The sequence below is a fragment of the Lycium barbarum genome, chromosome 1 (genome assembly GCF_019175385.1).
Source record: "Lycium barbarum isolate Lr01 chromosome 1, ASM1917538v2, whole genome shotgun sequence".
Classification (NCBI taxonomy): Eukaryota; Viridiplantae; Streptophyta; class Magnoliopsida; order Solanales; family Solanaceae; genus Lycium; species Lycium barbarum.
Genome location: NC_083337.1, coordinates 9,967,503 through 10,111,681, shown reverse-complemented (window position 1 = coordinate 10,111,681; position 144,179 = coordinate 9,967,503). Strand labels below are relative to the sequence as shown.

At 36.4% G+C, this 144,179-nt stretch overlaps 6 protein-coding genes and 2 long non-coding RNA genes across 10 annotated transcripts; 3 read left to right on the top strand and 5 right to left on the bottom strand.

Annotated features, from left to right (window-relative positions):
* The first annotated feature begins 15,608 nt into the window (after positions 1-15,608).
* On the top strand, positions 15,609-20,805 carry LOC132627331 (uncharacterized). The gene is made up of 2 exons (XR_009577841.1): positions 15,609-15,841; positions 20,459-20,805. It is a non-coding gene; the product is annotated as an uncharacterized LOC132627331 (long non-coding RNA).
* A 35,447-nt stretch (positions 20,806-56,252) lies between these two features.
* On the top strand, positions 56,253-57,071 carry LOC132609363 (uncharacterized mitochondrial protein AtMg00810-like). The gene has a single exon (XM_060323322.1). It carries the CDS (start codon positions 56,253-56,255, stop codon positions 57,069-57,071), a length of 819 nt encoding a protein of 272 aa, XP_060179305.1.
* A 10,703-nt stretch (positions 57,072-67,774) lies between these two features.
* LOC132631630 (uncharacterized) lies at positions 67,775-72,481 on the bottom strand. 2 transcript variants are annotated; one of them, XR_009578944.1, is made up of 8 exons: positions 72,163-72,477; positions 71,615-71,746; positions 71,320-71,397; positions 71,027-71,131; positions 70,037-70,150; positions 69,291-69,345; positions 69,065-69,203; positions 67,775-68,159 (listed from the first exon to the last, which is right to left on the bottom strand). It is a non-coding gene; the product is annotated as an uncharacterized LOC132631630 (long non-coding RNA). The 2 variants fall into 2 exon arrangements; XR_009578945.1 differs by lacking the exon at positions 67,775-68,159 and adding an exon at positions 68,170-68,725 and having other exon boundaries at positions 72,163-72,481.
* Positions 72,482-79,753: 7,272 nt separating this feature from the next.
* On the top strand, positions 79,754-89,990 carry LOC132627258 (uncharacterized). Its single transcript, XM_060342535.1, has 7 exons — positions 79,754-80,051; positions 80,198-80,260; positions 81,376-81,494; positions 88,162-88,301; positions 89,083-89,233; positions 89,333-89,492; positions 89,581-89,990. The coding sequence occupies exons 2-7, from the start codon at positions 80,248-80,250 to the stop codon at positions 89,670-89,672; spliced, it is 675 nt and encodes a 224-aa protein (XP_060198518.1). The 5' UTR covers positions 79,754-80,051; positions 80,198-80,247; the 3' UTR covers positions 89,673-89,990.
* A 3,786-nt stretch (positions 89,991-93,776) lies between these two features.
* On the bottom strand, positions 93,777-95,197 carry LOC132609356 (putative leucine-rich repeat receptor-like serine/threonine-protein kinase At2g24130). The gene is made up of 3 exons (XM_060323309.1): positions 95,185-95,197; positions 94,805-94,960; positions 93,777-94,255 (listed from the first exon to the last, which is right to left on the bottom strand). The coding sequence occupies exons 1-3, from the start codon at positions 95,195-95,197 to the stop codon at positions 93,777-93,779; spliced, it is 648 nt and encodes a 215-aa protein (XP_060179292.1).
* An 8,812-nt stretch (positions 95,198-104,009) lies between these two features.
* LOC132609351 (probable leucine-rich repeat receptor-like protein kinase At1g35710) lies at positions 104,010-105,737 on the bottom strand. The gene is made up of 4 exons (XM_060323297.1): positions 105,574-105,737; positions 104,661-105,045; positions 104,361-104,562; positions 104,010-104,263 (listed from the first exon to the last, which is right to left on the bottom strand). The coding sequence occupies exons 1-4, from the start codon at positions 105,735-105,737 to the stop codon at positions 104,010-104,012; spliced, it is 1,005 nt and encodes a 334-aa protein (XP_060179280.1).
* Positions 105,738-106,394: 657 nt separating this feature from the next.
* Positions 106,395-117,901, bottom strand: LOC132631625 (calmodulin-binding protein 60 B-like). Of its 2 annotated transcripts, none has more exons than XM_060347267.1 (8): positions 117,536-117,901; positions 114,356-114,431; positions 113,795-113,853; positions 112,020-112,513; positions 111,368-111,528; positions 111,083-111,286; positions 109,472-109,715; positions 106,395-107,502 (listed from the first exon to the last, which is right to left on the bottom strand). In XM_060347267.1, the coding sequence occupies exons 1-8, from the start codon at positions 117,610-117,612 to the stop codon at positions 106,943-106,945; spliced, it is 1,875 nt and encodes a 624-aa protein (XP_060203250.1). In that variant the 5' UTR covers positions 117,613-117,901; the 3' UTR covers positions 106,395-106,942. The 2 variants fall into 2 exon arrangements, with proteins under 2 accessions (XP_060203250.1, XP_060203259.1); XM_060347276.1 differs by lacking the exon at positions 117,536-117,901 and adding an exon at positions 115,909-117,470.
* Positions 117,902-121,350: 3,449 nt separating this feature from the next.
* Positions 121,351-126,263, bottom strand: LOC132631617 (ribosomal RNA-processing protein 17). The gene is made up of 4 exons (XM_060347249.1): positions 126,082-126,263; positions 125,880-125,985; positions 123,193-123,322; positions 121,351-121,842 (listed from the first exon to the last, which is right to left on the bottom strand). Exons 1-4 carry the CDS (start codon positions 126,186-126,188, stop codon positions 121,577-121,579), a joined length of 609 nt encoding a protein of 202 aa, XP_060203232.1. The 5' UTR covers positions 126,189-126,263; the 3' UTR covers positions 121,351-121,576.
* Between the last annotated feature and the right edge of the window lie 17,916 nt (positions 126,264-144,179).

Here is a 144,179-nt window from a genome sequence, read left to right as displayed (position 1 = left end):
AAGCCGATACATACATGGCCTCTATTTCTAATAAATATATATGGATATTTGGAATATGTATAGACTTACACATAGTTGGGGCAATAAATTATCCACTTACAGGCCATTTAAGCACCCATAATAAACCACCCACGTAGATGTTTTTTAAAGCATGCATTACTGGTTGTTTAAGAGAAATTTTAAAATCTAACGTAAATTAGACGTTTCAGTATGATAAATATATATGTAACCACTTCTGTGATGCAATAATTGAGAAGGAAAATAGAGAAAAAATTGAGAAAAAGTCAAAAAATTGAGAAAAAAGATAAATGCCAATAGAGACCATAGAGATGTGTCACATCATCTTGTTTGTGTCTTGCTTTGTATTATATATATAGATATAGATTAACGCATACTATTAATTATAGAGCAAGGAAAATGAATCAATCATGCCTTCTTCTTCAGTAAATACAACTAATGTCTAATAGCCCATTTGGATGGGCTTATTGTTTTTTACTTATAAGCCAAAAATCATAAGTTAGGAATTCCAGTTTATGCTTTTGGCTAAAAAATAAGTGCTTAAAAGCATTTTTTTTAATTTACCCAAACACTTCAAAAGTGCTTAAAAGCTATTTTGGCTTAAAAGCACCTAAAATAAGTCAATCCAAACAGGCTCTAATTAAAAGTAGATGTTATGAAGATTTCAAGGACGGAACTCCAGCGCACTGATTGAGCCGTTAAGGGATGTGAGTTATGGAAATTATTTTTTAAAATATAATAATTAAGAAAAATAAAAGAAAAGGTCAAAAAAAGAAGAAAAAAAGATAAATATGAATTGTGGCCATAGAGAGACGCCACATTACCTTGTCTATGCCTAACTTTATATTATATATTGATTATATTTGATTTCCATGTCAAATATATTTAAACCAATACAAGATTCTGAAAATCCCAAATCAATCCAAGTTAGTTCTCCCCACACATAAACATCCTTGTAAGCTTACACACCACACTACAAACATATTCTCATATTCAAATAAAAATAATATTATTCTCATCCATAGTCATTGGTGACATGTAAATTACGGACTTAACATCGTTAACGCACTTTAAAGACTTAAAAGTTATGAAATTGTTCTGGGTCATATTACTTAGTTGAATTCAAATTTCAAAATCTTAAATATTGGATAAAAGAAATAAAAACCTGATTATAAATTTTTAAAAACTCCATTATTAGTTGATTTGAAGGTTTAAAATATTGTAATCTTATCCAACAGGGTTCCCCATTTTTTTATTTATTTTGGCTGTATAGTTTTGAAAATTTCCCATATATGTTAATTAGTTTATCTTTTCAGTTATCAGATTAATATTTATTTGGTCAAAAAGTAGACATAATAATGAAAAGAAAACCTAATAAACTAAAGGAAATACTCCCCAAAAGACCCAACTGGCGGCCAACTTTCCAATAAGAATTCTATTTCATCAGGAAGTAGTATTCCGTTAAAACTCTATTTATATTCTTTTTTACCAAAATAAGCTATAATTTTTTTTTAAGACTAATGTAAAAAGGTATAAAAGTCCATCAATATGTCTAAGAATATTTTCAGTCTCAAAACCTAAGGTGCCGCTAATGGAATTAATCTCAGAGCACGTAGCAACAACATCATCACTTGGGCAAATTCTTTCCGAAGACATTATATATGAAATACTCTTAAGGCTACCTGTGAAAATATTGCTGAAGATGAGGTGTGTTTCGAAATCTTGGTTTTCTCTCATCTCTAGCCCCCAATTCGTCAAAGACCATCTAAAACTTTCAGCCACGAATAAACAATTCAGTCTTCTTTACACCAATAATAGCAAAACTTTTCACACTTGCTCTCTTAACGCGATTATTATGTACGAAGAAGAATCTCCAAGTAGTATCCCCATTAAGCTTGATGATTTTGATAGGCAAGACTGTACCATTTTGGGTTCATGTGATGGATTGTTTTGTATTATGAACGAGTTTAGAAATATCTTTGTAATATGGAATCCATCTACTAGAGAATTTAGACAATTTCCCCACCTTTCATCGACGGTTTTATCTCCTCAGGCTTATGGTTTTTGTTATAACGATTGTTTACCCCGAAATCGGATAATCAATTAAATTTGTAAGTGGGTATAGGATATGTGCTCGGATCTTGATGTATGCTAGATAGAGAAAATGTACATGTGGGAGTTCCTCAATAGGATGGTTAATGGTGGCGATTCGCTATTGACACTGATGCCGTAAACAATGTGAGATACTTAATGGAATAAACACAATATAAATGTAGACAAATAGCCTCGGCCGAATCAAGTATTGAAAGAGAGATTGTTTATATGAACTATTTTATTACTAAGTGTTCTTGGAAAAATGAAAGAGTCAACCCCTCCAATGGAGGGGGATATGCCCTATTTATAGTAACACACCCATGGTTCTCCTACAATATGGGTTAATAAAATAATGACAACAAGGACTGTTCTGCACGGATTTGGTGGGATTGGACTGACGGCGCCGCCTGACACACGCAAGGTAGGTAGTTGACTATTGCAGGACGCTACTGGCGCGTAGCCCGCACACACTGATCACACGGACCAACGGCTACTCGGACTAACGGCCACGAATGCTCGGGTCATCGGGCTTGGAAGTTCTAAGGATGTCGAAGGCAGACCTGTCGGTGCTCATGCCCAGCTCCGGTTCAAGCATTACCCCGGTCTAGGGTGAACGATATCGCCACCCCATTCCCATTCCTTGCTCCGGCTTCGTTCCCCCGGTTTGTCTCGTATCCGGTATTCACCGTATACAGATAGCCCCCACACTCCCCGGATCTCCGATCTATCGGAGTAACGGGGAGTGGATAAGTTCCTAAACCGGTGGCTCTCTCATCCCGACCTTACCTTCGCATTTTGGTGGGAACGAGCGCGTAGCGCATGCCCTTTATCGGCCACGTGTCTCAATCCTGGTGGTCCACTTCTGTCAACCGCCTTTTTCACGTCGTTTCGAGTCGCTTCAAATTAATGATGGGGCACGTGGCGCCATTTGATTGGTCGTCCTCGGTAACCGTTTCTCTCCCAACATGCCTATATAAGGCCTCCTACCCCTTCACTTTACCATTTTCACGTTTTGCATCCTCTTCAACCCTACTTCAATTCTGCGTTTTTTCTACTTGACCCACACACAACCAACTTCATATCCGGTCTCCCTATTGATCTGTTGCTTCATACTGTGTGCACAAGAGTCAACCTTGTCACTGCTGCTGTCGAGTATCCTTTGTTCGAGCGTTGCTGTTTCAACTTTGCCTTTTATTGAACCATCAGTTCCTCCGTTCTCCTTAAATTCCTCTCTTCGGACTTCTTTCTTTCATATCTTCATGATGTCCGAATCAGCTTCCCATGATGCCCCATTGATATCGTCCCCGGGAGCCGAGCCTGCGTCCCCGGTTAAATTCGATCCCACGGCATCGGATATTATACCGGCCAAATTTAATTTCAACAAAGACCTTGAGGTCGAAAAGCCTTCCTCCGTTTCAGACAGGGGATTCGACGTGAGGCGGTATCCCTCATCCATCACCAAGGAGAAGCTTGACATAGTCCGGGCCGATTGCGGGTGGGACACTCGTCCTGTTCGGGTCTTCGCCCCCAGACCTGGTGAATCCGTTACCGACCACCGTGAAGGGTTTTTGTACGTTTACACATACCCCTTCACTCTCAAGCTCGACCCTCCGGTGGATCCGGTCATTCTCGATATGTGTCGCATCTACGGCGTTACGCTGGCCCAGATTGGCCCAAATGTTTGGAGGGTCGTAGCGTGCCTCCGGTCATTGGCCAACAACGCCGAGAAGGAGTTCACATTAGCCCATCTGATACGCCTATACTCCCCGAGGCTGTTCCGGGGTGGCGTAATGAAACTGGCCAAGCGCAGCCGGAATCCGTTCTTTGCGAAAATGGACGAAGACAGAGACCGGGGATGGTTGGAGCGATTCGTTCGGGTGAAGACCGAGGACATAATTCCAGCCGAGCATATGCCTTTCCCGGAGAAATGGAATAACAAGTGTAAGTCCCAAGCCTCGAATAATTGCCTTGGTATTGCTTTGTCAAATTTTGATTCTTCCTTCACACTGTTTCTCCTTTACTTTTGCTAGCCAATGGGTACGTTCCTCCGGTCATCCGGAATCTGAATGACTGGGTCACAGTGCTTCTCGCCCAGCATTCCTATGACGACCGGACATGGGCCCACTTGTCCCGTGGCCGATGGATCGCCCAAAATCACGGTATCCCTCTATTCTTATTCTGCCGCATTCTCCTTTACTCGTTTCGTCCTCTGATTTCTGCTAACATCTTGTCTTTTCAGGTTTGCCTAAGGGCTCGGTAGCCCCCAGGTCGGAGTCGGGGACCGCCCCTCCAGCATCGGCGCCCGAATTTGACACAGCGGGTTCTTCCCGTGTCCTCTCCGATGCTGCAAAAAGAAAGTGGCCCTCCGAAAAGGGGCAGACGCCGAAAGGGAAGAAGGCAAGGAGTGTTGCCCGCCCTTCGAGGGAAGAGGCAGAGCCCGATATCATTGTTCAGAGAGTCGGCTCCGTTCCCACCGTGGCTCCAATACCGGAGGAGGCGGTCTCCGTTCCGCCCCTTCCTTCCATTGGTGCAGGCCTCTTGGTTCCTGCTCCACATCCAGGTGCGGAAGAAATACTTTCACCAGCTCCTCTTCGGTCGATTGACTTTGTCGACATTTCAGGTGAAACTTCTTCGGAAGATGCTCCCCTTCAAAGAAAAAGGTCCGGGGAAGCGGTTGCTGTTGAAGCCGATAAAAGGACCGAACCAGCACCGGAGAGCGAAGCCCCCACAGGCACGCGTCCGTCTCCCGAGCACGAGCCTGCTGCAACTGTGGAGCCCTCGGCCTTTGCCGAATTTATTGAGGCTGCTCCAAGTTTATCTACCCCGGCTACGCGGGTAGATGACTTTGATGATATGTTCTCGAGAACCCCCCTCCCCCCGGAGAAGGAGCGGGCTTTGGTCATCTCCCTATTCCTCGGGCCACAAGGCCGGCCAACCGGATCTCTGAGTCAGGGGCCAGGGACAGCTTGGTAAACATCTTCCCGGCCCCGAGCGTGGAGCCAAGGAGAACCAGATCGGCCGTAGTCACCGTGCCCGAGGACTGCAGCTTTCTGTCGCGCCCGGTGGGCGTAGCGAGCTATTTACGGCCCCTTATTTCTGACTCGGACAAGCGCAAAATGACCGGGCTCACTTGGCAGTGCCTCATTAACGAGGGTATGCATGCAAGTAACCGGGTAAGCTCTTCTGCCATCCTTGTACAGTTTATCTATGGATTTTATCCTCACTTTGCCTAAGTCTTCTGACTTGTTTTACCTGTAGAGTGTGGTGTTGGTTAACGAAGCCTTCATCCGTGCCCAACATGAGATAGACGATCTTCGAGGCCAACTGGATGCCCAAGGCCGAGAAACGGAGAAATACCGGCATCTCCTTCAGGAGAAGGAGGAAGAGTTCAATCGGGCAGCCGTGTTCGCCAACCTTCGTCCAGAGCTCGATGCGGCTAAGGACGAAAACCGTCGTTTGAAGAGAGAGCTGGCCGCTATGACCGATTATAACCGGAGCCTTGAGGCTGAAAAGATCGGCCTTAGCCGGGATAAATCCCAATTTTCTTCGAGGCTAGATGAGTTGGAGACCACGGTTTCCCGACTCCGAGGGGAGCTGGACTCGGTGAATGCTGATGCAACAACCCTGGCCGAGAAGAACCGGCGGCTTGAGTCCGAGGCTGCTTTGTCCGACGAGCGCAGGAGGGTGTTTGAAAAGAAAGCCGAGGAGCGATCTCGGATATGCCAAGGCCTAAGAACCGAGCTCGAGGAGGCGGCTATTGCCAACGATGCCCTTAAGGCCGAGCTGGACGCAGCCATTGGTAGGATAAGTGTCCTTGAGGGGGACCGGGCTGATTTGGGAGCAAAACTAGCCAAGGCTAATGCCGACTTGGAAGAAATAATTGAGAAGCGTTGAGGCGGCCGAGGCTCATACTGCTATTGTTGCCGAATATGAGAAGTGGAAGTCTCGGTGGATCACCCTCGAGCAAGCCGACCGTGGTCTCTCGGATCTCCCGGCCCTGATACTCGAGGCCAAGAAGATGGAGGAAGAAGCCGATCGTGCCCTCGGGTCTGAGTCAGACGACTCCGAGCGAACTGAGTCCGAGCATTCAACCACCTCTAGTCATGCCGGATAGTATGGGGCTGGTGCCTTGCTTTTTACTTTTTGCCTTTGTAGGACTTTGTTTTTCTTTTGATGTAAGGGACATCCGTTGTATAAATACAAAGTGCATTTTTCTTGCCTCTTCGTTTGAATGTTTGTTTACTGCTTTTGCTATAGTTGTTGATCCGTTCTAGGACTGGTCGACTCGTAGTCGTTAATTCATTGTGCCCGCCGGTTTTATCCGATATTTTGGGGCCGGTGGCTTGCCAAATTTTGTCTTGGATCATAGTGATCTCGTTTCCTTTGTCGAATTTCGACTAAGGTACCCGGCGTAGGGTATGCGAATGAGGCAGCGTCGAGATACGACGGTTATCGACTGGGCAAAGTATATTTAACCGAGAGCTGTTTTCCCAACTTTTGGTAACTTGTATTTGCAAAACTGTTTGCATATATGAGAATTTTTACTCTTTCTTGCTTAGCCGTAGCAAACGTAAAATGGGACACGATTCATTGTGATCGTTTGGTACTTACATCGGAGGATATGACCGGTGGCCGGGCCTTAGTTTTGCCGTAGCAAAAGTTGAATGGGACACGATTCATTATGATCGTTTGGTCCTTACATCGGAGGATATGGCCGGTGGCTGGACCTTAGTTTTGCCGTAGCAAAAGTTGAATGGGACACGATTCATTATGATCGTTTGGTCCTTACATCGGAGGCTATGGCCGGTGGCCGGGCCTTAATTTTTGCCATAGCAAATGTTGAGTTTCTCCGTTTGTTGTAATCGGTGTCATCTTTGGTGTGGCATAGTACTCCCCTAGCACTTATCCGATCTCCAAGGTCGGGTGAGTGTTATTATGTCCCCAATCGGACGGTGCGACATCGGGTATTCAGGTACTTTCCCTTCATATTCGTTAAGTAACACGTTGTACTTGTTGCCTCGTTAAAAACCTTGTTGGAAAACCCATTTTGGGACAAAACCGTACTAAGGAAAAGAGTGCAACACGTGTTTTCAGATCTGGGTTCTAATTTTGTCTCACTCCTGCCTTCCTGCAAAAAAGAGAAAAGTTAACGAGAGAATACGGGGGGACCGTATCTTAGCAGTAGTATCTCTTTAGGTGGGCCACGTTCCATTTATTACGCAGACGCTGCCCGTCCATGGACTCCAACTGATACGACCCTTTGCCCGTTATACCGGTTATCTTGTACGGGCCTTCCCAGTTCGGAGCCAGCTTTCCCTCGTTGGGGTTCTTGGTGTGCAAGGTAACCTTTCGAAGTATTAAATGCCCAACTTGGAAATGCCGAAAGTTGGCTCTTCGGTTGTAATATCTCTCCATCCTCTGTTTTTGGGCCGCTATGCGGACCGACGCTCTTTCGCGCAGTTCATCCGCGAGGTCGAGCTTCACGGCCATGGCCTCACCGTTTGAATCTTCGGTGGTATACCTGAAATGGAGGGTCGGTTCGCCAACCTCCACGGGGATGAGGGATTCGGCTCCGTAAACCAATGAGAACGGGGTTTCCCCCGTGCTCGACTTGGATGTGGTTCTGTAAGCCCACAACACCTCCGGGAGTATCTCCCTCCAATGATGCTTCGATGCTTCAAGTCTCTTCCTCAGATTTTGGATTATTGTTTTGTTCGTTGATTCTGCCTATCCGTTTGCACACGGGTGATACGGGGTTGACACGATTTTTTTGACCTTCAGCCCCTCGAGGAAACTGTTGACCTTGCTACCCACGAACTGAGGGCCATTATCACAGGTTATCTCGGAGGGAACGCCGAAACGGCAGATGATGTGGTCCCATATGAAGTCGATGACCTCCTTCTCCCTTATCTTTTCGAAGGCCTGCGCTTCAACCCACTTAGAAAAATAGTCAGTCATAAACAAAATGAAACGGGCCTTACCTGGTGCCCGAGGTAACGGACCCACAATGTCCATTCCCCACTTCATGAAAGGCCAAGGTGAGATGACCGAATGCAGCAACTCCCCGGGCTGGTGAATCATCGGAGCATGTTTCTGACACCCGTCACATTTTCGGACAAAACTTTTCGTATCCTCGTCCATCCGGTTCCAGTAATAACCGACCCTGACAATTTTTCGAACCAAAGCCTCTGCACCGGAGTGGTTGCCGCAGGTTCCCTCGTGTACCTCTCTTATCACGTACTTCATTTCACCGGGGCCCAAACACTTGGCCAGAGAACCGAGGAAAGAGCGTCGATACAGTTGGCCGTCCACCAAGCAAAAGCGGGCAGCCTTGGTCCGTAGTGATCGTGACTCCTTCGGGTCATTTGGGAGCTTACCATCACGCAAGTAGTCGATGTACTTGTTGCGCCAATCCCAGGTCAAGCCCATTGTGTATATTTCAGCGTGCCCGATTTCTATGGCCGTGTTCGATAAGTGCACCGTTGCCCCGAGGTCGATTTCCTCCCCCTCGACCGAGGATCCCAAGTTCGCTAATGCATCGGCTTCGCTGTTCTGCTCCCTTGGTACATGCTGCATGATCCATTATTTGAATTGATGAAGTACCACTTGGGTTTTTTCGAGGTATCGCTGCATCCGTTCATCCTTTACCTCGAATACTCCATTCACCTGGTTCACGACCAAAAGCGAGTCGCACTTTGCTTCGATTGTTTCGGCTCCTAAGCTCCGAGCTAATTCCAAACCTGCAATCATAACCTCATACTCGGCTTCATTGTTAGTCAGTCTAGCAGTTCTAACGGACTGTCGGATGACCTCCCCGGCCGGGGTCCTAAGGACAATCCCGAGTTTGGAACCTCGATGATTCGAGGCCCCGTCCGTATGTAGAGACCAAACGCCCGTGATCTTTCCCGAAGTCAGCAAAAGTTCCTTCTCGACCTCGGGGACCATGGCCGGGGTAAAGTCTGCCACAAAATCGGCCAAGATTTGGGATTTGATGGCTGTTTGAGGTTTGTACTCGATATCGTAACCGCTAATTTCTACAGCCCATTTTGTTAATCTACCCGATAACTCGGGTTTATGCATGATGTTTTTTAAAGGGTAAGTGGTTATTACACATATGGGGTGGCATTTAAAATAAGGTTTGAGCTTTCTGGAAGCGCTTACCAATGCTAATGCTAGCTTTTCCAAATGGGGATAACGGGTCTCTGCATCCCCCAAAGTTCTACTTACATAATAGATAGGGAATTGCGTACCTGATTCTTCTCGGACCAAAACGCCGCTTACCGCCATTTCGGAGACTGCTAGGTAGAGAAAAAGCGGCTCATCGGCCTTCGGTGTGTGCAGTAACGGGGGGCTGGACAGATACTTCTTCAACTCCCCGAGGGCTTCTTGGCACTCCGGTGTCCAATCGAAGTCGTTCTTCTTTCTGAGCAAAGAGAAGAAACGGTGACTCTTGTCCGAGGACCTCGAAATGAAGCGACTCAGCGTCGCTATCCGCCCGGTGAGCTTTTGTACCCCCTTTGTGTTGTTCACGACCTCTACTTCCTCGATGACCTTGATCTTGTCCGGGTTGATTTCAATTCCCCGGTTTGACACCATGAACCCCAGAAATTTACCGGACCTTATGCCAAAGGCACACTTCTCCGGGTTTAGTTTCATGTTGTATCTGCGGAGTACATCGAAGGTTTCCTGCAAATGCTTTAAATGGTCCTCTGTTTCCAGGGACTTAACAACCATATCGTCAACATAAACCTCCATTGTTTGCCCTATTTGTTCTTCGAACATCCCATTAACTAGGCGTTGGTAAGTTGCACCGGCATTTTTTAATCCGAAAGGCATGACGTTATAACAGTAAGTCCCATAACGGGTGATGAAGGATGTTTTCTCTTGATCCTCCGGGTGCATCCAGATTTGATTGTACCCGGAGTAAGCATCGAGAAAACTTAACATTTCATGCCCGGCCGTCGCATCGATCATTCTGTCGATGTGAGGCAATGGAAAAGAATCCTTCGGGCATGCCTTGTTTAAATCCTTATAATCGACACACATTCGAAGTTTATTACCTTTTTTGTGCACCACCACCATGTTAGCAATCCAATCAGGGTATTTCACCTCCCGGATGGAGCCTATATTCAAAAGCTTTGTTACCTCGTCTTTCACGAAGGCGTGTTTTTGCTCTGACATGGGCCTTCTTTTTTGCTTCACCGGTTGAAATTTTCCGTCCAAGCTGAGTTTGTGGGACGCTATTTCCGGTGATATACCTGTCATGTCTATATGCGACCATGCAAAGCAATCGACGTTAGCTTGAAGAAATTCAATTAATTTACGCCCGAGCTCCGGGTAAGCCCCGTGCCCAGGTATACCTTCCTGTCCGGTAAGAACTCGAACAAAATGATCTGCTCCAGCTCCTCCACGGTTGACTTGGTCGCGTCCGAGTCATCCGGCATGACGAAGGATCTGGGTGTCCTGAAGTCATCCTCTTCATGTACTGGATCCGGTCCAGTGAACTTTAATTGCTATTGGGGGACCTGCCCTCCAGTTGTACCCTTCTCTTCCTAAGCCGGCTTCTCGTCTACTGCGAACATTTCCTTTGCTGCGGGCTGCTCGCCCCGGACGGTTTTCACCCCCTCTGGAGTGGGGAATTTCAGCAACTGATGCAGTGTTGAGGGAACTGCCTTCATGCTATGTATCCAAGGTCTGCCCAATAACGCATTATATTTCATGTCCCTTTCGATCACATAGAACATTGTTTGCTGAATGGTGCCATCCACGTTTATGGGCAATGAGATCTCTCCCTTCGTGGTTTCGCTAGCCATGTTGAACCCGCTGAGTACCCGAACTACCGGCACAATCCTATCGAGCAACCCTAGCTATTCGACCACTCCCCATCGGATAATGTTGGCCGAGCTACCTGGGTCAACCAAAATTCGTTTAACCTTAGTTTTAAAGACAAGTACAGAAATTACCAGTGCATCGTTGTGCGGCTGAACGATGCCTTTCGCGTCTTCGTCATCGAAGAAAATAGAGCCCCTGGTCGAATGTCTCGGATGCGTTTTTCATGAACAATTGAGACCTTGGTCCGTTTCATTACCGGTTCCCGAGGGACGTCAATACCCCCAACTATCATGTTGATCGTATGCTGGTGTTCGACCGGTTCGACCCTTCGATGAGCTTCCCACTCTTTGTAGTGACTTTTGGCTCGCTCGCTCAATAGATCTCGAAGGTGGCCGTTTTTTAATAACCGGGCTACCTCTTCTCTCAACTGGCGGCAATCCTCAGTTTTGTGACCATGGGTTCCGTGATACTCACACACCATGCTAGGATCCCGCTGTCCCGGGTCTGACCTCAGTGGTTTCGGCCATCGCACATCCGGTACTCGGCCGATAGCCGATACAAGGCCCGAGGTATTGACGTTGAAGTTGTACTCCGAAATCTTCGGCGGACCCCTATGGTTGACGGAACTTCCGGCGTCGCTCCTGAACGAGAGTCCCCGGCTGTTTGACGGGCGCTCGACCTGCTTGCTTCCTCGACCGCAGAGGTGGTTTGGGCTCTCCTTTGACCCGTCCGACCTGGAGTTTGGTCTCCCCGGGTGGGAGTATGGCCGAAACCTTTCTTTTGATGATTCATACTTCATCTCATAACCCTTCCTCGACTTCTCGAAACCTCTATCCACTTTTAACTTTACCGGGGAGAGCTCGAATTGATCATCCTCTACCCGAATCTTCGATTCATACCGATTGTGGACATCGGCCCATGTCACGGCCTCGTATTCCAACAAATTTTCCTTCAACTTGGCCGAGGCAACTGAACTTAGCATGTTGAGCCCTTTTGTGAAGGCTTGTGCGGCCCATTCTTCTAGCACCGGGGGTAGTTCCATCCGTTCCCTCTGGAACCGGGTGATGAACTCCCGTAGTAGCTCATCGTCCCTTTGAGTTATCCGGAATATATCGGCTTTGCGGGCCTGCACCTTTATGGCACCGGCATGTGCCTTTACGAAGGCATCAGCGAGCATTTCGAAAGAAGTGATCGAGTGCTCGGGTAGATGGTCATACCACATCAACGCTCCCTTCGATAGAGTTTCCCCAAATTTTTTCAGCAATACCGACTCGATCTCATCTTCTTCCATATCATTGCCTTTTATGGCAGAAGTATATGAGGTCACGTGCTCGTGCGGGTCCGTGGTGCCGTCATACCTCTGTATGTCGGGCATTTTGAACCTCTTCGGGATCAGTTTCGGGGCCGCACTCGGTGGAAAAGGCCTTTGGATGTACCTTTTCGAATTCGGCCCCTTCAGTAAAGGTGGAGCCCCCGGTATCTGGTCCACCCGAGAATTGTATGTCTCGACCCTCTTTTCGGTCGAATCCACCCGTATCGCCAAAGTCTCGAGCATCTTTAGGACCTCTGTCGAGGAGCCGGCTCCGGAGCCGTCGTTCTCGACCATTCGTACTTCGTTTCTTCCGGTTCCGACTGTACCCTTTGCCTTTACCAGCCCTGCTTCACCCTTTCCGCTCTGCAGTTAGGCAATGGCTAACCCTTGCTCGACGATTGCCGCCCTCTGCTCCTGCAGCATTTCAAAAATTAAACGTAAGTTAATGCCGTCGTTTGGCGCGTCCGGTTCTCTCCGGCCCCTATCCCGGGATATCGTAACGGAATGGTGAGTGTTGAGAGGATCGGTGGCCGGTAGGGCGGCGTTCTCCTGATCTACGGTATTTTGCCGGTTGAGTCCTTCCCTTGAATCAACGGGGTTCGGATCAGCGGGGTTTGGCAATGCCCGCAGTCCGCTCCCTTCGTTTTCCGCCACGATCTCGGTATTATTGACATGACCGGATTGTTCGACGTCAGCCATTCGGACCGTTTTCACAGAGATGGGTAGGGACGCTTTTGGTTTCGATGAATATGGTAGAAATCAAGGCCAAAGACCACTATTATCCTAGCCCCACGGTGGGCGCCAAACTGTTTACCCCGAAATCGGATAATCAATTAAATTTGTAAGTGGGTATGGGATATGTGCTCGGTTCTTGATGTATGCTAGATAGAGGAAATGTACATGTGGGAGTTCCTCAATAGGATGGTTAATGGTGGCGATTCGCTATTGACACTGATGCCGTAAACAATGTGAGATACTTAATGGAATAAACACAATATAAATGTAGACAAATAGCCTCGGCCGAATCAAGTATTGAAAGAGAGATTGTTTATATGAACTATTTTATTACAAGTGTTCTTGGAAAAATGGAAGAGCCAACCCCTCCAATGGAGGGGGATATGCCCTATTTATAGTAACACACCTATGGTTCTCCTACAATATGGGTTAATAAAATAATGACAACAAGGACTGTTCTGCACGGATTTGGTGGGATTGGACTGACGGCGCCGCCTGACACACGCAAGGTAGGTAGTTGACTATTGCAGGACGCTACTGGCGCGTAGCCCGCACACACCGATCACACGGACCAACGGCTACTCGGACTAACGGCCACGAATGCTCGGGTCATCGGGCTTGGAAGTTCTAAGGATGTCGAAGGCAGACCTGTCGGTGCTCATGCCCAGCTCCGGTTCAAGCATTACCCCGGTCTAGGGTGAACGATATCGCCACCCCATTCCCATTCCTTGCTCCGGCTTCGTTCCCCCGGTTTGTCTCGTATCCGGTATTCACCGTATACAACGATAGTGATCAATATGGTGGTTTTTCATACGAGGTTAATTCCTATAGTCTAGGAACTAAGTCGTGGCAAAAGATTTTAGAGTTGACAAGTGCTACCGTAGGCCGTTTTGGTTATGACATTTGTGCACTTGTAAATGAAAGACTTCACTGGATTGCAGTCTACCCTAAGCGTAAGGCTAAAGTTAGATCAGAGACGTTTATTTTCTCATTAGACCTCGACGATGAAACATATGGAAAAGTAGCATTGCCCAACCCTGAAGATAAGTCTGAGTTTGAGTGGTAATTAGAGACTTTAAGAGGTAATTTGTGAGTATTATATGAGTACACTCTTGAGGATGAATTTCCCCGAACGGATGTGTGGGTAATGAAGGAGTATGGAGTTGTGGAGTCATGGACTAGGGTGATATCAATCCCTTTCTGTTTCAGCCCCGTTTTCGTGTTCCAGAATGATGAAATTTTATTGCACACTGATTCAAATGCCATGTTGTATAACTCAACACATAACAGTTTCAAGGATCCTAAGAATTAGATCAATCTTGATGGTGGCGAAATTGTTGTTTACATTGAAAGCCTTGTCTCGCCAAATTATATTTAGCGGTGGAATACATCGACATGGTAGTTTGTGGTATGATCTTCCTTTTGCTGTCTTGCGCGTAATGAGCTAACAATCTTTTTCACGAGGTTTAGCATAAAGAAGAGAAAAGAAATTGCGACAAGTAATGGCAGCTTGTAGATTTTTCTTTTTAATCAATGAATAGATCTCTTTACTTGTATGACTTAAATATCTCGTATTTCTCATGATTGGATTGATGCGATTTCAAATGAGATCAATGATTTCAATGAGATTGATATTCCGATATTCTTTTCAGAACGTATTGATTTGATCCCATTAGCGGAACCAAGCATATAATCGCCAGAAACAGAATCCAATAGTTTAATTGCAGTGCATGCATGTGTGTTGCTTTTTTTCTTTCATTATTTGTATTTGGCTTGCATTCTTAGTTAGCTTCTGCTTCACAAAATACTTGGACTAGTCTGCTGCATATTTTGGATTGTTATGATTTGAAGGAATAAAAGGCATGATGAGATAAAGAACTTGTTAGGGTTTGACTTTGATTTTATTACCATATTTTAACTTTTCTCTAGAAGGAAAGCCAAAGTATAACCATAGTCGGTTTACTTTTCCTGAAAGAAAAATATAATTCTCTTTCATATTTGGGCAGTCCTTTTCTTCAAGGAAAAGAATTAGGATCTCTATAAATTGAAGAATCTTCTTTTACAACCCAGCACAATAGCATCCCCAATGTAGTCACTAAAGAGTCTTGTTTATGGGGAGATTATTCTCTCCATAGTTTTTATGTCTTTTTTTATATTAGCTTTTGATATTTAAGTCAATAGACCAAACCAATATTATGTCTTTTAGTATATTTCCATTATCTTCTGATTTATCGCCGTTCAAGTTTTGCAATTGATAGCTTCCGCATGACGCCCTGATTATTTCGATCCCAATAGACCAAATCTTGAATAGATTTTTCTTTTTCATATAATTCCATTTTGATTCTTGAATATAAGCAGATGAGGTAAATCTCGCGTAGGATTCTTTCATATTTCCCCTTTTTGTTTGCTATAATGCAAAATGTCTCCGTGTTTTTAGTGAAATAGGGGAAATATGAAAGAATATTTTGCATTTTCAATTTTACCGCATTAATATGTTGTTGTTTTTTCTAAAAAAAAAAAATTAATACCACTAAGCAAGCTTAGTGGATCTTTTATTTATTTGGAAATAAAACACTCAGGGGTTCAAATAAAGACAACAAAAACAGAACAAGGGGAATAAAGGCAACAAAATGTGAACCTAGAAGATTCAACTCCAAAAAATCCCCAAATCCAGCTCCCTCTCCAAGAAGTTGATCGATTCTTCAAGTCCATCTTATCCATCGCCTCTATCCTGAATCCAATATCCCAGAGCTGCATCAACAAGTTTGAAGTTGCGATGAGGAAGAAGTGAGCTTCCATGGTGATTTTGAGCACAACCTATAAATTTCTGATCTGCCATCCTCCCATAGAGTAAGTAATTCCTATATTCTTCTTCCAATTGATGTTGATTGTTGCTTGTAGTCATCCTTTTGCGATTTAACCCTAATATAATTTTAGGGTTTTCACCATTAATGTATCGCATTTAAGCTTGTATTCTCCTGGACCGTATCCTTAGATACGGTATTTGAGCTTTATCCATGTTAAGAATCTTCCTAGCAGCTGTTGGTAGATCAGTAAATTGATTTGCTTCAAATCTACCTGTGTTTTCCAAAGAGTAATTAGCCAAACAATCTGCTAGTTGATTACCCTCTCTGAATATGTGACTGATATGTGCTTGGCATGCTACCATATCCCTTTGAATATCTTCAACAATCTCTATGAACTCCCATGGAGGTTTCCATTATTTCTGAATTATTTGTTGTAGCACCTTTGAATCAGTCTCTATGTGAATATCTGTTAGCTGTTGGTTCCTGCAAAATAATAAAGCCTGTCTAATTGCCACTATTTCTGCTTCCATGTTTGTTGTGATGTGAATCTCCTATGACTGTGCATATATTAAGTCTCCCATATGACTCCTGATACAAAAGGCATATGAACTTCTGCCTAGGTTTCCTCTGCTTGCACCATCAGTATTGCACTTCGGTTTCCTATTATTAGGTGTCAACCATTTTACCTTAGCATAGAAGAGCTTTGGTTTGTAGTTACCCAATAATTGAACCAATTCTGACCACTCCATAGGAATATTATATAACCAGGGATATCTTAGTTTACACAACCGATGCTTGTTATGTAAAACTTGATATACTAGCCTGCTGTATGTGATGCTATTCCCATGTTTGACCACATTTCTCATTTTCCATAACTCCCACATGATAATAGCTGGAACTGCTCTAAATATAGCCTGTAACTTAGTGTTAACATCTGCTGTCCACCAAGTTAAAATAGCCTGATGTAGATGTCTTCCCTCCATGTTAAACCTGCACAAGAAGCAAAAACAAATGTGACATGGTCTCTTGCTGGGGGTTGTTGCAACACCAGCATCTAGAACAAATAGAAATATTCATCCTTTTCAGGATGTCGTCTGTAGCAATTCTGTCGTGCCATGCCCTCCACATAAAAAAACTAATCTTTATTGGAAATCCTTTTTCCCAAATGAAATTAAAAACTTCTCTTTTTTTCTCTCTCTGCCTCATATAGTCCCAAGAAGATTTGACTGTAAACAATCCATTCTTGGTTAGTTGCCACCACGCTTTGTCATCCCCCTCTAATTCTAAAGGCACATTGATATGTTGTTGGATATGATTAACAACTTCTTCTGGTAAAACTTCAGATAATCTCTCTAAATTCCACCTATCTCCAGCTACATACTCTTGGACTTCCACCTCTACATCAAAGTTGGATTCTATAATCACATAGTAAAGTGCACCAAGTTTTGTCCAATTCTCAAACCAGAAACTTGAACTTCCATTCTTCATTAATATGTTGTTTGGATTCGGGGGAGATCGGATTTTTTATTGCATAAATTTTAGGATTTGGCGGTACCTATTCGAAGATTTGGCGGTACCTATTCGAAACAGTTACCGCATTGTTATATCGCTCTAAGAATAGTTGATTGATGTAAAATCTTTTAAACAAGAGATCTAAAATCTCCATTGGAATCTCTCCTACCAAGTTATAGTTAAGGAAAATGAAATTGTTCTAACGTATTTAGATACTTTTCCTTTCCATCTTGATGAACTCACAGTAATAAAATGGGATTCATAAAATTCTCTCTCTCTCTCTCTCTCTCTCTCTCTATATATATATATATATATATATATATATATATATATATATATATATATATATATATATATATATAGAGAGAGAGAGAGAGAGAGAGAGAGAGAGAGAGAGAGACAGAGAGAGAGAGACAACTGGTCGTCCAAAGGCATATTTTGTAAATTCAGAAATAACGGCATTTTGGTAAATCTCACCTCTTAGCTAATACCCAGTACGCAGGTCTAGAAAATTCTTCATCCCAATCACTTACTCGGAAGTCGTAACTCGTAATAGACAACTGGAGTCTACAATTTTTGCTCCCAGCTATCTTTTAATTTTTGCTCAAAATTTTGCTCATTTTTTTTTTTTCTCTTTTTCTTTTCTTTCATTGCTTTTTTGATGTCTCTTGAGACTTCCTGATTTCATTTTGTTCTTACCGGTTTGAGTGGGAAGTATCTTGCGAGTTTTGATCTGCAACCAGTAGTCCCTAAGTAACAAAATTGGGAAAAATAAATAGTTTTTCCTCAATGTTATTGATTTAACAAATTTAGAAGAAGAAAACAACAGTGAAAGAATTGTTTTTGCTGTTTTGTCATTTGGAAGCAAGGGAAAATTAGTAGATTTGGCAGAATTGTGGAGTAATTTAATCTTCTAGAATGTCAGTTGTTTTGAAACTATTATCTTTTTCGGGGTTGAAGTTCATGATTGTTATTGCTTATTCTTTCCATATGGTCTGCAGTATATGGAAGTGAAAAAGATTTAAACTTTGGGTTGGAAAAAATACTAAGAATTTCTAGTGTTACACCTTGAGAATTTCCGCGTCGATTACGTCGTAAGCAAACTAATGTAAGTCCAGAGAGGCTATGATACCCCTCTCAGGTTAAAGAAAAACTTTTGACAATCATTAAGCATGTACCCTAATGGTTCCGAGGCTAAGACAATCGAAGAAAGTACTTTTCGTGAAAGTTTGTTGACTGTGTAGAGATATGACCCAACATACAGATTGTAAAAGTGACATACGGACCGTCTGTCATGTCTGAGAGGCGTAAAACAACATCAGAGAGTTGTGTAGAATTTTGGCCAACATACGGTCAGACATACGGACCGTAAGTATGACATACGAACCGTATGTCCACCGTAAGTTGCTGTCGGTGAAAAAGTTCCAAGTTACATATATTTGGCCCACTTCGTTTTTTCCCCATTTTTCATCACCAACAAACCCTAAATACTCCCAAAAATCCTCTCCACACCTCTAGAACCTTCCCCACACTCCATTTACATAAATCCAAGGCAAATCAAAGATCAACATCATTAATCCAACGAAATCAAGAGCAAGGAAGCTCTTTAGGATTGCTAGAAGTTAAGAATTTCTTTGGAAGTGGAGCTAGGGTTTTCTTCAAGTGAAGCATTTCCACCTAAAACCCATTTCTACACAATCAAAGGTGCGTTTTATGATCATTTCATATTATTTAGAATATTGAAGGGTTGAAAGACTTGGATTATGGAAAAGGTAGAAAATGGGTTACAAATATAAGAATAGTGGTATTCGTGAATTAGTAGTTTGACATGGATCATGATTCTTGAGGTATTATGAGTAAAATCTTGTTGTAAATGATACAAATGATGTTAAGGAGGTATTATATGAGAAGAAATACGATGTTATGCCATAACTATGGTCATGAATCATTTTGGTAAGGAATTGTGGGAATTGAATAATGTCGAACTTGACAAAGTTATTGATTATGATATAATGAATGTTGTTATTGATGTTGGGAGTTGTTATAGCATATGGAGGAAGTTGTAGAAACAAAGGAGATGCTGCCCAATTTTCGTTAGCTTTAGCTTAAGCCTAAGTATGTCTTCAATTATCTAATCTTAGTATGAATTCCCTTGAAGGAAGAATCGCAAGCTTAAGAGGCACGCAATTAGACGATAGAGTTGAAGAGATACAAAGGTATGTAAGGCTAGTCCCTTCTCTCCCAAGGCATGATTCCTATGACATGACTCCCTTTGTCTCTCCATGACTTTCTTACATTCCGAAAAATATGAGTCAACGTTATATAGGGCTTCTCATGAGATAAAAGAATAAGAGATATGTTATGAATACGATAATGGTAATGATGAGCCTAAGTCTAGAGATTCTAAAGCCTATGATACGATATTCTCACGAAGTTCATGCTATGAATATGATATGACATTTTACGAAGCTAATGATCATTATACGATTCCTTGATGTCATTCATTGTTGCCAGACCCACCTTATGATGTTAGTTCCTTCAAGGTGAGGTATGATGATTATGATTACTCATAATGAAACCGGGGGCTCTCGACCTTATGTCACCCTGATATAGTTATAGATTATCTTTGAGTTCTAATGCATGTTAAGTATATGATGATGATATTCCACCGTGCCTAGATAGTTGGACATGTCACCGCAAAGGCGGGCTGCATACGATTCCACCGTGCCTAGATGGCCGGACATGTCACCGCGAAGGCGGGCTGCATACGATTCCACCGTGCCTAGATGGCAGGACATATCACCGCGAAGACGGGCTGTATACGATTCCACCGTGCCTAGATGGACGGACATGTCACCGCAAAGGCGGGCTGCATATGATTACACCGTGCCTAGAGGGCCGGACATGACACCACTAGTGGGCGGCGTATGATGGTTACCCGGACGCGGGTTAACCACGATGGTACATGTGATATGTTTATATATGTGAGATGTATAACGCGTGTTTACTTTTAAAGGTTAATCAGGTTATATCTTCATCTCATGCTTCATGATTTCTTTATTAGGTAAGTATTATTCATGCCTTACATACTCAGTACAATGTTCGTACTGACGTCCATTCTTTTTGGATACTGTGTTTATGCCCACAGGTAGACAGGGAGGTAACCCAGATTCATAGTAGCTGATCAGCGGACTTACAGGAGCACTCCATTATTCCGGAGGTGCTCGAACATTGCAAGGGCATGCAATTTCTTTAGCTATCTGTTCTCCATGCTTCTCTCTTTATCAAGGACCCTAGTATTTCTTTCCCACCGAATTGCTGCTATAAACTCTGCGCAAACCAGTCGAAACATTTTCGCCTGCATAGTCTTTCCTTTAGTAACTTCTAGAATAATTTTGTATTGTAGCAGCCAAGAATGCACTGTTGGCCATTGAACTTGCAACCACTATATGAGTCTTTGCCATACTGAATAGGCAAAAATACACTCAAAGAAAAGATGATCTCTAGTATTATTGGCACTATGACACATTTGACAGGTAGGATCCAATTGTATATTCCATTTGCTTAGCCTATCTGCAGTAAGTAACCTGTTTTGAATTTGCAACCACATAATGAAAATAGTCTTAGACCTGGCTACATTCTGAAACACCAAATTCCTCCATGGAACTTTAGGATAATCACCAATCAACTGAAGATATCAGTGTTTGATCATGCTTCTTGTAGTAATGTCAGCTGTTTGGGCAATTTGCAAATAATGTCTAGTTCCCAATATCTTCCTGACCATCCAACTTGCTTGCTGAGGTATGTTAATATCCTCAATTCTTTGCCCTTTGAGATAGTAAACATGGATCCATTTTATCTAGAGCTTGTCTTGTTTGAGTGCCAAGTCCCAGCTGTTTTTAGTGATAGCAGCTTTATTCCATATTTTAAAATTAATCAGATGCATTCCCGTAGCTGCTTTAGGAAGACACATCATGTCCCAAGACACTAAGGCTTGTTTGGTAATTGTGTTGACACCTGACTAAATGAAACTTCTATAATAGGCATTGATAGCTTTCATTACTTAGGCAGGCAGGACAAACAACTAAGCCCAGTAAGACTGAACACCAAAAATCACTGATTTAACTAATTGTATCCTCCTTGCATAAGACAACTATTTAGCTGTCCAAGATGAGATTCTTGCCACCACCTTTTCAAATAATGGTTGCCATTGCGACAGATTCAATTTCTTGGTTGTGAGGGGCACTTCCAGGTACTTAAAAGGAAACTCTCCATGTCCATATCCTAGAAAAGTAATGATTCTTTACGTTTCAACTGAATTCACCTCCAACATATACTGAGATTTTAGACAAGTTGGGTTGTAAACCAAAAGCCTGTGAAAACCTAATAAAAATTTCTTGTAATCTGGTAATGCTAATGAAATTAGCTTTGGCAAATAATAGCAAATCACCTGCAAAACATAGGTGGGTGATACCTAGTTTTGCACACCTTGGATGAAAATAAGAAAGTTCTGTCCTCTTTCAGTTCAGTCAGGCTCCTGCTGAAGTACTCCATTGTAATAGCAAATAGGTAAGGAGAGATGGGATCTCATTGTCTCAGTCCTTTTGGAGTATCAAAAGGTGAATAAAGTTCTCCATTAATGAGGATAGAATAATTGACAGTAGTAACATAACCTAGTAACCAATTCATGAACCTTGTAACCCTAGCCCTTCCATTACTTGCTTCCAATATGGCCATTCCACAGAATCATATGCCTTTTGGAGGTCAACTTTATCATACATCTAGGTGAGATACTTCCAAGTATATGATTTAACCAACTCCTGGGCTAGTATAACACTATCTGCTATCTTTCTACTAGGAATAAATCCAGACTGGGCCTCAGAAATGATAGTAGGCATCACTTACTGCATTCTGTTAGCCAATACCTCAACTATCAATTTGTACAAGACAGTGCAGCATGTAATAGGCCTATACTCCTTGATGTTTGCTGGATTTGGCACTTTAGGAAGCAAGGTTATTGCTGTATAGTTAATTGCCTTGTGCATTTTACCAGTTCTGAAATACTCCAATACAGCTTCAGTCACCTCCTTGCCCAGTACAGACCATGCTCTTTTGAAAAACAAAGCATTGTAGCCATCCACCCCAAGGGCTTTGTCATCCCCAGTTGCACATAGAGCATCATATATTTCCTGAGTGGTGATTTCAGAGCACAAGTCTAGTTGTTGTTGATGACTGAGCTGGGAACCCTTCCTCATTGTGACCATGTTGACAGCTTCTAAGTGATGTGCTGCAATGCCCATAAGAGATTTATAAAAAGATATTATCTCAGCCTATATAGCAGCTGGCTCATGTATAGTAACTCCATCAAGTCTGGTCAACACTGTTATTTGTTTTTTCTACTTCCTTTCCTTAATCACTGCTAACAAATATTTACTATTGGCATCCCCTAGCTTTATCCAGGTGTCTCTGCATTTTTGCTGTAGCACCTTTTCTTCAATGAGAGACCATTTTTCTAGTTGTTGTAAGGTTTCTTGCCCTAAGTCAACTAGTTGATCATCATATTTTTGTGTTATTCTGTCCTGTATACTCTTCAATTATGCTCTAGCTGCAATGATTTTCTCAGTGATCCCTTTGAACTCTTCATTATTTAGTTTCCTGAAAGCTGGCCTTAAATCTTTAAGCCTCTGCCAAACTGTTCCCATTTTTGTTTGTGTTGCTTTGTCTCCCTCATCCTTCAATAAATAAGGACAGGAAACTAGATTATTCAGCCCATACATTAAAGAATTTGAATGGGCCTTTGGGGATCACATTATCTAATTTCAAGGTCACTATCATGGGAGTATGATCAGAGATATGGGGCTGTCCAAATTCCACCACCAGCTGCCCATATTGTGTCATCCATTTTGCATTCCCCAGTGCTCTATCAAGTCTGCTGTAGATTCTGTCAGCTCCTCTTTGTTTATTTGTCCATGTGTAATACTCTCCTCTCCAGGGCACTTCTGTCAGGGTAAGATTCTGCACACATTCCTGAAAATCTTGTACCTCAGCTATAGAGACAGTTGCACCATACAATCTATCTTGAGAACCAAGGACTGCATTATAATCACCCCACAATAGCCAAGGACTGGTTATTTGTTGAGCAATTATTTTCAGTTGGGACCACAACTCCTTTCTTTGCTCCACAGTGTTGAAAGCATAGATGACAGTCAAATCAATAAGCTAAGTTTTTCCTTATTTGCCTTATGTATGAAATCCTAATATTCAGGACTTTAAATCAACTCAAATTAATATATCCTAAGAAGTTTTTCTTTCTCAAGAGAGATCGAGATAAAATTGAAAATAACTAACATCGCTAAAACGTAACATTGTTTTAATTGTTGTACAGTTCAAGCCTTTTGTAAATTATATTACATATCGCTTCAAAGTAGGAATTCATTCTGTGATTGGTTATTCAAAAAATTACGAGACATAGCTCCCGAACATTGCTTCACTTTGGGATATAATTAAATCCTATTCTTCTATTGAAGTTCTGCATTAGAAGTTTTTTCAGGGTCATAGTCAAAAGAAAATCAGAGTACTACCTATTTAAACACGATAGTACTACCTATTTAAACACGATAGTACTACCTATTTGGATTAATTCTTTTGTTGTTTATTTTATTTGGAATGTCTATGAACATTGTTTATACTCTTCTGATGATTTTTTTTATTTTTTATATAAGAGATTATGGTCAAAAAATTCTAATCGACTTAATGATTCACATGGAAGTTACACCGCTGAGGCGAATTTAGTTATCTCATTCTTTAATCATCATATGATGTTAATGTTTTTGTTGTTTTTGTATAAAAATTCATTTAATATATTACAAAATACAGAAATTATATCCAAAACTGAGTCATATTATAAAGGTGTTTAATGTAATTAATTCTATCTATAATTAATTAAAAATCTACATGATCGTTTACTTCATAATTATGAGTATGTTTCTTCCTCAAGACACAAGTGGACCTAATTATCTATCAAACATCTACAGGTCGTTTGTTGGTGGACAAAGGATTATAATTTTAAAACTAATTTATACATCATGGATGCGGAATAAAATAATTTCAAATTTGATGGAATATCACAATTTAATCTGAGATTAAATTTATATAGTGTTTAGTTGAGGTTATTGAAAAACAACTAGGATTTTGGCATTGAAAATATTAGTTAGTGGGGTTTATTTGGACGAATTATTTTGAAAACTACCTATTTGGTTATTTGATATACATGTTAATTTTAATAAAAAAATATTCTGAATGTAAAAAATTTAAGGTACCTAATACAACCTAGAAGTTTATGGAGTAATATATGAAGCTAATTGTCATATCGTGGGAGGTGACCGACATATTCACTTTTATATTCTTAAAAACTAATTTATTCCTTTAACAAATAAACATATGTTAAAAATATTTATTTAAGATCTTGTCTTCTATTTAGAATTTTGAACTCAATTAATTAAATTTTACCATAATTTTGATGGAATGTGATTTAAGGATCTATGTTGAGACTAATTCTTTTTCTATATATAGACGAGCATAATATATTAGACATCTATCTATACTATAATAAAAGCAGAATTTTCTAACCCGAAGTATTGATTGGCGTTTCTTACTATTAATAAGTAATTTCAGGTTGGATAAAATCATAATTATAATTAATAATTTATTTTTGGGAAAATAAAATTTAGGATTTTGGATCTGAAGTTTGGGACTGTCAAGCCTAACTATAGACCAAAATTTCTAAAGCAGGAATTTTGAGGGATTGAGTTTCCTCCTACAGCCGGTTAGCTAAATAGGATTGATAATCGTCTTTTTCATAATTTCATGTTTTTTTATTAACTTTTATTACATAAATAAAAATATTTAAAAAAAATCATATTTGTAATTTGTTAGCTATGAGCAATTTACGGATGGATTAATGACAAAATTATAGCTAAGTTTATTTTTCTCTATATTGTTTGTTGTCAGATGATGTACGCACTTTGATCACGCACTAAACTAATACTAAATAAAAGATAATCCAATTCCAACTACATATTAGCTTCTATAACTAAACCTACCGTAACCCCAATATCTCAAAGCATCACAAGGTTGTCAACAAACTGCTAGATAGGCATTGTACGTTATAAAATAAATTATACCAGCATTAATATTCATTTTAGAAAAAAAAAGAAGCCTAATCAGGGAGAATAGAAACACTTGACATGTGGTTGTACTCAAGTGGCACACAGCGAGAATAAATAAGGAAAAGTCAGCTTGAGATTGTAAGATCCGTTATGGATACCTTACGTTATGAGATGGATACATTACGTTTATGGTGACTGCCCATTTAGTTCCCAAATATGTTATGAATCTATTTATTGTGTGAATGTTCCATTCAATGAATTATTAGGCACTAGAATATATGTACCTTATTAATGTATAACTTAAGAGTTGTATTTAACGGATGATTTGTACATCCTATAAAAGGGTATTCTTCAACTTTGTGGAAGATAGACTCTTGAAGTGATTTGAACATACTTGAAATAAGAAGAAAAGTTTTCTCCTCCTCTCTATAGCATTGTCCTCATTTCTTGTCTTATATTGCTCTTATTTTACAACATGTTATCTGTAAGAAGCTCTAATCAACTGAGAAGGTTTCGATATGATTTTCATTTTTGTGTTATGAACATCAAGCAAGGTATGTTTTCCAAAAGATCTACTTTATTTGGTTCTTGGAATATAGAAGTATCATTATAGTTACATTATATTACACGTCAGTATAGAACCTAATTATATCTTGAATTCTCAAGACATAAGCATGAAATAATATTAGCGATGATTGCTCTAGTAGCTAAAATGAATATGATCCAATTGATGGTCTTTAGTCTTATAATTACAATCACATTCTTGTCACTACATAATCTTATCTTGATTCACTATTACGTTTTTGAATAGATGTGGCACAATATAAGAAAATGATCACTCATATTTGGTATTATTTGATTATCCATAGAATGCCAAAGTTATTTAACACAAGTGAACTATGACAATTTACAATATGAGATTGCATATGTTTGTTTTATTCGATAGCTTTATGGCATGTCAATTAGATGCTCAATTAACTATCTCATGAAATCTTTGAGTGGAAAAAAAAAATTCTCTATGAAAAAAAACTCTACACAAGTATGACTAAAATTTTCATTAATATGTGAATGTCAGTAACTAATTGTATCTTGGTCATTATTCATGCTAAGGAAGTGATGATCATCATATTTATTTGGTTATCAACATTAGATGCATCTTCAATAAATTTTAAAGGTTATAATACAAGAGACATATTTGTTTCATTACTAAATGTTACTTACCGAATTGCAAGAAACACATGACCATTAGAATGATAATAAATATTTTCATAAAGGCATATTATGACTAACCATTTAACTTTGTAATTGTTAAATTGAGTGAAAATAATTTAAAGATATTATTAATTATGGTTGATTATTATGATCACTTAAAGTGAAAATATTTTCAAATACTTACTATGTTTATTACTTATGAACTGCTCTATTACCTGTTACCAAAACCCATCCATTAATAATCACTAATTCATACTCAATAACCAAAAACCCCAATTCTTAGGTTAGGTTCCAAAAGCCTTTAATTTCCTCCTTGACTAATAATGTGAAAAAGTTGTAGCTTACAACTGTACAAGGAAAGATAAGCTTTGAAAGCCCTCATCAGGTAAATGGCAAGTAGTGTTTTCAATATTTTATGGCATTCAATTACTCCAACAGATCGAAAATACATGAATATTGATCTAATAAATTTGAGATCAATTACAAAACATGTATAAGAAAATATTCTCAATTTTTATGATCTTAAATGTGCACCTAAAGCAGTGTTTACGAAAAAAAGAGTTTTAAAATATATTATGAGATTATTTTATGCCTTGTTGTGACTTGACAAAGTTATGTTACATTCTTTGTTGAAAAAGACAAATTGTGATAAACATTATATAAGGGTAAGACGGTGGGTTCAAGTCCCAACGCATCATGGGGTTTAGACATCGATTTCAAGTCCCGATACACCATGATGATAAGATATTGGGTTGGGTCCCAACACATTATAGCTTAACACGGCTTAATACCTTGCGTTCTAGTCCTATCACATTACGGCCTAACACGCCTTTATATGGTTAAGGATTGGGATTAAGTCCCAACAAACCATGGTAATGATAGAATGATGACTAATGCAAAATAATGTGCTTTTGATGCAAAATCTTGAATTTCGCCCCCACTGAATCTGCTCCATTCACTGAAGAGAATGTGGAAGCGATGGATCAAAAGTTTGAAAGATGACAAAATAATTATTGTGGTCATATGAATAAATGTGAGCTTGACAATGGACAAAACAAGAATCATTCTGGTAATTATAAAAGAAAGAACACCATGGGTTCTCAAAATGGTCCTTCAACGGGTGAAGGTAATTTTTTCCTCAATGTGATATGAAAAGGTCATTCACGAGGTTGTCGTGCGACCTTTGATAAGTTTTATAAATCCTCCATCAAAAGAAAGGAATACAAAGTAGAGGTACACTTAAGCTTTCAAAGTGATGTTGAGGTGTGTCATATAAATATGATCAATGCCAAGGCATGGTAATGAATTTATAAGGAAACTTTATGAAGCATGTACAAATAGTTATAGTCAATTCTTTGAAGAGAATGTGACTTGCGATAAGCATCATCAATGCTCAACCATTCTTGAAGGTGAATGTGTCAAAAGGTGATAAACATTATGGATAAGGACGTGCTCATGTATGGTTGAATAAATACCACAATTCACCTATATGAGAGGTTTTAAAGAATAATATTGGGGTTGTAGTATGTCTCAAAAGAAATAGTCAATGAATTACATTGAGACTTTAAAATATGGGAAGGTTTAATCTTCATATTACTACAATCAAAGCGGGTTATAAATAATTATGTGAAAAGTTACCCAACTTTTCCTCCTGTTTAAACTACACAAATATGTGTATGATGATGGAATCCTATGCGATAGTAAACTAAAACTTTACTAAAAGAAATATTAGTTGGCACGACCAATTGGCCATTCCGGTTTGAATGTGATGCGAAAATAATTGAGAATTCATGTGGTTATATATAGAAGAAATAAAAGATTCTTTAAGAATTCTCTTGTGCTACTTGTTGTCATGATAAATTTATCATCCAACTAAGGTTGGGATTGTATCCCATGATTTTTGGAACATATAAAAGGTGAATATGAGGCCGCTCACCTGCCATGTAGACCACTTATTATTATATGGTATTAATAGATGCATCTATGGTATGGTCACATGTGCTTTGGTATCAACTTGCAATTAGTTTTTTTTTTTTCTGCAAGGTTGTTTGCTCAAATTTTTTAAAATAAGAGCACGGTTCCAAATTATGAAATGTTGATAATGCTGGCTTGTATCCAAGTTGGTTTAGCAGAAATTGTATGCCTCCAATTATAGCTAAACCATTGGTTATGAGAACAAAGCTCCCAAATACAAATTTGCAATGAGATGTGTTTCTTAATATAGAGCAACACTTGCACGCATCAAGCCAATAAGGTTCCCCTATATGGTTGGTTCAAGGCCAGGAAACAAATAATTCTCATCTATATATTTGATTGTGCAATATATGATTCAATTGCTCCACCACAACGCACAAAGATGGGTCCCCAAATAAGGTTGGGGGTAATGATTTTCTAACATTAGGGGGAGAGGTGATAAGCAGCTGGAAAATAAGGTGCTAGTATGATATTCTTTGAAAAGATAATTCAACTTAATTGTCAGATGCATTTGCTGACCCAAAAGTGAGCATCATATTCTAGCCGCAAATGCTCATATTAGAATTAAATTCCTTGAAGGGCAGAGTCTATGGTGATAGACCAATCAATTCCAAATGGTTAACTCTTTGAAGAAGGAAAGGAGGAAATGATCAAGATGGTCATAATAATGAGGGAAGTGCTTTAAAAGTGCACCATGACATAGCACTTTATAAAATTTTAGGAAGGTTCAGGTACTTGAAAATGATGCAAGAAAATGAAGAGATCTCAGTAAGTTATGTCGCATTGGAACCTGTATCAAATGTCCGTCACCAGTATCTTTGATATATATAATGTATCACTTAACATTATAAATGGTGACGAGGATCTTGAACCAATTCTATCAAAGAGTTGACGAATAAATGATTGGCCAAATAAAACACGCAATCAAGTATATTTTGTTTCAATTAAAAAAGAGATGTTTTGAACCTATAGTTCAAGGACCTCACAGTATAATGTCAGTAGGGTATAAATGTGTTCCGAAAAATAAAATGAAAAATGAAATCCGTAAGATATAAAGTACGGTTTATGCCTTGTTGTATAAATGTTGTTTTGCAAAATTCGTGGCACTATTGTATGGAGATAGGTTCTCCTGTGGTGGATGCAATAAGGTTCTGATTATTCCGGTAATACATGAAAATTTTGATATGCGTATGATAAATTGTTGTCACAATAGGTATATAGACAACGAAAGAAATCCCTGAGGGGTTTAAATTGTGCTGAAGCATATAAAGGTTTATAAAAATAAAGCTTTAACAAATCTTTATAAGCACTAAAGGCTAAGCGATTCCATTAAGGTCCTCAATGGTTGTAATGTCGCTTGATATAAATAAAGATCACTCCAACCTCAAGATGAAGAGCTTATTGGTGATGAAACTCCATATCTCAGTGCAATTGGAGCACTAATTTGTCTTGTCTATATATATATATATATATATATATATATATATATATATATATATATATATATATATATATATATTTTACAGTGAGTTGATTGGCAAGATTCAGCCCTTCTCCTGACCAAAAGACATTGGAATGATGTTATGTAATGATCTGCTCAGTAGTTATGGAGACTTTGACCCTTTTACTTTCGCTAGTACCTTCCCAAGACTAGGAATGAGCTAACAACGACTTAAAAAGTAGAAGTTAAGAATTTAAAACTTGATTTGGTGAATTACGTGTTTTTCTTGAACTTGTTATGTGTTCATTTAGGCAATAACTTAATACTTTTGACCTCCGTTGGGAATTCCGAGGCCATGGGTAGGTTTGTGATGGGGTGGGGAAGTAGTATAACTCAGCAGTAGAGTGTCACCTTGACATGGTAGAAGTCATCAGTTCGAGCCTGATTATCCCTAAGCCCAATGTGAGTTTTTCTAGTTGGATTTGCTCCCCTGCCATCGTTCAATGAGAATGGATAAAAGGCTCGTGGGATTGACGTGAGGGGGCAGGGGTGGATATATTTCTGGGAGTGAACTCCGAGCGAATATGAAGCGCATGGATACAAGTTATGCCTTGGAATGAAAGACAATTCCGAATCCGTTTTATCTACGAACAAGGAAGCTATAAGTAATGCAACTATGAATCTCATGGAGAGTTCGATCCTGACAAAACAAAGATCTTGTAGTTTCTTCAACAATCTCTGATCTCTAGTGGACCTCTCAGTAGGATTCGAACCCAGATGAAGTTCTGACCATCTATGAGAGAAAAAAGAATGAACGGATCTTGTAGAATTCTTCGATTTCTTTCGAAAACAGATGATTAATCATCTGCTTCTCACGTTTCGTGATAGTCGGGACCTTGAGGAATATCCAGAAAGGCATTTTGGGAATCAGCCTGATTCTATCTCTTTTCGTCCATTTGAAGAAAGAAAGGATCCCAAAGAATTGATCTTTCTTTTTGTTGTTGAATCTCTCTTTGATTAATCCATGTGTGATATTCTGAATCCTCATTACTAATGGAATCCAAATGATCTCTGGATTGATCAAAAGATCCTTTCAGTTGTCTAGAATCTATTTGGTTCGTAGCATGTTTTTATGATAAGTTACATGTTTGTTTTGTGTTCATAGGGCCTCGAATTGTTTGTGAGTTGTCAGATGAAAATGTAATAAGATTTCCGTGCTCACTGCCTAAGAGGCATCGCTACAGTGAAAGGATTTCTGCTGCAGCGAGAAAGGGTCTCACTGTAGCGAACGGTTGGGGTTTGCAGGGTCCGCTGCAGCGAAGGGATTTTCAGTGCAGCGGCCTTATTAAATCAGAAAACCCTATGTATATATCTTATTTCGATCTCACTCCCCACATAACTCCAAAAACAGTTCCCAAGAACCCTTGAGGAGAATTCTTTAAAGGTAGGTCACTATTTTTCATCAAAGTAACTTTTCACCATTAATTTTGTTCATTCTTCAACCGCAATAACTTCTAGCATCAATAAAAGCTTGTTAATGGGGAATTTAAAGGTTAAAACACCTAAGTTATAAAACCCTGGAATAATGAATGGACTATTGATATTATTGCTAGTTGTTTATCTAGAAGTTTATAGAATCATTTCCTAGGGTAAGAATTTGATATTAAATGGTGAATTTGAGGGATTGAAATCTAGGGTTCTCATAAAAATGGAATCTTTGGCCTAAAAACTACGTGAGAAGGGTTAAATAGATTAGAGAACCCATTAATTGATTCAATATAATGATTAAGACTAGAATTAGGATGATCATGCTCCCAAGGATAATTAACCCATTGATTGAGGGTAGAATTGGTGGGTTTGTCATCTCCAAATTGTTGTTATTAAGTTGATGATCAAATGCTCACTTAGTATTATAATTCTAGACTTTGAGCGTTCCGAAGCTTTGTGGAAGGAGAAAGCGGTTGCAGAATAAATTACATTGTTCCAGTTCGGCTTCAAGGCAAGTTATGGTTTACTTGAGTTAAACTTTGATTAGTTGATTGTAGTATGTAATATAATTGATGGGAGACAACATGTATAGGTCTTTGGACATGGAGTTTGGGTTGGATATTCCCAGGTTGGTATTGATTAATTGATTATGTAGGCTTGCCGTCATTATTTTATGTATGGAACCAGGGGTGATATTGATATGCATTGATTGAGTGGAAAGAGTTCATATATACTCTTGTGTGATTGACCCGATTCACATTCTATAATTGATGAGTTGATTATTGAGTCTTGATATGACTTGTGGCATGATGTCCTATGTTGAGGTTGATATTGTTATTGTTCATAGTTCATACATACTGATGAACAGGGAAACATTGTGATAAGAAAAGAATAATTATATATATATATATATATATATATATATATATATATATATATATATATATATATATATATATATATAGTCATGACTATTGAGAGAGATAGCCTATAGAATGTGTGTACAGGTTTTTACGAATATACAGAGAGACATTGTCATCTTGCATTGCATTGCATTGTGATGAGTCGTGAAATTACGGGATATTCGATGCTAATTCCTTAAGCTTTTGTGACTTTTTAAGCACTTTTGTTGTTACTTTTTTGTGTATTTATGTTGTTTTGTAGGATTAGATGCACGGAGAGCATAACGGAGCAAAACGGATCAAAATAGAGCAAAAATAGAACAATCTACACTTTCTGGCAGCATCTGCTAATAGCACATGCTGCAGCATGTTAAACCCGCGAGTAGCACTTGGTGCAGCACATGGTGACAGAGAAATTAGCACAACCTGCTACGGTTTTGGCACAACCTGCGATTAGCATGTTGAACCTGCGACACAACCCGCGAGTAGCACTTGGTGCAGCACATGGTGACAGAGAAATTGGCACAACATGCTACGGTTTTGGCACAACATGCGACTAGCATGTTGCACCTGCGACACAACATGCGATTAACATGTTGTACACGAGGGTATTGTTGTCCAGATTTTGTTCCCGTTTTTGGAATGATATAAATACTCTTTTAGGGTTTGTAATAGACATCTTTGGCCATTTCTTACAAGCTTGGAGGCTAGGGTTTTTCTACACCATTGGAGGAGAAGATTGGAAGCACTTCAATGAGATATTTCTTAATCATTTCTTCAATTCCTTGTTTTGTATTGTATATCTAAGTGTGTAGTATTTATTCCATTACTTGAATCTTGTTTATGAAAATATTCTTGATTAAAGTTTGGTTTGAAACTCTTGTTATGCTTATGTATTGAATGATTTTTATTCCTAATGAAGTGGGTTATTGTTTCTTTAATTAATCTCGTTCTTGAATGTTTCCAAAGGGATTAGCTAACCCTAGGACTCACCCATTTACTTAGATTGAGCTTGGAAGAGGAAATCTAGGCTGGGAAAGATTAGTTAACAAGGATTTGGGTCATTAAACCCATCTAATAACTTGAGCTCGGAAGAGGATAGTTACTTGAGGTTAAATTGATTGTGCCTAATATCACACTCTAAGGCTTGGAAAAGCTTAGAGTGAAATTCATTGATTTGGTTGGAAGACTTTCAATGAGATTTTAGAAATCATTATCTATTAACATAAACCCGTTCTTATTTGTGAAATCGTGAAATACATTGGATCGTTACTTGAGTGTAATCTCCTATTATCCATGCTTGTGGCCATTGATCATTTTGCTTGCTTTCTAGGTTAGTTTACATTTCCACATTAGTTATAATATTCTCCAAAAACCAAAATATTATCCATTGTTTGGCTTTAGCTTAGTTGGTGAAAGTTTCTTACTTTCATAATCGCCTAGCATATTGTTCCCTGTGGGATCGACCCCGACTCATAGTTGGGTAAAATATATTGCATACGACCGTGTACACTTTCTCTTTGAGGAGTGGATTTGGACGTTATCACATTGGTCTTGAATTAATTTGAGTGATGTTGTGAAATTGTCTTATTCTTGGAATTGATTTATGGCTGGACTTGATATATTCCTGTGTTGGTGGAATTTCTTGCGATAACTTTATTGTCTATGTGCTATTGTATCTATTTGCCTATTTCATTCATTTTATGAATGTATGCATGATACTAATCTTAGTCGAGCGATGATATCTACCGGTACATAGTGTTTGTACTGATACTACCTTGTTGCGCTCTTTTTGAGTGCAGATTATGTTCTAGAGACTTCATCAAGACCACATCTCTAGCTTGAAGCTAGTTTGCTAGTTGAGATCCGAGGGTGAGCTCCTATCCATGCCATGCCGCCTAAAGATGTAACGACCCATTTTGTCGTTACTGTGACTTTCGGGAAATTCGCAACCTTGACCCCGAACTCTTCAAGCTTTGCTTACGTAAATATGTTCATCATTCCTAGACCTCTTGAATCTACGAGTTCCCTACAAAGATAGAAGATGGAATCCAAGTTGATGTCTGCGCTCTTGTTCGGCCTCGAGGTAGGTTATGGCTTCCTTTCTTGAGTAGACTCCGGTTAGATTTACATATTTATATATTAGATGAAACGAAAAACGCATGTATAGGAATTTGGAGATGGGGATGGATTCTTAGGATGGTACTGTTATGCGATTTGTGTGTTCGGGCTTATAGCCTGTAGATTCCTTAGGTTCATGTGTTGGTTTTCCCTTGAGTATTGGTGGAATTATGTGACTTGAAAGGTTAGTTGCTCGGTGATGTGGTGTGATTTCACACCACAATCGATGTTTTTCGGCTATAAGTTTTACTTGTTTTTAAGTAAGTCTATGTGATTTTACGTGGTTTTTATTGTGGTTCAGGTATTACGAGGTCCCGAGAGCCTATTTGTGGAAAACTAGTGAAAAACGAGAAAAAAGAGTTGAAGAGCTAAAAGGAATAAAGCGGTGTGAAGATGAAGAGATTTGGAGCAAATTGAATTAAAAAGGAAAGAAAAAGAAAAGAAAGAGAGAAGGGAGACAAGGAATAGTGTCTTAATTTTTGGTCATTATTGCCAATGATTATGGCTATTAATGTGACCCCTGACCAGAGGATCAATTGGAAGCAAACTGAGAAGCAAAACAAAAGGCACTGGTCGACGCGTCAAATTTGATACGCAATTGGTGCAATGCACGATGCAGTTTTTGGATATTTACTTCTTCCTATTTAGTTTTGGACTGAGTTATTTTTTCTGGGTTTTTTCCTACACCTATAAATATTTCATAAGCCATAATTCTTAGACATCTTTGGCATAAAACTCAAGTTTGGAGGCTAGGGTTCCTACGTAAATATTCTTTCTTTTATTTGAACATCGTTTATGGAAATTTCTTTGTGACAATTGAGATTGATACTCTTGTTTTAATTATTTATTCATCGACATTATTTTTAATCAAGTAAGTTCTTGTTATTTTAATTATTCTTGTTCTTTAACGTTTCTCAAGGGATTAGCTAACCCTAGGACTAGCCCATTTACTTTGTTTGAAACTCGGAAGAGGAAGAACGGGGTTGGGATAGAATAATTAACATGAATTTGGGGCGTTAACCCTCATCTGATGGAAATTGACCTAGGAATAGGCGATACCACTTATAGCCATATTCGGGCATTCTTAATGCTCCTAGTTGCTTAAGGGATCTTCAATTGGGTAGTCTAGTTAATCTTCAGGAGAAGTTAATTTAGAGTCATTATCCGAGGCTAAATAACATAAACTTGCTATTATTTATAATTCGTGAAATAGATTGGATCGTTACTTGAGAAATAGATTCCTTAATTCCTTACTTGTGGCCATTGATCAATTTACTTGCTTTCTAGATTAGAATTTGTATTTCCGTATTTTATTAAAACCTTATCAAAAACCACCATTGATGCGTTCGGTCTAGCTATTGTTAGTGATAATTCCTAATCTGCTTAAATTGCCTCCATATTGTTCTCTGTGGGATTCGACCCCAACCTTGTTGGGTTACTATATTTGACAACGTCCGCGTTATACCATTAATAGCTGTAATTTGAGCGTATCACTCGGTACTTAGTTTACTAGGTCCTTTTGACTAGGAGCTCTCGTATGATGTATATAACATGTCCTGTGTTATTTAATATTGAATCTTATTTGGTATCGAAATGGATAAAATGTGCCAAAGAATGTGAAAGATTCTAGACTGGATGTTAGTGGTCATGATCTTGGATTATTTTTTGTTGGTTTACGTTGGCTTAGTGGTATATTTTGGCTTCCTAAAATTAGGTGAATAATGAATATCTGAATGACGAAATGATTTGCAGATATTAGGAGTGATTACTGTAATGGTAGTTGACTTGGGTGAAATTGTCTATTGTATGCTAGGGAGATAAAAGCGAGTATAATGTAAGTTAGGCGAAACGAATTACTAGGGAAGAGTTGGTGAGAATAAGAACCTTTGTTGTTGCGACGAGCCCTAGGTAATGTGCGTTGTTGACCTAATTTTACTTACCATGCTTGTTTGTGAACTCTTTTACTGATATGTTTTTCTAACCATTGTCGGTCTATGATGCTTACCAGTACTAGTGTTGTACTGATACTACTATTGCTACATCCCTTTTTGGGGTGTAGAGTTTTTCAGAAAATTGATCGTTGGAGTTTTTTGGAAGATGCACGGTGCCTATCTTGAAGGCCTCAATCCTTTTCATTCCAAGATGGAGGTTAGGTCATAGATTTATTATTGTATTCCAGTTTAACATTAGTCGCTCTTGTACTAGTCTAGACCAGCTCACGGGAAAAACTGAGTCAGTATATTTATTAATTTGTTGTAAATACTTCCGCTAATTTATTTGAATATATTGGTTTGAAGTCTGTTTTTTGATTTTATTATATGTTGAAGGATAATGAATCTCGCTCTTTGCTTGCAAATGTTTGGTTTTGGTTGAGGGTTCGCCTACTGAGGTGAGAATGGTAGGTGCCTGCGCGATCCTAAATTGAGTCGTGACAGAAGATCTTTCTCTATTGATGTCTACTTCATCCCAGACATTAATAATAATATATAATAAATTATTATTATTATTATTATTATTATTATTATTATTATTATTATTATTATTATTATTATTATTTACAGACAACTAGTCATTCTTCAAATAATCTTTATTTAGAGTTCTTGTATAATGACAGATTTTGGGGATGTAATAGTTAGACTTCCGCACTTACATTAATTTTTTATTTATGACTTGGTTAGATGATTTACTTATTCACTTATTTAATTATTGTTAGATTTTAAAGGATTAGATACTTGGAATCTGGCTAATGAATTATGGGTTAAGAGTAAGGGTTTGCCTACTAGTATTAATAAGGTAGGTGCCCGCACGATCAATAAGTTGGGTCGTGGCAGTTAGTATTACAGCTTTAGGTTCGGGAGTCTTGTTGCACAAGGACGTTTTCAGTAGAATCTTGCGGATCGGTACAGAGATTCTGTACTTATCTTGGAGAGGCTATGGGACATTAGGAAAATTTCATTTCTTTCTTTCTTTCATGCTACTTGATTTTGATTGGTATCTGGGAGATTTAAATTGCTATCTGGCCTTTTTCCTTTTATTCTTTCACAAACGGTGAGGACACGTGCCAAAGCAGCAAGAGCAGCAGCACCTGAGCCAGCCGCTGGGGCAGCGGCTCGTGGGGGAGGACAGGTTTGAGGAGGTGGCAGTGGTAGGGGACGCATAGCAGCACCAATCAGTGGCGGGGCCCAGGCAGCTTGTCAGGCTCGAGCTACATCGGTTTCCCCTTATCAAGCACCTTCGGTGATTCCAGGCATAACAGCAGAGGCTGCAGCAGCAGCAGGTCAGCCAGGTGTTGTAGTTGCTCCAGCCGTTGCAGATATTATGGCACAAGTGTTGAACATGCTGGCCGTTTTAACATAAGCAGGCGTGATTCCAGTTGCTCCAGTTGGTCAGTTCAAGCTGCTCGGGAGATAACTCGGAAAGTTGAATCAAGGTCGTAGATGATTCTTTGGTAAAAAATGATTCAAGAATTAATCGTTTTGTTAGTTTTTCTTCAATACTGAATGTTGTTTCTCAAACTTCTTCTTGCCACACTGGGCACGTTCTGTTCTTGGATAACTCAGAAACTTGATCAAGATCGTGGATCGATTTTGGACAGTTTGCAGATTCTCTATGTCTTGCTTAGCAAAGTTAACTTCAACTTGTTGCTTAGAATTAGTTGTTTTGTTAGTTTCTCTTCAATTCTGAATGCTGCCCTGGGTATTATGTTGTTTTCTTCTATTCTTGAAATTCTTTAATCAAGTTTCTCAAACCTCTTCTTGCTGCACTGGGCATGTTCTGTTCTTACTGTTCATGGAAAACTCAGAAATCTGGATATAAAGATGTGAATGGATTTTTGACAGTTTGCATGTTCTCTATTTCTTGCTTAGCAAAGTTAACTTCAAGCACGTGTTGCTTATGTCTAATTACAAGCGTAGCAGTATTTGGGGTGCGATTGAACAAGTGGTTCTTGGTTTCAGGATGAGCAGTACATAGAGAGCATATAGGATCAACAACTATCCCCTATTTAGTCAGTCTGCCTGCAGTTACCATTCTTCCATGAAAGTGGAGCCACATGGTAAATCTAGCTTTTGGTCTTGCAGTATTACTAAACATCAGACTTTTCCATGCTATCATAGTTCCACGAGGCAGTAAGAAGATTTGTGTTTGAGGGATCATCTCCTTAGCAGTCATGATTTGCCTCACCATCCATGAAGCTTGCTGTGGTATAGGACAGTCAAACAAATCCTGATCTTTGATGTAGTAAGTGTGCACCCATCAAATCTATAATTTGTCATTTTTGTGAGCAAGGTCCCAGCAGCTTCTTGCAATAGCATCTTGATTCCAAAGTTTGAGATTTATCAGATTAAGTCTTCCAATTGCAAATGGCATACATACCTTTTCCCAAGCCACTAAGGCCTTCTTGGTGATCATATTTGTCCCAGACCATATATAACTTTTTGCAGTAAGCATTAATGATCATTGTAGCTGGAATAGTAAATAGTTATGCCCAATATACCTGCATTCCAAAGAGAACAGATTGTACCAACTGTGTTCTACCAACATAGGATAAATTTTTGGCAGTCCAAGAAGTAATTCTGGCAACTATTAACCAGAGGTCAATAGTTGAAGTATCAGAGGTCGATATATATCATCAACCAGATGGTACAATCCTAATCGATACTTACTATCTCCAATACAGAAACTCACTGGGTTGGAAATTTTTAAGATGCTAATATTAATGAGCACTTGATTTTCATGAACAAGACGACTTTGTTCTTCTTTTTCTTAAAATACAGAATTTATGATTTTTCCAAATTGTAGCCCTCGAACCGAACACGCATTTTAGAGAAGGAAGATTCCTGATGGATTTGTAAGTTTCTAATTACAAATTCACAAATTGAGACCTCAAACATATGCAGTTTGACTTGTAAGTTGTTAATACAAATGAGTATTTATGGCAGACGCATGCTTAGTTTCAGGAAAAATCAACCGTTGCTTAATGAGGAACAAGTTGGAGGCGCTAATGAACATGTTCCTAATGATCAAGATGGAGGCGCTAATGAGCAAAATGCTGATCAAGATGGAGGAGCTAATGAGCAAAATGCTGATCAAGATGGAGGCACTAATGAACAGGCTTCTAATGATCAAGATGGAGGCGCTACTGAGCAAAATGGATCAGTTGCCCTTGATGGTGGGATGAAGAAAGGAAAAAGGACATCCCGTCCCAGACTAAAAATGGTTGTATGCAAGGCAAAGATGGACCTGAAAATTGTGATATTCATTAATCACGAATATACATGTCTCATTTGAAACATTTGAAGGAAGTTTACTCTTTTAGATTGGAATTATTAAAATTTTAGACAAGATTTCATCTCTGAATCATTTTAGTTTGAGCTTCTAAAATAAAACTGAACAAACTGTGGTTTTTGTCCCAAAATCGTTTACTCCTTTCCATACACGTCTGTTGATAACGTCCAAATCCAATCCTCAAAGAGAAAGTGTACACGGTCGTATGCAATATATTTCACCCTCGGGGTCAATCCCACAGGGAACAATATGCTAGGCGATTAAGAAAGTAAGGAACTTTCACCAACTAAGCTAAAGCCAAACGATGGATAATATTTTGGTTTTTGGAGAAAATTATAACTAATGCAAAAATGTAAACTAACCTAGAAAGCAACTAAAATGATCAATGGCCACAATTTTGGATACAAAGGAAATTACACTCAAGTAACGATCCAATGTATTTCATGATTTTACAACTAAGAGCGGGTTTATGTTAATAGATAATGATTTCTAAAATCTCATTGAAAGTCTTCCAACCAAATCAACGAATTTCACTCTAAGATTTTCCAAGCCTTAGAGTGTGATATTAGGCACAATCAATTTAACCTCAAGTAACTATCCTCTTCCGAGCTCAAGTTATTAGATGGGTTTAATGACCCAAATCCTTGTTAACTAATCTTTCCCAACCTAGATTTCCTCTTCCGAGCTCAATCTAAGTAAATGGGTGAGTCCTAGGGTTAGCTAATTGTCATACCCCATTTTAACCGGGTTAAAGTAGAAGTACGACATATTGGTGATTCCTATTTTTTGTTTGTGTTAAGGAGTCGCCACCTAATTATTTATGGTGAATTAGGACACCTAAAGTCTATTAAAGTTATGTTTAAAGTTAACTCTGTTTAAGGTCTGCGAAACTTAAGATTCTAGGTAAGGGTTCAATTAGTCTAAAGGGAAGGTATTAGGCAACCTTTAAGACCCATTAACAATGGTTAACCGACCAGACTAAAATTTAATTAGGCTAAGTGTAAATGTAATGTTTAAATGTTTAAGAAAATATCTTATAAGTATTCCTAAAGTTATTTAAAGTAAAACTTAGTTTAGTTAAAATAAACTAAAAGAAACAGGACATGTGATGTTTATATGTGTTTGAAGAAAAGTGAGTTATGCCGACTCACAAATTAAAAGAGTTATTGTAAGATTAATGTTAAATAAGTTTTTAAAGGTTTCATATAAAGACTAATAGTTTAATATATATATGTAAGAATTGTTTTAACAAATATACGTTTGAAGCGTTGAAAAAGAGCTAAAGTAAAAGAGTTATCCGTTAAACTAGTTTGCCTTTTTTATTTCTCAAATGAGTTAGCATTAGTGTCAAATATGTAATGTTTTAAATTTATAAGATAGTAAGAGCAAATCTTGATTCTTTTAACTCAAATGAATATAAATTTGCGATATTGAAGATCAATTATTCTAAAAAAAAGTAAATATTATGGATACCATAAATGATTCTAATAATATAAAAAGGAAGAAAATGAAACTCTGTGGAATTGATTATTATTAGCTTTCCTTAAATTACTACCCATTATTAAATTAAACTCCACTAATTTGCTAAAGTTCATCTAGATTAATAAACAAAAGTGTTAGTCACACAACACAAATTAAATGCACAAAGATAAAAATAGAAGAGTGAAGAAGTTAAATGGGCTCCAGCCCATTTTTATGACTGCTGTAACTAAGCTACTGTTGGGTTATGGCCTAGTCATTTTGGACTGCTGTGGCTGTCTGTTTGCTGTTGACATTGATTGGGCTTTGGCCCAAATTTTATTTCCTTGTTTGGCTGTAGGTTGGCTGACTTGAAAGAGAAATTGCGTTGGGTTTTAGCCCAATACTGAATGCGGGGGATGACGGGTCGCTTGGACTCGTATGCGAGATGTCATGCATAAAACGAAAAGGAACGATTAGTATACGATCAATAAATAAGGTTAAACACATAAAATGCAACTCAAAACAAATCAGTAATTATGTATACACTGTATATTTTGGCATATCTTCTGTATATACAATCGTAAGGATATATAGAAGATTAATATTGGAAAAAAAAACTTAATCCATAACGACCCATCTGATCTCCTTGTTAACATGCTTAAATAAGACATACCAGCAATATACGTATATATACATGCTGCATGCTTTACAATATATAGGGGAGGCAGCCTTTAGATATAGGCAGAAGCAATATATGATTACCAAAAATGAGACAGACCTCCAAAACAATACATGGGCAGAATACAAATTAGCAGATGGGCAAACTTTGAAGTCCCTTTTTAGCAAATGATAAAGATGTGCACTATGCACAATTGATTTAAGATAACTCTCCAATAAATGACAAGCAGATTTACATAGGTATTGCGTGGTAAATTTTGATCATATTCCAATCAAAACAAAACCCCAAGATGTGCATAAGTCCATTAGATTATCCAATGAAGTTCATAGATACCATGTTTTGTATTGAAAGAAAACAAACTCTAAAACCTTCCATCTTCATTCTAAAACCCAGAATTCCGGACTATTTAGGAAGATTATAAACATATTGCCCAGCCCGAAACAGAATCACACAGAGGTCTTGGCAAATTATTATGTAATGACTAGATGCATGTGAAGAGTTATTCCAGATAAGGTGTTACACAAATAGGCAAATAGGCATGAACAGGTTGGGGATACCTGGTACAGGGTTCTTTAGGTCATTTTTTAGCTCCGTAAGTTATTGCAAACATATATAGGTACTCAGTCAAGTCGAGTTATGGTTAGGTCCCTTCCAACAGATACACATGCAGTTTGAGAGGTCAAGATATAATAATCAACCATGTAGGCAGGGCATTCTCAGAGATGGACGTTACTAAACAATCAAGCAACAACATTAGGTCATATAGGCTAACCATCAGAATTTAGCTATAAACTCAAAGCAATTTAAGAAACAGTCATTTGCAAATAGGTTTCACTGATTCAACTTGCTTTAGAAGAGACTATAAGTGATTTACAACAAGTATTCAGATTATGGCACCTTGTCCCAGATTTTAAAACATGAAACAACTATGCACTCTGAAAGAAACCAATGCCATTCAAAAATAAGGAGAGAGACACACAAAATAACAGTAAAAAGTGTTTAATTATGCATTCATTTTTTTGCAGTACTGACTCTTTAAACTTCAGCCTAGTGTGGTCAGATTCTCCGAAGCAGAATACCAACATTAGATGAGCTCTAAAATAGTACACAAGCATGCGTATAAAGAGACAACTGGATGTTCATGCTCACATATAAGTTCCAAGTCAATCATTCAGATTTTTTATTTAAATTCCAAGGGTTCAACTCTTTCAATCATCTAATACATACATGGTTCCTATTAGGTGTGCACATAATCAAATAACATTTCGCATAGACTCCTAGTTTAGGGACAGTTATGTCAAAAGAAATTCACATGGTCTAAATCAGTACTCAAACAATCATTCTGAGTCAGTCACTTGAACAACTAAGTCAGATTTCCACCTAAGTATGATAGCAGACTAACCAATTTGATTTCCAGTACATATTAAGGCAAGAATTATATCTAAATATGTTGATGCCTATCATAATTCACTAACAGAACATGCCACGTACATAACTAAATAAGAAATGCAACTACAAATTCAAAGCATTCATGACAAGATATATATTCTTTGAAAAGATAGAGTAAAAGAGAGATAGTGTCGGCTGCTTTAATTATAACATAATATACCTAAGATATACACACCATGGTGTGTATATCAGATGTATATCAAATGTATACGTTCTTATTACCTTGATAACCCACTGTATATCCTATGTATATTCGACTTTTAAATAAGTTCTAAGTCCTGTAAATTCAGTCTAAACATCCAAACTACCGTATACATCTTTCAAATTTATTTTAGCGATTAACATTCTATCCTAGCAGCTCCCAAACATCAAGCAAATAACAGGATAACAAAGAAACTACATAATTACTACAAAGAAAACAGAAATAAGCTGGGATTTTAACTAAAATAGAAGCTAACGACTAAAACAGTAAGTCTCACAATATTACATGTAAAACCATTTCAAATGCTCAATAATCAGAATAAATCATGCTTCACAATTCACAGACCAAGGCAAAGTAAAGCTACGAAGCTTGTAAAATCGATTGAGCCATGTTGAACTCTAAATAACCCAGAAACGCAGAATTAAGAAACCGATTGGAAATACTGAACAGCAACAGAACATACATAGTTTCAAGTCCAAAATTGATTTCAATACAACATTATCAGCTAAAGAAACTAAACAGCAGACGATATTACCTTTTTGTGGTACAGTGAAGAGGGGCGTCGAGGCCTTGAATCCCTGCTTGAACTCGAAGCGAACCGAAACCCAATTAAAGTAACTAGAGTTTTAAACAGAAAAGGAAAGGAAAATAGAGTAATTGTTGGCTGTTTTTTGTTGATTAAAACTTGTGTTTTGTAGGGGATTGTCGTGGTTCCAGGATCTTTGTCGATGTTAGGATTCCTTTTTCTTTTTTCTTTTTTTTTAACAGAACCATTCGCCCCCGAATTTATAGGGCTTCGTTTGGTTTAAGAAAAGAGAGGAGCGTATGATAGAGACGAAGGAGTGGGGGACAAGCGTGGGGGGACAGCGGCGAGTGGGAGTGGCAGGGAGTGTGGGGGACAGCGGTGAGTGGAGGGGGTGTGAGGACAAGAGGAGCAGGTGAAGCGGGTAGGGTTGGAGAGAAGAGAGAGAGCTGAATGGGATGGGGGAGGCGGAAAAAAATGAGGGAAAAGAAAGAGAGGAGAGTGAGGGCTTAGGGTAAAGAATAAGGGAATTGGGCCGGACCGGGTAGGGTAGAAAATGGGCTGGTCAGTTTAGTATTTTAGTTGGGTTGAAAATGTGGGTTGGGTAGGGAAATAATGTGGGCTGATTTGTTTGGGTAGGGAAATAATAGATTGGTCCGAAAAATGTGTGTCCTTTCTCCGCTATTTAATTATTTTTGGGATTCTAATTTAATAATTGGTATAATATATATTATGTAAGGACAATAAATAATTAATATGTAAAAATAAATATTTTGCAAAGTGTTTATCTTGTAATTAATTTAACGAGTCCAAACCCGAAACGAAAACGATGACTAGCTGTTCAAAATTTATGATAAAGTAATGCTCATAATGTCAAAAATATAAGTAGTGATATTAATAGTAGTAGCAAAAATATTGTGAAAATAAAGTATTTAGCTCGTCAATAAATTTAGAAATCCGAGTAAACTAAAATAAAAGAGGGACAAAATTGAGTGTCAACAGATGCCCCTCTTCGACCGGAGACGATGTAAGAGTCTTCGGGCGAAGAAGTTGACGTAGTAGCCAATTTTGTTTGGACCGACGAATATGAGTTTGTAAGAAAGTACGGTTTAGGAAAATTAATGAAAATATTATGAGGAGCGAAGAAATTATGGAAAATTATGGCCAAATCTCAGTTTCGAGTTGTCTACATATCTCGGGCTGCACGAGATTCAGGCCATGTGTAGTTCGAAAGTTTTGTGGATTCATAATCTTGCGGGGGTTGTAGACAGGTGACGCGAACGTTCAAGAATGGAACATATGCTTATAGCCTCCTAATTATAAATGTGGCGCGCAACACAACTTTAAGTAGGACTCTATTAGACACTATGTAAATTCTCCAAAATGCCCCAGTGTTGAATTATGGAGACGCTGGGGATGTAGAAAGGAATATGAGATTGTGGAAAGAGTTGATTGAAATAGAGTTTTAGTGGGGAATATGAAAGAGAAATTAACCTACGTATCACGTGTTTGTGGACATAGGAGGAATTGAGTTCGAGAGTAGATCCGTGACCTTTGCTGGTGAGTTTGGTATTCCTCTTCAGCAGATTTGCCCCAGTTCACTGCGTAAGATAAAGTTCCACGTTGTGTTGCGTCCCTGCAGGTTGTATTTTCTGCCAAAACTGAAATTCATGTCAAAATTAGTAACAAAGTTGAAATTATAAAGAGTGTAAAATGATAGGAAATATGAGTGTGGGAATGAAAATGAAGCCGTGTGGCCAACGTTGTCTCTGGTTGTCTTCAGGGACTTGAATGAATGCGTGATGCGTATGCTGAGGATGTGATAAGGTCTCTAGTTGCAGTTGAAGATGATAATGATAAGGCTTCCGGCTATCTTCCAGGACTCGATGATAAATGATATCTGCGAGATTTAAGGTAAAGTCGTTAAAATAGGTAAAGTAGATGATGAAATAAAGCGATAAAGTATAGAGTAAAGTAAGTGTGTAGCCGTTTGGCTTATGCAGGTGAGGCTGTGTAGCCATTTGATGTCTCCGGTTGTCTTCGGGGACTCGATGATATATCTCCGGTTGTCTTCGGGGATTTGATGATATATCTCCGGTTGTCTTCGGGGATTTGATGCTATGCCTCCGGTTGTTTTCGGGGACTCGATGCTATGTCTCCGGTTGTTTTCGGGGACTCGATGCTATGTCTCCGGTTGTCTTCGGGGACTTGATGCTATGTCTCCGGTTGTTTTCGGGGACTCGATGCTAATCCTGTTAAATTCAAGATAAAAATGTGAATTCTTATTTTAGGGTGGAATGACCCAATATGTCCTATTTTAGGGTGGACGAACCCAAGTATGTCTATTTTAGGGTGGAAGAACCCAATATGTCCTATTTTAGGGTGGACGAACCCAAGTATGTCTCCGGTTGTTTTCGAGGACCTGATGCATATGCCGTGTGAGGCATTTAAAGAAATGATATCCTATTAAAGGCGGACGAGCCTAAAGTGTCCTATTCAAGGCGGACGAGCCTAAAGTGTCCTATTAAAGGCAGACAAGCCTAAAGTGTCCTATTAAAGGCGGACGAGCCTAAAGTGTCCTATTAAAGGCGGACAATCCTAAAGCATGTCTCCGGTTGTTCTCGAAGACATGATGCATATGCCGTGTGAGGCATTTAAAGAAATGATATCCTATTAAAGGCGGACGAGCCTAAAGTGTCCTATTAAAGGCGGACGAGCCTAAAGTGTCCTATTAAAGGCGGACGGGCCTAAATGTCCTATTAAAGGCGGACGAGCCTAAAGTGTCCTATTAAAGGCGGACGAGCCTAAAGTTGTGCGTTTGCGAACAATGAGGTTGTCCCTTTGTCGGGCATTTGAAAGTAATAATGCAATGCGATGCGGTGCCTTTGCAGTGCGGGCATTTGAAAGCAGTAGTGCATATGCAGTGCGGTGCTTTTGAAGAAATGATGTCCTATTAAAGGCGGACGAGCCTAAAATGTATAGTTATCCTCGGAGTGTGATATTGATTTCTACAAAATTTAAAGTAAAGTCATTAAAATAAATAATAAAACGGAGAGTAAAGTAAGAGTCAGATCGCTCGGCTAATGATATTGATGGTATCGTGACAGGCCAAATTAAGGACACGAAATCTTGATTTAATTCGTCTTCAATCTTGTCAACCTACAAAAACAGGTATATAAAGTCATAAAATTATTGTGATAAAAATAAAATAAAATATATTAAAAGATAAAGTTGGAAGTAAAGCCGTATGGCTTTTGAGGCGAGGCCATAATGAGCCAAAATGATGCTTTTGGCCCTGATTGATAGACTTGACTGTTGATCTCGCGATTTTAGGTTCCTGCACTCAAAGAAAAATTCTTAGTTTGGGAGGGGGAAGTTGATTCGTGTTGACTCGAAGCTTGACGTTGTTGGCGCTCCGTTCGTCTTGTTTTGTTTGGATCTTGTGATCTCCGTTCAAACCTCGGTAAATGAACAGTAGTGAATATGATTGAAAGAAAGTGTTTCATTTGAAAAGTAGGTATGTAAGTATATGTATAAGGAAATATAACTATGTGTATATAAGTTGTGAAATATATATATGTAAATGTATGTATGTAAGGAAAGATATATGTGTAAATATATGTATGTAAGTTGTAAAATATTTCTGCCACTTCAGATTGTGACACTTCTGAAACAATTGAAAAGTCGTTTGTTTATACTATTTCCTGTCTGGTAGCCTTAATCTTGTCGATGTCTAACTCTTCTCTTATCTAATCTTTCAAAATATGCCCCAGTTTTGGGCTCAGAAGGGTATACTAGACTTACGAAGCGGTGTGACCGAACCTTGTATAGGCTGCCTACGTATCCCTCCAAGGAATCAGGTCGGCGTAGTTCTGTTATATAAACGGTAAAAGGTTTGTCGGATCTCTACCTAAATATGATTGACTTGTATGTTGATAGTCTACGAATCCCGCCAAAGGAATTAAGCCATGTGTTGTTCTCCTTACATAAGGATTTTCGAATTTTCTGTTATAATGCAACCAAACCCTATGTGGGCTGCCTACGTATCCCCCATGGGAATCAGGTCAGCGTAGTTCGTACCTAGTTGTTAAAGGAAAGGTTGCAAACTAGGTTGTCTTACCTAATGTCGTCCTTTGATTTCTTCTTGGATTGCTAGCTTTCAGGCTTATGTCATCACCTATTGGCTATTTAAATTTCTTTCGAGTGGAATCTTGTTTTATCCTCTAAACTCTTTGTTGTATGTTATTTATTCGTTCGTTTTATGTCACAATCGTAAAGTTGGCAAATTTGAGTAGAAAAATAATAATAATAGATGATTAAGGAAAATCAGAAATACATTCATAGTTTCTGCAATTTAAGCTTTCAAACGACGAGGCAAAGCGACAAAAGTTTTGTGCGTGATTCAAGCCTCAATTTAAAAAAAAACAATTTTACTACATGTTCAAACTACCAAGTCTCCTGGAGTAAGAATCCAATTCTCCAATTTCTCTCCTGGTTCGGCATCCCGGATGGTCGGTGTCAACATGAATCAACTTTTTGGGGATTAAATGAAAAGAAACATAAAGTGCAAACAATGTTAGTCTCATTAACATATGTCTAGGTAAAGTCATGATCACGTAAAGTCAAGTAAGGCATTTAGCAAATAATTTATCAAATAGAGTCAAACAAGTTGTCAAACAAGTATATCAAACAATAACGTGTCCTAATATGCATGTGACCTCTTTGTGCCAGAGGCAGGCCTATCGTTTGTTTGAAGGGTAGAGTGTACCATAATACGTCATCCAATAAGCTTTGATTGATTAAACAAATTCTATTTCCCCAAAATAAAACACAAAAGTAATGTAATGTCAGATGAATACAACATGGAGTGTTCCTTAATCTAAGTAAAGTAAGTACAATTTCCTATGTATAAATTTCAGCTTCGTTTTTGTAAAGTCCTTGATCTTCGTCGCTTGTTGTACTCCAATGAAAATTCGTACCTGCCATAGAAAAGTTAGTCATTCCCTCCCTCCTAAAGTTTAATTAATTAGAGCAAATAGTCAATATTGAGGCACAATTATCCTTCAAACATGCACATAAAGTATGATTAGTGTCACTTGGGGTCGTGAACCCGCTTGGACATTTGGGTAAAGTTGTCTAATGGGTTTAATACACCAAGGGTATTAAACCTCCTAGGTCATGAAATGTATGTTCTTAATAAAGGGTGTTGGTTTAGCTCTATCCTAGGTTGACTAAGAGTGGGTTTACTAGACGCAAGGTTCCCGAGCGGACTACTCGAGTGAGAAGGCTACGCGGTCCCCGTTATTCGGGCACCCCGCGCATGCGCCAACTCTCCTAAAATTTAGGATTCTATGAAGGAAATTTGCGGGTGCGCAAAACACACCTCGCGTGTACGTGTGATAGTGTGAATTTTCCAGAAGTGGAGGAAATATGAACGGAATGACAGTTTATCAAAGCGGTAACACATAAATAGTTTATATCAAACAAACAGTTTATATCAAACAAACAATTAATAGCATGTAAAACAGTAAACAAATAAATAAAGTAGTTTCAAATAAGCACACAAAGCCTATTTAAACTAAGTCCGTTATGGGTAGAACCTAAGTGAGTTCCCCAGTGGAGTCGCCAAAGCTGTCATACCCCATTTTAACCGGGTTAAAGTAGAAGTACGACATATTGGTGATTCCTATTTTTTGTTTGTGTTAAGGAGTCGCCACCTAATTATTTATGGTGAATTAGGACACCTAAAGTCTATTAAAGTTATGTTTAAAGTTAACTCTGTTTAAGGTCTGTGAAACTTAAGATTCTAGGTAAGGGTTCAATTAGTCTAAAGGGAAGGTATTAGGCATCCTTTAAGACCCATTAACAATGATTAACCGACCGGACTAAAATTTAATTAGGCTAAGTGTAAATGTAATGTTTAAATGTTTAATAAAATATCTTATAAGTATTCCTAAAGTTATTTAAAGTAAAACTTAGTTTAGTTAAAATAAACTAAAAGAAACAGGACATGTGATGTTTATATGTGTTTGAAGAAAAGTGAGTTATGCCGACTCACAAATTAAAAGAGTTATTGTAAGATTAATGTTAAATAAGTTTTTAAAGGTTTCATATAAAGACTAATAGTTTAATATATATATATATATATGTAAGGATTGTTTTAACAAATATACGTTTGAAGCGTTGAAAAAGAGCTAAAGTGAAAGAGTTATCCGTTAAACTAGTTTGCCTTTTTTATTTCTCAAATGAGTTAGCATTAGTGTCAAATATGTAATGTTTTAAATTTATAAGATAGTAAGAGCAAATCTTGATTCTTTTAACTCAAATGAATATAAATTTGCGATATTGAAGATCAATTATTCTAAAAGAAAGTAAATATTATGGATACCATAAATGATTCTAATAATATAAAAAAGAAGAAAATGAAACTCTGTGGAATTGATTATTATTAGCTTTCCTTAAATTACTACCCATTATTAAATTAAACTCCACTAATTTGCTAAAGTTCATCTAGATTAATAAACAAAAGTGTTAGTCACACAACACAAATTAAATGCACAAAGATAAAAATAGAAGAGTGAAGAAGTTAAATGGGCTCCAGCCCATTTTTATGACTGCTGTAACTAAGCTACTGTTGGGTTACGGCCCAGTCATTTTGGACTGCTATGGCTGTCTGTTTGCTGTTGACATTGATTGGGCTTTGGCCCAAATTTTATTTCCTTGTTTGGCTGTAGGTTGGCTGACTTGAAAGAGAAATTGCGTGGGGTTTTAGCCCAACACCGAATGCGGGGGATGACGGGTCGCTTGGACTCGTATGCGAGATGTCATGCATAAAACGAAAAGGAACGATTAGTATACGATCAATAAATAAGGTTAAACACATAAAATGCAACTCAAAACAAATCAGTAATTATGTATACACTGTATATTTTGGCATATCTTCTGTATATACAACCGTAAGGATATATAGAAGATTAATATTGGAAAAAAAAAACTTAATCCATAACGACCCATCTGATCTCCTTGTTAACGTGCTTAAATAAGACATACCAGCAATATACGTATATATACATGCTGCATGCTTTACAATATATAGGGGAGGCAGTCTTTAGATATAGGCAAAAGCAATATATGATTACCAAAAATGAGACAGACCTCCAAAACAATACATGGGCAGAATACAAATTAGCAGATGGGCAAACTTTGAAGTCCCTTTTTAGCAAATGATACAGATGTGCACTATGCACAATTGATTTAAGATAACTCTCCAATAAATGACAAGCAGATTTACATAGGTATTGCGTGGTAAATTTTGATCATATTCCAATCAAAACAAAACCCCAAGATGTGCATAAGTCCATTAGATTATCCAATGAAGTTCATAGATACCATGTTTTGTATTGAAAGAAAACAAACTCTAAAACCTTCCATCTTCATTCTAAAACCCAGAATTCCGGACTATTTAGCAAGATTATAAACATATTGCCCAGCCCGAAACAGAATCACACAGAGGTCTTGGCAAATTATTATGTAATGACTAGATGCATGTGAAGAGTTATTTCAGATAAGGTGTTACACAAATAGGCAAATAGGCATGAACAGGTTGGGGATACCTGGTACAGGGTTCTTTAGGCCATTTTTTAGCTTCGTAAGTTATTGCAAACATATATAGGTACTCAGTCAAGTCGAGTTATGGTTAAGTCCCTTCCAACAGATACACATGCAGTTTGAGTGGTCAAGATATAATAATCAACCAAGTAGGCAGGGCATTCTCAGAGATGGACGTTACTAAACAATCAAGCAACAACATTAGGTCATATAGGCTAACCATCAGAATTTAGCTATAAACTCAAAGCAATTTAAGAAACAGTCATTTGCAAATAGGTTTCACTGATTCAACTTGCTTTAGAAGAGACTATAAGTGATTTACAACAAGTATTCAGATTATGGCACCTTGTCCCATATTTTAAAACATGAAACAACTATGCACTCTGAAAGAAACCAATGCCATTCAAAAAGAAGGAGAGAGACACACAAAATAACAGTAAAAAGTGTTTAATTATGAATTCATTTTTTTGCAGTACTGACTCTTTAAACTTCAGCCTAGTGTGGTCAGATTCTCCGAAGCAGAATACCAACATTAGATGAGCTCTAAAATAGTACACAAGCATGCGTATAAAGAGACAACTGGATGTTCATGCTCACATATAAGTTCCAAGTCAATCATTCAGATTTTTGATTTAAATTCCAAGGGTTCAACACTTTCAATCATCTAATACATACATGGTTCCTATTAAGAGTGCACATAATCAAATAACATTTCGCATAGACTCCTAGTTTAGGGACAGTTATGTCAAAAGAAATTCACATGGTCTAAATCAGTACTCAAACAATCATTCTGAGTCAGTCACTTGAACAACTAAGTCAGATTTCCACCTAAGTATGATAGCAGACTAACCAATTTGATTTCCAGTACATATTAAGGCAAGAATTATATCTAAATATGTTGATGCCTATCATAATTCACTAACAGAACATGCCACATACATAACTAAATAAGAAATGCAACTACAAATTCAAAGCATTCATGACAGGATATATATTCTTTGAAAAGATAGAGTAAAAGAGAGATAGTGTCGGCTGCTTTAATTATAACATAATATACCTAAGATATACACACCATGGTGTGTATATCAGATGTATATCAAATGTATACGTTCTTATTACCTTGATAACCCACTGTATATCCTATGTATATTCGACTTTTAAATAAGTTCTAAGTCCTGTAAATTCAGTCTAAACATCCAAACTACCGTATACATCTTTCAAATTTTTTTTAGCGATTAACATTCTATCCTAGCAGCTCCCAACCATCAAGCAAATAACAGGATAACAAAGAAACTACATAATTACTACAAAGAAAACAGAAATAAGCTGGGATTTTAACTAAAATAGAAGCTAACGACTAAAACAGTAAGTCTCACAATATTACATGTAAAACCATTTCAAATGCTCAATAATCAGAATAAATCATGCTTCACAATTCACAGACCAATGCAAAGTAAAGCTACGAAGCTTATAAAATCGATTGAGCCATGTTGAACTCTAAATAACCCAGAAACGCAGAATTAAGAAACCGATTGGAAATACTGAACAGCAACAGAACATACATAGTTTCAAGTCCAAAATTAATTTCAATACAACATTATCAGCTAAAGAAACTAAACAACAGACGATATTACCTTTTTGTGGTACAGTGAAGTGGGGCGTCGAGGCCTTGAATCCCTGCTCGAACTCGAAGCGAACCGAAACCCAATTAAAGTAACTAGAGTTTTAAACAGAAAAGGAAAGGAAAATAGAGTAATTGTTGGCTGTTTTTTTTTGTTGATTAAAACTTGTGTTTTGTAGGGGATTGTCGTGGTTCCAGGATCTTTGTCGATGTTAGGATTCCTTTTTCTTTTTTCTTTTTTTTTTTTAACAGAACCATTCGCCCCGAATTTATAGGGCTTCGTTTGGTTTAAGAAAAGAGAGGAGCGTATGATAGAGACGAAGGAGTGGGGGACAAGCGTGGGGGGACAGCGGCGAGTGGGAGTGGCAGGGAGTGTGGGGGACAGCGGTGAGTGGAGGGGGTGTGAGGAAAAGAGGAGCAGGTGAAGCGGGTAGGGTTGGAGAGAAGAGAGAGAGCTGAAGGGGATGGGGGAGGCGGAAAAAAATGAGGGAAAAGAAAGAGAGGAGAGTGAGGGCTTAGGGTAAAGAATAAGGGAATTGGGCCGGACCGGGTAGGGTAGAAAATGGGCTGGTCCGTTTAGTATTTTAGTTGGGTTGAAAATGTGGGTTGGGTAGGGAAATAATGTGGGCTGATTTGTTTGGGTAGGGAAATAATAGATTGGTCCAAAAAATGTGTGTTCTTCCTCCGCTATTTAATTATTTTTGGGATTCTAATTTAATAACTGGTATAATATATATTATGTAAAGACAATAAATAATTAATATGTAAAAATAAATATTTTGCAAAGTGTTTATCTTGTAATTAATTTAACGAGTCCAAACCCGAAACGAAAACGATGACTAGCTGTTCAAAATTTATGATAAAGTAATGCTCATAATGTCAAAAATATAAGTAGTGATATTAATAGTAGTAGCAAAAATATTGTGAAAATAAAGTATTTAGCTCGTCATTAAATTTAGAAATCCGAGTAAACTAAAATAAAAGAGGGACAAAATTGGGTGTCAACACTAATCCCTTTGGAAACATTCAAGAACGAGATTAATTAAAGAAACACTAACCCACTTCATTAGGAATAAAAATCATTCAATACATAAGCATAACAAGAGTTTCAAACCAAACTTTAATCAAGAATATTTTCATAAACAAGATTCAAGTATAGAAATGATATACTACACACTTAAATATTCAATATAAAACAAGGAATTGAAGAAAGGTTTAAGAAATATCTCATTGAAGTGCTTCCAATCTTCGCCTCCAATGGTGTAGAAAAACCCTAGCCTCCAAGCTTGTAAGAAAAATGGCCAAAGATATCTATTACAAACCCTAAAAGAGTATTTATATCATTCCAAAAACGGGAACAAAATCTGGACAATAATACCCCTGCGCATCTGGTGCGAATCGCACATAGTGTCGCATGTGCAACTTGCGAGTCGCAGGTTGCACCACATCATCGCAGGTGTCACATCTTCAATTATCTGTTGAGCAGCATCTGCGACACCAGATGCGATTCGCATGTTCCACCTGCGACTCGCATGTGGTGTCGCATGTGGTGTCTTCTTGGGCCATCTCTGTCAACAGAAGCTGCACCACCTGCGACTCGCATGTAGTACCTGCGACTCGCAGGTGATGCCCTGGTTCAGTTCAGCTGGATTTTTGCTTCATTTTGTTCCGTTTTGCTCCATTATGCTCTCCGGACATCTTATCCTACAAAACAACATAAATACACAAAAAGTAACAACAAAAGTGCTTAAAGAGTCACAAAAGCTTAAGGAATTAGCATCGAATATCCCGTAATTTCACGACTCATCATTTGTCTTGTGAGCTAATTTCATATTTTAACAGAGATCTATACACAAAAGTGGCATTTTATATTACTCTCCTCCCTTGTTGTCAACTTGTCATTGAAGTTTTAAGCAAATTATTAAAAAAAAAAACAAAAAAAAAGAGATAGAAAAGTGGCAACCATCATTGTGATTGACAACTTAATTATTACTGGTAGACGCGTTGACCTATTTTGGCTGCCCTATCCCCTCACAATAAAAAGTGATAATTTTAACTATAGTCCCCTCAATTATTAAAGAAACTGTTAAATTTCGTCCTTATACTTCTTTGGTAAGAGGCCGTTTGGATGGGCTTATGCCTATAAGCTGCAAACAGCTTATAAGCTAAAAAAAATAAGTTGGGGTAGTCTAATTTTTTTTTTTTTTGGCTTATAGGCTGTTTTCAGCTTATAAGCTGCTTTAAATAAGCTAAGTTAAATGGGCCCAATTATTTTTTTAAGCTTATTTTAAGCACAAAATGACTTTAAGCTGGCTAGCCAAACACTAAAAAAAGCTGAAAACAGCTTATAAGCAACTTATAAGCCAATCCAAACGGTCTCTAAGCCACCTAGCTTTTAACGAACTAAAATTAAAATGTGTATTGTTGGTCCTTTTATGAAAAATGTGTGATATTTTAAATTACTTTTTAGACAATATTACCTTCAAACATGAAGTAATGGTAAAAAAAAAAAAACATAACACGTTAAGAATTGAACAATTAAGTGCTTAACAATTCATCAAATTTACAAAAAGTCATTATCAGAGAAATCAAAGTGCGCATTTATATCAAATAATTAAATTATTAAATGTGTTTAACTATGCTAAAACCAAAATTTATTGATATTTGAGGACAGTCAAAGCGAAGTTTTGTAAATATTACTATATTTAGGGTGAACATCTATTACTCTTAAACGAGTAACTTCCATCTTTTCTTATCCGGCCCCCATCTTCCTTTTCTATTGTTCTATTGGTTGTCTATGTGGTGATATGATTCTCTCTGGTGATGATTTGGATGAAATTACTGCTCTCAAATCCTTTTTGGACAATCAGTTTAAAATCAAGGATTTAGGCACTCTTAACTACTTCCTTGGCATTGAGGTTGCTTATTCTCCTACTGGCTTGTTACTTCATCATAGAAAATTCATCAGAGACCTCCTCCTTGAGTATAAATGTGATATTGTTAGTCCTGTTGTTTGCCCTTTGGATCTGTTTGTTAAGCTTCAGGTTGACATGGGTGATCCTTTATCTTCTCCTGAGTCCTACAGAAGTTTAGTGGGAAAGCTTAATTTCTTAACCCACACCAGGCCGGACCTTTCCTTTGTGGTTCAACACTTGAGCCAATACCTACAAAAGCTAACTCATTTCCATTTGCAGGCAGCTCTACACCTTCTTAGATATCTCAAAGGGTCCCCTGATGTTGGTGTTTTCTTCAACAGCTCATCTGATTTGTCTTTGACTGCTTTTTGTGACAGTGACTGGGCTGCTTGCCCTGACACTCGTCGCTCTGTCACTGGTTTTTGTGTTATTTTAGGTGGTTCTCTTATATCTTGGAAGGCCAAGAAGCAACCAGTTGTGTCCCTTTCCTCAGCTGAAGCTGAATACAGGTCCATTAGTAAGGTTATGGCAGAGTTGGTCTGGTTGGTGATACATTTGTTGATTTTGGCCTTGCTGTGTCCTTTCGAGTTCCTGTTAAGTGTGACAATCAAGGTGCAATCCATATTGCTCGTAACCCCGTCTTCCATGAGCGGACCAAGCACATCGAGGTGGATTGTCACTTCATTCGGGCCAAGCTTAGAGATGGTTTAATTGATCTGCAGCATGTTCCCACTGCCTCCCAGCTGGCTGATGTGTTCACAAAGCCCCTTACTAGTCTTACTCATCACTCTCTTCTTCTTAAGTTAGATGTTCAACCACCCTCCAACTTGAAGGGGGGTGTTGGAGTTCCTATTATTCACTCCCAGTCTCAAACAAAAGATCGCACGTGAAGCAATTTATTTTGTATATTTTGTATATGGTTTATATGTTCTGTACATCTATTTATTTGTTGTTGTAGCCCAACTTAGTGTAAAGAATGGCTTAGTTTTAGCCCAATACACACAGCCGGGTCGGCCCAATGTATATAAGGACAGAGATCCTTCTAGATGAGCCAACTAATTCATTTTGTACATTTTCCAGATAAATTAAAGATCTTTTGCTCTCTCTCCCCCCTTCTTTTCCCTTTCACCGACTCTGAACTAGGGTTGGGTTTCTTTGCTTATTTCACCATTTTCACACATATATTCAGTTCTCACTCAACTTAATGGCAAAAGAGATCTTAAATCTACTGTATAAAGGATGTGAACTTGCCCAGAATGCAATGGAGGAGCCGCAACCCAACAAGGGTGAAAAATTAAACCGTGTAGACATATCGATTATTACATATTACCGATATATATTACATACTGAACATCCTTAACGTATATATTATATATTAGTTCTTCAAAATGCAAACACCTTTACTGCCAGAATTTAAATGTAATTAAGAGGCTATAAAATTGATTAAATAAAGCATTAGCTCAATGTGTTATTGGTCTAAAATGCTATACTATTCATCAGTATGATCAGAGAAATCAAACTTTCAAGCTACTCCCTCCTCCGAATTTGTGTGATATAATTTGACTGGACACAGAGTTTAAGAAAAAAAGGAAGATTTTTGAATCTTGTGGTCTAAAATTAGTCAAAGATATTTGTATGATTATAGATCATCTCGTTAAGCTTAAAAGGTAAAGTTTAAAGTTAAATTGTTATCAAATGAGGAAATGTATCATTCTTTTTTGGACGGACTAAAAAGGAAAGTGTATCACATAAATTGAGAAAGAGAGGTTAATTTAAGAATATTTGCCAAGTTTACCATTGTCCAAAGCCAACTTCCTTTAAATAACCTATGCATGACCAAACTCAATTGTCAAGCTAATTGAAGAATATTTACCAAGTCTGTAAGTAATCTTTACAACCAAAGCAAAATAAGAAAAAAGTCAGAGAATAATTCAAGTTATTATAACGAAACTAACATTTGGCAGAATTCACTTTAACCAAATATTTATCTCTCTGTGGCGTTTTATCAAACAACGGGGAAGCGCGCAAATCGAACAACCAAAATTTCTCTCGTTTTGTCAAATTTAGAGGTCTTCTCTTTTTTGTAGAGCTCAAAGCTCCATATACCTTTCGTGGCGACTAATTATAAGCCGCTACTATTAATTTTTCAGCCATGTTTTATTAGCAAAAGTTAGTACATTTTGGCGGCCAAGGCACTGTCGCCACGAAACATTTATTTGAGGTTGCCACTAAATATATCACCTTAACTTTTCTAAGTCGATACAAAAACCCTTAGTTTGTTGTAACTATGCGTGTCACCACAGAAGGTAGTCCCAAAACTATATTATTTCCTGGAATGATCATATGTAATATGTTACCTAAGAATTCTACCACTAAATACTTTTATAGTCTCTGATAAATCTTTAAGGCTTTAGAATGAGGAAGGTTAGGGTAAATATTAATCAAGAATTGTATTATTATTATTGTAATGAAATTATATTAATTTGAATTACTTAAAGCGGAAAATTACAAATAGGATTGAACTACATGAAAAGAAGAAAGTGAGCAAAAGAAGGTGTGAAAGTCAGCTGAAAATTTTACATTTAATTCCTTAGACAGAGAGTGCAATAATGCAATTTAAGTGACTGAAACTCACTAGGTGTGCATTATAATTCTACCTGAATCTTAATGACTTGTGGGTACATGTTCAAGCTAATAAGAGTGAGTGCATGCATATATATCCAAGTTTTACCATAACATCTACTCAATATTGATAGGACAAGTTGCATAATAAGTTGGATTTTTCTTGTTAACTAGTAATTTATGGTATGTAAGACATTAATTCCCTTAACTAGTAAGTTCAAACAAAAGTTGTTTCCGTGGTTGGTTTTGAAGCTTGGGATTAAGTTAACTTAATACAACATGTAGCTCTTCATATCTAGCCTAACAAGGTACCTAAAGATGAGTGATAATCAGCTATAAACAGTTAGTGTAACCAACAATAAAGCAACAGATGTAGTTTTGAAAAATGATATCCAAATTTGTTTGATAATCACAACAAGAGCAATATTATATGTAGAATTCAATGGGCTAAATTCCTCCGTTCAAACGCACCCCAAATACTGCTACACTTGTAATTAGACATAAGCAACAAGTGCTTGAAGTTAGCTTTGCTAAGCAAGAAATAGAGAACATGCAAACTGTCCAAAATCCATTCACATCTTTATATCCATATTTCTGAGTTTTCCATGAACAGTAAGAACAGAACATGCCCAGTGCAGCAAGAAGAAGTTTGAGAAACTTGATTACAGAATTTCAAGAATAGAAGAACAGAACGTAATACCCAGAGCAGCATTCAGAATTGAAGAAAAACTAACAAAACAACTAATTCTAAGCTACAAATTGAAGTTAACTTTGCTAAGCAAGACATAGAGAATCAGCAAACTGTCCAAAATCCATCCACGATCTTGATCAAGTTTCGGAGTTATCCACGAACAGAACATACCGAGTGTGGCAAGAAGAAGTTTGAGAAACAGCATTCAGAATTGAAGAAAAACTAACAAAACGACTAATTCTTGAATCATTTTTTACCAAAGAATCATCCACGACCTTGATCCAACTTTTTGAGATATCCACGAACAGAAGAACAAAACATAATGAGTGCGGCAAGAAGAAGTTTGAGAAACAGCATTCTGAATTGAAGAAAAACTAACAAAACGACTAATTCTTGAATCATTTTTTACCAAAGAATCATCCACGACCTTGATTCAACTTTCCGAGTTATCTCCCAAGCAGCTTGAACTGAAACGATGCAAAAATGGGGTCCCAACACAGCCGAATTCTATCCTTATACGCCAACTTACGATTATCGAATAGTTCCGGACACATCAAGTAAAATCTTGGACCATTTGTCACCAAGCAAAGCCATTTAGCCTTATAGCAGTCTTTATTGTTCTCATCGGTCACATCCCATATAGAGAAGACATGGCCTTTACCATTATTAAACCTCCGATGGGGGGTTCGGAATTTTAAGACAGGACAACGACCTCAAGCTAATGTATAACAACTAAGGGCGTCTCAATACAATTAATGGCCTAAAGCTAAATTTTAATCTGAGACCTTAAATATATACTACACATACATAAAAAAATTCTAGTCTTGCATTTTTTTTTATAATTGTTGCATTTACTTCACATAGTAACGTTATCATTAATGTTTATAATAGTGAGGATTAATTCAAGTTAATAAGATGTTAGTCATATGTTTTAAATACATTATCTTAGATGTTGTTGTAAAAACTTTATTTAATAATATGAAGATTTTGAGTAATTTAGTTCAAAGTTCTAAAATATTCCTCTTAAAAAGTAGATAGTTTTGTCACACCCTAATTCCACTAGGGTGTGATAGGCACCCAACCCCACATCCGGAGCCGAGCGGACCCACAGACCTTTAGGGCACACATAATCTTAATAGTCTTTTTAAATCAAATAAAGATAAAATACATAATAAACTCTCAAAATATTCTTGTCCGATGTTTTCCAAATCAAACAGAATCTATGATCATACAGAATTTAACACATAGTACAGAAGGACATATCGGCTGATGAAGCCGCATACACAACTGACATACTATACCTACGACTCTGTCTGCAAAGTCTCTACATCAATCCAGAAGAATCACACGTACGAACTCTGACTCGGCAGCACTCCAGGAGCAAATGGAGCTTGCCAACTCTGTTGGGACATCCCCTATAATAACTCCACATCATCTGGGTGTACCTGCGCGGCATGAAACGCAGCCCCCGAAGAAAAGGGGGTCAGTACGGAATATGTACTGAGTATGTAAAGCATAAGGTACAATAAACAGAGTCATAATCTGAACAGGGGATACAGAAAATAAGTGTAGCAACCGGAGTATCAAAAATGCTTACTCATAAAACATAGGTAATGCATGTCAGAACATATGCCATATCCGACCCCATTATAGGACACGGTGAACAGAACGTGGTCGCCACAACACAACATACTCCAGAGTAGGGAATAGCTCCGTAACATATCATATCATATTAGAATGTGCACATATCAAACATATCAGATGACCATATCATATCATATCATCATATATCAGAATATGTGTACATGGCACAGCATACTCCACAACCCATGTACATGTATACCTGCCCCCTCACATCGAGGCACGGCGAACAATGTAGTGGAATACGCGTGATAACATATCCTGGCCCGGGCTCAGTGAAGGAAGCATTGAGGCACCCACGAGTAGAGTAGTGAGAAACTATATGCATCATAAAATATTTAGAAAGACCCGATAGGATAGTCCGAATGACAGGTCATTGAGGAAAGAAATCATACGATAGTCATAGTACGTACCTTTCGGATGTTACGACGGATTATGTCAAAGTAAAAATGCTGAGATTATTTGTACATATCAAAATATCATAGGATTCAATGGAATAGTTAAAACAGCTATCATTTAGTAGTCGGAACAATAACCAAAAGTTTTCTTTTAATCATAGTACGAAAATAAGTCAAATAGAACAATACAAGAAGGTTTCAGAAATTGTGGGCCCACCTCGGGTCAAGTCGAGGTGGCGTACGTAAATTACGGACATTGGGCCTTATGGAGTCGTCTACGAACGTTTCAAGGTAATCCGAGTCTATTTGTAAAAGTTACGGACGTTTTATGGCACAAAACTCTTTTTAAAAAAAATAAAAGTGTTTAAGTTATTTTTCATCAAAGCATAGAGTTTACAATTCAATTACATTGAATCGAATAAGGGTCAGAACTATGCTCAGATTTCTAAGAATGGAGCTTTCCCCAACACACGTATCATAGCCTATTACGACTAGGACATGCCAAAAGAAAGAAAGGTAGGCTTTACATACCTTATTTGCTTTTTACGCTTGTCCAAACTCAAATCCCGTTTCCTCCAAAATCTACAATTGGTCACAATTGCCAAATATTAATTATAAGCCTTTGGGAATTCAATCTTAAATCCATACTTGTCTACAGAAATTTGGGCAGCATCTCCCCTATACATACAACATCCCCGAGATTTTAACTCGGTCAAAATATCAACAACCATACCAACAGCAATACCAATAGCATCAACAATCGATTTGAAACGCATTCTAACATAAATTGTCTTCTTTTCTAAATAGTGCAACAACTTCCAAACCAACTTTGCACTTTCAAATCAATATCACCATTTTCATATTCATGTACTAATTTAAGATCATTCAAACATAGGCCAAGAACATTCCAAGCAATCTATACAATATTCAACAATTCCATCAATTCCATATTCCACCCGAAATTCCTACATACACAACAAAACTACCACGACGCATTTTCTACTTTCAAATTCATAATCAACAACAACAATCCACACTTTAACAACTTCATTTCCATAATATCATAAAAATCATATTAAAATGACATAATCTTCTACAATCAATTTCTATGACAACGGACGAATTTATATCGCTATTTTCCCGTTCTAATCCGTTAAAACTTTAAATAAACTTGTTAGCAATGAAAAGGAACCTTATACATACCTTAAACATTCAGCCACCACGTTATCACCCTCCTCCTTGGTTGATTTTTAGCTCAAATTGAAGATAACGCAGCGTACAACACTTTTCCCTTCATGGGCTTCGGGATTCGGGGCTCGGATTTTGGTCAAAAATTGATTTTTCTCTCTAGGATCTCTTCTCTCTTTTCCTCCATTTCTGGGCGTTTTGGTGTGAAAAATGAGGGGGAAAGGCTGAAATTTTACTTAAATAATCATGGGTCATGGGCCTAACCCGGTTGGGCCCGAGTTGGGCCTAGCCCGCTGACCTTTCGACCTTAAAACGTTCATATCTCCTTGTACCGACGTCACCTGGGAACCCACGACCTATGGTTGGAAAGCTAATTCAATTATCTACAACTTCTATTTCTTGGTATTTTCCCAAATTCCAAACTTATAATACCGTTTTTGCCCCTCGAAGTCAGGTCACCCGAAAACGTTTTCTTAAAAATATTCGTTTGGAGGGCTTCCACTTTGATTTGGCCCAAGGGTCCTTCGTGAGTTGTGTTTAAATTTACATATGTGATTCATATAACTTGTCACATGTTCCAAAAAAAATCTTGACGTGTGGGCCCCACCTCAGCTTACAAATAATCCGACGTTCAAAAATACGGGATACAACACTATCAACGTGAGTTTAAATTATGTAGCAACAACATGATTGTCAATTTTTTTGAGGAAGCACGTGTCACGCTCATGCTCTGAAAATGCGGGATATAACAAGTTTGTTCCCTTCTTTTATTATATAAATTTTGTACTTCTTTTTACAATCTTCAATATTGTCTAAGAATAAAATAAAATAACGGGCCTCAAAAGTTTGGGGGACTAAAGCAAAGGTTTTACTAGCTTTACCCTTGAGCCACCCCTAATAACAACCATCAAACTAACGAACAAGTATCAGTATTTAATATATTTTGAAAATCTAATTTTGCGTTTGGCTTTGTGAAAAAAAAAACGATGAAAAAGAATGGTAGCAGCAAGTATCGAGAGAATTCGATTTGCTTTTTGCTTATTGATTTGTCAATTTTATAATTTGTTTTTAAGATAGAAAATAGGGAAAAAGTTACCCCCAAAGAAAAAGAACTGCACAAGTTCAATTTATACGTTCTTCTAGTTTTAAAAAGTGAACTAAAAGAGAATCTTGCTTATTATAATAAAAAAAACCTACATCTCTGGAAAGAGAGAGTTTCTCTATCATCTGCATTACCACTGAACCATCCGCTTATTTGTGTGTGTGGGTTCACAAGTAAACTGTCACGCCCCGAACCATGGCCTAGACGTAACACGGCACTCGGTGCCTGACTGCATGTGACCGAGCGAACCACATGGCTTGCTGAATCAGCATAATACATAACATAAGCGGAATATAACGTGAATGCATGATGAGCCTTTATAAAACATGGTAAGTCACAATACTAAATAAAATACTTGATTAAACATGAGTGAACCAAAATGGTTATACGACTCCAAATGTTTGACATGACATAACTGACTTGTCTAGTCTATGAAACCTCTATCATGAGTCTGTCTGGAAAACATACTTACTGGGACAAGGCCCCCAGCATACCTCAGATGCATAACTAATCATAAACAAAAATTAACTAAACCCCGAATGAGATGGGGCTCACCAATAAGCTGATACGTGCAGATCCTAATGAGTAGAGGCGTCGTCCTGTAAGTTCGTACCTGCATCGTGAAATGCAGGCCCCCGGGCAATAAAAAGGGGACGTCAGCACATTGAATGTACTGGTATGTATAGCAACTGAAAGAAATAACATGGGACATGGAATAACATGATGAGAACTGAAACTGCAAACCTGGACATGAACATGAGTGCATACATATACATATAAAAACACGGTAAAAATATCATAAGTAGGGAGAGCAATAACTTATAACCGATCCATGGTCTGGTGCTTGCGTCCCGCCAGCAGAACACTCAGTCCTTGCCAGGGAACATGAGATTTAATAAAATATGAAAGGATCCAGTCATTATGAGAGATCGTCCGGGACATGGGTGGAGCGATCCTCATCCTACGGTGGCTACGTAGTTTCAGGCTATCTGAAGCCCTCCTCGGTAATTAATGCAACTCCCGAAACATGAACATGAAAATAGTGGCACTTGCTGCCCATGGTATATCATGAATCATAACTTGCTTGTACATGGTTTCATAAAATAACTTGTCATAATCTTGCAAAAACATGTTTTTCGTTCATGAGTAATAACAATAGTTCGAAATCATATATATATATATATATACTTGTCTTGAAAACATGCTTGTAACTTGCTAGATGAAATCATAAAGTTTCATATAAACATAATGAGAACGCATGAGGAAGAATTCATGATTCACGGATTTAGCTAGGATTCCTAATAACCGTAATGGAAGATTAGGAATACAATAACGAATATGGATACAAACTTCATGTACATAAATACATAATTACGGGCTACCAATATTTAGGTTTAATGCCCTAGGATTTGAACTTCATGGATTTTACGAAACGGATCATGGGGAAGAATGTAGAGATTCCCACATGTGGATGGAAGTTCTACTTACCTTAACCTCCGCCTTTGAGCGTATCACAATGTACTTCAACCCCTTCAACTTCAATCTATAGCAATACAAGTCATAGGGATTCTATATTAGCAATCATATCCATATTTTGTTCATCTAAGCATTTTATCAAACACTTGGTGGGCATGAAGCTCCACAACCTTCATTAATGGTGATTTCTTCACCCAATTCCCATTCTATTACTTCTAGGTGATTCTACAATCTTAATTAGATGTAACTAACATCATCCTTCATCACCCATATGAATACAACAATCCCAAGTCAACAATCCAAAACTCTAGCATTGTTCATATAATCCTCTTTATCAAACCCATTTACTATTCTCCCAAGAACTCATCAATTCACAACTATAAATGTTCAGAGAGTAGAAACATTACCTTTTCGAAGTCCAATCCTCTTGAGTTCGGGTTCTAGGGTTTTCACCTCCAACTATAATGTTCCAATCATAACTCTATAGATTAGAAGGGTTTACTAAAGTTAGAACGGGATTAGGGACTTGGATTCAATCTAGAATCATGATAGAAACTTACCTTGGAAGATCTTGAGATTTGGGACTTGTTCCCTATGAGTTTAGAGAGTATTTTCGTGAATGGGGAGGCTGGGGAAATAACCCCAAGTCCTAAATATAGCTTAAAACGCGTAAACCCGACTTTTGACCCGAAAACGTACTTAACGGACCAAACGACGGTTCAAACGACGAACCGTCGATCAGATCGACGGAGCGTCGATCTGCTCCGTCGAATTGGTCAAATTTCCAGTGAACAATGCACAATCGACGGTTCAAAGGACGAACCGTCGATCTGCTCCGTCGAATTGGTCAAATTTCCAGTGAACAATGCACAATCGACGGTTCAAAGGACGAACCGTCGATCAGATCGACGAACCGTCGATCTTCCCGTCGAAGTCACCCATTTTCCAGCGAAGACAGGCTTCAGTAAAATGGGCATAACTCTTTGCAAAGATGTTCGTTTGACCTCCATAATATACCGTTGGAAAGCTATTTCAAAGGGCTACAACTTTAATCAAGGATGTTTTCCCAAATTCCAAATTAATAATGGGGTTATAATCGTTGGAAGTATGACCTTCTATAAACTCTCTTGCAAACATGCTCCGTAGAGTGATTTTCAACTTTGCTTTGCCCAAAGACATTTCTTATGACTTAATTGGTTTTCAAAACACTTCCTATAACCCTCATATTGGTTCCATTATATTATCATCTTATGAGTCAAACTTTCGTCCGAAGTTACGAGGTGTTACATAAACAATATCTACCTTTACTGTTTTTCCATAGTAAAAATACAGGGTCTACGCAAAAGCTACTGGGTTCGCCGAACCCCTCCTTTAATACTGTAGCTCCGCCCCTGCGTGCACCACATGGCCCAAGTCCAAAAGAATGATGTTTTAAGATATTCTTAAATTTGTACTTTTACCTATTCAAAATGAGAACGTCTTTGCTCTTAATTTGTAACATTTTCATTTAGTGTAAGTTTAGATCTCTTCCTAAGATACATTTTGTTAAAATTATAGTGTAATACAGTTTTCATAATCATAAATTTAAATTGAATAAATTTCTCCTAAAAGATAAAATGCAATATAAACTTGTACAATATTAAATTTAGTATTTACAATTATTTTTAATACATTGCTCAAAAATTTGGATGCAATAGCTTATTCAACTGTTCTCTAAGCTTTGTGAAATGTTAGACAATTTATAATTGTATGATTTTTTGAAGTACTCAATAAAGAAATACCACAAAGCTGGATATAAGTTATGCAAGGCAAAGAGATAGACAAGTATTGACTCATCTAAAGAAGCTGCAAATGAAAATGTAAGAAAATTTAGCCCACATTGTCAAAAAGTGATAGTTGTAAAAGCTTGCAATTGCAACTTGTGGCGTGGAAATTGAGGTAGGCCCCAATTTAGCAAATTCATATACACGTGTCCAAAGATTATCAAAGATATCAAAGGCAGAACATGAAATGACCAAACTGCCTAGCCTAAGCAGACATGTTGGCGGTCTGGTGGCTGCTTAGGCTATTCGCATTTCTTAGTAAGTATAATAACTAGATAAGTAATGGCCCGTGCCCAACATTGCTATTCCCTCTATCTCATATTACTTGGCCACATTGCCCATAATTTATACTTTCTATCAAACATGATACAAAATTAATTTTAAATTTAATGCTGGAATATCTCAACTTATACCATGTACCAAATAGAAGTAGGAGTATCAACATAACTTAATATATACATCTTTCGTGTTGGTTCAGACATCCACCAATCATAAACATTTGCATTTGCGTGACCTGGAAAAATGCAGGCTGAAATTGTATTCCATACATCTCTTGAGGCGTTCTTTAATTTTTTGTTCATTCAGTTTATGATATACTTCTTTTAGATTTAGAGGCATCACCCATTTGAATCTAAACAATATTAGGACATTCACCATAGCTAACACAAATTCAATTATTTCACTGAATGACTTCTTCAGCTTCCACTAAGGCACATATAGCATCTTGAGCATAAACTTTCAACACCATGTTGAAGGCTTGGTTGAGTTGGTCACTGCAATCCACTCTAATAATTGTTGAAGGCGCTTTACTCTTTCAAATCCACCTCCAATTTCGAGTTTCGGATGTGCTAATACTCCCTGATAAGAAAGAAACCATTACAATATTTATAAATCAAACCTGAAAATATAGCTTATACTTGTTTAGTTTCAACGTTATACTCTTTAAAACAATTTTGATGCGATGGAGAGCAAATCTGATGAGTTTCATAAAACAAAAGATACTCTACAATAAGACCAGAAAGCTAAGATGAAATAATGTGAAGACAACAAAGTATGAACTTAAACTGATTGTTGTTCATCTTTCCTTCTAAGGCCCTTCTTATCTATACTCAAATGCTTAGTTCAAGAAGACAATACGCGGACTCCTATCTTATTGGTTCTTACTCCAATGGGAAATCCAGTTACCCTTAAGGCGGCCTAACCATTGAACCAAGATTCGGAGGTAGCAGACTTTGTTCAGTTGATGGAGATAATAATGTCACATGAGACTTGTGTGCAATGCTATTGAAAGCCTTCAAGACATCATTGCAGAAAGCTCGTAGCTCCACCTCAACACCATGCTTTGTCTCGAGACCATCCACATTTGAGAAGATACTGCAATGGTACAAGCATGTGATGTAGCTACTTTGCCTCCTGCAAAGTTCCTGAAAAATATTTTCGGCTTTTTGGTGGGCAAGATAACATAAAATGAAACGAAACATATAACACTCAATAGAAAGCTCCTCATTCGGGATTTAGTAAACAAAGAAACGGTGCTATGCGTAAAAGAACAACTCTTCCGTTAATGGGCAGCTGATGCAGGAAAATGGGCGATATATTAACTCAGTAGAACCTAAATCCAAAAGAACTTAATGTTGTCTTGAGCAAATATTTTAGTCTGAAAAATTAAGAAATGCAATGTTCACTTTCATTTTCAAGTAACAGAAAACTATTAAAGCAGGAAAAAGGCAAAGAGATAGGAGATGAGTGGCATATTCACTTACATGATTAAAATTGTATCAGTTTATCATATGAAATTGTACTGCAGTATCATATATTCTCAATCCGACACTTTAACTCTTTGTCGCTGATTAGCACCACTCTCACGTTCTTGTGTCGAAACCTGGATGAAATTTATGGAACCTTAAAATTGCAACCAGTGTTAGAGTTTAAAACAATAACAAATAGATCACCAATAAAATAGCTTTTGAACTATGTGAATGTGATTACCTTAATGGAGAATAGTCGGAGCGGCAAAGTACATTAGACGAAACCCCAACTTCTTCTGTCGAAAACAGGCCAAAAGTTTCACAAAGTGAACTGAGATGAATATCAAATTATGCTGAATTAAAATAGAGGGAGCTGTCTACCAAAAGAACATGAAATTAAAGAATATACCAAATCAAATAAAAAGAACATATCAAATCAGTTAAAAATTTGTTTAAGAGGGTGTTTGGATTAGCTTATTTGAGTGTTTATTGGCGTTTAAGCTCTTTTCTACTTTTGTGGTGTTTCGGGAAGATAAAAAGTATTTTTAAGCACTTACTCTTAAGCCAAAAAAGTACAAAAATAAGCCAAAGCCAAAAGTCGGGTACTCCCAACTTATGGATTTTAGCTTTTAGCTTATAAGCTACTTTTAAAAAGCCTATCCAAACACCCTCTAAATGCACAGACGCAGTATGATTTCATAGTTATTACAAAGATCTCATGAAACAGGATCCATATCATTCCCCACTCTATTTCGGTGATTCAAACCTTGCTGTCAGAGCAAAACAGTTTAAATTAGCTCCTACAAGCAATTTTCTTTGGCAAAATCACCCTTCCATTAACATGTAGCAGCTTAAAGGGACAACCCATTAACTTTTTACCTTGCAAACAGAATTCGTTAAGATTTAAGAACTTCTTTCGCTGCAATATTTCTGCCTAGATTAGCAAGAAAAGTAAATCACTCTGTAAAGCAGCAAGACAAATCTGACCTTCTTTTCTGTCACTTTTCGTCATCCTTGACATCCTCATCTTCATCTTCTTTGATAACATCTTCCTATCTTCCGATTCATCATCTTCAGCAGCCTCTCCAATAAACCATGACCCTATATGAAAAATTATTTTGTCCCGAATTTTTGAGCCACAAAAGCACAAAATATAACATCGTATTCGCTCTTCTAATTCAAACAACAGAAACTTAATTTGCTCGAACAAAGATCAAAGTAAAAGTAAATTAGTACTACAAGCTCCTTCATACAAAGAAGAAATTAGCTAACTCTCTATGTAGTTGTGTTTATTGCAGTGCATATTCTAAGACAAATTGAGGATATATATAAAAATATTTTTTTTCCCTATGAACACAAAATATTCCAACAATTAATCTACTCAGTGAAGAATCGAAAGTCGTCATTCGTTAGACAAGTCTTTCTCCCTGCTGGACCAGTAAACAAAAAAGGAGAAGCCAAAATTTGCAATAGCGAAGTAATTGTGTAATTGTATGTTAGTAGAATTGCAGGAATTCAATACAATTCGAGTAATTCTGTGCCAATACAGGAGTTATTCAGAGATAACTCGAGTTGATCAGCTATAGAAATGAAAGAGAGGAAATGGAATAGAAGTAGAATAGAATTTGTGTATTGTATTTTCATAGATGATTCCCATGTAGTGTATTACAATGCTTTATAGAGAATGGATTACTAATCTAAACTGAATCTAAGTCATAACCAACTAACTAACTTCTAACAACTTGCTCTAACTAACTTGTGTAACAGTAACTAACTTTCCTGCCAATAGCTAATTCAACTAACTACCAACTAACTTTTGGAATTCCACTGTAACTAACTCATTTCCAACTGCTTATACTAATTCATGTATCATTGTACTCTTTTATCTTTATTTTATTTTGGGGTGGGGGTGAGTTGTAGGGGAGGGGGAATAGGGAAGATAATCGCAAACACAGAAGTTGGGAGTTTAAAATTTACCTCCCAAATTATTAGATCTTTCTTAAAGCAAAGAGTACGTAGCAAACTTTATGAAGTAACACATTTGACTCGCCTTTTGCTATTCTCTTCCTTTGATATCTTTGCCTGCAAATATATTAAGTATTTATATAACTTAGGAAATAATCAAGATTATTAAGAAAATTAACAAAATTATCAACTACGACAAATTAACCACATTATTAACTACGACAAACAATTTAAAGATGCATTTTCAAAGCAATTATTCCTCTCAAGTCTCAACCGTAAGAATAACAATTTTACAAAAAACTTACTAAATAATGGCCTCACAAATCTGTCTTGACAAATTGGCAAAATATTCTGAAAGTGTAATAACTTCCTTCCTTTGCCACCTATAAAAGTCCACCACAGGAAATGTTTTTGAACCTTTACTGAAAAAGTTTTATAAAGGAACTTAAAGGAATCTGCTCAGTATAATGAAGCTTAATCTGATCTCCAGGATTGTGATATAAGATAAACTTCTAGCTCTTAATTTTATCCGTTGAAGATATACTTTGTCAGTCTAGCTTCGAAAAATAAGACATCAATTGGCACCATCAATAACAATACCTTTTGATTAACTTGCACATCTCATGCCAGGTTCACGAAGTTGTCATGTCATTACTTTCTGAGAAGCATTTTCATCCCCGTGTCACCACATAACCTTTGTGACAAACTTTGGACTCCAAGAGTCTTATACTCCTACACATTATCAGATATCTCATCTTGAGGTAAACATATTGATGCTGCTTAACTGACTTGTTCAGCTAGCAGACAAACTTAGAATCCTGTAAGTTGATATACTCAAAATCGAAAGTTAAACAAATGGAATTCGTATAAAAAGAACTAGTATAATGAAAGAACCTTAAAATTTCAAAGTACAATGCTCAGTGTAAGCATTGTGCCACTGGCCAATGCTTACACTGAGCATTTTCAATAAGGGGTATCTATGCCACCATCGAGAGCTATATCTTGGTAATTCACTCAAGTAGAAAGACATAATAGACTATGGATAAGAGCAAAGGAGATGAGAAGAGACCTAGGGTTTTCGAGCACAAGAAGTAGAAAGGAGGAGGAGAAATTATGGCACAGATAATCGGGAGAGAAAAGAACGCTACCTGAATTCAGCACTGATCGAAGAACCATGGGAGCTGTGCTCGGGCAAGAGAGATAAACGTAGAAGTAAAAAAGGAGTGCCATTGAGTTGCTTAGAAGTTTCTACAACTGTAATGAGCATGTATGGTAATATTAAGCTACATAGCTACTATGCAAAATATCTTAAATGCCATTATTATTAGCTGTAATTACAATACTAATGATTGATTCGAAGTCCTGCAACGTGAATTGAAGGAAACTTGAAACTGGGTTGAAAACATTGGAAAACCCTCCATTGAAGGGATGAACTGTTTAAAAGTGATCCAGGTGTGAAGTCTTTGAGAAACTCCCGAATTTTGGGAACTGTTTTGGAAAACTTGAAGAGCCGACAAGAGAGGAAGACATGTGAGGAAAGATCAAGAAGCCGACATATTTACCATTTACCCTTGCATATGAGCATAATTACAGGTTTGCCATTAGTCGTCCATCACTTGGCTCTTCTATATTTTACTCTATATTAGAAATGGCAGTTGGTGTGCTAACAAGGGCAATTTTGTAATAATGAATGTTCGTCCTAGGCATTTTAGTACTTCTATTATTGTACAGTCCTTTCATTTACCTTTGACACGTGTTAGACTTTTTTTTTTTTTTTTCCCTCCTGAGAGACACCCGTCTTCTATTTTGGTGTTTTAATTTCCGTTCTTGAATTCATTGTGGAATTCCTTTTGCTTTGATTTTCTGTGCTCTTGAGATACTGTGTTTATGACTAACAGTTAACGTTTTGATTTGGAATTTTTCGTCTCCCTCTTCCCATTTCTTACGATACTTCTCAGCATAAGATCTGAGAGGACTTTAATGGGTTAATTGTTTTTGGATTATTTTCCCCTTCTCCTTCATCCTCCATCACTGCTGGCCCCAAATAGAAGAAAAAGTTAAATTTACTAAAAGCTACTTCATGTGCCTTTGGCATTTTTGTTAATTTCTTTTGCACAGAGACTATTTATTTTCAATTTTGTAGCTATCAAAGGCACTGAGAAGACAATGAGAGTAGAGAAAGGCTCTTAGATCTTAGCTTATGTTAGTCACTATATGATCATCTCATTTCACCTGTTTACAGATTTACCGAGTCATATCTGGTGAGCAGTAAATCAAAAGTAGCTTCTTAATAGCAATTAATTTCCAATATGTTAACACAAGTTCTTTGAAACTCTGTAAACTTCTCCTTTAATGTTAACATATTTTTCTCTAGAGTAATTACGGATTGTACATGCTTTGGAAGTGTATACATCTCCGTCTGTACAATTTTACATTGTTAAGTGTTGAAAGTCCTATGTGACAGGAAACTTAGCTCCTTCATTTCACACTATACAGTCTAATGGTCTAGCAACTTTCTTCATGTGCACCAAATTCATTTATAGATTATTCCGGTAGAGATTTTCTCCTTTCTGTACATTCTCATTGTTAAGGCATGAAACAAGCTGAGGTATACTGGTGGTCACATTATTTTAGACTTTTGTCATTTTAGATCTCTTTGTTCAAGCTTGTGATTTAGGATTGAAATAAGAGTTCTACACGTAGACTGTGACAGAAAAGAAGTGTAGTCATGATGGAGGAGAATTAGACATAATCGTGCTAATTTAGATAATAAAGTGAATGGAACCCCCCCCCCCCCCCCCAACCCAAAACTCCTCCCAATAATGTTAGTATATTACATGCTAACATGGTTGCCCTTCATACGTGTCACATGTTTTGTTAAAGTCATCTAACAAATTCGACGATGGAGGAATATTGTTAAGGAGAAAGACGATCCTTGTGAAAAATCTGTGCTAGAGTAGAAACTAACTTCATCAAACATTCTTTTAATATCAGTTTGTCAGGCATACAACATACGTGTTAATATTCTTCTCTTAGTTCCTGCAAATCAAATCTATTCTTCCTGATCGAAAAGAAAAATTATACATATCTAATTCTGGCCGTATTGCTGGTTTTGCATCGTCTTCTTCATTTTTGCTATTGGCCCGTTATTTCCATCCAGTTCTATAACTGCTGGAGAGTTGACCAGGTTCTGATGAGCACGCTCTGCTAGGGGCTCTTTGCTTTTTGTATTAACAGAGCCACTCATGGTTATGGCCAAGTTTATCCCTCCACAAGGAATAGAACCATTTAGTCCTTGGTACACGATTTTTAGAAGCTACTTTTGATTTACTGCTCACCATGATTTGAAAATTCCCTTTATCAGAACCCGAAACATCTGTATACTGATGTTCTCGAAGGCCTCACTAACTGCAAGTAGGTAGTTTTATTTGAGTATCATTTTGATTGATACTTCCATATATAATATATAAGCTAATGTTTATTCATTTTTACAGGGTAATGGTCTCAATCCATCTCATTGTAATTGCAGGATGGTGAATTTGAGTTTGTTTTTTAAAAAAAAAAATTGAATTTGTTGCCTGGAAATTTACCACACTTTGCTCTATGTTCATGTGTTAGGTGTGGCTTGACTACATTAGATTTAAGATGCCACCAGATGGATGTCTTGATGGTGGGAGAGCTATGTAGGTGGAGTGCTGAATCTTGCCTTCTTTATATTTTCAGTTTGTTAAATAATAAGCTTTGTAATTTAACTCCACCTCCAGTGTATTGTAAACTCTCTACGCTGATTGATCTCAACTCTGTAGGCGCTTATGATTTAGGACCCATAAGGGAGAATAATTCTGTTACCATCTCATATTTCGTTTTTTACTTTCTTTTATCCATTTTATTTTCGTAACAACCTCGGCTCCCCTAACTGATAAACGGTTTTTCCGTTTCTTTGTTTTCATAACTCAACAGAGATAACTATTAATAATTTAAAATTATTTTTAAGTACTAAAATATTTTCTTAATTGGAATAGGAACTTTAAGCTAATTTTCATCAGAAAATGGCCAAATTAATCTTTAATGAAAAGTAATGGAAATTAAGTAATTTTATGGTTAAAGAAATTTGTTTAAGATTTCTTGCATTACCATTCTAAATTTGATGGCCTTATGTGAAATTAACCTCATCCCTAATATAAACTAAATGCATTAGTACTGTTATTTCTGAAACAAAATTTGACGATCGCTTTGTTTTTGTTTTGGCATATGATTGAAACTGAATGCATTTGATTTCTATGAATAATAAAAATAAATGGAGTACATATTTTTAGCTAGCAGTGTTCTTGTAGAAGTTCTCAATGGTCGATCAGTATTTTAAAAGCGAGAATGTGAGACAGACATGCATTTTACTTAATGTATATAAGCCGAATTGAAGGTAAGCCCCGATTGAGACATGAAGACAATAGAAAGTAATCACATTAAACTTCGGCTATATAATTTCAGGGGAAATACTTAAATGATATCCATCCTCATTATGTTCTCAATTATAAAATATACACCAGACTATGTCTTGCTTTTTGAGTTATTTTCAAACTTCAGATTTCTGGAGATGAATAAAAACTTTACCGTTCATTTTTAAGAATTGTCGGGTTCATGAGTGTCAATTAAGGATTTGAAACATGATGATTTGCACAAAAACTGTGGGATGAACCTCAAGTATTGAGCGATAGGTGCGTTTAGGACGTACAAACGGGTGTTCAAGTGTAGTCTTACAGAACCAAACGCGAGTCTTAGGGGCACTTACAAGTGCCTGCCGCAGGGGTGCTCCAGACGACTCGCAAAAAAAGCCTTTAAAAACAGATATCACAATCAGCAACTAGTCATTTTATTCATTTTACCATAACTTGCACTAGCCATTCGTATTTTACTCATTTTATTCATATTCCTACACGTTTAAACTCAGATCTTATCCATATAAAATATTACTTACCTGACCTACTAAAATTTGGTCAGATTGAATTGACAAAATATGAATAAGCTCACATATGTATATAGGTGGAAACGTATACATTTTGTATTCATTGTAAAATGAAAAGTCTAGTAAGTTAGATATCCTCATATATATACTTCTTCGTCATTATCTTTACTTCTTCTTCATATTTAGTTGTGAGTTGTAACATTTTCATGTATTAACTGACAGAGAAATAATAGGAATTCCTAAATAAAATGGACGATTTGTATTCCTACTTGTTTGTTTCGTATGAGTGGAATTTAGGGAAGAAACTAAATGAAAATAATTGTTACTCCCTCCATTCAGTTTAACTTTGCACATCCTTTATGAAACAATAAGTAATTAATGCTTAGCGTAAAACATGAAAAATTATACTGTTTTTCTCTCGATATGCTAAAAGTGACAAGTAAAAATGAAAAGATAATTTTAGTATAGTGAACAAGTAAAAGTGACCTAAGAGAACCATCAAACTTAATTGCACTTTAGGTTCTCATAAGTTCCTTCTTTTTATTTCTCTTTAGTCAATTTTTTTAAATATTCCTAACTTCCTAGTACAAGCTCATAAGAATTTTGACATGCCATAAATTTTAAATATTCCTATCTCAGAGAGGAGTCGCGGGCCTGGATCCTCACTCGGATTCGTATGGTTGGATGTGGTCCCTTAATTTAGTATTTCATCTTTTCAATTTATTTGTCTTATTTTATTTTCTCGTAGTTTCTCTCTTTTTTTTTTTTTTAACAATTCTTTAATTCCTATATATGACATACTTAACCACAAGATTAAAGAACATTTTGATATTATTTTATATATATGATCACAAGTTTGTTGTACATTCTTAAACTTCATGTTAAGTCAAAACTCAACAAATAAATTGAAACGATAGGAGTAATAGGTTTAAAATAGTCTGTTAAGTATCACTCGAATAGTTTTGATCTTTTAAATTTCTTAAAAGTGAGTACTTTTGTACTCCGTCTAATATATTTATTTATCAAATTCTGATTGTTAAATTTAATCACAACTATAAAAATAGAAAATATTTAATGAGAACTCACATTTAAAAGTAGTATAAATTTTGTGGTATATATTATTTTTGGTCTATTTCAAGAGTCTGGTGTAACTTTTTAAGGTGCAGTTTTTGTTAACTTTTATCTATTTTTTCTTTCTATTGCGGTTTCAGTTTCTGAAACTTTAAAGAAATTTTTTGGGTTTTTGTTTAAATTTAACAATCAGAGTTTGATTTATATTTAACAAAGACCAAAAGTGTTTACTTTTGACAAACTTCACAAACCAAAACTGCTCAATTTAACACTAAAGGAGCTATTTTAAACCTACTATCAAAGATAAGAGACAACTTTCTGTCATTTTATCTCCAAATAACCAATTGTCATTAACCCGCCACAGCCCTAACACAGCTATATTCTCTGGGTTTAATGAGATCGTTAATTGAATATTCCGATTTCGACAATTCATCTAGCAGTAAATTCCAATATTACCCTTTTGAGTGTGTAATTTGTATACGTGTATTTATGCATGCATCTATATTTACTACAATGTTTTAATATACGGGGTACGATAGTTTAGGTATGTAAAGGAAACACTACATAGTTGAGTTATATAACCCGTGAAAATATGATGGTTTAGGTGAGTTTTAACCTATTCATCTTATTATTTTTGGTCTATTTCGAGCAGGTGCAGATGTAGGTAGTGCCCAGGGGGTTCACCCGAATCCCTTCGGCAGGAAATCACCCTGTATACATAAGGTTAAAATTATTTTTTTGTATATATAGTAGATGTTGAACCCCCTTGGCTTCTTCGTTTGTTTACTATTTTATATTTTTGAACCCCCTTAATGTAAATTCTGGCTCTGCCACTGATTTCGAGAGTTTGATGTAACTTTTTAAGATGCAACTTTTGTTAATTTTTTTTTTCTATTTTTTTGTGTTTGTATAGATTTTTATGTTGTAGTTTATGAAACTTTGAAGAAAATTTTAGTGTTTTTATTTAAAAAGAAGTTTGACAGTTCCAGTAAAATTTACATTATATTTGATACTCTCTCCGTTAAAAAAGGTTATCTTACTTTCCTTATTAGTTTGTCCCAAAAAGATTGACATTTATGAGATGATTTACAGACACACAAATACTAATGCTTGTTTTGGATCACACATTTTAAAAGTTTTTTTTATTTTATTTTCTAAACTCCTTGCGAAGTCAAACTAAAATATTTTTTTTGGAGCGAATGGAGTATACATTTTACAAACACCAAATTACTCACTTTTGACAAATATAAGGACAAAAACTATTCAATTGATACTTAAAAAGACTTATTTTGAACTTACAACCAAAGATAAGGGACATGTTTGTCATTTTCCTCTCCAAATAACCAAACGTCATTAGGCCATAAACAGCTACTTGCTATATTTTCTGGATTCTTCTTCTTCTTCATTGCTGCATGGAATCCGATTACACCAACTAGTGTTTAGCCATATCCATCAAACACGTGCATGTTTTTTTTTCCTCTTAGAATTTTAATTAATCATTGTTCCTATATGCAATTGCTTTATCAAATTCTAATTATTATCTGTTCGTGTGGTAATTTTATACTTTCTCGTCCTAATTTATTTGACACTTTTCGTTTTTCGAGAATCAAACTTCTCAATTTTGACCATGCGTTTGAATATAGAATCTTTAAATTTTTCATAATAAAATTTACAAATTTAGAAACTACGTAAAAAGTACTAAAGTCATCATAAATAATAATTTAAAATATTTAAAAGACATATAAAAAAATTAGAACAACTCGTTTGACTCTCAAAAAGCCAAAAGTGTCAAACAAATTGAGACGGAGAGAGTACGTGTATGTATTTTTTTTTCCAGTGTATGTGTATGTATGCATGCATCTGTTTTTGCCTATTGGAAATTAAATTAAAGAAGTATATCGATTAGTATATGAAGTTTATGTGTTCCTACAGTAATCTCAAACTAATTTACATTATTAAGTGGGTTCACAATTAAATATTTATAAATATTTAGTGAAATTCTTAATACTCTCCGTCCCAAATTACAACAACAACAACGAACCGAGTGTAATCTCAAAAATGGGCCTGGGTTTACAATTAAATATTTATAAATATTTAGTGAAATTCTTAATACTCTCCGTCCCAAATTACAACAACAACAACGAACCGAGTGTAATCTCAAAAATGGGCCTGGGTTTACAATTAAATATTTATAAATATTTAGTGAAATTTTTAATACTCTCCGTCCCAAATTACAACAACAATGACAAATTCAGTGTAATCCCACAAATGGGATTTGGAGAGGTTAAAGTGTACGCAGATCTTACCCCTACGTTGACAAGATAGATAGGTTGTTTGTGATAGATACTTGGCTCAAAGGACGATAAAAAGAGGCAGCATGAACAAGCAGAAACAACAGCAAGATAAAGACTCCGTCTCAAATTAGTTGTCATGTTTTTCTTCTGATAGTCAATTTAACTAATTTTTGTAGCTCAATTGGATTTGATCAATTTAATATATTACAATTAAAATTTGGATATTAAAAAATTATACGAAAAGTACTACAAGTCGCAATTTTTCTAATTGATGAATTTTTTTTTTTTAAAACATTGGTCAAAGTTTATATGGTTTAACTCTCGAAAAGTGAAACATGACAACTAATTTGGGACGGAGGGAGTATATATACAACTTATGAGCAAAAGCTACTAGGTAATCTGTAAGTTAACCTTTGGATCTGCCCTGCTTCTGCGACTCACATTGAAGAATATATTTACTGATGATAATCACTATCATCATGTATGAATTCTGTATATGTTTTTTGGTTGGCTTATATCAATGAAGTTGGATTTTTTCTTGAGAAAAATCCTAACTTTTCTGCAATGTTGCTCGGACTCTTCAAAAGTATCGACGGGTGCGTGTCGGACACTTCAAAAATAGTGTATTTTTGAAGAATCCGACACGGGTGCGGCAACGAAAGTGAAGAGTCTGCGCAACTTAGCTTTTCTGACCTTCGGAGTTTTTGAGGTGCCACAACAGAAATATCTTGGGCTATTTTTTGTTTGCTGTGTATAATTGATCTTATAGGGATTAATCTGTAATTTGAAGTTCCTGCTAGCATATACTTTGGTTTTTCTTGGAACTGACTGAAGTCTTTTCTGCTGCTTATGCAGATAATCAGTGTCGAAAACGGTAGGTAGATTAAAGAGCAATCAAAGAAGATATGGAAGATTGGGGTAAATGTTGACAGTTCTTGAAGTTCTTTGATTATTTATTTTCCTGTGGAGAGATAATTCTGTTGTTAGAATGTTTAAATCTTCTGCTTATTTAAGAAATAATTTGCTATTGTCTTGAGTAAACTTGAATTAAGTCCTTTGTATTGCAACAGTTATTTAAGTTGTTTCTCTGTCTAGCGGCAAAAAAGGATCGTTCTGATTTGAAAATGCAAAGAATTACTGCGTTGGTTGTTGCTCACTAGCCAAATTCATGAAATAGTAACTACTAATCTGCACACTGTTATTTATGTGTTCAAAGACATTTTGAGATGTATCACAATGATCATGATGTTGTGCAGACATTTTGAATGCTGCTAATAATTTCTATTGAATGATACAATGTTGTCGATGGTGATAACTAAGTTTTCTGTTGAACATCCTTTGTGTTATTTTTCACTCTGATTTTTTACAAATTAGTTACTCTTTCCCTCTAATCAAAGCATTGTAGAGCAAGGACAAAATTGAGATTTTTATTTTCTTCATCTTTCTATGGGATAGACAGATAGTGATATGTTTAGAGTGGCTTAATGGGGGACTATACGACATATGTATACTGTATGTAACTTTAACCTTTTCCTTCCTCCTTGCACAGATCAAGTGCAGATTTTTGGTTTTTATTCCATTGATTTACACTTATGTGCGTGTGGATGCCCAAGTGCCAAGTCCACTTCACTTCAAACCATTGGTGAAATATATATGTATGCACAGTAATACAATATAGATAGCTACACAACTCAGCAATGTACAGTGTCATAGTTGATTGAGAAACTTATTGCAAATTTTAGGTATTAACTTGGAGATGTCATGTTCTCTAACCAATATATCGTGGTTAATTTTGAGGATTTGATTTCTTTAGCTTACTGAAAAGATCTAGTTTCCCTATATTTTGTGATGTTCTATTTGGCAGACACCCAATGGGATGTAATTGCCTTGAGAGTGAGAGCTTTGCTACATATTGTCTGGTTATTGAAGAAATCTTTTGTTCATTAACTAAAAAAAAATGATAGTTCTAGGCCACTACATTGCTGGTTCTTTGGTGATTGCTCAATAACTTTTTGTTTTTTTTTCTGTTACAGAGGATGTACCAGTTCCAGATCTTCTCAAAAAGGTGCAACCAAGGAGCAAGTGGGATGATGAAGATGCGGATGATAATGACGTAAAGGACTCCTGGGAAGATGAAGATGAACCTGCTCTGGTAGAGTTGATGAGTTATTGATTTCCCATTTCCATTTCATGACCATCTTTGTGTGGGGTCCAGTCCCCTATTTCATATTTTAAGGAAAGAAGATTTTTCTTCCTTTGACAAAATCACATTTGTAGCAATTGTGGAATTGGCCAACAAGTCAATTCTTTTGTTCACATTTTCGTGATGTAAGCACTTACCTCATCATAGTCGTGACGTAAGCGCTTACCTCATCATAGGAAATTCATTCCTATAAATAGGCAGCTTATGGTTCATTTGTAACACACCAAGATCATTTGCTATACACATCAAAATCTCAGACAATACATCTGAGTGAGAGCAAAGTGAGGTGTTCCATAGACTGTAAGAAAATAGTCTGTGAAGAAAAATAGAGTGTGAGTGATATTGTAGTGAGATGGGAAAATCAAAAGAGTGTTATTTCTTTTGAGGGTGTAGTGGTCTTAGGAGTATTTGTACTCGTTACTACACAGTGTAAAATTCCTCGTTATAGTGATATCAGCTGCTCCTCTTGGCCGTGGTTTTTCCCTTATTTAGAAGGGTTTCCACGTAAAATCTTGGTGTCATTATTGCTGCATTTTATTCTTGCTGATTTAACCATAAGTTAGTGTTCCACGTTTATCACTAATACCGTGAATATTATTTTTTGCGGGTCTATTTTATTCCCAACAAGTGGTATCAGAGCCAAGATTCTGTCTGAGTATGCTATGTGGTTGCAGCACAGTCTGAACTTCCACATCAGAAAAGAATTACTTTGGTCTTCGAATAAAATAGTATTTGTATTTGTGATAAACAATGGAAGCCAACACTAGTAGAATGGTTACTTTGAGTGGCGTAAATTATGTCATTTGAAAGGGCAAAATGGAAGATTTGCTCTATGTCAAGAATTTTCATCAACCTGTCTTTGGAAATAAAAAGCCTGATAATAAATCAGATGAAGAGTGGAATTTGTTGCATCGGCAGGTTTGCGGCTTTATTAGACAGTGGGTTGACGATAATGTGTTGAACCATATTTCTGAAGAGACACATGCTCGGACCCTATGGGAGCATCTTGAAAGTTTGTATGCTCGAAAAACTGGTAACAACAAGATGTTTCTGATAAAGCAAATGCCGAGTTTAAAATACCACGATGGTTCCGCAATGACAGATCATCTGAATATTTTTCAGGGGATCATGAACCAGTTATCTGCTATGGGCATTAATTTTGATGAAGAAATTCAAGGCTTGTTTCTACTTGGTTCCCTACCAGATTCTTGGGAAATTATTAGAACTTCATTATCAAATTCTGCTCCGGATGGTGTGATCTCTATGGATCTTGCCAAGAGCAGTCTTTTAAATGAAGAGATGAGAAGAAAATCTCAAGGTTCCTCCTCATCAGATGTCTTGGTGACTGACACTAGGGGGAGAGGCAAGAATCGTGGTTCTCAAAATAGAGAACATCATAGAAGCAAATCCAGAAGCAGACTTAAAGATATTGATTGCTATCATTGCGGGAAAAAAGGGCACACAAAGAAGTTCTGCCGGATTTTGAAAAAGGAAAATAGAGATAAGGAGGAAAAGAAAGAAGATGGCAATCGTGTTGCCGCTGTCACTACAGAAGATCTTGTTACTGTCCTTGATGCGGATCTGATAAACATTGCTTGTGATGAGTCAAGCTGGGTTGTGGACAGTGGTGCCGCATCTCATGTGACATCAAGGAAGGAATTTTTCTCATCCTATACTCCGGGTGACTTTGGAACTTTGAGTATGGGTAATGAGACTATATCTAGGGTGGCTGGTGTTGGAACGATTTGTTTGAAAACTAGTACTGGAACTAAACTAGTTTTAAACAATGTAAAGCATGCACCTGATGTTCGTTTGCACTTGATCTCTGTTGGTGTTTTGAATGATGAGGGATATGTCAGTACCAATGGTGCTGGAAAGTGGAAGCTTACTAAAGGTTCCATGATTGTGGCTCGTGGCGAAAAGCGTCGTGGTCTATACTGGACTACGGCCTCTACATGTGTTGATATGGTGAATGCAGTTGAGAGCAATAGCTCTTCAACGTTATGGCATAAGAGGCTTAGCCACATTAGCGAGAAAGGACTAAATGTTCTAGCCAAAAAGAAATTATTGTCAAATTTCGAAAGTGCTAAATTAGAAAAGTGTGAGCACTGCTTGGCTGGAAAACAAAATAGAGTTTCTTTCAAGTCTCATCCTCCTTCAAGAAAGACAGAGTTGCTTGAGTTGGTGCATTCAGATTTATGTGGTCCAATGAAGACAAGGACTTTGGGTGGTGCACTTTATTTTGCTACCTTTATTGATGATTGCTCAAGGAAACTTTGGGTCTACGTCTTAAATACTAAAGACCAAGTGTTGGGTGTCTTTAAGCAGTTTCAGGCCTCAGTTGAAAGAGAAACTGGAAAGAAGCTGAAGTGTATTCGTACTGATAACGGTGGTGAATATTGTGGACCGTTTGACGAATACTGCAAGCAACAGGGTATCAGACACCAGAAGACTCCTCCTAAGACTCCTCAGCTTAATGGTTTAGCAGAGAGGATGAATAGGACCTTGATGGAAAGAGTCAGATGTTTGCTTTCTGAAGCAAAGTTGCCGAATTCCTTTTGGGGTGAGGCTTTATTGACCGCTGCACATGTTATTAATCTATCCCCTGCGGTTGCTTTGCAAAGTGATGTTCCAAACAGAGTTTGGTATGGAAAGGATGTTTCCTATGACCACTTGAAAGTGTTTGGTTGTAAAGCTTTTGTACATGTGCCTAAAGATGAAAGGTCGAAATTAACTGCCAAGACAAGGCAGTGCATCTTCATTGGTTATGGCCTTGATGAGTTTGGTTACAGGCTATATGATCCAATTGAGAAGAAGGTTGTGAGAAGCCGTGATGTTATCTTCATGGAGGATCAAACCATTGAATATATTAACAAAGCGGAGAAGATAAAATCTTCAAGTTCTGAAGGTTTAGTTAATCTTGATCAAGTTCCTCATACAAATGCTGATGAAGTTGGTGGGCTCGATGACAATGGTGATGCCCAGAATCATGTTCCAGATCAGCATGTTGATGATGATAACGATGCTGCTATTGATGAAGTAGATGCTCCTACTCATGAAGTCGTGGATGAGTCAGATATTCCACTTAGAAGGTATACTAGACAACATGTTCCTTCTTCCCGTTATTCACCTAATGAGTATGTATTACTCACTGATGGGGGAGAACCTGAATGTTATGAGGAGGCCATGGAAGATGAGCACAAGGATCAATGGATTGAAGCCATGCAAGATGAGATGAAATCTCTGCGTGAGAACCATACTTATGAGTTAGTGAACTTGCCTAAGGGCATGAGAGCTTTGAAGAACAAGTGGGTGTTCAAAGTTAAAGCCGAAGAACACAGCTTGAAGCCCAGATACAAAGCTAGATTGGTTGTTAAGGGATTTGGTAAAAGGAAAGGTATTGAATTTGACGAAATATTTTCTCCTGTCGTGAAAATGTCCTCCATTCGGACAGTTCTTGGTTTGACTGCTAGTCTTGATTTGGAGATTGAGCAGATGGATGTGAAGACTGCTTTTCTTCACGGTGACTTAGAAGAGGAGATTTATATGGAACAACCTGAAGGCTTCAAGGCAAAAGGTAAAGAAAATCTTGTATGCAAACTCAAGAAGAGTCTCTATGGATTGAAGCAAGCTCCCAGACAGTGGTACAAGAAGTTTGAGTCTGTTATGGGGGAGCAAGGCTATAAGAAGACTTCTTCAGATCACTGTGTGTTTGTACAAAGATTTTCTGATGGTGACTTTATCATCCTTCTGCTATATGTGGATGATATGTTGATTGTAGGCAAAAATGCTTCCAGGATTGACGAGTTGAAGAAACAGTTGAGTAAGTCTTTTGCAATGAAAGACTTGGGTCATGCTAAGCAGATTTTGGGCATGAGAATTACTCGTTCGAGAGATGAAAAGAAGCTTTATTTGTCGCAGAAAAAGTACATAGAACGTGTACTAGAGCGCTTCAATATGAAGAGTGCTAAGTGGGTTAGCACACCTCTTCCTGGTCATCTGAAATTGAGCAAAATGATGTGTCCTACAACAACAGAGGAAAAACAGAGAATGGCCAAGATTCCTTATTCCTTTGCCGTCGGAAGTTTAATGTATGCAATGGTATGCACTCGACCAGATATTGCTCATGCAGTCAGTGTTGTTAGCAGATTTCTCGAAAATCCAGGGAAAGAGCATTGGGAAGCTGTGAAGTGGATACTCAGGTATCTAAGAGGAAGATCAGATGAATGCTTGTGTTTTGGAGGATCAAATCCAATTTTGAAGGGCTATACAGATTCTGATATGGCAGGTGACCTTGATAACAGAAAATCCACTACTGGATATTTGCTTACTTTTTCAGGGGGAGCTATATCATGGCAGTCAAAGTTGCAGAAGTGTGTCGCACTATCTACAACGGAAGCGGAGTATATTGCGGCTACTGAAGCTGGCAAAGAGATGATATGGCTCAAGAGATTCCTTCAAGAACTTGGATTGCAGCAAATGGAGTATGTTGTTTATTGTGACAGTCAGAGTGCAATAGACTTGAGCAAGAACTCCATGTACCATGCGAGAACAAAACACATCGATGTCAGATATCATTGGATTCGTGAGCAATTGGAAAGCGAATTGTTCCAAGTCAAGAAGATTCACACGAATGAAAATCCTGCAGATATGCTGACCAAGGCGGTACCGAGAGACAAGTTCGAATTGTGCAAAGAACTTGTCGGCATGTACTCAAATTAGAAGCCAGTGTACCCTCCTTCAGGTGAATGGGACTGGAGGGGGAGATTTGTGGGGTCCAGTCCCCTATCCCATATTTTAAGGAAGGAAGATTTTTCTTCCTTTGACAAAATCACATTTGTAGCAATTGTGGAATTGGCCAACAAGCCAATTCTTTTGTTCACATTTTCGTGATGTAAGCGCTTACCTCATCATAGTCGTGATGTAAGCGCTTACCTCATCATAGTCGTGACGTAAGCGCTTACCTCATCATAGGAAATTCATTCCTATAAATAGGCAGCTTATGGTTCATTTGTAATACACCAAGATCATTTACTATACACATCAAAATCTCAGACAATACATCTGAGTGAGAGCAAAGTGAGGTGTTCCATAGACTGTAAGAAAATAGTCTGTGAAGAAAAATAGAGTGTGAGTGATATTATAGTGAGGTGGGAAAATCAAAAGAGTGTTATTTCTTTTGAGGGTGTAGTGGTCTTAGGAGTATTTGTACTCGTTACTACACAATGTAAAATTCCTCGCTATAGTGATATCAGCTGCTCCTCTTGGCCGTGGTTTTTCCCTTATTTAGAAGGGTTTCCACGTAAAATCTTGGTGTCATTATTGCTGCATTTTATTCTTGCTGATTTAACCATAAGTTAGTGTTCCACGTTTATCACTAATACCGTGAATATTATTTTTTGCGGGTCTATTTTATTCCCAACACTTTGCAGTATTTGTTATTTGCTAAACCATGTCTGTATATTTACGCATTTAATTATTTAGCAAAACATTTGTACATTTGATTTCTCTTCACATGAGTAGTATAACTGAAATTTGGATTTTTATGTTCTTCTGCAGTGCCAATAGACATTTAGGCATCTTACTTCTGTTCCTCCCTTAGTTAAAGCTACATGCCTCATCAGTTATTCACTAATAGATGCAACCGATTCCTTTGTAAGGACTATTGAGTTCAGAAACCATAAATCTGGAAGTTGACACTTGGTGGAGTTAGTGTGCCATTTTGTTGCTAATTCATTGCTTGTGTATTGTTATTTAGATATTGAAGTAAAATTAAAGGAGACTTAGATGATCTGCATTATCCAATTGTCTAGTTACAAACTATATGCTTTAGAAACTTCCTACATCAAATTCTTGTCCATTATCGGAGAAAATTCTGTCGTTTTTTGTTCCCTTCTCTTTTCAATTGGTAACATTTGTATACCAGTATATAGACTAGCAACCCTCATCTTGTGTCAATTTTTTTTTTATCATGGATATTAGCCTAATCCCGAGATACCAGTATTTTGTGTAACTTGACATAACAGGGGGTGGACACTGTTAAAGATTTTCCCAGCAATTTAAACAAGAGACTACTTGATCATTTCTCCTTTAAAAATGTAGTTTTATGAAGGTGGTTTTAGCATTTAACAGATGCAGAAAGTTAAATTGATATAGGAGTTACTTTTTATGTTCCATTTGAGCTGACATTCTTATGCCTTTCTACATCTACCAACTATTGTTAAATCCATTTCTTAGATTTGGGCGGAGTTGGTCTAATGGGTAGAAAGCTAGGGATCTGCATTATTTATCGACTGAAGAAAGCTTTGAATCTTCTTTGTTGTATGCTCATTGATGTTTGTTTGTCCAGAAAGACAATTCATGTTCATCAACCAAACTTCTTTTTTATTGGTTGGAGTAATTCTCTTCTCTATTGTTGTAGTTAGAACCCTCCTGTGTGGATTTCGTTATGACGTAATTCTCACTCTTGCATCTGTTCTACAATGTGCTCATGCATCTATTCTAATTTTCTTGGTTATTATGTTGTGATGATATGTCCCCCTACCATGAGCTACTTTCTCTCTGTGGATTGTTCTACTTCTTGGTCTAATCAACTTAACTATCGTGGATTAAACAGGCACCTAAACCAGAACTGCCTGTTGAGAAAGCCCCTAAAAAGCCTGCTGCCAAATCCATTGAAAAGAAAGGCAAGGAGGTTAAAGTTGATACCATGGAGGTGCCTCTAGATCCAGTAGCTGAAAAACTTCGTCAACAAAGGTTAAAACTTTGCACAATCTTTTATTTCATAGCTGCAGATTTTAGATACTTAAAATGAGAAGTACACCGCCTGAATTAGCTGAGAAGAAGTTGGTGTAGTGTTGAGACAGCGCAAGTGAAACTATGTAGAGGGGGCATGAAAGCATGTTTAACCGGAGTCAAGTTATACTCGTTAACTGCTAGCTGATGTTGTTCATTCCCGGATATCATCTTTATGATCTTTTTGATGGGTGATCCGGATACCATCTTCTTGTGAAATAGAACTTATAGTATGTGGGTTAGGTGGTTAGTTTTCAAGTAATGATTTCTATTTTTATACTGCAACTCCAACTATCTTCCTTGTTAACAAAATAAGCTGTTGTCTTTAATATTGTCTTCCATAATGTTCTACAACTATGTGTTTGATATCCAATTTTTATCTACGACCTCATTTTAACTGGATTACGATATCCGAAGGGGAGCCTTAGCGTAATTGGTAAAGTTTGTGACCAAGTGATTACAAGTTCGAGCCGTGGAAACATCCTCTTGCAGAATGCACGGTAAGGCTGCATACAATAGACCCTTGTGGTCCAGCCCTTCCCCGGACCCCGCACATAGCGGGAGTTTAGTGCACCAGACTGTCCTTTTTAGATGATACCAGATACTTTCATCCAGCTAAAAATTACACTTCTATTTCTTCCCTATCTAATTTGTTGTTTCATCTCCCGATGGTGGTGCATATCATTTGCATGTCTTGCATACTCATGCAGACTTCTTGTCTCATCTTATCTCTCTTTTACAGGCTTGTGGAAGAAGCTGATTATAGGTCCACAGCAGAATTGTTTTCTAGGAAAGGTGGTGATGATAAGATCCTAAATAATTTTATTCCTAAGAGCAAGAGTGATTTCTTGGAATATGCTGAACTAATTTCTCATAAGCTGCGGCCATATGAGGTTTGTCAAATTTGTTTATACGTGGTCGTGGTTATCTGATGTTGTTGGTTGTCGGAGCCTTGATTCTGAATTAGGAATATTACGCTTCCCATTTTGCAGAAAAGTTACCATTACATCGGACTGCTCAAGAATGTTATGAGACTGTCGATGACTGTGTTGAAAGGGCAAGATGCTAAAGATATTGCTTCTTCTGTTACTGCCATGGCAAACGAGAAGATTAAAGCTGAAAAGGAAGCCAATGCGAGTAAAAAGAAGTCAGGTATTGATGTGCCTATTTTTCTATATGCTTGAAACCTAAATCTGATCTGCATTTTCAGTGTTTTAAAACTCTTTCTTCTTTTATACAGGTGCAAAGAAGAAGCAGATTCATGTTGATAAGCCAGATGATGAAGCAGTAGTTAATGCATACGATGGTTATGACGATTATGATTTCATGTGAGGGAAACTTAGAAAATCATGCGAATAGAACACCTCTTAACCACAAACCATTAGACGATCTTCAATTTACATGTGTAAAAATGAGGATCCCGCGGCCTGTCTTCTCTCTGAATTCGTCATTTTTGTGGTCAAGTAGGTTGGGCAATTGTCGATAAGTTAATAGTGAGTAGGTTTATATTTCTCTTGTATGATGTGAATGTCAGGACAGAGCAGATCAGCATTCTCTTGTAATGTGGCTGTCAAACTGGAAGATTCAGTATTCGTATTTATGATGTGACTTCAGATTTTGAATCTACAGATTTTATTTTATCTTTGATAATGTAGACTTTATTTATATATAATCACGGCATAACTGCCGGATTTGCCATTACATCGGACTCGATAATACTACAATTACCTAACATAGCAAGTTTACGACAAGTCGTAGTAGACACTTTCCTAATTACATAGTTACTTAGTACACTATAACTTAGTTCTTGCAAAATAACATCAGGAGGATTAAACAATAACATAAGTTGATGCAGAATTACTTGTACCTGTCTAAGTTAATATTGGTCATACTTTAATAGGCAAAATGTATGTTTGCCTTGAGCTTGCGAACTTATGGACTAGGTGCCGGCTATAATATTAACGAATGTGATTAGTTAATAAGACTATTAATTGGAGTTGATAACTTATATAGTATGATCATTCAAGTATTGCGGATTAGTTACTAAAGTCACTTATATGTTTATTTTGTATCAATAAAACCATTCAAGTTAGACCAAATATCTACAAAGTCATTAGCCATAAAACTAAAGAGATAATTTCATAAATCATAATCCTCCCCTCAAGTTTTGCTTTGTAACACTATATTCGTTATTTATTTATTTTAACAATTCTTTTAACCTGATTATCATTAAAAAAAAAAAAGGAGAAAATAACACAGGGTACCTACATAAGACTCTTTATTACAAAACATAATGATACTTTTCCTTATTTATAAAACATAACAACAAATTTACAAAATATAATGGATCTTCATATTTCATACTTTTTTAAAAGAAAAAATTGGAAAAACAAATCGCTCAACGCTTAAAAAATTGACTCAAATTTTTGTTTATGAAAAATATATGAAATGTGTATATGTGAGCGAAACTTTTAATACAGTTTTCATACACAAAAATTGTAAGCGAAATTTTTAAGCCTTGAATATTGTATGAAAGTTGTATACAATGTTCTTGTAGTTATATTAATTTTTCAGAAACCTAACATGAACTTTATACACGAAAAATGTGAGCGCATTTTAAGCCTTGAGCGAGATATACATATTTTATACCGTTTTCATACTCAAAAATTTGAGGGAATTTATTAAGCCTTGAACGAGATATACATATTTCATAAATTTTGAGCGAACTTTTTTAAGCCTTGAGGGAACTATACACATTTCATACACTTCTCATATACAAAAGTTTGAGCAATTTCTTTAAGCAATGAGTCGGAAAAAAAATACATTTAAAAAAAATTAAAACATGAGCGAAATTTTCGTATATTTTCTGTAAGAAATCTATTGCTATATTTTATAAACTGAAAAGTATCGTTATATTTTGTAAATTCTTTTCTTATTATGTTCACCCTCCGTTCTAATTTATATGAGGGTGTTTGATTGGGCACAAAGTTTAAGAAAGAAAAAAAGACTTTTGAATATTGTGGTCTAAAATAAGCTAAATAAATTTTTGTGGCTAGAATCATTTCATTAAGGGTAGAATGAAAATATTAGAGTTAAAATTGTTATTAAATATAGAAAGGTGTCATTCTTTTTTGGACTGAGTAAAAAGAAAGAGTGTCGTATGAATTGAGAGGAAGGGAGTATATATAGGCAGGGGCGGATCCACCCTTTGGGGTGGGGGTGGCATGGCACCCCCTAGATTAATAAATATTTTTTATACGTATGTTGTAATTTGCTTAAATTAGGTTAAATATTTGATTTTGCCACCCATAGTCGTAAATTAGGCAAAGGTGCCACGACTGGTAGACACAAGTTTGAATCTATCTTGAACATTTTCCGACTCCCGTTTTTCTTTGTGCTTTTTACTTCCTTTGTACCAGTAATTTCCTTTTCGGCTCTCCCAATTTTCGATTTATCTTTTTATTATTTATATTGTCTTTCCTCTTTTTTATTATTTTATCTGTCATCTCTAGCGAGAACACACAAATAGAAACTTCAAAATCCCTTCAATTAAGCATTTCTCTTAATCTCAAATCAATGAGTATTTATATCAAAAAACTTGGGTCTCAATGGGAATTTTGGATTGAGATCAAAATTCATTTTTTATTTTTTTAATAATTTCTTTTGTTTATTACTCCCTCCGTCCATGTTTACTTGTCTATATTTGACTTGGGACACTCTTAATAAGCAATAAATAAAATGAGAAATGAATTGGAGTACTTAATAATAAGAGTAAAATATGTATAAAATGGTAAATAATGTCTTGGTTTTTCAAACTATATAACTTACAAGTAAAAGTAGACATATATTTTTAGTATAATGGACAAATAAAAATGGACGAAAGGAGTGTATTATAAAAATTTGTGCTATTTCATAATTGTTAAATTCAATTTAAATCACTTTACTTCTTAAATTGTGATGGAAATTTCGTAAGCACTGCTTAGCAAAAACATGAAATTTATGATTTATTTTTGAGAACTTGTAGTTTATCTAATTCTACATTTACTTATGGGGTGTATTTACTTATTGAAGAGTTTTTCTATTATTTTTCTTATTTTGATTGGTGTAATTCCCTTATTGAATATGTTATTTTACTTGTGCAAATTCATTTTTTAATATATATAAGAGATGCAAGTTTCTCGGTGGAAATGTTGATTTTACTTCTGTTGTTAATGGGTGTGATTCCTTGTTTAAGATGCTAATTATATTCGTTTCTTGATTTTTGAGATGTAATTTCATATTTGCAAATAAAAAAAGTCTGTTAAGTTGACCTGAATAAACTAAAAAGAGATAGATCCGACCCAAATACACATTTCTAACAAGATGTACATTGAAAAAAATTGTGGCACCCGCCACCTTCAAATCCTAGATCTGCCCTGTATATAGGCCTATGACTTGACTAATCTATCCTTTACGCTAGATTCTTTTGTTTAATGAATTTTGTAAATCTCATTGTTATTCACCGTTTCATCTTTCTGGTGAATAGTTCTGGAGGAAAAAGCTGGTGTTGGGATTGGAAAATGATAAATGGATGTGTTCTTGCTTAATTGTGTCACTGGTTCTTGGATATTTGCTTGTGGTTTGGCTGCATGTTTAGATGTTTTGTTAATGGGTCTTTAATCCAAATTTTTTGGTGCAAGCTCGGATTTCTGAATTCGAATTCCGCTGAGATTATCCCACTGAATTCAATGTAAAAAATTTTGTACACTGACAGTGTATAAAACTTAAACTCCTTTTTGAAATTATTTTTTCTGATTTAAAGTACCTGTTTATTTTTTGTCTACTAAACATAACCATTTTGCAACATTAATATTAAGAGGAAAAAAGTAAGATTTATTGCAACCAGCCAGCATTTCTAAAGCTAAAACAGAATCATGCACGACTCAAGTGCTAAAACAAAAAGACAATATTTACATGAATCCACTAATTTAGCGAACATGTGCAACAAACAAGTGATTTGGAACAGGAGTTTCCAAAAAGATGCTCAACATGCAAGATATTGAATCTTGACCTTCTGTTGCATTCCTATAACATCTTTCATGTTTATCCTTCTTGCAGGAGGTTCAACACAACAATCTAATGCCACTTTCATGATCGATGCCACATAATTTGACTTCAATTAACTATCATTTGGTGTTACCAAGTTAGCATCTACAACATCCATTACTGCCTCTAGGAGTGAACTGCTCGCCCATTGCTTCCAGCTAAGATCTCCCTTGAACATTTCATCGTTAGGCATTCTCCTTGTCAAGGTTTCCATCAAACATGATCCCATAACTATAGACATCACATTTTGTTGACACCAATCCATCCAATCCATACTCTACACTCAAACAATTAATTTAAAGATGTAACATAATTTCTTGGTGAAAAAAATAAATAAGGGAAAGTCAATGTTCAAAGCAAACCAAAAGACGAACCCGGTGCAATATAACCCAATGTTGCTAAGGTTTTTGTGTATAAATCACTTTCATCTTCACCAAGCAGTTTTGAAATACCAAAGTCTCTTAGGTATGCAACCATATTCTCATCCAACAAGCCATTACTAGGCTTTAGATCATAATGAATCACGGACGATGGACACCCATGGTGGAGGTATTCCAATGGACACGCCACATCGATCATTATGCTTAGTCTTTGCATGATGTCTAGGAAGTAATTGTGTGAATACAACCACTTATCGAGGCTTCCTTTAGGCATGTACTCAAGTACTAAGGCCTTAAAATTGATGTTAGAACAACTAGTGATGACTCTTATGAGATTCTTATGGAGAAGGCTGCGCAAAACTTCACATTCTTTATCGAAACTCTTGAATATTGCTTCCAATTTCTGATTGAAAACTTTAACTGCAATAGGAGTTCCATTTCTGAGAATGCCTTTATAAACAAAGCCAAAACTCCCAGAACCAATCAAATTAGTCTCACTAAGTGATTCAGTTGCTTGGAGCAGCTCATGGTATGAAATTCTTACTCTTGTTGAGATGGACAATAAATCAGATTATTGAGGAGCTCTTTTACCTCTTCTATACCTTATCCATACGACCACAAAGGTAATAGGAATAAATACCAATGCAATTCCCAGTAGAAGAAACAAAACTAGAACTTTTTTCCTATTTAATCTATGGCTTGATGAAGTAGTGGGGCATGGCGGGAAGCTAAATCTTGAAGAACCACATAATGCTTCATTAGAGAGAAAAAACTGACTTTAGAGGTTCTTGAAAGGCCCCCCGAAGATATTTCACTATACAATTTGTTGACAGAAACATTGAACTACTTGAGGTATTGAAGTTTCTCCAAAGACCTCGGAATGATTCCAGATATATTATTATGAGAAAAGTCTAAAAATTCCAAACCTACCATGTTGCTTATTGAGTTAGGTATAGATCCTTGCAGCTTGTTGTGGACTTGATACCAGATTTTGCATGCCTCCAATTTCTCTAGGAATTCCATTTGAAAATTGATTCATTGACAGATCTATTTGTATCATAGCCTTTAGTTTTCCAATTTCTGGAGGTAAAGAGTCACCCATGTTGTTTGACGATAAGTTAAGAGCCAATAGATCTTTAAGATTCCCCAAACTTACTGTAAGTGTTTTTGAAGCATTTTATATTATTCAAAGTATCTTTTCTTCTTCCTTTGACCATGCCTTTCACATTGGGCAGCCACAAAGAAACAAAATGTAGTCTAGTTACTCACATTTTTGTGGTATAAAATGTGACAATGTTTTTCACATTTGGGCAGCCACAAATAAACAAATGTTGTCTAAGTTTCTCACGTTTTGTGGTAAAAGAAAATGTGACCTATACCTTTTTCATCCATTATATAAGGATGATATTACTTACCAATTCATATATATATAAAAAAAATAAGTTACCAATCCTTAACTTGTGAGAGTAGAGAGGAAAATATATATCCTTTGGAGAATTCATAAAAAGTGAGGAAAGTAAAAAATAAAAGAGTTTATTAGTTGAAGAAAGGTGTTCTTTTTTTTTTTTTTTGTGGAGCTTTGGACTCAACATCTTGTCCAGAGTTTGTTGAGTTATACGACGTGATCGGGCTGTTGTATCCTGGAGGGGACAAGTCAGAAAGATTACTGCTGGACCGGTAAATTTGCTGCAGTGGACTTGAATCTCCTTAAAGAGAGCGAGATATCCGCGCCTCAGCCGAAGAAATTTTATTTCTTCATTTTTATTTTTCAATTGTACTTGTAATTTCATTGCAATATCACCAATAATTTTTAAGGAGATTCAAATGGCTACAGTTGAAAAATCGGCGGATGTCAAAGTAGGAGATCTAAACAAGCCATTTCGGTTCAACGGTACTCATTTTAAGAGATGGAAGGGTAAAGTACTTTTCTACTTAAGCCCTCTCAATGTTTCTTATGTGTTAACTGAGAAGAATCCAAATAAAATAGATAACGGTTCCATGAATGATGAAGAACTTATTTCTCTTCAAGAAAAAACTAAAAAGTATGATGAAGATTCATACAAGTGTCGGTATTATTTACTTAATTGTCTATCAGATAATTTTTATGATTATTATGATAGAACTTACTCTACTGCAAAGAAAATTTGGAAAGCGTTGCAAAGTAAATATGATACCGAGGAGGCTGGAGCGAAAAAATATGCTGCTAGTAGATTTTTTTCGTTTCCAAATGGTAGACAACAAATCAGTGGTAGACCTAGCCCAAGATTTTATAATGATTGTTGGAGAGCTCAGGTCCGAGGAGATAAAAATTGGAGATAACCTTATTGTTTGTGGCATAATAGATAAACTTCCACCTTCATGGAAGGAATTTCAAAAAACTATGCACCACAAACAAAAGGAAACCTCTCTTGAGACATTGATTATGCGAATCCGCATGGAGGAAGAAGCAAGGGGCCAAGATGCACTTTTGCAAACGGAAGAGAGCAACTTACAACCCGTCACAAATAAGGTAAATTTAATTACTTCAAATAATGTTACTCCTAATGCTAACAAAAATACCTCTATGAAGCCTAAGAAGAAAATATTCAAGAAAAATAATGGTAGACCTCCCAAGAAAAATAATGGTGGTATCAACCAAGCACAAAACGGAGGACCATGCTTTGTCTGTGGCAAGAGTGGGCATATTGCTCGATTTTGCAAGTTTCGGAAACGTGGTCCTACACCTCAGGCGAACGTTACCGAAAAGCCACTTGTGGCGATGATAACAGACATAAATATGGTTGAAAATGTTGATGGATGGTGGGCTGATTCTGGTGCAAACCGTCATGTCTGCTATGACAAAGATTGGTTCAAAGTGTATACTCCATTTGAGGAGCCCAAAACCATCATGCTTGGTGATTCTCACACTACTCAAGTGCTTGGAAAGGGAGATGTCAAGTTGAGTTTTACCTCAGGAAGGGTGTTAACTCTAAAAGATGTACTTTTTACTCCTTCCATGAGAAAAAATTTGATGTCTAGTTTTCTTCTTAATAAAGCAGGCTTCAAACGGATTATTGAGTCTGATCAATGTGTAATAGTGAAAAAAGGTATTTTTGTGAGAAAGGGGTATGCTTGTGATGGGATGTTTAAGTTGAATGTTGAGATGAATAAAGTTACTAATTCTGTTTACATGCTTTCTTCCACTAATTTTTGGCATGCTCGTTTGTGTCATATTAATAATCGTTATGTGGGAATCATGAGTAGTTTAGGATTAATCTCAATGATTAAAAAGGATTTTAAAAAATGTGAAGCTTGTAGTAAAGCCAAAATCACAAAAAGGCCTCATTTTCAAGTTGAAAGAAAAACTGAATTATTAGAGTTAATTCATACTGATATTTGTGAACTTGGAGGAATTTTAACTCTTGGAGGAAATAGATATGGGCTTCAATCCCATCCCCCTCGATGTGCTCCAGACCTTTTCTCTTGCCAAGGCCTTGGTTAGTGCATCTGCAAGATTATCACAAGATTTGACATAATCAACATTAATTGTATCACTTGTCAATTATGATCTCACAGTACTGTGTTTTCTCCTTATAGGTCTGGATTTACCGTTATAATAACGGTTTTGAACTCTACCAATTGCAGCGGTGCTATCACAATGAATTAAAATAGGAGGAATTGATTTTTCAAATAAGGAATTTGAAATAATAAATCTCTTAACCAATTCGCTTCTTCACTAGCTGAAGCTAAAGCAATTAGTTCAGCCTCCATGGTAGAGTTAGCAATAATAGTTTGCTTTTTTGATTTCCAACAAATAGCACCACCTGCCAACGTAAAAATATAACCAGTGGTAGAACAGGAATCACCAGATAAAGTGTTCCAATCTGCATCAGTAAAGCCTTCAAGTACAGCAGGATATTTTTTTATAAAACAAGCCATAGGTTTTTGTACCAACTAAATATTTCATAACTCTCGTTATGGCATGCCAATGTTCACTACCTGGCTTGCTTGTAAACCTGCTAAGTACTCCAACTGCATACGCAATATCAGGCCTAGTGCAATCAGTCACATATCTCAAACTTCCAATTAAGCTAGCATATTCCTTTTGATTTATCACATCATTGTCACTTTGAACAGGAAACAAGTGAACACTTGAATCAAAAGGAGTTATAACATGCTTGCAATCAAGAAAGTTATATTTTTTCAAGATTTTCTCAACATAATGTGACTGGTCAAGGAATATTTCATCACATGTTTTAGTAATTTTTATTCCAAGAATTAAATTTGCCTCACCAAGATCTTTCATGTCAAAATGGCTTCTAAGAATATTTTTAGTTTCATCAATACCATTCATGTTAGAGCCAAAGATCAACAAATCATCAACATAGAGGCAAACAATAACATGTGAATTATTCCAAGACTTGTGATAGATGCACTTATCACATTCGTTTGTTTTAAAACCATTTTCAATCATGCAGAAATCAATTTTCTCATGCCATTGCTTTGGTGCCTGTTTCAAGCCATATAGGGATTTAGTAAGTTTACACACTTTGCTTTCTTGGCCTGCTTCAATAAAACCTTCAGGTTGTTCCATATAAATTTCCTCATTTAGGTCCCTATTTAAAAAAGCAGTTTTTACATCCATTTGGTGAATATGCAAATCAAAAATTGCAGCAATAGCAATTAAAAGCCTTATGGATGTAATTCTAGTTACCGGAGAAAAAGTATCAAAAAATTCTAGGCCTTCTAGTTGTTTAAAACCTTTAGCAACTAGTCTAGCCTTATATTTATCAACAGAGTCATCCGGTTTTAACTTTTTTCTAAGGACCCATTTACACTCAACTATTTTACAACCCGGTGGTAAATCAACTAACTTCCAAGTTTTATTGGAAATAAGTGATTCCATTTCATCATTTACAGCCTCTTTCCAAAAAATAGCATCATGTGAAGATAAAGCTTCTTGTAAATTGAGAGGGTCATTTCCAACGTTAAAAACATAAAAATCAGGACCAAAATCTTTTTCTACTCTAGCTCTTTTACTTCTTCTTAACTCAAAATCATCACTTTCTTTATTTTTCAAAACAGAAGTAGAAGAGCTAGGTAGTGACAAAATATTTTCATTAGTCCTATGACCCCCACTATTTTTAGAATCAAATGGAAATTTATTTTCATGAAAAATAGCATCTCCTGATTCTATTATTATATTATCTTCAAAACTAAAAAATCTATAGGTTGTACTATTTGAAGCATAACCAAGAAAAGCACAAGTAGTAACTTTTTTACCCAATTTACTTATTTTGGGATCCATTAACCTTACATAAGCTAGACAACCCCAAACTCTTAGATATCCCAAATTTGGCTTGTGACCTCTCCACAACTCAAATGGTGTTAATTTAGTCTTTTTATGAGGCACACGATTCAACACATAACAAGCAGTTAAAATAGTTTCACCCCAAAAATTTAAAGGTGCACTAGACTCAATAAGCATGGCATTTGCCAACTCAACCAAAGTTCTATTTTTTCTCTCCGCAACACCATTAGATGCAGGAGAGTAAGGTGGAGTAGTTTCATGAATTATTCCCAATGATCTAACAAAAGAATTAAACTCATTCGACTCATATTCACGGCCTCTATCACTTCTAATTCTTTTTATTTTTCTACCAAACTGATTTTCAACTTCATGGAGATAAATTTTTAAAATTTTCAAAAGCATCACTTTTATTTTTCATCAAGAGAACATATGTGTACTTGGAAAAATCATCAATAAAAGTAATAAAATATCTATTTCCTCCAAGAGTTAAAATTCCTCCAAGTTCACAAATATCAGTATGAATTAACTCTAATAATTCAGTTTTTCTTTCAACTTGAAAATGAGGCCTTTTTGTGATTTTGGCTTTACTACAAGCTTCACATTTTTTAAAATCCTTTTTAATCATTGGGATTAATCCTAAACTACTCATGATTCCCACATAACGATTATTAATATGACACAAACGAGCATGCCAAAAATTAGTGGAAGAAAGCATGTAAACAGAATTAGTAACTTTATTCATCTCAACATTCAACTTAAACATCCCATCACAAGCATACCCCTTTCCCACAAAAATACCTTTTTTCACTATTACATATTGATCAGACTCAATAATCCGTTTGAAGCCTGCTTTATTAAGAAGAAAACTAGACATCAAATTTTTTCTCATGGAAGGAGTAAAAAGTACATCTTTTAGAGTTAACACCCTTCCTGAGGTAAAGCTCAACTCGACATCTCCCTTTCCAAGCACTTGAGTAGTGTGAGAATCACCAAGCATGATGGTTTTGGGTTCCTCAAATGGAGTATACACTTTGAACCAATCTTTGTCATAGCAGACATGACGGTTTGCACCAGAATCAGTCCACCATCCATCAACATTTTCAACCATATTTATGTCTGTTATCATCGCCACAAGTGGCTCTTCGGTAACGTTCGCCTGAGGTGTAGGACCACGTTTCCGAAACTTGCAAAATCGAGCAATATGCCCACTCTTGCCACAGACAAAGCATGGTCCTCCGTTTTGTGCTTGTTGATTTTATGCTTGGTTGATACCACCATTATTTTTCTTGGGAGGTCTACCGTTATTTTTCTTGAATATTTTCTTCTTATGCTTCATAGAGGTATTTTTGTTAGCATTAGGAGCAACATTATTTGAAGAAATTAAATTTACCTTATTTGTGACGGGTTGTAAGTTGCTCTCTTCCGTTTGCAAAAGTGCATCTTGGCCCCTTGCTTCTTCCTCCATGCGGATTCGCATAATCAATGTATCAAGAGAGGTTTCCTTTTGTTTGTGGCGCATAGTTTTTTGAAATTCCTTCCATGAAGGTGGAAGTTTATCTATTATGCCACAAACAATAAGGTTATCTCCAATTTTTATCTCCTCGGACCTGAGCTCTCCAACGATCATTATAAAATCTTGGGCTTGGTCTACCACTGATTTGTTATCTACCATTTGGAAATGAAAAAATCTACTAGCAGCATATTTTTTCGCTCCAGCCTCCTCGGTATCATATTTACTTTGCAACGCTTTCCAAATTTTCTTTGCAGTAGAGTAAGTTCTATCATAATAATCATAAAAATTATCTGATAGACAATTAAGTAAATAATACCGATACTTGTATGAATCTTCATCATACTTTTCAGTTTTTTCTTGAAAAGAAATAAGTTCTTCATCATTCATGGAACCGTTGTCTATTTTATTTGGATTCTTCTCAGTTAACACATAAGAAACATTGAGAAGGCTTAAGTAGAAAAGTACTTTACCCTTCCATCTCTTAAAATGAGTACCGTTGAACCGAAATGGCTTGTTTAGATCTCCTACTTTGACATCCGCCGATTTTTCAACTGTAGCCATTTGAATCTCCTTAAAAATTGTTGGTGATATTGCAATGAAATTACAAGTACAATTGAAAAATAAAAATGAAGAAATAAAATTTCTTCAGCTGAGGCGCGGATATCTCGCTCTCTTTAAGGAGATTCAAGTCCACTGCAGCAAATTTACCGGTCCAGCAGTAATCTTTCTGACTTGTCCCCTCCAGGATACAACAGCCCGATCACGTCGTATAACTCAACAAACTCTGGACAAGATGTTGAGTCCAAAGCTCCACAAAAAAAAAAGAACATCTTTCTTCAACTAATAAACTCTTTTATTTTTTACTTTCCTCACTTTTTATGAATTCTCCAAAGGATATATATTTTCCTCTCTACTCTCACAAGTTAAGGATTGGTAACTTATTTTTTTTTATATATATATGAATTGGTAAGTAATATCATCCTTATATAATGGATGAAAAAAAGTATAGTGGTCACTTTATTTTTCCACAAAACGTGAGAAACTTAGACAACATTTGTTTCTTTGTGGCTGCCCAAATGTGAAAAACATTGTCACATTTTATACCACAAAAATGTGAGTAACTAGACTACATTTTGTTTCTTTGTGGCTGCCCAATGTGAAAGGCATGGTCAAAGGAAGAAGAAAAGATACTTTGAATAATATTAAAATGCTTCAAAAACAAGTGGTACAATTAATGTTGATTATGTCAAATCTTGTGATAATCTTGCAGATCCACTAACCAAGGCCTTGGCAAGAGAAAAAGTCTGGAGCACATCGAGGGGGATGGGATTGAAGCCCATAAATTCATGAGTCGTATATGAGGAAACCCAACCTGGGGACTAGAGATCCTATAACCAGGTTCAATGGGAAAAACGAATCATATGATGACTTGTTGAGAAAAATGCACTATTTTATTTATTCCCTCCCTATGGTGTAAGTGCATTATTCTGTAACAATTTGTGGAGGTTGAGTTTATAAACTCTTAATGAAACTCTGTAGCTCGTATGAGTGGGGTGTTAAGTTACAGAAGCACTCTTGACAGATTTCACCTATGTGAGTGTGGAAGTAGGTCGCTTCCTATGAGAATTGGGCTCGTTCTCAAAAGCACTCATGAAAACTGGGATAGCACAAGGCTGTAATGTGCTAGCTATTAAAGCTCATGTCAACACCTTGATTATTATGTGTAAGCAGTAATTCTTTATTTCCCTAAAGCAGTCATAATTCAAGTTTGAGACCACTACGGCTCTGGAGTAAAGATTATTGTTTTACTAAGTGAAGGTTCAATGCAGAGCATACCTTCATTATGCATACTAGTCTACCTTCAACTAATAAGCTCTCTTAGATTAATATTAAAATGAGTGGGGGATTGTAAGTGTTTTTGAAGCATTTTAATATTATTCAAAGTATCTTTTCTTCTTCCTTTGACCATGCCTTTCACATTCGGCAGCCACAAAGAAACAAAATGTAGTCTAGTTACTCACATTTTTGTGGTATAAAATGTGACAATGTTTTTCACATTTGGGCAGCCACAAAGAAACAAATGTTGTCTAAGTTTCTCACGTTTTGTGGTAAAAGAAAATGTGACCTATACCTTTTTCATCCATTATATAAGGATGATATTATATAAGGATGATATTACTTACCAATTCATATATAAAAAAAAAAAAGTTACCAATCCTTAACTTGTGAGAGTAGAGAGGAAAATATATATCCTTTGGAGAATTCATAAAAAGTGAGGAAAGTAAAAAATAAAAGAGTTTATTAGTTGAAGGAAGGTGTTCTTTTTTGGTGGAGCTTTGGACTCAACATCTTGTCCAGAGTTTGTTGAGTTATACGACGTGATCGGGCTGTTGTATCCTGGAGGGGACAAGTCAGAAAGATTACTGCTGGACCGGTAAATTTGTTGCAGTGGGCTTGAATCTCCTTAAAGAGAGCGAGATATCCGCGCCTCAGCCGAAGAAATTTTATTTCTTCATTTTTATTTTTCAATTGTAATTGTAATTTCATTGCAATATCACCAACACTTACTACTCCCTCCGTCCCATAATAAGTGTCACCTTAGGAAACCAAGACATAAATTGGCTAGTTTTTTTCAATTCTACCCTTAGACAATAAAGTAACAACTAAATGATGATTGGAAAAGTCACATAGTAACTTGGTATTGTTGGATTTCCAATATCAAAAGTTTTACTTCTTGTGCGTGCTCTAATCAAAAGGTAAAAGTAATTTATTTTTATTATATTATTGATTTGTTAATATATTTGTTTTTTGCTAAGGTGGAACGGAGGGAGTACTATATTGGAACTGAAATTGTTGAAACCTAGAAATATCTCCCTGAGGGAAGTAACGTTCCCTAAACATTTAGGAAGAGATCTGAAAGTTGATTTTGAGTCAAGTCTATGATATCCAAGCGCGGTAATTTACATATATTATCTCCGATAGATCCTGTAAGTTTGTTATTACTCAAGTACAAGCGTTGAAGGCCTCTCGAGTTAAAAGTTGACGTGGGAATCGATCCAATCAAGTCGTTATCATTGAGATAATGACCTATTAATCTGCTCAAGTTCCCAACTTCATTTGGAATTTGACCTTTGATTTTGCAAGAAACGGCGGACAACTTTGTAAAAGACATGGAAAGATTCCCTGTGGAGGCTGGAAGCATGCCATCTAGAGGGTTCACACGTGTAGAAAGAAATGTCAAATCTCTACAATTTGCTAAGGAAGTCAAGAAGCTAAGCGATGAGTCACTTGTTAAATTATTTTCCCCCAAGTTTAGGAATTGCAGACGAGTCAAATATCCAAGAGAATTGGGAATCTAAGCCACTGAGTTTATTTGATGAAAGGTCTAGAGCAGTAAGTTTTTAACAATTGGAGATTGAATGAGGAATAATCCCAAAAAGATTGGTCAATTTATCCAGATAAAGATGTTCTATGTTGGGTAAGACAGAACATATGTTTGGTGGGATGATTCCTGATAGATTATTGTGTAACAGAGAAATTATTCTCAGCCTTGATATATTGAAGGACTCCATTTTAAGTGAGCCACTAAAACTATTAAATTCAAGACCAAGTTCCTCCAACTCCACGAGATTGCTAATATCTTTGGGTATTTCACCTATCAACACATGAAGAAAGAAGGAATACTAGTGAGTTTAACTAGCTGGTTCAATCTAGTATAAGTTGTATTTTTTGCTATCACTTGGAATATGTACCATTAAACCTATTTTCGTTAAGATATAAAACTTGCATCTTGGTTAAGTTGCCAATTTCCCATGGTAAGGATCCCTTGAGATTGTTTTTCGCCAGTAACAAATATTGCAGGGAGGAGATATTAAACATGGAGATTGGGATAGAGCCGGTAATCTGATTTCTCTCCATGCCTAAATCCATCAAATTAACAAGATTTCCGACTTCCTGAGGAATTACCCCAGCAATTCATGTGTATTAAAACTTTTGTGGAGGTAATTAGATACATTAATGTATTTGCTTCATAAGATAAAGCATGATTATACCTTCATAAGATAATGAAGGGTCATACCTGTGAAATGGTTAGATCCGAGAAATAATTTCTGCAAGTTACTCAATCTTCCAATTTCACGATGTATTGGTCCATCAAACTCATTTCCTGATAAAGGCAATATTTGAAGTTCTGAACAATTTGACAAGCTCGTAGGCGTATGACCATGAAGTTTGTTTATGGATAGATAAAGCCCTTTGAGTATTGGGAAACCATTGCCAAAATGATTAGGAAGAGTTCCAGATAAGTAATTGCTTGTAAATGCAATTACTTCAATTCTCGAAATGTTAAAAACTGCCAATGGTATAGAACAAGCTGATTGAATTGTATGAGCAAAACGTTCATGTTTTGAAGATTGTCGATCCCTTCTGGAATATTTCCTTGAAGGAAATTGTATGAAAGAATCAGAGTCTCCAACATTGAGGCGTTTGAAATAGATTGAGGGATAGAACCTATGAAATTGTTTCCACCTAAGCTTAAAAATCCTAGGTTTTCAACTATTCCAAGCTCTATCGGGATTTCACCCGTTAAGGAATTGAATGTCAAATCAAAAGTTTCAAGCTTTGAAATATTAAAATATGAAGAGGAGAGTCAACCGGAGAAACTATTATTTCTAAGATTTAGAACTTGAAGTTGGTGAAAAATCCCGAACCAAGAAGGAATCTCCCCTCTGAAATTGTTGAAACTTATATTAAGAAACTTAAGCCGGGGAAAGTGTGCCATTTCTTGAGGCAAATTGCCATAGAAATTGTTGTTTTTCAAGTCAAGAGAAACGAGAAATGTGGTTTCCAAAATCAGGTGGGATTCGGTCTGTAAGAGCCATGTTGAAAAGATTCAAGGACTTCACTTTCTGGTGGCGAGAGCCTCAAGTGATTCCTACCCAATGACAAATAGAAATAGCAGGAGACCAGCTTTCATCCAAGAAGTGAAAGGGGTCCGAAATGATTTCAGATTTAAGAGAAAGAAGAGCTAATTGATCAGTAGAAATGTTGGTTTGGATCATGGTTGAACTAGCCATAACATAGTGAAGCAACAAAAGTATTAAGCGAAAAGAGGTGAATGCTTTCTCCATAATTGCCTAAATTAGTAGGAATATGGATATGGCTAGTAACATGTGGGTTTGAGACTTTAAATAGCAATGAGATCTCTTTGGTCTTCCAGATTTATAAAATATATTTTTAGGAGACTTATTCATTCAAACATATTTTGAGGAAAAAACTTTTCTTTATTCGTTGTCATCTCAAGAGTAATAATACAACTAAATTGGAGCTAAAGGAAATAAAAGTGTGACTTTGTTCAAGTGGCAGACCAAGAAAGAAATATAAAAAGTGATTGACTAGAAAAGCAGTCGTCCACTATAATAACTTTTATAAAATATAAGATGCTTTTTTTTACCCCCTTCCTGGGAGTTCCCCGCTTTTTTGTCTCATTATTTATCTCATAATCAGTACTTCAAGTGAATTATCCAAGTATTTTTTCTTTTTTTTTTCTCAATATTATTTATCTTTGTTATCATTCAGTTTTGCCCCTAAAGCTTAGTAGGAATATTGGGAAACTAGCTTAGGAATTTCAAACCCGCAGGGTAATTAGCGCAAGCGCTAGAAACTAGAAAGACTAGCTAGTTATGACCTCTTTTTTTTGCTGCAAGAGAGCATGCTTTGATTTGTATCCTGGATGAGGATGAAGCTAAAGATCTGTGATACAGATGCCAATATACTGGAGCTACACATGTACAACAAATGGTTAGAGCACCCAAATATCATATTTTTATCAGTTCCCTATACAACTGTTTACAAAGCAAACATTATCTGATTGAAACAGGTTTTGCAACAAAACTCTAGGAATTACAGTCAACATCAATAAGAAAGTAAACTAGCGCTAACAAACATCTTGAGTTTAAGAGAAATGAAGTTACTTGCATGTCTCCAAGAAGTAGCTCATGTACTTTTCAACACGGGTCTAATCATGGGAATCCGTCAGAACCAAGAAATACAGATCATATGCTGAGAAAATCATTAGCACTAACTAATGATTGTTCCCTCGAAGGAGAGTACAATCGCAGACCACTTCCAGATGTTGGATTGAGCCTAAACTAGCACCACACCAGATGCGTATTCATGGCTGAACGACAAACTCAAATAGCGAGTGATAGTGCTCCTGACTCATGAGAGAAAGCCCAAACATCCCATTGCACACATACGTCACAAGCAATCAAATTCGAAGTGTATTCAGCCTCCAAGTGGATGCTATGAGAACTGAGAAGTGTAAAGATCAAATCTAGGAGTCATCCAATTCAATAATTTGAGCTCTTTTCTCTGCGGCTTTCTTCCTGATGAAAATGCCCCATCTCAATGCTGCTTTAAGTTTGAGCCACCCAACAACAGCCTTTCCTGAACGAGTCCGGTCCTCATTAATACCAAAGCTTGAAGAAGACATGCTGGGCATGTAAGATGATGCATATGGGTAATTATTATCTTCTGAGGTACTAGAAGAAGCATGATGATGCTGGCCACCCATGTTGAAAATATGGAGAAGATGTTGCATGTCGTCGTTCTCTAGCATTTCATGACTTCTTGTGCGTATTTCTTCCTCAGTGGTGAAGAACTCATCAGCTCCTTTATAGGATGTATTAGAAGTGCTAGCAGCAAAAAAGCTAGAAAATGAAGACTGTGATGGGTGAAGGGCCAATATACTCTCACTTCCAGGTGGCTGAGCTTGTTGCGACGTGCCTACAAAGTGGTTTTGAGGAAATGAAGCACCACTTAACTGTTCATTGACACTTAGATTCGTGTTCTGAGACTGTGTGGTATATGTACCCATAAGACTACCGTTATACCCTGGCAAAACAGAAACATGCTCATTATTAGGGGTAGCAAAATTAGCCATGAAAACATGATCCGCCCAACCCGCCCAAGTTCGGGCTGATCATTGACGTGCCTATTTATTAGCTCAGCCCATTTCAACCCATACAGGATTTGGGCTACATATGAGATATCTTGTCAAAATATTTTTTTCAATTTTTATTTATTTGATATGTTATATATAGCCATAATAAAGAAAAAAAGTAGTTTCGTTAGGTACTTCAAAATTATAAAAGAACAAACAAAGAAATTAAAACTTAGTAAGAATTGGGGGGTTGGGTTATGACCTGCATTTTAACCCATTTCAGCCTAATGATCCGCCCAATTCTTAGCTCAGCCCATTTTGATCCGCCCAAATCAATGACCTGCTCATTTATTAGCTTAGCCCATTTTGATCCGCCCAAATCTAGCCCAACCCGCCCATTTGACACCCTCTAATTATAACATATCTAATGAGTTAGCTCAACCGAGCAGTTATTCATAGTTTCATACCTAATAGATCAGCCAATTGTTAGGTGAGAGTTATAACGCATTCAAGTACTTAAAACTAGAATGAGTTTATGTCAAATATGTCAGTAAAATATATAGCATAAGATACTATTCCATTTTATGAGACAGCATGACTAGGTATGGTGACTAAGAAGTAAATTCGACTTGGACATTATTTTAGCAGCAGTAGAGGAAAGGAAAGAGCTGCTCATGAGTTGGTTAGGAACAATCATGCTTAATTTTCACACTGATTCAGCACTCTATCATAGTCCAACTCCGTTGAGATATGGAACTAGCTATATTTTTTTCAAAGAGATTTGAGTTATTGGAGGGAATAATATGCTGAAATAATGAATAACTTGCTTAGGCACAGGAATATCACTTGTGATATGTGAGAAACCTACAATAGATTTCTTTCTAAAGAAATACAGCCCAGAGCCAAGATGGACAACTTTTTACAAGTAAACTTGAAAACGTGTATTTTTTCTGAAACTGGAAAAAGAAAACTTTGTATGCGTGTATAATAGAGGACAATGAAAAGCCAAAAGTCACAAGAATCACTCCTCTTTATTGACCAGCTAAGGCTACAATTCTCTATAGATAATCAGATGAGAGAAAATTAATTTGTTTTTCCAACTCTTGAGTAGTTAAAGCTATATGTCAAATCTTGATGTCTTAATACAAAGACCTATGACCGTAACTTATTGGATATGAAGGCATAATTAATTAAATGAAGAGAAAGCTCAAGAAGCTTAAAAACACTCAGTCTTGATGGTTTTACTTAGGAAACAACGGCATGCCAGATAATATCCGATGCATAATGTACACTGAGAGTTCAAGCTTATGCTACTGGATGTGTGCAGATTCTTATCATTTAGATTCATATTTCTGGCTAGGGGTGGCAAAACTAGCCCATGAAAACAACTGTCAAACCCACCCATTCATTAGCTCAGCCCATTTCAGCCCAACCCATTTTAACCCATAAAAAAATGAGTTGATATGCAGCCAAAGTTGACCCATGAGAAATCTTGTCAAAAAAGATTTCAAAAAGACATTTTTTTTATTTGATATGTTATATATAGCCATAATAAAGAAAAGATAGCTTTATTAGTACTAAAAATTATAACAAAATAAACAAAGATGCTAAAACTTAGTAGAATTGGGCGGGTTGGATTATGACCCGCTTTTTAGCCCATTTCAGCCCAAGTAACTTTTGGGAGGACCGATAACCCGCCCATTTATCAACTCAGCCCATTTTGAACGGCCCAAGTTCAGCCCAACCCACCCATTTGACACCCCTATTTCTGGCAATGAATTATCTTTCAAGTTACCAAAGGAGCTCACTAAGAAGCCAAAACAGCAGTAAAAGCAAACCAATGGGCAAAATTTAACACAATTCAAGATGAGCATAACTTAAGCAGTCAGCTAATATTTTGCATCTGATGCATACTTATACCTTCCAATCCCATGTTCAATCCTGGATTAATAGGAGGCTGCTCTGATGAAGTTGAACCAGGAACGCTTGGTAGATTAAGTTGATGATCAAAAGAACTAGAATGGTTCTGAGAGCCAGTTGTAAGATCATACTGAGGAGCATCTGAGCTTTTATTCTGATTAATGCTTAAAAGAGATTGGCCATCATATTCAACAACATGCATCCAGTTGTCATATGCTTTCTTGACTAAGTTGTCCACATATTCCTGCAAGAACATTTTGATTTTTGCTTAAGATCTTCCTCATATAGGGAAAGTAAAACAATCCAAAGTCAAGCTTATGCAAATGATACTAACATGTTATATACTACTCCCTCCAGTCCAAAATAATTGATGTTTTAGCCTTTAAAAGTTGGTCCAAAAAATTTTTATATTTCACAAACCTAAGAAGGTATTTTAATTCCCAATTCCCATGACACATTCCTAATACCCACGATAATTATGTCTACCCTAAAAAGAAAAGAAAATCATAATTAAGGTATTTTAGTCAAAGCCCCTTTTAACTTTTAGGAGTAAGTGAATTCCTTAATCCATGTGCCCAAGCCTAAAACTTGAATTATTTTGGACTGGAGGGAGTAATAAGTAATAAGCACTACTTCGAAGTTCTAGAATATGACACAGACAAAAGAAAGGGGCGAACTGCATCAAAATAGAGTGGCGATTGGGCAAGATGGGTAAGATTTAGATAGGCTAAAGAAGCTTTAGGAAAAGATTCGTACAAACTGCATTAAAAATAGGCATGGGAACTGGACGAGCTGGGTCGGATTTAGATGGGCTAAAAATGACTTTAGAAAATTATTCGGTCTCAAAGAATTAAGGGTCAAACATGGTTGAGTCGAAAGATTTGGGCTGTGAATAACAAAAACCTCGATTTAACCCATTTAGGGACATGCTTGATAGAGCCCATTTCCTGGACTTCAGTATCCAATACGACAAATTAAATGTTTTCTTGGAAGTGCTTGAAAAGATTTCTTCAGCTCACCGAGGACATGACCCTAGATAGGAGAGCATGGATGCCGAGGATTAGGATAGACGGTTAGAAGGTAATCGATCGTCTTCTCTCTTCCCAGTGGTAGAGCAAGGTTCTAGTCTGGAGCCTATATATTCCCTTACCGGTATTATCATTATTATGCTAGCATTATCTTATTATTCAATTTTATTACTACTGTTGTTTTTTTTTTACTTTGGTTACTTTTCTTTCTTCAATATTTTCATCATAGTTTTTTACTCTTGCATTTATTTCAAACCATGCCCTGAAAAATGATTTTCTTGAGCTGAGGGTCTATCAGAAACAGCCTCTTCACCCCGCAAAGGTAAGATCTGCGACTCTGCGTACAGCCCACCCTCTCCGGACCCCACTTGTAGGACTATACTGGATATGTTATTATTGTTGTTGTTGTTTTTCGAGTGAAAAGTTGAATTCTTCACTGCTACAGCAAGCAATTCGAGGTGCATAGTATTTTTTCTTTTGTTTCTTTTACAAATTGTTCAATGGGTCCATGACTTATTCAAAAAGAGAAGAAAGAATAAAAAATAAGTACGTAAAAGAGGAAAAAGAATTCAATAATACAAACCTTTTGATCGTCTGAAAGAGAATCAACTGAATGATACTGTCCACCAGAGATTAAACCACACAACTCATAGATATTGCTAAAAACAACCCCAACACTCTTCATATCATCAGGATAATAGACATAAAGCTTCCCACTAAGAACACAGGTCTTAGCATGCTCCACAAGAGCATCCCACATTTTATTTGACATTCCACTTCCCAAGATCTGAGAAAACGACAAGAAAATGTTAAGATATAAAGACAATCGTTAAATTAATTTCCAATATTACAGGTTTGATATTATTACATTTCTGAGCCTCTGAGTGTCTCTCACGATGAGTCGTAGAAAGTCTTCCACTGTAAATATGCCAGCTTTATTTAGCCTCTTGTGGAAGGATCCATCTTTCCCTATCTTTTCCAATCTCCAAACATCATCATTTAATGCAGGTGGATAATGTTTCTTGTACACTGATGAATAAGACAGTCACAGAATTACAACAGATAAGATAATTGTAACTTGCATATAAAATGGGAAAGTTACACATTTGGCTGGTCACCAAAAATAATTACATTCGCTAGCCAAATATACATTTTTGGACCGCTCAAAAGAATAAGATAGCAAATGTATAGGTTTTGTATATTAAGTATAAATATACATATAAAATGCATATTGTATACAAAATATATACATATAATATACATAAATACACATAATCAGTACATAGGTTTCATATATTTTGGCTAGCTCCTGTAATTAATTTCGGCAATGGGCCAGAAATGAAAAATTCCCAAAAATATACACCATTATGTAATATACTATTATGTAATGTATATCTTATATATATTATACATTCATATACAAAAAACAAATATACATTTGCTGGCTATTATTTTGGCAGGTGGCTATTTATGTCAATTTCTCAATAAAATGGCACATAATTGACATAATATAGACTTACATTCTCCTCGATGATCCTTCACACTGAAGGCTTCTGTTTTTGCCTCACGAATGTGAATTCCCTCTCGACAACCTGACACAACTTTTAAGCCTAGCCTGAACTTTCTGCTTCTAATCCAGCTAGAGTTGTCAGTAAATGAAAATTCACCAAGACTACCTACACCTTCCTTCAATATCACTTGCAAGTCTCCTGTAAGAAGCGGCCTTTTCCCATCACGCTCCTTCACAATGTGAGACTCGAAGTCTTCTTCAGTCCAACCATCATCATCCTCATTATTGAAATCTCCTCCAAGCACAACAACATCTAGTTTAAGAGAGGATTCTGGACCTGATGTTACAACATGGCCCGTATTTCCATCCAGCAAGACAACATGGATTGCGGAACCCTTCTCTCCTTCTACTTTCCCTCCGGTAAAGAGAGGTAGTGACAATTTAGACCTGAATTGAAGCTGCAAATTTCTCCCATCTGGCCCTTCAATTCTTTTTGGAGAAACCCTGCATCATTTTTTAGCTGCTCAGTATCACGATAAAGGGGGCAGTCATTTAAAGCAAATTACACGGGAACTCAAGCAAGCAGAGGCGGTACTCTAACTTTTGATGAATTGCCTGAGTGGCAAAGAGTTGTTAAGACATAATTACATTTTTGGACTGCTCAAAAAACAAAAATGGCCAGCAAATGTATAGGTTTTGTATATTTTATATGTAAATTTTGGCTACCGCCGTAATGAAACATGATATATGGATATATCAATTCTAGCAATTTTCAAATAGATCAGGATAGCTAGATGGCTGAAATGTAGTCGGAGAATCTATATGTATATCGATATGTATAGTGGGATCGTATTAAATAGAGAGTATATTATTATTTTAGATTTAACCAATTTGATGAATTACTCCAATTTTGGCTACCGCCGTAACTTATTTGGGCCGACGGGTCAAAAATGGAAAAAAACTCAAGAACTAAGTGGCCAACAACCTCAAGGCTCTCATCCAAATATAACCCAGGCAGTATTTCAAGCGAACCTTTCTATCCAATACACTTGTGAGAAAGAAAAACTATTTCTATTTTTAGTAACATCCAAATGCTAGTCCTGCTAGTTCTTGAAACATTAATTCCATTGAACGGTCAGCATCCAATGGGAGGAATCCACCTTACAATTTGGCAGAAGAAACTTATCGCAAGAAGTTATATTAATTACACATAGAAGTTTGGAACTACGACAAATTCCAATAAAACCAGCGAAGCAAAGGCTAATTTATCTTTGAAAAGGTTCACATATAAAATACCGTGGAAAGTATTTAAATGTGAGCACTTCATACTAAGCAACAAATATTAAGCGAAAGAACATAGTGGATTCCAATCTGATTGAAGCCTGGGCCTGTTTCCATTTAATTAATGTTTATCCATTTGTGGAGCTCTATAAAAATATAAAGACTTTTCTTTTTTATAAGATCTTTAAAAATATAAGGACTTAACCAAACCACTTAGAGATATTCTTTTGACTCTCTAATACCTTACCAAACTAACTTTGATATTGCTGCCACTGCAGCATTATCATGCATGACAAGTCTACAACTTGGACTCTAATCAACAAATTGATCACCAGAACACTACTGAATATGACTGCTACAACAAAGGGTACCAGCCTGATCTAAATTTTAGAACGTCAGTCAAAAACAAGGCAAACCTCCTAGAATTGTGAACAATAATAGGTTCAAAAGTAAATCAAATGATCCTCAATAGGATAATTTGTGAACACCTAGAATTTGACATACCTTGCATTAAGTTTAGTAGGGCCAAGTTTTGCTAAAGCACGCTCCACTTCTTCACTAACCTGGTGAGAACAAAGGAATATCCAGAAATAAGAATCAAGAACCACCTAAGGCAGAAGACTATTTTTGAAAGTGCAACAAAAACGAAAGATTAAGCAAGAAACGAAAGCACACTTCAGCATTATTTCTAACCAATACAGGAGCACACGGACTGGTGAATAGAACTTCCGTGATACAAATATTTCAACGCCATGCATCAGTACACAGTACATGAATAAACTAGATATTCCCAAATAGAATTCGCAATAAAACCTTGAAATTGAGATCAACAAATTATATCACATACCAACTTAAATTACCAGCTGTGTTTAACAGAAAAGTTGACAGATCTAAAACTGTCATAAGAAAGAAACACTTGATTAAATGGCATTTCAAGGAAGCATTGAAACTGTGCACACCGCACTCTCGGGGGAGCGAGAGAGAGAGAGAGATTACAACAGCTATAGTTTTATAGCTATAATCCAGTGAATGGGAGGAGAAGTCATAAAGGCCTAATAGTCTTACAACTCTCCGAAGAATTGGCTCCAGTGATGAGCAGAGTTTCTGCAGACTGTCCACCTTGAGCGCTTCGACAATAACACTGCACTAACCATGTAATTTTCAATAAATGATGCAATAGTTCCCATGAATGATACACAGAAAGATGACGTCAGCTACAATAGGTATTGAATTTCAGCTTCTCGGAGAAAAATAAGACAATCCACTTCAAACAGTTTCATGTTAGATTGAAGCACAAAATATGACATCCAATACCTATGAATCTATTGTTTTGCATTAAGGGAGTGTTTGATATGGAGGAAAATATTCTTCAAAAAGTGTGTTCCAATTCTCGAATGTTTGGGAGGTCAAAATATTTTGAAAAACATTTTCTAGGGGAAAACAAGCTTAAATTGAGGAAAATGACTTCCCTAATGGAAGTAGGAAAACAAGTTCCATAAGTGATATTCCAAATTCATCGTCTCCTCCCCACCCACCCAATGCCCCAACCCCCAACCCTTGACTACCCTAACCCCGCAACCCCTGAAACCCCACTCCCCATCCCACCCCATATAGTGTTTTGCTAGATTACATACAAATGTTCTTGAGATAATTTTTTTTTTTTTTTGTTTACTTACCAAAACATGAAAATAAGTAAGAAACCAACTTGTTTTCCAACATAACACTTTCTAGGAATACATTTTCTTTCGTACCCAACACACCCTAGAAGAAAAAACTATGAACGGAAGTACGGATTTGTACAAGAACAACATACCCAACGTAATCCCACAAGTGGGGTTCGGGGAGGATAGTTTGTAAGCAGACCTTACCCCTAACTTGTGAGGTAGAAAGGCTGTTTCCGATAGACCCTCGGCTCACAAAAGCATTTCAAAGTAGTTTTGAAAAAAGAAAATAGAAAAGTGAAGAAGCCATGCCAAATAATAAGTAAAGCATTACATAGCAATCTAAAAGAAAGGGACGGTAACAACAACTAAATAAGACGGTAACCAGAGTACAAGAAACAACAAATAGTAACCGAAATCAAAGAACAATAAACTATGAGAATAATACTAATACTACTGGTATGAAAGACGAAGTAGATACGGTGTTCCGCACTACCACTAAGCCTATCCCACAAGAAAGCAAGACAACACTCAACTACCAACAAACTGTCTATCCTAATCCGCGACCTCCATATCCCTCTATCTAAGGTCATGTCCTCAGTAAGCTAAAGATGCGTCATGTCATGTCTAATTTCCTCTCCCCAAACCTTCCACGTCCTCCCTCTACCTCTCCCATCACTGTCAACCTCTCACACCTCCTCAGTGAGGCATGTGTGTCTCTCCTCTTCACATGCTCATACCATCTCAAGCTAGCTTCCCTCATCTTGTCGATCATGGTGGCCGCTCCCACTTGTCCGAGATATCTTCATTCCTAATCCTATCGCTCCTAATATGTCTGTACACCCATCTCAGCATCCTCATTTCCAAAACTTTCATCTTCTGACATGGGAATTCTGGACTGGCCAACACGCCACCCATGCAACATAGTTGGTCTACCCACCACTTTGTAAAACTTACCTTTTTGAGTTTTGGTGGCACATTCTTATCGCACAAGACTCAGGATGCGAGCCTCCATTTCATCCACAACGCACCAATATGATGTGTGACATCATTGTCGATTCACCATTTCCTTGAATTATAGACCCAAGATACTTGAAACTTCCTCTCTAATGGCTTGTGAATCCAGCCTCACTTCCACGCTAGCCTCATGCCTTACGTTCTTGAACTTGCACTCCAAGTATTCTGTTTTGGTCCTGCTCAACCTAAACCCTTTGGACTCCAAGGTTTGTCTCCAAACCTCCAGCTTAGCGTTAACTCTGCCGCGAGCCAGTCAATCAATACTATGTCATCTGCAAATATCATGCACCATGGGACCTCACCTTGGATATAACGTGTCAATTCATCCATCACCAAGGTAAATAAAACAGGCAAAAAGCTGATCTGTGGTGCAACCGCATCACGACTGGGAAGTAGTCCGAGTGTCCAACTACTGTCCTTACCCGGGACTTGGCTACATCGTACGCGTCTTTAATCGTCCTAGCGTACGCCACAGGTACACCTCTAGCCTCTAAACATCTCCATAGAACTCGCGTTGGAACTTTATCATATTGTCTTTTCTAGGTCAAAGAACGCCATATGTAACTTGTAAGTCCCACTTCCTCTCCATATGTTTCTCCACCAAACTCCTTAATGAATGGATTTTGTGGTTGATCGCCCCAGCATAAATCCCAACTAGTTATCGGAAATAGAAACACCCCTCCTCACCCTCATTTTCACTCTCTCCCAAACTTTCATAGTGTGGCTTAGCAACTTGATACTCCTATACTTGTTACAACTTTGGATATCACCCTTGTTCTTGTACAACAGAATTTGTAAAATGAAATAATAGTATTCTAGATGGCGACAGTAAACGTAAAACAGTTGATTGACCATCACATAGAATAGGCCTCCAAGAGAAGCATCTGCCAATTTGACGGTCCGAGATACCAATAGGATTTCAAAGCAGTTGGCTTGGGATGCTCAAGTATGTTCAGGGTTGCAAATTAGAGGGGATAACGTTCATCTCTTTAATCCTACTGACAGTTGAGTCCTCAAACTTTGACTAACCCATGGGAACCGACCTACTACATCACTTCCATTGCTGTGGCAAGCAATCATTCCATATCCTCACTGTTACTTCATTGGCAAAATTAGCTCAAATCATAGTAAGGTAAAAGCACTAAAACCCATGTCCCCAGGTACATAATCTACGTGGTTGTGTTGTGCGACAAAAAAACCATCTAACACAGTCTATAGACAGAATATAACACCCAAAATATTACTCCATCCATTTCAATTTGCTTTGTCTAGTTTTTACTTGGCACGAAACTTTTGAATGTTGTGGTCTTAAACTAAACTATCTAGTATGTACCAAAATATCATTTAACCGTGTGATATTAAATATGTCACGTGGAAAGTTAGAATTAAAAAATTGTTAAAAAAGAACGGTGGGAGTAGTTCAAAAATATGTGAATTTTATTTTAAAATGTTTAAAGATTCTATTCCCAAATTCATGATCAACGCTAAACTGTTTGACTCTCGAAATAGAAAATTGTGTCACGTAAATTAAAACAGAGAAAGTAGTTCTTGATGATTTTTTAATTACCTGGCAAGAGCAGGTCTTTTTCTATCAGGTTGATTTTCTTCACTACTGCTAGCATCAAGTGCACGTTTCCTATCCATTTTCCTTAATTGGGTCTCTTTTAGATCTGTTTTTTTTTTTTTTTAACTGTTTGCAGTTAAAATTGGAGTATCAGATTCTAAGGGCCAAAAAGGAGATTAAAAAGGAAATGAAAGATGAAAGAGAAAAGGGGAAAGCGGGAAAATTGAAAGAAAGAGAAATTGTTGAGGGGGTTTCGAGGAAATTTCGAGGAAGATAAGTGGGATTTATGGGTATCTGCAGATACTGCACTAACTGCTAAAAATAGTTCACTGTTTTTAATTTTTCATAGCTGCCTAGCTCTGGCTTGCATGGTGTATCTATTGAAATGAAATTATTGGGATGATATAAAATAATGTTAGGCATGGTTTGGTAACTAGTTAGAGTCATGCGAGTATTAGTAATATGGGTATTAGTTAGAAGAAAATTTATGTATTATTTTATGCGGAGATGAGTTGTGCAGAGTTTTAATTATTTCATTTTGTGTCCTGCATAAAATAATATATGAATTTCATCGTAACTTATACATGAATTAGTTATGCAGGTTTCTAAATTGCAGATCCAAAGCCGTATTAATTTTATACATGAATAACTTACTTTCTAACCAGCTACTAAACGTGATATTACTTATGTAAGATTTAATACATGAATAACTTGTCTCATTATTAGCTATCAAACGATCCCTTTTATATTTAAGTGGAGGATTTCACGGACTTTCTAATCGTACACTAATCTTATTGAAACAAAAGCTTGATATTTAAATAAAGAAGTACAAAGAGGTGAACCAATTATTCACGCAGGGTTTCTACACATGCGCCACTAGCCATCAAGAACTATTTGATTATAAAAAATATATGATAAATTAACATAAAAGCATGTTAAAATAATTAAGTGATAAAAGTTATGTAAAAAATCTCATTATCATGATATTGTTGTTTTAGGGCAATATAATTTTTAACATCGACTTCAAAACTTGTCTTGTTGAACTAGTTATTAGTTGGCATAGATATGTACTTGTTTACTTCTATTAATTTAAGCAAAGTCTCTTTGTAAGAAGCTCTAAATCGGATTTTTATATTTTTGAAATGGTGAAATTTACATTTTCTAATTTATTCAATACTATATTTCCGAATTATTGCCTTAGCTTCTTTTTTTCAAATGTCCGCGAATACATTGTCTTAGTTTCAAAAAGCAAAATACTCCTTTTCATTTTAACTTCGACGAGAAGTAGTCATTACATTTGAGAAATTTTATTTTGTGAATCACATAACCAATACTACTTATGTGAGTTTATCTCTTTAATTGAGAAGTGGACATTTACTTGTTTTAAAGCATAAAACAAAAAATGCAATGTGTTTAAAGTCCACATTTTCCGTTAATTATATTTCTTAGCAAGACACACAAAAAAAAAAAATTAAATTAAAATATCTCCCAAAAGGACTATTAGAGAATGGTTTCTACGATATTGATCTTTCTATATTATTTTCTTATTTTATAATATTTAATCATCAATATCTATTATATACTGGTGAAAAAACTTTTCAAAATAATTATTGTTAATTTCTCAAAATTTGGTCTTAGATTTGTTGATCTTCTATCTTCTTTTTTGTCTTTTTGTTAATAACCACCCATGTAGTACTGTATGTGTGAATTTCTATTGTTAAATTAATTTATAGTTGCTTTTTTCATTATTTTTTATAAATGTTAAATGTATATATGATTTTTAATTAAATAAAGTTATAGATAAGGACATTTGCATGATCACGGACCAACACTAGTTTATAAAACATATAGATAGATTTTATTGTCTACGATGATTGTTAATATTTGGCAATCGAATATTTGATCAAATAATTAAAATTTTAGAGAAATAATCTATTTTAAAATTTCTATAAAAAAATAGTGAAAGCAAAGGTTCTAAAACATTGCAATTAAAATTCTACCTAATGAAAAGTTTGCTTACCATTATCGAATTTGCAAATTCTTTAGATACATTTTCAGTTTTTTATTACTTTTTATGTTTCTAGCTAAGCATTTTAATTAGGGAAGGTAAAATATTAATTTAACACTGCCTTTTTTTGTTTATGCTTAAAACAAGCAAGTGTCCACTTAGATTACCTCATAGTGTTGGTTATGTGACTCACAAAATACTCATTACATTTAATGTCTTCTTTTGTTTAATTTTTCTTTGAACCCTCAACTAATTTGAATTTACACCGTGTAAGATTTATCAAAAGGGGAAAGGCTCTCCATCGAGATTTTTTTCATTCCTAGAACTTCAACCAAACTTCTAATTAAGGGTGAAAAAATTGTGTTCATCACATACAGTTAACGAGAGCTTGAAAGCACGTAAACTTTCAAATTCTGCAATAATGACACACATGAGAACTGAGAATTGTTAGATGTATTATTTATTTGTTACATTAGCCAATGGCTTGTAGCTGAGTGCATTAAAATGAACACAATCTCAAAAGAACAACATTGAGTTGAAAAATAAGAGGACTAATTTTTAGTACTTGGCAACAACGGAGGCTAGTATATTGGTTCCAAATATTAGAAAATTTGTCATCTTAGAAAAATAAGATATCATTTACTTCAAGAGAAAGATCAAAAGGGACGAAAAAGATCAAAATTGTCCCTTCTCTCTGGCTTTAGATTCAAAGTAATCCTTATTCTTTCACATACAGCACTAATAGTCCTCCTTTTTATCCAAAATGGGGCAATTTTAGTCCTAAGCTTAACCAAGAGTTACACCGAAGATTCGAGTTAAATTTTACTCAACACCATATCGAGTGTAATCCCACAACGTGGGGTCTAGAGAGGGTAGGATGTACACAGACATTATCTCAATCTTTATGGGGTAGAGAGGTTGTTCCCAATAAACCCTCGGCTCAAAAGAAGTATAATCAATGCAAGATAGAAAGGAAAATAACGTCAGCAAAAAGTAAGATAGCAGAAGAAGTAACAGATAGTAATAAAAGGAGAATAAGATACAATGCAAATACTAGATGATATTACTAAATAAGGAGAAAATGGGACTTGCCCCCAGTCTCCCCACATAAAAGTGCTACAACACTTGACTACCTACTAACATTCTACCCTAATCCTAGACCTCCAGACCTTCCTATCTAGGGTCGTGTATGTGACATGTCCTGTTGAATCACCTTTCCCCAGTTCTTTTTCGGCCTACCTCTACCTCGCCTTACACCAACTATAGCCAACCTCTCACACCTCCTCACTGGTACATCCGTGGACCTCCTCTTCACATGCCCAAACCACCTCAACCTCGCTTCCCTTATCTTATCTTCTAGAAAGGCCACTCCCACCTTGGCCCCTGTAGCTTCGTTCCTATTTATAAATTTTACTCAAGCAGCCTAATGTCTCTTGGTAACCTGATAGCTGCATGATTTCCATACATCTCCATTTCAACATGCCTTGATACTTTCCAATGTTATTCATATGATAGCTAATGTACAATAGTTTGTCTTCCCAAGTAATTCGATTCTTTCACGCGTTTCCCATTGTATTTGACAATCTTTTGGTAGAAATTTTTTTGTAAACTGCATAAGTACTAGTATGACAAACTTGATGCAATTATTTACTACTCCAATTAAATATCCCGAGTGTTGCTTAATTTTTGCCCTTCGATACACATTAACAATTCCCGAACGTACAAAACCAACAACATTCGGCATTGGCTCAAAAAAAAAAAAAGGAAAAGAAGTGCAAACGTATCATGCAAGAAGCATGAATAATTCAAATGCAAAAATCTCAGACAAATAATTCATTTAGAAAAATGCCCAGATTAATATGTGAACAAACATTAGTCATCACATAAGCAAGATACTAAAATACTATATGCTAACAGCATTTGCAATAAATAAAAATGTGCCACAGATGAGGCAGCATCTGTTTTAGATGTTGAGACATTTTTCTCTCTTTTTTTCATTTGAAAAGGAAGGGGCCAAAGTTGAAGAAATAAAAATGCTAAAACTGCTTCTTGTTCTTCTTTTTACCTTTCCTCTTATCTCTCTTACTCTGTGGCTTGGGCCGAGATCTCTTTTTCGCAGCTTTCTTGAATGGTTTCTTCTTGCTTACCGGAATGTTCCGTTTGCTGTTTTTAGTTTCTCCAGCATGTTGAGCTACTGCTGATGGTGGTGGCACTTGAGCTGGGGATTCTTCTTCTTCTTCACGAGAGATCTCACTTGTTGTCACGATGACTTGCACATCACCGTTGTCATATGTTGTAGTCCCTTTTTAACACGGAACAAAAATTAATCCACAGGTGAAGTTCCTAGTTGTGGATCATGTTACACAAATCCTAACTATCATAGTATCAAGTTGACTTTAGCAAGGCAAGGACAAGGTCCTACTTAATAGCATTTTCATTTCAAGTCTCACATAGCAGTAACTAATAGTGTGTTTCAACCACCAGATTTAATAGTTATTACTATAAAAGAAGAAAGAAAGATCCTAGCATGTTGGAGCAAAACTAATTCATGGAAGTTCCAGAAGCTTAGACACCTCATGTACTACAGGTATACCTCTCTATAACATCCATCATCTATACAACATTTCACTATAACGGCCAAGTTTTGTTTTTAACCAATTTTTCATGTTATGTTATATTATACGTTCTCTATAACAGCATTACGCTATAACAGCCAAAAACATCCGGACAAACGATGTCGTTATAGAGAAGTTTGACTGTATCAGTCACTTGGCTATAATGCAGATAAAACATCATATACTGATGGCGTATGCATCAGTGGTTATAATATGGATTTCTCATTTTCTGCGAAGAGGGAAGTGAAGCAGCTAAGTAAATGTATTCTATTATGTGATGTCACAACGCCAAAAGAGCCAGTCAAGGGTGCCTAAGTTTTTAAACCTTCCCCTAGCTCTGTTAACTGTAAATCTGTAATACTGCATTTGAACTCTACGGATATATTCCCAAAAAAAATTCTATTCTATACCTCTCTTGCACAAGACAATAATGTATTTCCAAGTATGCTGATAACTATCAAATGAAATCCCACATCGGAATTCTCAGATTTTCCAAGGAGGATCAGACCGTTCTCACCCCAGACCCCACCTGGTGGGATTATACTGGGCATGTTGTTGTTGTTGTTGTTGTTGTTGTTGTTGATCAGACCATTCTCACTGAGAACTCTGGATAATTTCAGCACCAAATAAGGGTGTGTTTGGTAATGAAGGAAAATGTTTTCCATGGAAATTGTTACTTACTTATTTTCTATTGTTTGATACGTAACGTAAGCAAAAAAGTATAGTCCCAAGAGCATTTATATGTATCTAGGAAAACACTACAGGGGTGAGATGGGGTGGGGAGCGGGAGTTTTGGGGGTGGCAGGGGGTGGGATGGTTAATGGGTAGGGGGTTTGGGGGCCCGTTTGGGGGTGGAGAGGAGACAATGAGCTTCAAAGGCCACTTATGGAACTTGTTTTCTCTAATCCCACTAGGGAAGTCATTTTCTTCATTTTTAACAAACTTGTTTCCTAGAGAAAATGTTTTTTCAAAATATTTTGACCAACCAAATTGGACCAAACACACCCTAAGTTTGCACTAATGTCATTAGAGGGTACCTGAGACTGTTGCATTAGGCTCATCTTCTTCTTCTTCATCGTCAAGGTCCTCCTCAACAGGTTCATCATTTCCAGCAGCTGAATCAGGCGCAGCTCCACCAAAGATGGCAAAATCTCTTTCCTCCTTTCTCTGTAAAAGCAAGCGAAAAAACATAGATATCACACCATGACAAGTTTGATTACATCAAGAAACGCTATTATTAGTTACTATATTTGAACGATTGTACTAACTGCAGTGCTAAACTGGAAACAAATTTGATGCAATTGACGCACACCAGGCAGACGAAAATGTGTTAAGGCACTTTAGCCACAATCATAAAAGTAACAGCTATAAGAATGATTACGACCCCGTTTGGATTGGCTTATAAGTTGCTTATAAGCTGTTTTCAGCTTTTTTGAGTGTTTGGCTGGCCAGCTTAAAGTCATTTTGTGCTTAAAATAAGCTCAAAAAAATAATTGGGCCCATTTGACTTAGCTTATCTAAAGCAGCTTATAAGCTGAAAACAGCTTATAAGCCAAAAAAATAAGTTAGACTACCCCAACTTATTTTTTTTAGCTTATAAGCTGCAAACAGCTTATAGGCATAAGCCCATCCAAACAGGCTCTACAACTAGTAGTGTTCCACTACGAAAGAAGCAAATTTGAGACAACTACTGAGACAGCAAGGAACTTCAAAGCCATGAAGGCATTTAACCATAACCTGGATTGTGCTAATCGCCCGGAAGAAAAAGAAGTAGAAAAGTAAGTCAATTTTCAAAATGATTTGCAAACTGGTCTACATTACATGCTATTTCTAAAAAGCAGTAGAGGACATGTAGCTCAACAGCCAGGGTGGTGAAATTATTCGTTTAGCGGAAAAACGATGCAATATTTGAGTCTATTATCCCAAAAAATCCTTCCTTTGACCAATTTATGCATGAGAGGAGAACTCCTTTATTAAAGTAGATTGCTTATTGACAAATCACTCTTCACTTCAGCATAACTTCACCACCACTTAAGAACTAGAGATGCTGAACTGGATTCTTTAGACATTGTGTGTATGCCTTGTAAGGGAGTGAGAATCAATAAAGGACCAATATTGTAACATCAAGAACTTTCTCATAATATGAGCAAATGTAACCATGAGACTGGTAATTCAAGTCACCAAAAGAAGAAAGTGGGAAAAGCCATTGTTGGCGTCCTGTTTAGAGGGGTCTCGGCGATGGGCTTTACCATATCAAGAATATAAATAACCAAACATGAGTAAATTCTAGTAATCCAAGTGAGGTTTATCATCATCAGAGTTTCAAGATTCAACACTCCATGTTATTGCAGCCTACAACTAACTGTACTTTTTTTTTTTTGAAACTGGTAAAGTTGAAGCCTACAACTACCTATATACTAAACCTACATGCCGCCTGTTTTTCCCTTTTCCTCTTCTTGGATTAGTCTCCTCAAATCTGCCTCTTCCCAGAAGGAGAGTCTGAATCATTGATAAACTTGCAATTTTTCTTGTTCAGCTGAAACCCAATTTTATTTTTCTGAAACCACATGCATTTTGCTTTAGAAGCCATAAACAAGGAATAAATGCTCTTTTTACTCCATAACTTGCAATATCCAACCACGCAGTCACACCAACATGCAATAAAGCAAATGACAGGGTAATAAATCCCAAATTACAATTTCTCATTTTTCAAAATTATCAAAATGTAGGAGGGTCAATATCTGGATATTACCTTCTAAGCCATTTTTCCATAATTATTATATTTTTTAACACTATTAGGCTATAGTGAATAGGTTAAAACCCCACTAAACTATCACGGTTTTGTGAGTTCCATACCTAAACTACAAAGTATTCACAGTACCCCTAAATTACCATGAACTCATATTAAAATTCCCCCAGAAAAATATGACATGTTACGTCCACATAACGCTCCAAAAGCTCCTCCAAAGATTCCCAAGTGGCAGCACATGTTGAATTTTTTTTGTTGAATGGGATAACAACCCACCCCAACCCCCCCAAAAAAAAATCTATCACCATTTTGCGAGTTTCATAACTATTGGGCGTTCACAAAACCCCTGAACTACCATGAACTCATTGTGCAAATGGACACATTTTTACGACTTTTTTCATTTTTCATCTCCCACACACCTCTAATCAAGTTATCCCAAACATTTTGCCACATATTTAACTAGGGATTTTTAATCTAAAGAAAGCTATAGTCCAGGGGTAATAGGAACACTCAGTAGTTTAGGTCAGTGCTATCAAAGGTGAGCTTAAGCCCTGAAGCGAGGTTCAAAACATGTTGAGCGCTTCGCCTCGCTTTATGTGCGCTTTAGTGTCATCATCAAGGCTCTAAGACATACTTTTCCTTGCCAATGAGCCTCCCTTGGAGAGGTGACACTAGAGGATTGATATTTCACTTTATCGTAATATTTTTACAATTTCTTTGTCCCTACATTTGTTATTCATGCTTATTATTATCAATCTTGGACTAAACATATATAAATATATTTGTATTTTTGCACCGTTGCACTTTTTTCCATTAAAGCTCACGCTTTATTTGCGCTTAAAGCCCCAGCTGACGTTAGAGCTTTTTTGCGTTTTTGGCTTTTGATAACAGTGGTTTAGGTATAAAACCCGCAAAATGGCAATAGTTTAGGAGTTTTTCAACCTATTCACACTAAGGGCATGAGAAAGATGGAACCTTTTTACGAGCCTCAATGCGTTTCCTTCTCAAGGCTTCTTCCAATTGCACTTGCGCTTCTTTTCTCCTCTTCTTCTTTCTTTTATGAAAACCAGTCACAAAATCCCTAAATATCCAATTAGTCAAATACAAAAGAACATTCAAAAACCAAACAGATACAAACCAAAAAAAGAAGAAGCTTTGTTGAAGAGTAGTTACTTACTTGAGGTCTTTTTCATCAAAAGAGACAGTTAAGGCTTTGTTTTTTAAGGCTCTTTTCTTGATATGTCTACCTCGTATCCTAGGATTTTGTCCTGCTTCTTCTTCCATGGCAGCTCTGTCAAACCTAAAACCCTTTGTATTGAAATATTGGAACTATTTCTCTCTTTTAATGGTCTACTAGTAGCTTGATGGAGTTGTACCTTTAGCTTCAGAAATTTCCTACTATCTTTTGTTGGTTCTTTTCCTAAGGTTTTGATTTAATATATAACTCACTAAACTTTATTCACGGTAATAATAAAGTGACAAAATGATAAAAATGGTCCCTTATTTTTTGTGGTAGACTCAAAATACTCCCCTAAGTATCAATTGAGCAATTTTGTTCTTTTAAATTTTTCAAAAGTGAACACTTTTGATCTCCGTCAAATATTTATCAAATTTTAATTATTAAATAATTTCTCCTTAAAGAAGATCTCTCCAATCGTAGAACACGTAATATATTTACCTAAATCATTTAATCGAAACGGGTGAAAAAATTGAACCAGAAATTTCGTCAAAATTTTTAGTAATCGAAATATTAAAATGTGAACTAGACACACAAACAAAACCAAAAAAAAAAAATGAATTTACGCCTTAAAATATTTCCCCAAACTCTTGAAATAAATAAAAAATAACATAAACTACAAAATTTGCACTTTCAAATGTGACGGTAAGGTTTTTGTTATTGAGGGCTCTCTTTTTAATGTGTATGTTGTCCACCTTCGTCCTCCACTAGATGTTCTTCCACTGCAGATGTGTTAAACCTAAAACCTCTCTACTGAAATATTGGAACTAATTTACATTTTTAATGCTTTAGAAGCTTGATGGAGTTGTATCTTTAGCTTGAGCAATTTCCTACTATTTTTTGTTGGTTCTTTTCTAACGTTTGATTTCATATATAACCCACTAAACTTTTTTCATGGTAATAATAACGTTAAAATATTACGCCATCTTTTATTATGTCGAAGTAATAAGAGTAAAGTCATAAGAATAGATTTTCATATAAATAATTGAATTATGTATAAAATTGCTAAGTTATTAATTTCTTAAATGTCATCCAATATACGATTTCTTTTAAAGAGTTATTAAACTAATTTTTATTAGTTTCATTCATTCAACTATATAATATCAACAGAATCCAAGGCACTTCATTTGGGGTACCACTGCTGGAAAAAAAAAATACACCTACTAGGTTGGGACACTATAACCAAAGTAGAAGCCAAGGGGGGTTGGGGATTCGAAAAAGTGAGATTAAAAACAAAGCCCTTCATGCCAGCTTTGTTTGGAGAATGTACCACCATCATACCAGCCTCTGGGCAAACGTCCTCATCTCAAAAAATTGTAGTATGACCAACTCCATCAGGAAACCTGTCTCTAGAACTTGGCACTGTATCCTCAATGGATGGGCCTTTTGCTTAAAAGGAAGCATATGAAATGTCCATAGAGGGAACAGAGTTAGACTTCTTATTGATAACTGGATTCAAGATTTTCCTACCATCAGAAGCCAACTTGAGGGTCATTTTCTTATCAATGAGGAAAACCTTAAAATCAGTGATATCTACTTAAATGGCATCTGGCAATGGGACAAACTCTCCTTTAAAATCCCTCCCAATATTTCCCAAGTTGTTGAACACTATCTCATCTCTCAAAATAGCCCAAAAGAGGACAACCTCATCTGGAAACTGACCAACAATGACCTCTTCACTGTTAAAAAGCACTTACCAAATGACTGATGAGGAGCTGAAATCAAACAACACATGAGGCTCTAGAAGCTTCAATTGGATATGGAAACTTGACTGCCTTAATGTTACATCTCGGAGATTTCGGATTGTTGCATTGTGAGTAGACTAACGCGAGCTGAAGGTGAACATGAAGTCCTTATGAGATTAAGGAGAGTATTTGATAACTTTAAGCGCGTACCATAAGATTTTGAAGTCATATGAATCGGTGAAACTAAATTCGTCGAAGGAAGCGGAATGTAAGTCATGTTTGGGAGGGTTTCGCAACAATTGAGTTAGAATTTGTTTAGGAATGTCTTGAGGGGGAGCTATAAGGCCCCTTAGATAGTTAATGAAATGTTATACAAGTGCCAATAAGGTTCCATAAGGATTGGGGGTTGAACGAATCGACGAGAATAAGTTTCGGGGAAAAGTGGATTATATGGTCGGATATACGAACCGTATAATTTTTACAGTCTGTATAATTGGCTGACCTCCATGTAAAACAATTCCAGAAAAGGGTGAACCTCTGGTGGGATTGTACAGTCCATTTATACGGACCGTCTAATTTGTACGGCCCGTATAATTAGCCGTAGATCCGGGCCAGGCCAGATTTCTTTTTAGCTATATATGACCGACCCTTGTTCATTTATTTCGTTTCCCACTTTTCCTAAACTCTTGAAAGCTCTAGAACCCTCTCCTAAGTAAACCCAACCAAACCCAAGAGAAATCAAAGATCAAATAGCAAGAATCAAGGGATTCAAGTGTTGAAATACTCACTAGGTTTTGTACAATCCAAGAATTTCCTTAGTGTTGAAGTTGGGATTTCATTCAAGTTGGTAACTTGATCCAAAGCTCATTCCTATATGACAAAAGGTTATTTTCCATGTCTATTTCATGTTATTAAGCATGCTTGGTTGTTGAACAGCTTGAGTGAGGGGAGAAAGTGGAAGATGAAGTTCAGTATAGATTTAATGATATTTTGAGTAGTAAATTAACTTGAGCTATCATTGTTAGAATGTTATGAGTGTAATCTTGTTATGAAGGGTAATAATGATGACAATGAAGTGTTGCATACAAGTGTACAAAGGGTTGATGTGAAGTTGTTGATATAAATTGATTATGAGAATGAATTTTGAGACTTAATGGAATATAACTACTTGATTATGATATTGTGGGTGTTGTTATGGTTGTTTGGAAGTTGTTTTGTGATATGGTGGAAGTCGATGAAATAGGAGAAATGCTGCCCAATTTTCGCTAGCTCATGAATTATACTAGTTTGAACTTAAGGGCGTTTTTGAAGCCTAACCTTGGTATGAACCCTCTTAAATGTAGATTTCTCAAGCTTTGGAGGTATAAATAGCTCTCCTATCTCATGATTCTTCTATCTCATGTTATCATTCATATTTTTATTATGTTATTGCTTATGCCGTACATATTCAGTACATTGTTCGTACTGACATCCTTTTGTTTGTGGACGTTGCGTCATGCCCGCAGGTGGGCAGGGAGACAGACTTGATCCTTAGGCTGCTTATCTAGAGACTGCTTAGAGGAGCTCCATTTGATTCGGAGCTGCAGCTGTTGGTACTATTCTTTTGTGTACATATATGGGCATGGCGGGGCCCTATCCCGTCTTTATAATGTTACATACTCATTCTAGAGGCTCGTAGACAGTTGTGTATAGCTAGATGTCTCTTAGCCTTGTCGGCTCATATTTTGTATATCATTTTGATAGCCTTGTCGGCTTGCATATATATATATATATATATATATATATATATATATATGGGCATATATAGTTGTTGATGTTATAAAAGTGCCATAGCCCGATGAAAAGTGTATTATTAATGCATAGAGATTATGAGTAGGTCATGTGGCTCATCTAGATATGATTGTGAAAGTATGATGAGAGGTGTCCGGTGGGTTAGCTCCGGGTGCCCGTCATGGCCCTCCGGTTAGGTCGTGACACTTAACAAGATCAAAACCTTCATCTGGCTTTTATACCATAGCAGGCTTCCTACTAGCTCTTACCTCCATAGAATCGGGCTCAGTATTGAACCCATTTTTTCTTACTATAACCAAAACAGAGAGGATCTCCCCCATATTTTCTTTAAGTGTCCAAATGCCATTAACTTCTAGAATGCTATTCTCCAGAACAACAACAACACCTATAATTCTGTATACATAGATGATTTCAAAGCTCATAAATGGTCTCACACATGGGATAGTATAAAGAAGCTCAAATACAAAACACATTTCCATGGAAGAACCTCATACCCTACTGTTTTTTGGCACATTTGGCTTTGTAGGAATAATAACCTCTTCAACAAAAGAAAAGATCCTTTCAACATTCATAATGTAATTGCTAGATGCAGTAAGTATCCTTCTTGTGGGTAAACTGAACCATGACAAACAATCTATCACCATGAACTTGAAGCGGCACCCTCCTCCTAGAGGTTACTTCAAGTTAAACACGGATGGTTCATCATTTGGTAATCCTGGTACTGGTGAGCTTGGAGCAATTATCAGAAACAATAATGAAGACTGGGTCATAGGCTTCATGAAAGGAATCCCAAACACCACCAATAATAATGTTGAGCTCATGGATGTTCTTTATGGTCTTAGATTAGCGGAGGACAGAAACTTGACACCTCTTCAAATTGATATTGATTAGACAGAGGTGATCCACATGCTAGAAAATGGGAATTTGCTGTATGACTCTATTGTTATGGAGTTCAGGTACTTGATGCAGAAATTGAGAGCTCTAGTGATCAAGCATTCTTAAAGGGAGCAAAATAGAGTTGCACATCTTATGGCAAAAAAAGGGGCACGCTTAAAGCTTTTTGACATAATAACATTTTGATAGTTCCTCCGGTGTTTGCTTTCGAAACTGTTTGGGCAGACATTTTAGGAACGACATTTCAAAGAACTATATCGGCTTGTAATATTATTAGTAACAATAATGACAGCCTTGGGTTGAATGAGACTCTTGCCCCAGACTGATTGTTGTATTTTGCTAAGTATTGCATATAATCTTGAACTACTACAATAAAAAAAAAGTGTGGATCTATTGGTACAACAAAGGGTAATCCGGTAATATTGTTATTTCTTAAGGGTGTTTTGATATATCTATTCTCAGCTACAACTCTTTCATCTACTTAGTGACACGTGGGTTGACATCACTACTATATAGAAGCATGAATCTCAACCAATGCTTCGTCGTCCGTTAAGCATTAAAAAAAAAAAAGTATGGTCTCCATATTAAACACCAACAAATATTAAAAAATATCAAAAAAAAAACACCAATCAATATTAAAAAAAAAAAAAAAGGTGGAACCCACCATCTCCAAACTCACGGGAAAAAAAGAAGTGGACCCCATATTAACAAAATCAAGCAATATAAAACAAAGTGAATCCCATATTAAAAAAACAAACAATGTCAAAAAAAAAAGTGCACACTTTATATTCGTAGCAAACACTAATATAATAAAGTTTTAAATACGGAGCACTAACTACAATGTTATATTAATCGTGTTTTGAACATAGTATCCCATATTGACAAAATCAAGCAATATAAAAAAAAAAAAAAAAAAGTGAATCCCATATTAAAAAAACAAACAATGTCAAAACAAAAGTGCAGACTTTGTATTCGTAGCAAACACTAATATAATAAAGTTTTAGATACGGAGCACAAACTACAATGTTATATTAATTGTATTTTGAACATAGTATATATATATATATATATATATATATATATATATATATTATATGCATAAAAATAGTGCAAACTAATAATGTCCAAAAGGATGGGCCCCATACTATACAACACCAAGCAATATAAAAAATAAAAATAAAAAAAGAAGAAACTATATAAAGCATGGGTTTAGACCATGCTTCGTCGTCCGTTGTCCCTTAAAAACAAAAAGGGGGGGGGGGGGGGGGGGGAGGGGGATACTAAATAACACCGAGCAATAAAAAAAAAGTGGAACTCACCATCTCCAAACTCATGGGAAAAAAAAAGTGGACCCCATATTATCAAAATCAAGCAATATCAAAAAAAAAAAGTGAACCCCATATTAAAAAAATATAATGTTAAAAAAAAAGTGCAGACTTTGTATTCGTAGCAAACACTAATATAATAAAGTTTTAGATACGGAGCACAAACTACAATGTTATATTAATCGTGTTTTGAACATAGTATATGTATATATATTATATGCATAAAAATAGTACAAACTAATAATGTCCAAAAAAAAAAAAAAGTACACCCCATAAAGGGTGAATCATATACTAAACAACATCAAGCAATGTAAAAAAAAAAAAAAAAGTGGAACCCACTATCTCTAAACTCACGGTAAAAAAAAAGTGGACCCCATATTAACAAAATCAAGCAATATTAAAAAAAAAAGTGAACCCCATATTAAAAAAACATAATGTCAAAAAAAAAGTGCAGACTTTGTATTCGTAGTAAACACTAATATAATAAAGTTTTAGATACGGAGTACAAACATCAATGTTATATTAATCGTGTTTTGAACATAGTATATATATATATATATATATATATATATATATATATATATATATATATATATATATATATATTACAAATTAATAATGTCAAAAAAAAAAGTGCACCCCATATTAAAAATTCAAACAATATTCATGTAATTTCCAAAGTATCTCATTAAGTCAATAATGATGGATTCATTGCCACGTGCATATTCATAGCAAACACTAATATAATAAAGTTTTAAATACGGAGCACAAACTACAATGTTATATTAATCGTGTTTTGAATATAGTATCCCATATTGACAAAATCAAGTAATATAAAAAAAAAAGTGAATCCCATATTAAAAGAACAAACAATGTCAAAAAAAAAGTGCAGACTTTATATTCGTAGCAAACACTAATATAATAAAGTTTTAGATACGGAGCACAAACTACAATGTTATATTAATCGTGTTTTGAACATAGTTTATGTATATATATGCATAAAAATAGTGCAAATTAATAATGTCCAAAAACAAAAGTGCACCCCGTATTAAAAAATCAAACAATATTCATGTAATTTCCAAAGTATCTCATTAAGTCAATAATGATGGATTCATTACCACGTGTGTATTCGTAGCAAACACTAATATAATAAAGTTTTAAATACGGAGCACAAACTACAATGTTATATTAATCGTGTTTTGAACATAGTATCCCATATTGACAAAATCAAGCAATATATATATATAAAAAAAAAAAAGTGAATCCCATATTAAAAAAACAAACAATGTCAAAAAAAAAATGCAGACTTTGTATTTGTAGCAAACACTAATATAATAAAGTTTTAGATACGAAGCACAAACTACAATGTTATATTAATCGTGTTTTGAACATAGTATATATATATTTATATATATATATATTATATGCATAAAAATAGTGCAAACTAATAATGTCCAAAAGGGTAGGCCTCATACTAAACAACACCAAGCAATATAAAAAATAAAAAAAATATAAAAAAAAGAAACTATATAAAGTCGTCGTCCGTTGTCCCTTAAAAAAAAGGTGGGCCCCATACTAAATAACACCGAGCAATAAAAACAAAAAAGTGGAACTCAACATCTCCAAACTCATGGGGAAAAAAAAGTGGACCCCATATTATCAAAATCAAGCAATATCAAAAAAAAAAAAAAAAAAAAGTGAACCCCATATTAAAAAAAACATAATGTTAAAAAAAAAGTGTTGACTTTGTATTCGCAGCAAACACTAAAATAATAAAGTTTTAGATACGGAGCACAAACTACAATGTTATATTAATCGTGTTTTGAACATAGTATATGTATATATATGCATAAATATAGTGCAAATTAATAATGTCAAAAAAAAAAAGTGCACCCCGTATTAAAAAATCAAAAAATATTCATGTAATTTCCAAAGTATCTCATTAAGTCAATAATGATGGATTCATTGCCACGTGCTTATCAATCCATTAGTGGGAGCAAATGAAATTGCTTTTCTTCAAAAGGTTAAGTAGTCAAACCACACAATTTTCTTTCTTTTTTTATATTAGTCTGAGATCTAATCTAGATATTAAACTGTTGTATTTGCTATTCCACCATGTCATTTATTTGTTATGTTTACTAAAATAAATATACTTAAAATATTTATATTTTAAAATAAGATAGAATTTAATTACTTTTTTATTTTTATTCTTACTCTAATAAATGTGAAAAGAGATTAATGTCGTAAAAAATATATATATATATAGATCAAATAATGAATAAGGTAAATTAGTCAAATTATAATTCTAATCGACGTTTTCTTAAAAAGCCATGCAAAAGACAACATGACAAGTAAAATGAGCTAAACCGAGAATGATTACCAAAAATTAAAAAATAGTATTTATTCATTTAAATAGAAAATCAATTTCTACTTTGTTTCGTTTTAAACATGTAAAATTAATTTAATAATTTGAATTAGAATTATCCAAATCAAAATTTGATAAAAAAATAATAAGTATTTTACACCTTTAAATTAATCGAATTAAAATTGAAAGTATCAACTGATGCTTAAATATTGCTATTGTTTTATCTCAAAGAGAGGAAAATAGTTTCCTATTAAACAAGTCTTCTCTTTTAAAAAATATTAATAAATTTGCCGATTTTGTATTCGTAGCAAACATTAATATAATAAAATTTTAGATACGGAGCACAAACTACAATGTTATATTAATCGTGTTTTGAACATAATATATACTCTATATATATATAATCACTATTCAAAGACAACTACATACAAATAGATGCACTATAATCTAAAGTGTTGGATCCGTGCTGTGCACGGGCATAGGCCGTCTAGTTTCATTAATGTGGGACAACTAGCCTCGACTCTCCTGAGTCTACTGTTATTCGAGTCCCATGCCATACTCAGTTGGCTTCAGTTTCCTTTCATCCCTCTCCCACATAATCATATACACAAAAGAGTTCTTCTTCCTCTTTTGTGTATCTGCTTTCCAATGAGTTCTTCCGTATTCAATTTCATTTCCGTTTAGTTTTGTTTCACTTTTTCTGGTTTCTCTGGTTATATTTTTCTAGCCTCTTTTGTTACATTTGGTAAGTTTTCTCCTGTTCTTTTCCTTTATTTTGAGGGTTTTTCCCCTATCACTGTTGTATTCCATTGAAATTTTGTTCATTTTTTGCTTAATCTTAGTTTTCCTATTCTTTCACATATTTCTTGCTAGATTTTTTACATGCACATCAGTGATTCTATCTGATCCGCTCATACATGATTTAAAATAGAAAACTGATAATGTAATTGTATATTACTTTGGATTATTGATAGTGTGCACCTTTTTGGCTTGTGGCATTAATTAATTACTGGAAATCTAAATATCTGTGCAAACTGTAATATTAAGCTTGTTGTTGGAAGATTGGGTATTTGGTACTTAAAACGATTTAGCTATTAATAGTATCCATAAATTTGTAAACACACTTTCATGATATTCTTACGTTATATTTTACAGTTTGTGACAATTCCTATTTTGATTGTCTTTCTCTTTTTTTTACTTTTTCTTATTTTCATTCTTTACTATGATGAAATTTTAAGCTATGAAGACATGAACCCAAGGTATTCAGTGATATGTCAGAAACAAATTAACCGTATCGTACGAATTTCTGTTGTTTCTCTTTTGCTATTAGCGAGTAAATTAAGTCTGACTTCAATGATGTAAAGTTGTACATTTATTTGTATTGGGGAAAAAACTCATAAAATCTCATACAAATATAGAAATAAGTACTTATTGATGGCATAGAGCAATATTAGTTAAAGGATTTTGCTAACCTACAAAATGAAGGTTGTTCGATAGCAATGTACCCATTTTATAGTTCACAAAAATACCCTAAATATTTTATTAGGATTGTTGCTCCCAAACGCACACGCAAGTATACGTGGTCGTACAAGTAATATAGACTGTTAAGTCCAGATATCAATCCCACAGAGACTTAGATTCTACTGTTAAACTAATTCAAATTCAAATGAAACTATTCAAGAAAGTGAAAACCAAGATTGTTTGTTGTACTAAACTAAAACTTGAAAAGTAAACAATTTATGATGGGTGTTTTTATGACTGGGACTATGTTGACAAGGACTGTAGGAATTATTAGATGAGAGAAAGATCTAGGGTTATGGTTTTTGACAATCCAGTTGATCTTCAGACAATTCCACCTATTTTATTTCCTGGGTTACTAGTTAACGGGTTAATTATGCTTTATGATATTCTCTCGAACTGCTTACAAGCTTGTAGCTGTTACCATAACGCCTATATCTCTATGGTCATCAGAGGTAACAAGAACACGTTTATTTCTCTGTTTTCAACTAAGTAGGGCTAAAGGGTATATCTCTATCCTCATTAGCGAAACGATTAAATCGAACAAACTCTATTTATTCTTATTACGTACGTGAATTCCCTTTCTCAAGTTCAATTCACGCATCACAGATAGTGTCTAACTATTGGTCAGATAATCAAACAATTAAAACCAAGAATAAATAAGCAACCCACAATATGGAAAATCAATAGATAATAATCGTCATCAAATCAACTTTCAAGTCTTTCGCCACAACCCTAGAACTAGGAGATTTAGCTACTCATGATTCGATCATAGACAATAGAAGCCATGAATAAACTAGGGTTGAAAAAGATGAAAAATAAAATAACCTAGAGAGAGAAAAAGGAGAACGGTGGCTTACAAATCCTTCAATAATCCCAGAATACCGTTCTCAGCTCTTAGAACGTCTATATATAGGCTAGGGTAAAAATAATAAATAAGGAATCCAAATCCTAGTCTAATCGGGAAAACATCCGCAGGTCCTCGCTTTCCTTCCGCATCGCGGAAGGATCGCCTGATGTTCTGCAGGTTCTCGCTTTCCTTCCGCGATGCGGAGGGATCGCGAGATGGTGATGACTGAGCTGGTGTGTCCGCTTTCTCCATGCGATGCGGCTAGATCGGCTGATATTCTGAGGCTTCCCGCGATGCTTCCGCATCGCGGAAGAAAGGCGGGGATCTGCAGTCGAATTAATCTTCTTTTAGTTCATCCTTTGTGGCCTTCGACTCGTCACCTCATCTAATCTTCATATGCTACGAAATCAAATCATTTTAAGCACAGTTTTCATCATTTGTCGTCATCGTACCTATACACATGAAATATAACGACATAAGTTTAAATACGACGATTGCATCATGAATTAAGCGGTAAAAATCATAAGATTAGGATGTAATATGACACAAAACATGATATTTGTGCCAAATGTCAAGGATCTTTTAAAAGCAGGGGTTTTCTGTATTTTCCAAAAGCTAGACCAACGACCAACTAATCATTTTCCATCTTCTCTTTTTCTTTTTCTCCTTAGCTTGATGAAATCCAACCCAAAGATAGTCAAGTAGATTTTTCCTCCTTCATTCTTAGTCAAGTAGATTTTTCCTCCTTCTTCATTCTCTTTTTTTACACTTGTTCGTATCTTATTATTCTAATTAATTTGAGTCCGGAACCAAAATAACCCCCAAAAAAAGGGTATGAACCAAAATACCCCAGGAAAAAAAACGGGTACAAAAGTACCTTTAACGCATGATTTTCATGCGTTAAAGGTGTCCCTTTTTTTGTCAAATTTTTTGATGACCTTTAACGCATGATTTTCATGCGTTAAAGGTTTATCCCTTTTTAAAAAAAAAAAAAAAAAAAATCTTTCTTCTCTCTCTTTCTTTCTTTCTTTCTTTCTTCCTTTCTTTCACACTTTTTTACATACTTTAGACATAGATTAATCATGCTTCGAGACTCCAAAACTTGAATATTTTATATAGAACCCTATTTATTTTTGTGCGATTAATAAGGTAGGCTCAACACATCAAGGATACACAAAACTTCGGATTGTCGTTTTAGTGGTTGAAAAGTGCTCGAAGTCCATTTTTGTTTGAAGACTTGTTGTCATTAGCTTTAAGTTATTTATGTTTTAGGGTTACACATTATTTTTATATTAATGCGTAACTTTATTTTTAGTGATTACAACTTTATTTTTATAATCAATTAACAAAATATCAATTCATGATCAATTATTTATGTGTATGTTTTTTTGTTTTTTTTTTTTGCATTATACCTTTCAACACCCAACTAATTGGAGTCCGCAACTTAAATAACTTCAAAAGTGGGTTTGGGTACCAAAATAATCCATTAACGAATAACGAACAATAAGTTAAATCCTGAATAACAAATAATAAACTAAATCCGGAATAACGAACGATAAACTAAATCCTGAATAACAAACGATAAGCTAAATCCTTAGTTTTAGATTTAACATCATTAACAGAATTTCCGAAAAGGATTAGTTAGTTAACATAATTTTTTGATGAAGGATTAGTTAGTTAATATAAAATTTTGTTCGTTATTACTTTAACTAGATGAGTTAAGTAAATTATAATCGACAATACAATATCATGGATTATTCAAAATAACTAATTAAATCCTCCATAACTTATCCTAGTTAAGTAAGTTCTAATTAGAGATTTTTTTTAGTTAATTTCAAGAATAATGAATAATTTAGTATTTACAAATACGACACCTCCATGGATCTCCGTTAATTATTTGTTAATTATGGCATTGTTAATATTTATTAATTATGTCATTGTTAATATATTTATTTCTGAAATTGTTTTTCCCATGTTATTTACTTGTTTATCCATGTCAATCGTTAAATAAATTAGTTCATTTTTTTACTAATAATATCTTCTCAACGCTCCCGCTGAGGTTTGATCCCTGGTGGATGAGATTAAAAAAAGTCAAAAGCCAAAGGCTTTACCACCATGCCAAGTTGGTTAAAGTAACAATGTAGACACTTTTTATTATTTTGTATGTTCACTAATGCTATCTAGCTTGTTTTCTTAAATTGAATTTGGAACCTTGAAATTGACATTGAAAACATCATTATCACGGGATTATGGAAGTGAAATATATTTTTCGCCATTAGATTTAAAAAAGAAATAAATGAAAATTACACACTAATTTGGGGGAAAATTGAAATTGAATGGGATAACTGACGTTTTTCGAAAATTTGGGGCGGCCGAACAGCCTTGCGGCAGTTCAGACGCATAGATCTGGAAAAAATACCCAAAATAAAAAAAATCGCATCAAATGGACATCCGAGCACAAATTTATGGCCATTTAAAATTTCACCAACTTACAAATAAATTAGTGCGCAAAAGGTTTTTTAATGGGTTATTTTGGTACCCAAATCCACTTTTTGGGTTATTTAAGTTGCAGACTCCAATTAGTTGGGGGTTGAAGGGTATAACGCAAAAAAAAAAAAAAATTACACATAAATAATTGATCATGAATTGATATTTTGTTAATTGATTATAAAAATAAAGTTATAATCACTAAAAATAAAGTTACGCATTAATATAAAAATAATGTGTAACCCTAAAACATAAATAACTTAAAGCTAATGACAATAAGTTTTCAAACAAAAATGGACTTCGAGCACTTTTCAACCACTAAAACGACAATCCGAAGTTTTGTGTATCCTTGATGTGTTGAGCCTACCTTATTAATCGCATAAAAATAAATAGGGTTCTATATAAAATATTCAAGTTTTGGAATCTCGAAGCATGATTAATCTATGTCTAAAGTATGTAAAAAAGTGTGAAAGAAAGAAAGAAAGAAAGAAAGAAAAGAAAGAAAGAATTTTTTATTTTTTTTAAAAAGGGATAAACCTTTAACGCATGAAAATCATGCGTTAAAGGTTATCAAAATATTTGCCAAAAAAGGGACATCTTTAACGCATGAAAATCATGCTTTAAAGGACTTAACGGCTCCGTCTGCGTTAAGTCCTTTAACGCATGATTTTCATGCGTTAAAGGTACTTTTGTACCCGTTTTTTTTCCTGGGGTATTTTGGTTCATACCCTTTTTTTTGGGGTTATTTTGGTTCCGGACTCAATTAATTTTACCTGGTACAGAAAAATTGAGCTGATGAAATTCAAAGCAAAGTTTGGTTGAGTTACATAAACACATAAATGATTTCCTTTCCCTATATAGTAACAATGAAAAACAAAGTGTCAAATTATGGGTTACTTCTAGACAAATTGTCAAAACACCTTCCAATCTTTACTCCAATACCTTAAGGAACAAACACTACAGTGACATTCATGATGGTGACCAAGAGTGAAGTATTGCAATAAGGAAGTATAGTAATAAGAAATTTCTGATCGAAAAGTGCTTTTGATGGGAGAACAGAGGAGTGTTGTATGTTGTAACGAAATGCACATAGGAGAAATTTGGGGAATTTGAATAGGAAGAGATAAGAGAGAAATATTCTAGTAAAAGACTAAAAAGTCCCTATTTTAATGGACTTTTAATTAGCTGGTAAGGATATTTTGGTGAACTACAAAATGGGTACGCTGCTATCCTACAACATGAATTAATGTGTATATATACAACATTTTACGCATAACTATTGTATATGTTTTTGTAGATATGACTCAACGGTTGTAATTACTTTTGGCAAGCGGTGAATATCTAATTGTCCCACCAAAAAAAAAAAAACTTAGTATCGGCGCAATTGGATGTCTAGTGTTTTTCAGTCAGGAAGTTGTTTTGATATTTTTCTTAATTGTTGAAGTTTTGTATATCTTGATTCGTAATTTACATATGGACTGCAACAGCTACGCTGTAAAATGGTTGCACAACATAGTTGCAGCCAAGTGACCTCACCGAAATTTTTTGTCAGACAGAGTGATAGTCAAACAGAAAATCTGTGTACATTTTGTTATTAAGTAATTCTGATGGTAATCTGATCTATAGTCATGAGATTGTCTTTTTGGATTTGACTTCGAAATGAGCATTTAATATTAATTAACAGAAAATCTTATTTGTAGGGTCCATTCTCCATCATCATATTTGACTCCATCATCACATTTGACCCCATCATTACACTTGATCATATCATTACCATTGACCAGTCAAACTACATTGTTGCCTTTGACTAGTCAGTCCACATCCAACACTGTAAATAGAGGTGTTAAGCTCAGTTGTAGTGCATCACCAAGAGCAAGAGAGAAAAACAGTAAGGAAAACACTTGAGTGAGATATATTTATTCAGTTTAGGATTGGTTTTTTGTAATAGTTGAGTGTGAGAGTTGCTCCTCCTATTGTAATTCTGTTCCGATTATGAATAGAAGACTTTTCCAATCCTAACAAGTGGTATCAGAGCTTGGTTAATCTTCCAGGCCAATCTTTTAAAGTTTCGTAAAATTTTCAGTCAAAATATTTTTGTCCCAAAATTGTGTTCTGAGTATACCATTAGAAAGATCTCGTTCCGAGGATTCCGAATATATATTTTTCGGAATTTTTCGACCACCGGAAGGCTTCCAAAAGTCCAGTCAAAGTTTCTCTGTCCACCATCGCCGCCGCCGCCGCTCCACCACCTTCCGGCCACCAGCTCGCCGGAGAAGACGACCGGAGAAACCCGATCCGACCCAGTAACCCGTCCGTCCCGACCCGTTTTGTCCAGACCAACCCGTTTGACAAGAACCAGATCTGGTCAAAATCCAATTGCCACATCATCCTTTTGTTGACTCTTTCAACCAGCCAGTGGTTAAACCGGCCCGGTTCGATTTGAATTAGTGCAGCCCGGTTCACTCTGTTTTTGTCCGGTTTTCAGATTGGTCAAACCGGTTCCCTAGGTTTTCGACCATTCCGGATTCAACCGTGAGTCCCGTTTTGCCTGATTCTTCTTCCACAGTCCAGTACAAGCAAATTAGGTGCACTTTATCATGGAGAAATCATCATCGGATACCATGATTCCGCTAACATCCTCAAATTATAACATGTGGAAACCTCGTATGGAGGACTTGTTAAATTTGAAGGTTTTAGCCGAGCCGCTCGAAAATAAAGATGCCAAACCCGACAAGAAGATAGGCGAAGAATGGGCAAGAATGAATAGGAAAACGGTCGCACAAATTCGACAGTGGATTGACCATAGTGTATTCCATCATGTCGCGCAGGAAACGAGTGCTTACAAACTTTGGGAAAAGCTTGGGAGCATGTACCAAGCAAAAACGGCTCGAAATAAAACATTGTTGATGAGGCGATTGGTAAATCACAAGCTACGTAGCGGTACCTCTGTCACAGAACATACAAGTCAGTTCCAAGATCTCGTGAACTAGCTAAGTGCAGCCGAATAGGTTCTCAAAGATGAAGACCAAGCAATCTTGCTCCTAAGTTCTCTACCTGATAGCTGGGAGACTCTTATCGTCACTCTCAGTAATTCCGCCCCCAATGGTAAGGTGACCATACAGATGGTCATGGACGCCTTAATAAACGAGGAATCGCGAAGAAAAGAAGCCGGGGTAGATCAATCATATGCCCTTGTTTCTGAAAATAGTGGACCTAACGGAGGTAGAAGCGGAGGTAGAGGAAGAGGCCGAGGCAAAGGTAGAGGTCGAGGTCAAAGTAGAGGAAGATCTCAAGTTCGAGGGAGATCACGAGAGCGAGGAAAGTCCGTCGATACCAACACTTGGTTCGAGGGCTATTGTAACTATTGTGGCAACTATGGCCACAAGAAGGTGGAGTGTCGAAAGCTTAAACGGGAGCAGCCTCAAACTAACCAGAGTTTGAGCAAGGAAGATGGTGAGACCATGGTCACCGTGTCACCAGACATTGCACTTGTTACATGCGGAGAGGAAGCATGCCTACACGTGGGCACAAATGATATTGAGTGGGTGATTGATACTGCTGCATCATTCCATGCCATTCCACACCGAGATTTGTTCGGTACTTATAAATCTAGAGACCACGGCGTTGTGAAGATGGGCAACACCAGTTTCTCGAGCATTGTTGGCATTGGTGATGTGCACATAAAAACCAGCAATGGAAGCTCACTTGTGTTGAAAGAGGTTCGTCATGTTCCGGATCTGAGATTGAACCTGATCTCAGGAGTAGCTCTGGATCGACAGGGGTATGGAAATCTGTTCGAGGATAGTACGTGGAAGCTGTCCAAAGGCTCTATGGTTATTGCTAGAGGACATATTTGTGGTACTCTTTACAAAACCAATGTAAAGTTGTATCGACCGAGTCTCAATGCAGTTGAAGAAGAGATATCGCCAAACTTGTGACATAGACGATTGGGCCACATGAGTCTGAAGGGATTGACGACTCTTGCAAAGAAAGAAGCCATCTCAATAGATAAAGACGTAACTTTGTATCCATGTGATCACTGTTTATTTGGGAAACAACATAGAGTTTTTTTCAGTTCCACCAGAAAGAATCGTTCCGAGTTGCCGAGCCTTGTCCGCTCTGACGTGTGTGGACCCATTGAAGAAGAATCTCTTGGTGGTAGCAAATACTTCGTGACATTCATCGACAACACATCACGGAAGGTTTGGTCTTATTGTCTCAAATCGAAGGATCAAGTATTCGATCGTTTCAAGACATTCCATGCTATGGTAGAAAGGGAGACTGGAAAGAAGCTGAAATGCCTCCGATCCGACAATGGAGGCGAGTACACTTCCCGGGAGTTTTTGGCATATTGTGCTGAACATGGGATCAGACATGAGATGACGGTGCCACGAACACCACAACATAACGGTGTAGCTGAAAGAATGAACCGCACTATTGTTGAGAAAGTCCGATGCATGCTCAGTATGGCTAAACTGCCAAAGCCATTCTGGGGCGAAGCTGTTCTGACAGTTTGTTATCTTATAAACAGGTCACCTTCAGTCCCATTGAACTTTGAAGTTCCAGAAAAGATATGGTCTGGGAAAGATATTTCATATTCTCACTTGAAAGTGTTCGGGTGCAAGACATTTGTGTATGTATCCAAGGAGTTGAGGCAGAAGCTTGATCTCATATCAACTCCGTGTATCTTTATCGGCTATGGAGATCAAGAGTTCGGATACAGGCCGTGGGATCCCGAAATGAAGAAAGTGATTCGAAGTAGAGACGTCATATTTCATGAAAACCAGTTTCATGAGTATGCTCCAACAGTCAACAAGCAACGAAGTTATCATGCTCCAGATGATGTCCCTGAATCACCACACATTCCTCTCAACAACGAGGAACTTCATGATAATGTCCATGATGAACAAGAAAACATTAATCCGGCAGATGTTGATGATGATCAAAACGAAGAAATTCTTGAGCAGGGGGAGCCTTCACCCCAAGACGCAGCTGGAAATAATCAAGCTCGACGTTCTGCACGAGGGTTAATCCCTCAAAGGTCATACTCGCCAACAGAATGGATCCTTCTTACCAGCGAAGGGGAGCCAGAGAGCTTTCAAGAAGCTCAATCTCATCGTGAA

Coding starts and splice junctions, on each gene's coding strand:
- LOC132609363 (XM_060323322.1), top strand. CDS start 56,253: ATGATTCTCTCTGGTGATGATTTGGATGAAATTACTGCTCTCAAATCC.
- LOC132627258 (XM_060342535.1), top strand. Junction 89,234..89,332: donor ATAAGCTGCGGCCATATGAG/GTTTGTCAAATT, acceptor CCCATTTTGCAG/AAAAGTTACCATTACATCGG. Junction 89,493..89,580: donor TGCGAGTAAAAAGAAGTCAG/GTATTGATGTGC, acceptor TCTTTTATACAG/GTGCAAAGAAGAAGCAGATT.
- LOC132609356 (XM_060323309.1), bottom strand. Junction 94,256..94,804: donor AATTCCTAGAGAAATTGGAG/GCATGCAAAATC, acceptor TTGTTTATAAAG/GCATTCTCAGAAATGGAACT.
- LOC132609351 (XM_060323297.1), bottom strand. CDS start 105,737: ATGGAGAAAGCATTCACCTCTTTTCGCTTAATACTTTTGTTGCTTCAC. Junction 104,563..104,660: donor CCCTTCATTATCTTATGAAG/GTATAATCATGC, acceptor GTAATTCCTCAG/GAAGTCGGAAATCTTGTTAA. Junction 104,264..104,360: donor TAACGAAAATAGGTTTAATG/GTACATATTCCA, acceptor ATGTGTTGATAG/GTGAAATACCCAAAGATATT.
- LOC132631625 (XM_060347267.1), bottom strand. CDS start 117,612: ATGGATAGGAAACGTGCACTTGATGCTAGCAGTAGTGAAGAAAATCAA. Junction 113,854..114,355: donor AGCCAATTCTTCGGAGAGTT/GTAAGACTATTA, acceptor TGTTCTCACCAG/GTTAGTGAAGAAGTGGAGCG. Junction 107,503..109,471: donor ATTGAACATGGGATTGGAAG/GTATAAGTATGC, acceptor CTGTTTTGCCAG/GGTATAACGGTAGTCTTATG.
- LOC132631617 (XM_060347249.1), bottom strand. CDS start 126,188: ATGGAAGAAGAAGCAGGACAAAATCCTAGGATACGAGGTAGACATATC. Junction 125,986..126,081: donor TTTGATGAAAAAGACCTCAA/GTAAGTAACTAC, acceptor TTGGATATTTAG/GGATTTTGTGACTGGTTTTC. Junction 123,323..125,879: donor GCATTGAGGCTCGTAAAAAG/GTTCCATCTTTC, acceptor TTGCTTTTACAG/AGAAAGGAGGAAAGAGATTT.